Below are 123,216 nucleotides of genomic sequence, written 5' to 3'. Positions count from 1 at the left end.
TACAAATAATCCATTAAAAACATCAAATTAGTAAAAAATAGAATAAAAATAATAAATAAGAATAGTATATATGTAAGAAATAAAATATAATATAAAAAAATATAATATATAAATATTCAATAAATAAAAATAAAAACATTAAAACACCATATATCCTCCCTTAATTGTAACATAATTATTAGAACATAACTTTTTATATAAACACATCATAGATATTTAATTATAAATAAAATATCCACAGTTAGGGTTGAGCAAAACAGATCACCTAGAACCAAAAAAACATATGTATAATGGTATACTAATTCAAACAATTATGGTCTAAAGATTCGTTCAAAACTAAGAGGCATAAGGTAACTAAATTAAAAATCCACACTGACTTGGAGAAACAAAGTTTAGAGAACCTTTCACCTTTACTCCTATTATCGTTAAACTAGTCGGATCACTATTATTAAAGATAGAATATGTCTGGAAACATTATGAGTCTGAACCTTATTTATTATATTCCGTCTGTGTTCCCTAAAGCGTGCTTTCAAGGGCCTAGTTGTCCTGCCCACATATTGTAACTTATTATTATTACCATTTATTTATATAGCGCCAACAAAGCCACACAATCATGGGAACAGGACCGTACCCAAAAGAGGGAGCCCCGCCTAGAAGGCTAAATATATGCTGAATTCCTGTGTAATCTATAAATATCTATTTTGATATAAACTAAATTTAAGGTCTGTATCTTTCCAGTTGTCTTTACCTAAATGATTCCAAGCTCACGGCATCTCCAGCAACTACATAAGGTTGTCTCCTGGCGGACCAGCTAGGCTGAGTGAGCAAAAGCTCGGCATACCTACATGTACTCGGCTTGCAGTAGCCCGCCCCTTCTCTCGCTGTCTCACCTCCCTAGGCACAAGCGGGTAAGCGCAGATCAAATTCATGCCCCACAAACTAGCATATGCCCAGCTCTGAATAAGCCCCATAGTCTTTTACCTTTAAACATTGTTTTTAAAGCCCTTCCAGCCTATGTCATACGGTTTTAGTTCCACTTATTTTTCATTCACATTGAAGCTCTGTAAGAGCTATTACAAATTTCTAATATTTGCTATTCATTTTTGCGTTTAGAACAAATATTTAGAATACTATAGACTGTGAGAAAAAACATGGTCAGAATATGCTGCAATTTCTGTTTGCTTACTGATCACAGATATTGTTTATTTACCTGTTTTGGTGGATTTCACCAACATGTTCCCAGAACTGATATTTACAATTTGAACTATCATACTAACCCCAACTTCCCGAAACAGTTTCAGCTTTCAAAGATTTGTCCCTGGAAATTTCTGCTCCTGGAAATGTCCCTGTTTCTCAGAACTGACTAAGGGAGCAGAACAATTCCTCTTTTTTTTTGTTAATTGAATTAATTTTATTTTATTTTTACTCTCAGGGCTTCATGGGTTGATAGTTACTGCATGAGAGTATTTAAAGTGAAACAAAATTAAATCATAACAAAGGTTCATTGAAGTTGATGGGGATTTCAGTCTAAGAATGCCTGTCTGGACAGAACCAGGCTTGATAGGCTTGATGTGCTAAGATGTATCTGTTTGGCAGCAAAGAATCGTGGAAATTATTATAAAGTCTTAGCAAGTATTGCAAAAATCTTCTATATACTTAGTAATGTAATTCCATAGCTTTACAATCAAAGTATATATATATATGTACAGATTTCACAGCAATACTTGGAGACCCTAAACGCTAGCTAGACATAGCTCAGCTCTCTCAAGACCAGCCAGCTTCCCCAGCAATGATCTCCCTGAACAAGTAACACAGTCAAGCTTTTATACATGATACTCCTCCCCCAGCCTTAGCTTGATGGGCAGGTGACACACCCACCTTCTCTTTATAAGGAAACGCCCATCACTGCCTCTGTTTGGACTAATCAGACACACCCTGTCTGTTTGCTGAGAGGAAATCATGTAAGTTAGCAAACTTTAAACTACACATACGTTTTTACCTGGTTTAACCTCAACCTAGGTGCATAACTGTGCCAATGTTTTATTCTGTTTGTATACTTTCTCTGCCTCTTGTCAGATAAATGCCTCCCTTTGTTACAATATATATTGTATTTATATATCTATATCTATCTATCTATCTATATCTTCTCCCCCTTCCTCCCGTCTCTCCGTCTCATCCATGTGTCTGTCTGTCTTCCCCTCCCTTTAGATTGTACGCTCCTTTGAGCAGGGCTCTCCTACCTTCTGTTTCCATCACTTTTAACTGCGCTCTCCAGCTACTCAGCTCACCTCCTCTCAGTCCCTCTGCCCTCTGTCTCCTCTCGCTTCTCTCCGCTCCCCTCAGTGACTCTTAACCTGTCATCCGTGCCCACCCTCTTGGGCCATAGTTACCTGCCTGTTCTCACTTTTCCCCTCCCTCTCTTTCATGCTGTGCCTGAGCCCCCAGAGTTATGGTGCTTACTGTTACTTGTACTGTGCTGTTTCACCTTGTACTGTGCCATTGTTTGTCCTTGTACGGCGCTACGGATACTTTGTGGCGCCCTATAAATAAAAATGAATAATAATAATAATAATTATATATATATATATATATATATATATATATACATACACAAGTTAACCCGTGCATGATACTCATGCATTCTAGTCAAATCAAGCTACTTAAGGTGTTAAAAAGGTTCTTGTCATGCATTTGGGGCTAGGCCAGGCCTCCTCAGGGGAAGAGCGTTACTTCCCGACATAAGCGCCCTTTTTTAACGTGGTTTTGTCCACATGTCACCACCTCATCATTCTTCTCCATCACCTCATCCTTGATCTTCATCGCCACATCCTTAATCTCCATCGTTTTTACTGTTCTAAAACCTCTCGATACACGTTTCTGCTAAACACCTTATCGCTGTGCTCAATCAGTCTTCCTTGAAGGGCAGTATTCATAACCTGCACTTTCACATCACTGCTTCTCCGTACTCGTGAAAATGCGACATACAATTGTCCATGACCAAACACAGGCTATGATAAATAAATACCCACACGGTCAAGAGTTTGAGCCCTCAACTGGTAAATTTAGTCTTTACTACCCCTCCCATGGGGGGAAGGGGGGGATGATGGAAGTTAACTGACTTGACTATTCTAATTTTTTTGTCAAATAATGTCAGTATACCAAATTTCAGGTCAATTGGATGAGCTCTTTCTGAGAAAATAGTTTTTTCCCCACAGACACACTAACACACGCCGCTAGGCTTATATATATATTAGATATATATATTGTATTTATATATATTCAGACGCTTGACCATTACACCAACAGGGACTGTAATGACATTGTATTCAAATTCATATACTCTAATATGGAGTTGTTCCCCCTTTTGCAGCAATATCAGCTTCCATTCTTCTTGTTAGGCTTTCAACAACATGTTGGAGTGTTTCTGTGGGAATTTGTGCCCATTCATTCAGTAGAGCATTTATGAGGTCAGGCACTGATGTTAGACTAGAAGACCTGGCTCGCAATCTCCGTTCCAATTCATCCCAAAGGTGTTTGATGGGGTTAAGTTCAGTGCTCTGTGTGGGCCAATCAAGTTCTTCCACACCAAAATAATCAAACTATGTCTTTGTAGTCCTTGCTTTGTGCATTGGGGCACAGTCATGTTGGAATAGAAAAGGGCATTCCCCAAACTGTTGCCACAAAGTTGGAAGCATAGCATTGTCCAAATTGACTTGGTATGCTGAAGCATTATGATTGCCCTTCACTGGAGATAAGGAGACTAGCCCAAACCCTGAAAAACAGACCCATACCATTATCCATCCTCCACCAAACTTCAGTTGGCATAATGCAGTGCAGTCAGGCAGGTAACATTCTCCAGGCAAATGTCAAATCCAGACTCACCCAACTGACAGCCAAATAGAGAAGCGTGATTTGTCACTCCACAGAAAACGTTTCCATCGCTCAACAGTCCAGTGTCGATGTGCTTTGCACCACTCCATCTGTCGCTTGGTCTTGGTGATGTGAGACTTGCATTCAACCGCTCGGCCATGGAAACCCATTCCATTAAGCTTCCACCACACAGTTTTTGTACTTACATTAATGCCATTGAAAGTTCGCAACTCTTTAGCTATGAAATCAGCAAAGCGTTGGCGACTTTTACACACCATGCAAATTAGCAGTCATTGACCCCGCTCTGTGATTTTACATGGTCTTCCGCTTGTTGATGTTGTTCCTAAACGCTTCCACTTTCTAATAATATCACTTACAGTTGACCGTGGAATATCCAGTTGGGATGAAATTTTACAAACCGTCTTATTAAAAAGGTGGTATCCTATCACAGTACCAAGCTTGAAGCCACTGAGCTCTTCAGAGTGACCCATTTTATTTCACAAATGTTTGCAAATGGAGACTGCATGGCTAGGTGCTTGATTTTATACACCTCTGGCAGCTGGTCTGATTAAAACACCTCAATTCAATAATTAACAGGTGTGGCCAAATACTTCAGTTCATATAGTGTATATACCAACCAGCCACAACTGTCAGTATTGAACCCAGGTCTTCTACTTCTGCAGACTGAGCTATTCTGGTTGCTGCTGTCGAAGTCAGCATATTGGATAAAGTCATTTCAATTAAAATCGAGCAAACTTGGTTGTCTTTATTTGAAAAGATGCGTACGGTACGCTACGGCGTGGAAGGGCATACGCAGCTGCAACACGTGGCAGCAACAGTATTTAGTCTTTTACATACATTCGCACAAACACGCACACTTGTAAAATAGTACACATTAATGGTAGTTGCAACACATAGTCATTTATGTCAAAATATTGTAGTATTTATATGTAATATTATAAGTTATAGGCATATCAGTAAAACATATGGTACATGTTGAAGGAATCTAGTCATGTGTGGTATCATACTAATCCTCTTCGCATTTGCAACTGTCCGGTTCACTCTGCGAAGGAATCGCAGAGTGCATACGCAAGTTATCAATGTTAAGGAATTATGGACTATTATGATGAGTAATCTTGGCGGGAAGATCAGAGCTCATCCCCTGGAGAGATGACCCCCTCCTTTGGATTCCTGAGCTTAAACTAGCCTATGATCTGCAACCCCCTGGATCCTCCTGATGCCTGGACCAATAGAAGCAAGCCACACCTTTGCATTGTTTTACTGCAGCGTCGGACTGGCCCAGCGGGCTGCCGGTAAAATTACCGGTAGGCCCGGCTACCTTGCCGCCACCCCCCTTTTCAAAGTGAGCGGAGCTGCCCCTGGGGACCCGTTGTCCGCACTAGGCACCCCGCTGTCCTTCCCTGCGTCACCCCTGCTGCACACAGCCAGTCATCTCTGCAGACACGCTGCACGATCAGTTGCCGTATATTTCCCTCCCTTCTTTTTATATATAGGTTTTGGTTACCATCGAGCCTTTACATATGAAGTGGGACGATCAGATTATTGGGTCAATGGATACCAGCCCGCACTAAAGATACCTTTATAGGAGCTGCACGTTTATCAAAATGTGAGTTTATTTTAAAGTCTTTTATCTTCATTTTATTTTGAGACATGCTGCACCATTAGCTTCCGTTTGTCCTCCTTCCCCTTTTATTTCCTATTTTATACTATATGTGGTCAACATAAACTTTGGGGGAATTTGAAAACGTCCTTATTCAAGCACATTTGGAATCATGCAAGGTGGATCAATTTTTCTGTGAAGTGGAATTAGGATAGACGGACATTAGATGTGTGGATATTTCAGGTGGTAAAATCGATATTATTGCATATCACCTATTTAGACGTTTTTAGAATACAGTGTTATCAGTGATTTTTGTGGAATCGAGCTTGGTTCAATACATATATACATACCTGTTACTAGGCTTACACTTTTATGTCCTTTTTCCCTATGTTTCAACTATCTCCTTGCGCCCATCCCATAAAACTCTGTGTTGTTTTCTATTTTTGAGTACTCTCAGGATACTCTACACCTTGGGAATAGTGGCAGCATATCCTTTATATTTTCCCTCTGTCTGTATTACCGGCTACCTAATAAGCGCTCATCGATTGAATGTATATGGGACTTCCCATTGCAATTATTTCCAAATCATGTATGTGTATATGTATCTATGTATATATGTATATATGTATATATATATATATATATATATATATATAATATATATAATGTGTGTATATGTGTATATATATATATATATATATTTATATATATGAATTGGGCGGCACTATTGCAGGCATAATTTGAATTGGGGACACTATAGCGTGGCATTTGTGAATTTTTGGTACTACTGTGTGGCATAACATGGCACTACTGTGTGGGATAACATTGGGGGCACTCCTGTGTGGCATAATATTGTTTGGGGGCACTCCTGTGAGGCATAATATTGTTTGGGGGCACTCCTGTGTCGCATAATGATGTTTGGGGGCACTACTGTGTGGAATAGGGGGGCTGATTATACTAAACTATACGGAGCAGGGCTGCACATAGAACACTATAGGGAGGGGGTGATGGGACCTTTAATTTTAATGCTGAGGTGTTTTGGGTCTATAATTGACTGTGGGGCTGAGTGTGTGGAGGAGTGCTATCTATTAAATGTGAATATTATTTAATGCTGGGAATAGTTGTGGGAAATGGATGTATTAAATGTAAATACTATTAATTTATTGCAGGCGCTGTTTGGAGGGTGGTTATCAGGTTTATTTATTAAATGGGAATACTATTTAATGTTGGGGCTGGAGGAAGACCTAAGTATTAATTGTGGGTCCTATTTATTTAATGCTGGGCTGGTTGGAATTTTCAAAATGTACCCATTATTTTTTCAAAATAGGGCCCTTCGTGGACTGATCACTCCCCCTCTAGTTTCTGGTCCCGCCTCTATGAGGGCTGACCACACCCCCTCTGGTGGGCCCCTAGTGTTGCAGTCCCCCGGTGGGCCCTTCATGCCCCAGTCCGACACTGTTTTACTGTATCTCTGTTTGCATATAAGCAGCAGCTCCTCATCCAGAGTTCAGTCACCTAGACCACAGACTTCAGGACTGAATGACTGTTCACAGGATCCAGAGCGCCTGCGATAAGTAACGGCTGTATTTACTATTTTTTCGCTTAGATATATTTACTGCTACTTTTTGAGAATAAATCTTTGTGCGTTGGAAACACAAATCGAGATTCGACAATCGTTCTTGGATAGCGACAAAACGCTCATAACACTGTGTAGGGCCTTGCCTTTAATCTGATGTTCTAGCATGTTCTAGCTCCTCCCCTTGACTTCCTATAAAAGCCTTGCCTGTGCCTGTCTTCCTTGCCAGATTTTTGTGCTCCGGACAGTTATTTAGTCCCTGTTCCTGCTTTCTGCCTCCAGTTATCTACTACTCGTGTTGCAACCTTGGATTGTGCTCAACTACGCCTCTGCCTAAACCCTTTGACATATTGCCTTACTGTGTACCGAACCGGCTACTGTTGACCATTCTTTATTATATAATTCTCTTGTGGCCTGTCTTCCTTCTAGATGGAGTCCCATTCAGTCTTCAGACCATTACAACAACATTAAAACCACCTGCCTAACATTGTGTAGGGCCCCCTTGTACCACCAAAACAGCGCTGACCGTCAAGCCATGGACTCCATAAGACCTCTGAAGGTGTCCTGTGGTATCTGGCACCAAGATATTAGCACATAAATATTGGCCTATAAATTGATTTGAGCAGCTTCCACTTTTGTATTTGTCTGAGAGGCATGTTGGTGTCAGTAGCTGAGAGGGGGTACTGGCACTGAATTGCTGTTTGGAGGCTTCTGGGGTACCTCTTTGGTAAGTTGGCTCTCAATTTAAAAACACATATGTATGGCCCAAATATATGGGACTCTCATTGTTTAGAGTAGGACCATCCTATTAGCAAAAGCGCCTTGGCGTGGCGGATGGCTTAAACATACATTTGCAAATGTGTGCAACAAAGACTTTTGCATTTTTATCTACAGTAGAAATGGCAGATCTGTTGCTGGCTATTGCAGTGTGCTGGGGGAAAAAATGTTGTGTGTAGTTTCCTTGCAGGATAACCCCACCCTTTCAAGCACCTGTTATGGCCTATAAATTGATTTGAGCAGCTTCCACTTTTGTATTTGTCTGAGAGGCATGTTGGTGTCAGTAGCTGAGAGGGGGTACTGGCACTGAATTGCTGTTTGGAGGCTTCTGGGGTACCTCTTTGGTAAGTTGGCTCTCAATTTAAAAACACATATGTATGGCCCAAATATATGGGACTCTCATTGTTTAGAGTAGGACCATCCTATTAGCAAAAGCACCTTGGCGTGGCGGATGGCTTAAACATACATTTGCAAATGTGTGCAACAAAGACTTTTGCATTTTTATCTACAGTAGAAATGGCAGATCTGTTGCTGGCTATTGCAGTGTGCTGGGGGAAAAAATGTTGTGTGTAGTTACCAAGATATTAGCAGCAGATCCTTTAAGTCCTGTAAGTTGCATGATGAGGCCTTCATGGCTCTGACTTGTTTTCCCATCACAGATGTTCGATCAGTTTGGGGAATTTGGCGGCCAAATCAACACCTGTACTGCAAACCATTTCTGACCAATTTTTGCAGTGTGGCAGGGTGCATTATCCTGCTGAAAGTGGCCATTGCTATCAGGGAATACCGTTTTGGAGATGCTCTGACCCAGTCATCTAGCCATCACAATTTGGCCCTTGTCATATTTGCTCAGATCCTTACACTTGCCCATTTTTCCTTTTAACTTCAGGAACTGACTGTTCACTTACTGCCACCACTTCTCCAAGTGCTTTGACTGTAAAGTTATCAAATTCCATTACTTACAGCTTCCATACCGCCACTTCTAAAGGTCCACTTCCACCACAGTATAAATACATATGCATATAGAGCCAAATAAAAGTTACTGTGCAGTAGGAATGTCCCCTCCCAACTAGTACTATGGACTCCTGCCATTTATTCTATTGATCGGAGTCCCACTGCTTATATTTACAATTTCCTTGTACCGTCCAGCCTGGTGCTTTTACATGGTCACATAACTCTTTGGTGACTTATAATATCCACATAAAGTGAAGCGTGCATTATCCTGAATATACTATATAACTGCACCCTATGCTCACTCAGAGCTGCCATGAGAAATGTTAGGGCAACCTACAAAGTGCTTACCAGAGCCCTTGTCTGTACTACCCCTTTACTAAACACTCTTGCTGGTGGTTAGTTGACAAAGCAGAGCACAATCTAGTGAATATTGTACAAAGTAGACCTCAAATCTGATGGCAAGTATATGGCAGGACTTTCAACTTGATGGCTAGTGTGTGACAGGACCTCACCTCCCCATGTACTCACCATCCATGGACCCACAGGCAGCTACTTTATTTATTACTTGTAGTGGAGACCGCTCAGAGTGTTCAATAACATCTACTTACTGCCTCTAGTGCATGTGCTGATTTCCTGCTAGTGTTGGACAGGAAACATACTATATTATAACACTATAGGTGTTACTGACGACTTTCAGCATTCTCCCCTAAGAATAATGAACAAGCCATATAGCAGGGGCTGAGAGATCAGCCACGGAAGATGGACCTGTTGCAAAATTCACGTCTAGGTGCCCCTTCCACATTTAAGATAAGATTTCCCAACCGTTCTTGGCTAATATGAGAAAAAAGGATTACAGGTAAGGTTTTATGTTTGTACTGTATGTAGTAAGGGCAACGGACCACACTCCCAGGTATTATAAAACTTTTAATAAGCATGATGCACCATTATGGCCTTAGAGTAGTCCTGAAGTCGCTTGTGGCGAGAGCACGGTGCTGGACATCACAGATAAAGGTTAATCTTGCTTGACATCCCCTCTTCTCTGGCAATGTAATATTGATTATATATTGTTGTATGCTGATGGTGTTTTTTTACATATGTTGTATTACTTGTTCATAAATATCACTAGGTGGGTTCCTTAGATATAGCTAGGTTCTCCAACATGTACCCTAATAGAGATATTTTCTGTAAGAATTATCAGGACACCCAGTCCCACTGAGGTACCCTGAGAAGTAGCACTAGGCCCAGGTTAAAGCTTTTGTGGGACTACCTTCATTAGTGGTCGGCCATGTTGCTCCTGAAGTTTCGGTCAGCTGTAGGACTTTTACCTCAAAAAACATTAATGGGTTAACTGAAGGTTAAGGACAGACAGCCGATTTATCCTTTATTGCCTGACAAATGGCTGCCTGTTGCAGCCGGAGGACTTGGGGTAGGCACAGTGGCCACTCTCCGATAACCAGATACCCAATCCGGCAGGAAAGTTTTACCTGGAACCTGCAACACTGAGGTCACTTCACCGTGAAAACCAGTTTGGGCTTAAAAGGGTCGAGCTTAAAAGCCGTCGGCTGGGTGTTCTACTTCAGGACACCCTGACCAGGGGTTACGGAGCCTGCTGGACTGGTCCAGGATTGTGCCGATGTGTAGATCTCCAAGCCTTTAAACACAAACCCCTCCCCATTCTCTTCTGGAGGCATCTCTACCTATTTTACAATAAAATTATAATGTTCACATTCACTGTGTTGTTATCCAATTATTGGAGCATGTGCCGATGCACTATAGGACTCGATGTCACATGTGTTCTAAAATGTAAACTGATATTCCTTTTGAAGAGGAGACAAAAAGCAGGGACATTTCACAGGGACATTCCATATTTGCCTTTTACTAAAATAATCATATATTGATCAAGAGCTGAGAATTTCCAGTACCTATAAATAGCCCTGAGCTCCCAATACTTCCTTATATGTTCCAAGTAAGATAAAATAATCAAAGGAACCTATCTCCACTTCTTCTTTAGGGTGCATTAAGAGTCTGAACTGTGGGACAACAAGAGTTGTCAGTTAAAGTCTGAGATGTCAAACAGGGGACTCTCTTCCGAAAACACGGACACATGAAAGTGCTACCTGTACTGTAATAAGATTGCTATTAATGATTTATGATTCTGGACTACCATGGCAACCACAGTCACGTGTCACAAGACGTAGTGAGCTTTAGAACGCCCCTCTGAACTCTGTCTGCACTGTGGCATTCTCCTCTCCCCCCTCTGCTATCACCTGACATACTGAGAGCTGTGATCCTGTGTCTCTGTGACAGACTGGCTGTGTCTGGCAGACATTTTTGTTTTCCAGCCAGAGAGCTTTTGAAATAGAGATAATGATTTGTAGTATAGCTAAAACAATGACAATCAGATGCATGCTTAAAAGGTACTTAATATTAAGCATGCACTTGAATAAGGACATTTACTGCATGCACTATAAAGGGCATAGCAAGAGTTAAAGGTGTGCCACTGAAAGTAGTGTCTAGATTCCATCAAAAACCCACTCCCAAAATGTTGACATTTTGTGCAGGTAAAAAGTCAGCGGGGAATTCTTGCTAAATGAAGAATGCAGCCAAATAGGAGCACTGTGCACTAACTTAATTTCATTATATTTTTGTACAAAAATGAAACCTTGTTTCTGCATATGTCTGCGATATCTGCAGTACCAAAGATCTTCACTCAAAGGTGAAAACGTTAATTTTTAATTTCATTTAAGATGTAATTTATTATGTTAAAAGTGAAGACCAAAGTATCACCACTTCCCTGTTTAAATCAAAATGTCTACATGAGTGCTGCTTAGGGGCTGCTGTAGGCTTGGGACCCTGGGGATTGAGGTAATGGCTAGTCACAGGTAATAGTCTACATTTCTACTTAATATAATAAAGTACATCTTATATTACATTTAGCCAGTGGCGGAACTACCATTGATGCAGCAGGTACGGTGCACCGGGGCCCTGGAGAAAATGGGGTGTGCTGCATGGCAGATGCAGAGAGTCGGGTCCCCGGTTCCCTCCTCCCTGTACCTGGGGCCCTCGCCTTGCTAGCTCCACCTCTGCCTCTAGCTTTGGTGGCATCCTGTAATGAAACTATCCTGTAAATCACAAGGAACACCACGATCCGCCCCGGTCCTTCCACAAACCTGAGCAATCATTGGCACATCGCATCCATTCTCTTGTGGTTTCAGCTCCAAACACTGCAAAATCGGCATGCAACAAAGAATGCACTAGGCATGCGACTAGGTATATTTGCGTAAGAGGAAAATATTTTCACTTTTGCAAGTCACTGGAATTGTAAATGTGCACTGAACCACAGCAATCAACCAGTACCTTTTATCTTTTCATACAAAGAGAAAAAGAGAGAAGTATGTGTAATACAGGGCACTCAATGACTTTGGATCTTTCTATACATTAAAATCACCAATGTTATTGATATGCATTAAAAAGTGGAAGAATCCTATATTAACTCCACTACAATTCTGTTTTCTAACGAAAAATTAATAAAGCAGATGCTTGACTATATTGACCTTAGTTTATCAACTGTTAATATGGCAGCTAATTGCTGTCAAGCTACATCACTACTCAATTATATATATATATATATATATATATATATATATATATATATATATATATATATAAAAACTTGGACATCTTATATTATTATTTCATTCATTTAGTCCTATAGTACCTTTTTATCCGTCTAGCTCAAGTGAAACAATGAAAACAAGTGTCTGCATGTTCTAATTTAGTGCAAATGTTGCACTTAAATGCAATGTTAATAACAGACCCTAGTCTTGCATGTGCAAACGGCAAGTACACTGAAGTACAGTTTTAGCTTTAAATTTGCAAAAAAAAAATAAAAAAAAATAATCAATGATCATTCTTATACTGTCCTTAATTATTAAATAACTGGATTCCTCTATAACTTTTCTAATGCACTTTTTTATTTCATGGAGATGCCAAATGCATAGGATGGGGTATTATTGCTGCAAAATAAAGTATGCATTAAAATTGTGCATGTTTTAAACCATGATACAACTACAGTCAGAGCCTAGAGTGCAATGACTCGTCCAGATGCAGATCTGATGAGGCTGCTGAGAGCTCGGGCGCGTCCTTGATTGACAGCATGTTTATCTTGCTCCCATTGGCTCACATCTGACCAATCAGCGCCTGCTGGGGAATTCCAGTATTGTTGCAGGAAGTGGTGAAGGGCTGATGATACCATTTGCAGCCATACACTGTATTGTTCATGGATTTTGTAACATCTTAGAGGTAAAAAACCAAACACAGAACAGGAGGAAGATACAAGACAGCAGAGAAGCTGCATCTTCTGCGTGCAAGGTAATTACAGTCTGCTTAGGAGTCTCTTACCATCTGCCCATACATTTGCATGGCAATGCCTTTGTTTTGCAAAGCATTCTGGTCCGTGGCTAAAGTTTTTCTTCACTGCAGACTTGTTATTTTATTTTTTTTGTTATTTTTTTGTGTATATTTGTATTATTGGTTTCGTGTCATGGGGTATTGAGTTAAAATAGCAGTCAAGGTAGATAATTTAATATATATCAAAGTACAGTGCTTAACATATGATACAAATGGCTGACAGAACCTGTTTTTTGTGTGGTAGTTTGGAGAGGAACATGTATAAAATTAAGATTAAAGAGCTGATGAATTTCTAGTCACAAAATTGTATATGAAGACCCCAAAAAGTTTGGGTACTTTATGAGTTGGTCACAATCAGGGGAAGGCTGGCAAATTTTAACCTGTTAGGAACATTTTATAGGAAAAAAAAATGCAGGTGTCCCAGCCCAAGGTAGGCCACTATGGGACCAGCCTAGGGGGGGGGGGGTCAGATGCTCCCCTGGCCCCCAACCCAGTCTGACCCTGGTCACACAGCTGTAAAGAATGCAGATTTCCTTGATGTGGTAGAACTTGAATATTTTAAATCTAGCTGCTCCATTATAATAAAGCTTCAGATCTTTCTTTTATTGTAGCACTACAAGTCCCAGCATCCCTGATTATAATATGATTTACCCTAGCTCCCCTAACACGTACGTGCTTGTTTACATTGAAGTTTGTTATGGTTTGTTATTAACTTCCACAAACTGATATACAATATTGACATTATAAAATGGGTCTCACATGTTTGTAAGCTTCTGATATTAACATAGCACATAACTTTTATTTGCTTTAAGATACCTAGGTATCTACTGTTCGGTGGCTTCCACGCTTGTTACAGGTCAAGTCTAATATAGTAAACTGTTGTATTGTTCCCGAGATAAGGCTTTGAAACATCTCCCTAAAGCCACTTATACATTGTTTGCAGAATAATTTTACTGCATGTTCTCCAAACCTAACTGTAAATTTTTAAATGACCAATTACTGCCCTGCCCTATACAAGCGTTATATATAGGCACCATGCCTAAAATTTACTACAGAAAAAGTGTGAATTGCTTTACAGAATTGATTACGGAATGCTATATAACAGGGCTGTCCAAAATGATGTCTCCCTGTCTGCATATGTCTGCAAGCAGCGATCGGTTTAATGTGGGTGAATAAAAGGTCATACCTTGAAATAATATTGGGAAAGAAAGGAGTAATACTGTACTGGCCTACATATTGCAATTTAGTCAGTTGGCCCAAAGGCTGAGTGGTCAAAAAAGCAATTTAGCCATAAATGGTGGTTTAACAGTATCACACCATAGGTCTTTTTTTTGCCATACACAGTCCAAGCCGCTGACATTGGGTATTTGACCCAACAGTGGGGGGCAAGAGTAGACAGAAGATTGCATAGATCAGGGCTCCTTGGAAAAACTGCCCACAAAGTTATTAATTAATTAGATACACACTGCTAAAGAATGTATCTAACCGATGGTAGATAAAGAATATGGTTATTTGCAAAATAGACCCATTTAGCCTATTTTCTGCATTTATCATCCCAACAAGCACACAAAAAAAACCCAAAAAACTATTCTACAGTTTTAAAAGCAAATATATAATTTATTTTGATATATGAATAGATAATACAATGCTGGACAATATGGTCTTAATACTTGTCAAACTACCAAGAAATCGGCATATTTTACTACCCATGGCTGACTTATAGCTATGGTCAGTGTCCAATAATTTTATTTTTAAACTAAGATCTGGTTTTGTGACTCATTTTGCTGATACAGAACATTGCTATTCTTTAAACCCTCTAGGGTGTGTGGTACTTTTGCTGGTGATGTCATTTTATGTACAAAAGTAGTCATATGGGAAACTGCTAAGTCTCCAGGTGGAAAAAAAATCCCCGATTCACTCCCGTGTGACAGTAATCATCATCATCATCATCATTTATTTATATAGCGCCACTAATTCCGCAGCGCTGTACAGAGAACTCACTCACATCAGTCCCTGCCCCATTGGAGCTTGCAGTCTAAATTCCCTAATGTAGACACACACAGAGAGGGAGACAAACAGACAGGGAGGAAATCTTTAGATTTGACAGATCCCCTCTTTTCACCTAAAGATAGATTCCCCGTTTTCACCAAAAATCAGTTTTCTCTGTTGAACTGGAGACCGTAGATGATTCTCAAACATGTTTTAGGAGATACCATGGTGGATTATAGAAGAAATTCAGACCCCCTATAAACTATTAACACCCCTCTCCAAACTAGCAGTGTGGTAGGATTCCTGTCTCGAAGTCTCTAGCATTCTTTAGCTCTCTGCCATCAGAAGGAGATATGATCATTCTGACCTCTAAATGTGGGCACATTTGCAGTGATTACACCAGCCTATACCACCACAAAATAATCCTGTGTTTTGATTACACCCATCTGAGAGCATGCAAGGGCTCCCTTTGATCACCAGTAAGCTTTTCTTACTCACCCTGACATCCAGGATTTGTCCAGTCCTGTTTGAGCAACTGTGAAAGCATTAAGTGTTTTGTTTTGTTTGTTGTGGTTTTTTTTAATACTACATTAAGGTGAGTTGTTTTTGCTTAACATACACCATTTTTGCTGCGTGATTTAGAACACCGGAATACGTCATCTCCTATGCAATGATCATCATCATCATCATCATCATTTATTTATATATGATGTATTATGAATGATGTATTCTGTGCAAGAAGAAACATAGTTTTGGTACAATATCTCTGTAATAATTGGCTTTGACGTAAACACAGTTCTAGAGATCTAATCAATTGCTATATGTAGAAGATGTAGACAGTAGAGGTACGAGATGAATACGTCACACAGCTTCTGGTACAGTGTTCTCTAGAACTGGTGTGAAGTTGATGTTTCCGTAAGATCATGATGAAAGTAATAATAGTACAGCTGTTGTGGGTGAGGTCTGATGCCATTACTTGTATCCATGCAGACACTGTAGGCTTACGTTTAGGGGCAACTGTAGGATAAGGGTAATCCTGTATATATTGGCCATAAAAAAGGATTTTGGTGGAAAACCCATTTAAGTAAAAAAAAAACAGTAGCAGGGAGCAGTAAGATGTCAACACGTGTAGTCCGTATAGTGACTACATTCCATGCTCCATTGGGAGTTATAGTTCTCTCCCAACAGGGTAACACAGAGCAGTAAATAGACACAATAGGTAATTTGGTCTCTTGGCCAATATAATAAAGTTGATTTAAAAACTGTAACAATGGTGGGAAAGCACAGTGGTTAGCATTGCTACCTTACAATGCTGGGGTCATGGGTTTCAGTCCAGGGGCCTGGTTGTAAGGAGTTTGCATGTTCTTCCCGTGTTTGTGTGGATTTTCTCAGGGTGCACCAGTTTTCTCCCACACTTCAAAGACATACTAGTAGGTTAATTGGCTTCTGACAATACAGACACTAGAGTGCGTGTGTGTGTGTGTGTGGTCGAGAATATAGACTGTAAGCTCCATTGGGGCAGGGACCGATGTCATTGACAACATTTCCTCTGTATAGTGCTGTATAATGTGGTTACACAAATAAATCATAATAGATAACAAAGCAAGACAAAATCAATAGTCTACTCTTGTCCTGCCGTAAGGAGTATTACAATTCACTATGTCTTGCTGAACAGATGAAGTGAGCTGTCCTCTTTATTTAAAAATGGTCCTTTCATCTCACTGTATAGTTAATATTCAAGACATTTAACTATTTTTTTTTACAGTTCATCTATAAATAACCAACGCTATATGCTATGGGTTGTTGTCAGATAAGTATCCCTAGCAAATTAGTAAGACTGAAGCATAATTATGTATTGGTTATATATGACGCATTGCGATTCCTGAGTTCGCTCTATGATGTCAGACTATTGAAACAATGTACATTTATTAGTGTCAACTAAATTGTAAGAGATCCGACTCCTTAATCTTCCCCAACCAGATTATCTTGTTGAGACGACTAGAAGTGCTATAACTCTGACAAACAGGCTGATCGAAGTCATGGGAGTCCTATGTCAATCAGGACTGGTGGAGAATGCGGTTGGATGATTACTGTGCGGCCAGCCATCAGGGTTGTCAACCCTTGTAAATCATTTTTTTTCTACGGACAATCCTTTAAAAATATTTTACGGATAACATTTTTACTGACGCATTGTTAACTTACGAGTATGCCAACATTTCTACAAAAGTTAAAATGTTCAGGGAAGGGGTTTTCCATGAAGCACTGCCTCTAAATCATTGGTTCGGTACTTCCTTGTGTGGTGTCGTAGTGCCACAAATATGATCCTCTGGTTCAGTGGCCAAATCTGCCTTTGTATGGGCCCTTCAGGGCCATTTTGGTTAGAAGGGAAGGGGACATAAGATTTTTTTTTTCCTGAAATATGCCACTACATATTAGGAGCGGTCGGAATAGATGAATTATGTGCCCACATACAAAATAAAGATGTAGTTTTGTGGATTGAGATTATTTACATGAAATTGATCATCATCATCACCATTTATTTATATAGCGCCACAGATTCCGCAGCGCTGTACAGAGAACTCATTCACATCAGTTCCTGCCCCCATTGGAGCTTACAGTCTAAATTTCCTGACATACACACAGACCGAGAGCGAGTGAAAGAGAGACTAAGGTCAATTTTAATAGCAGACAATTAACCTACTTGTATGTTTTTGGAGTGTGTGGGGGAAACTGGAGCACCCGGAGGAAACCCACGCAAACACGGGGAGAACAGTCAAGCTCCACACAGATAAGGCCGTGGTTGGGAATTGATGGGATGGAGAGAGTGCATTTGGGGGTGTTCCCTATTTAGTGCAAGCCACAAAAGGACTTGAGATTTCCGTGGCCTATACTTTCAGTGGGGTGCATTTGTTGCTCCTTCCAGTCTCACTGAAGAACAGAAAATTGCAAATAAATGGAGGAGATAGGACCCATAATGGCCAAAAATCTTTAAAATTGTTCGGGAGATACCGAAGGGAGGTTAAGTGACAAGTGCGGGTGGAACGTGGTGCTGTAAATTGTGTCATTTTGGTTCCACCACCTTAGTGCAATGTGCCCTTGTGTAACCGCCTAATGATGCACAACAAGACCAAAGTGATTCCTTGTGAAGTGGAAGCTCTCGAGGGTCTGGGAGAATTACCTGAAGTTCGTGAGTTTCCTGAACATTTTGGAAGAGTTGACAAGTATGGACCTAGTGGTAGTACAGGCATGTCCAAAATTTTGAGAATGACACAAATATTTTTCACAAAGTCTGCTGCCTCAGTTTTTATGAAGGCAATTTGCATATACTCCAGAATGTTATGATGAGTGATCAGATGAATTGTAATTAATTTCAAAGTCCCTCTTTGCCATGACAATGATCTTTATCCCTAAAACAAAATTTCCACTGCATTTCAGCCCTGGCACAAAAGGACCAGCTGACATCAGGTCAGTGATTCTCTCGTTAACACAGGTGACAGTGTTGACGAGTACAAGGCTTGAGATCACTCTCATGCTGATTGAGTTAGAATATCAGACTGGAAGCTTTGAAAGGAATGTGGTGCTTGAAATCATTGTTCTTCCTCTGTTAACCATGGTTATCTGCAAGGAAACACGTGCAGTCATCATTGCTTTTCACATAAAGGGCTTCACAGGCAAGGAAATATCCTGCTAGTAAGATAGCACCTAAATCAACCATTTATCGGATCATCAAGAACTTCAAGGAGAGACGTTCAATAGTTGTGAAGAAGGCTTCAGTGCGCCCAAGAACATCCAGGAAGCACCAGGACCTTCTCCTAAAGTTGATTAAGCTGTGGGATCAGGGCACCACCAGTGCAGAGGTTGCTCAGGAATAGCAGTAGGCAGGTGTGAGTGCATCTGCACGCACAGTGAGGTGAAGTCTTTTGGAGGATGGCCTGGTGTCAAGAAGCCCAGCAAAGAAGCCACTTCTCTCCAGGAAAAACATCAGGGACAGACTGATATTCTACAAAATGTACAGGGATTGGACTGCTGAGGACTGGGGTAATGTTATTTTCTCTGATGAATCCCCTTTCAGATTGTTTGGGCCTCTGGAAAAACGATTGTCCGGAGAAGGAAAGTGAGCACTGCCAACAGTAATGCATCCTGAGACCATACATGTGTAAGGTTGCTTCTAAACCCAAGGGAGTGGGCTCACTCACAAATTTTGCCTAAGTACACAGCCATGAATAAAGAATGGTACCAAAGCTTCCTCCAAGAGCAACTTCTCCTAACCATCCAAGAACAGTTTGGTGGCAAACAATGCCTTTTCCAGCATGATGGAGCACCTTGCCATAAGGCAAAACTGATAACTAAGTGGCTCAGGGATCAAAACATTGAAATTTTGGGTCCATGGCCAGGAAACTCCCCAGACCTTAATCCCATTGAGAACTTGTGGTCAATCCTCAAGAGGCGGGTGGACAAACAAAAACCCACAAATTCTGACAAACTCCAAGCATTGATTAGACAAGAATGGGCGGCCATCAGTCAGTATTTGGCCCAGAAGTTGATTGACAACATGCCAGGGCGACTTGCAGAGGTCTGCAAAAAGAAGGGTCAACACTGCAAATATTGCCTCTGCATAAACTTAATGTCATTGTCAACAAAAGCTTTTGAAACTTATGAAATTCTTGTAATTTTACTTCATATAATAGCAACATCCGACAAAAAGGTCTAAAAAGACTGAAGCAGCAAACTTTGTGAAAACCAAATCAATATTGCAGAAGTATGTGCAGAGTCAATATACAGGGGCATTTCTCAAGACCAGAATGTGAGCATGTACCTATGTGTGTGCTTGGTGGATCTCCACAGATTTAAAGATCTGTACTCCTTCCTTTTGTGCACTTTTGTTAAAAACCTTTTGTACTCTATGACCAACAGCTAGTAATGGTGGCCCAAGCACTCAACTATTAGTGTCATGTAATCATTTTTGGGGTAAGCGTTTTATACAGTTAACTTACTATGCATGGCATGTATATATTTGTTTTCATATTTTATGTACATTATATAATTTATTTAAGGTTAAATGTCCATAGTGACCAACTTATCTGTCCACGATATGTTAGGGACACTGGGAGCTGTTCTTCGAATCCCAGATCCGTGCAAATAAAAATAATACAAAAAGAAAACTAGTAAACCCTGTAAATAACTACAATCTTGTGGTGTACTAATTGAGTTAATAAATGCATTTCCTATTAGAACCTGCTTCTGAGACAGTGTCTGTCCTTTTAACTGTTCCTGTGGCCAACAGATTAAAGCCAACACTTTAATCCAAACCATGGCTGTCCGGAGGTCAACGCACTGCCAGCTACCTACAATTCCTGATCAACAGGGTGCAGCTTGGAGGGAATCGGCATGAGCAACCTGCCAAGATGTGCTGCAGCAGCTACATAGCACCCAAGATGTGTGATCATTTCCAGATGCCAGCTAAGGACCCTGGTGATGGCAGTGGTAGCCCTCCTACAGCCACACATTACATCATCACTCCACGTTACTCAGTCGTTGAGTGGTTGGCTTGGCCAAGTTGGGCCAGTAGTAGTGGTCTGTGTTGACTAGTTGCTGAAACCAGAGGAACCCAAAATGCTTGGCGGGGTGAATAGAAAGCCCATCCTGACAAACTTTCAGTTTTAGGGTTGTTTTATGAAAGCCAGATACTTGTAGTTTGCTGTCCGTTTGTACGTAAGATTTAGACCAGAGGTGTCTCAAGTTCAGTCTTCAAGGGCTACCAACAGTCATGTTTTCAGGAGATCTTTAATCATGCACAGATGAGTTAATCTATTTGGCTGGGTCAGTAATTATCCCACCTGTTTCTACAGACAGAAATCCTGAAAACATGACCTGTTGGTAGCCCTTGAGGACTTTACTTGGACACCTCTGATATAGACCATGCCTATCTGTGTTACATGATTCATTATGAAGTGTTCTATGATGGAATTAATTAGTGACGGCAAGGCACACCTGCATATGAGCATCCCTTTATACACAGCATTTGTGTCATTTTATATTGACATTTCTCTCATTGCAGCTCCCAATTCTTGCCACACATCAGCCGGTTCAAATAGCAGAACGGGGGATTCCCAGCTTCCTCCTGCCACAATATCTCGTGTTTTATTACCGCTGATCTGTGACAACCTACTAATCTATCTTCTGTGACTGGGCAGATGGTAATAAACTTGTCATGTGACTTAGAGGATTGCACCTCTCACACTTTTACTTCTAGTCTGGTATCAAGTTACCAGGGGAGAATCCCACCTATAAAAAGGTATTTTATGAAGAAGTGAAACTGTCATTGTGTTAGTCTGCGTAATGTGGTTATTAACTTTGTTTTACTATGAATGGAGAAATGAACGACCGATCATGTCTTAAAGTATAAGTACGTGGAAATATACAAGGTGATTTACATGGAAGTAACCTTTACAAATACAGTAACTATGTAAATGTTTCTGATACTTCTCAGACGATTGAGTGGGGAATGACTTATTTATTTTTATACCCACCAGACTTCCTCTGTTACATCGAAGAGTGTTAGGAGGACATGTTAAGTAGGCAACTAGCAACCAAAGGCTGTCATCCTGAGGGATGGCTTCTTAAATAGTTTTTTTGCCGGATTTAAGGCTTTTCCCTGTTTGATAAATAGACTCCTTAATCAGAAATGTTCAGATGACGATGACTGTCAGAAACTCCACCCTGCAGTCACTGTGTCCTATTATTTTGTTTTAAATGCAAAATAGAGCGTCCTTTCCAATTATGTCCAACTGTGTGTATGGTTAAACCGGACATTGACCAATTGGTTGAGCTACTTCTGTAGATGAGTATATTTAATTCTCTATATATTTTGCTCCACTCGCTCTATTCGATTAGCACTGGTTTACAGAACTAGGCTATCAGTTATTTGGTGATCACATAGTTGCCAGCATTGTAAAATAGTTTCCAGGGAACTTACCTGCCGAGGTGGTAATACCATACTTGCCAACTTTCTTCAGTTGGCATCTGGGAGATCCCGGGGATGGGTGTGATGGGAGGGGGAGGGGCAGTTTGTCATTTTGCCCCGCCCCCACAATGAAAGCATCATTTTGTCGTGGAGGCAGGACCAAAATGAAGTAATTCACCGTGAATCGTGTAATTTTGGCCACCAATGGGCAGAATGCAGGAGACTTGCCTGCTCTCCCGGGAGTCCGGGAGACGTACCTGGGATTTGGGAGTCTCCCGGACATTCCGGGAGAGTGACCAAGTATGGGTAAGACAAAGCATGTTTTGTGCGTTTCTGTCACTTCAACTTCACTAAATATTTAATTATAGCGTGCAATTTTTGCTTTTTAAATACTCCTTTTCAATACATGCTAAGTTTTAAGAATTTAAGAAATACATTGTATTTAATATACAAAAATACCAGAGGTAATTTATTGTGACGGTGGATCAGCATAGAAAAATATACAAAGTTACAATGGTAGGTAGAATTTAGGAACAGCAGGAAAACTGTGCTGTTGCCCATAGCAACCATATTCTAGTTTTTATTTGTTTTTAGTGCAGTTTCCCAAATAAAAGCTGATGTCTTATTGATTGCTATGCGCTGTTTTCATACGTGTTCTTTCTGACAGTAGGTCACCACTCTATCCTTGTAATTGCTACATATACATTTAAACTATACAAAGTGTTCATTGTATTTCTTTAAAGAAAATCTCTGCTTGCCGCTCAGTTGTTTGAGAAATGTTGCATGTATTTATTGTTCTGGCAGATGCATGGAAGTGACCTATGCTGGTGATGGAAAGGAGGATAGTTAAACTTCGCTGTAGAACATTGTACTCTCACAGAATTCAGAGAAGTGAGCTCCATACATGTCTTACCTTATGCCATTCCGGAAGTAAAGCACAAATGTGTCTGGCATTCTAATTCTATCTCTGATGTCCTTTCCTCTGATATCAAATGCTAATTAATTTCTGTGCCAGTAAATAAAGACCAGCTTCCTCCAATGAGAAGCAGCTACACTGTCATCATCATCAGTCTGTATTTATCTTCTCATACTCTCTATATTTTCACGCACCTTATCTTCCCCATTCCACCTTCTTCAGCACAATTACCAAATTTGGATGTAGGCATACAACTTTTTTTGTGGGCATGCGCAGTACACATTTGCATATATTACGCTAAGCACATGGGCGTACACCCAACTCTGCATGAGCCCCATTGTCCATAGCTCATACTTGCCCCCTCTCCCCGAATTCTGGATAGGTATCCCAGATTCCTGGGAAAGCAGGCCATTCTCCCGCATCTTGCCCACTTCCGAGAGGATGTAGGCCTCCATGATGCGTTTCGCAGCAAATCCTGTCATTTTGCCCCCCCCCCCCCCCCTCCCCCACGGCAAAATGCTGCTCTCCCCTCCGGGAGATTCTGGAGGTGAAAAGGGTTGGACAGTATGCTATAACTGCACCCTTTTTAAATATTGACTCAGTCTTTGTGTGTTTTGCCTTTTCTCGCCTAGCAGTCATCCCCTTTTAAAATAAACTTGGAGGCAGAGATCTAGCCCAGACAAGGGAATTCCAAGAACATTAGTCAGTTTCATTTTTTCTTGTAGGGATATCCTCTAGACCTGTCACAGACATTCCTTACAAGTTGTGCATTTTCATTGCATTGCTCATCGCCTAGCACTAGCTATGTCACAGGTAATCCTTAAATGAGATCTATTCTAATGGCTTTACAATAAGACATTAGCAGCTAACCAAAAAGCAAGCGCTGGGCATTCTCTGATATTCCTGAAGGAGATGCACACGGCGAGGTGGCTTTCACTGAGGAGGTCTGTAGATGCTTTACATAAGTTATAATGAAATTATATGGCGCTCACAGACTTTGTGACTGCTGGGGGGAAAAAAGTTGTGAAACAGACCGGGCCCTGGGATTGTAGAAATGCTGCTCAGTGTCACTCTGTGAACTGAATTCTTTTTAATAGGAGAAAAATGAAAGACACTCATCTCAAATGTCCACAGCGTAACATGAGTTTTAGAATGTGAAACAGTATTTCCTTGTCAGTTTATTTAACCATATGATCAAACAGTTCAATTTTACTAACTTATACGCATGCCAGCTAACATTTAAAGGCTCGGGATATTGAGGGGAAAGGGGTGCGTGGTCCAGCTGGGGATGTGACTGTGTCATATTGGTGCCTTCCTGTTCAAACTCCAGTGAATCTAGTTAATCTGTTCTTGAGTTGCACCATTTCCACTTTGTTTCTCGATATAGTTATTTGCTACAAAGCATCATTACTGCTTGGTGCCCTGATTTCTTCTGTGAGGTTAGGTAAGCTTTTATTTTATTTATGTATTCTAAAAGAAAATCTAATACATGCCTTTGTTATTACTATACTGTCCTGCTTGAGTTTTGAACAAGATAGAATTTAGGTCTGGACAGTCCCGATTTGAGGTATCTAAGTCCCACGGGTGGGAGAGCTGGGCTACTGCGAGGTTGTACTACTGCTCTGCATAGCTTTTATGTTTAGATCAATTAAATGTTTGTCTTTAAACTTCTGCAATTGTTTGTAACCGTGCCATGGGTTAGTTTGCCACTTGTTAATGCACATATTTTTTCCAAACAAAATGCACCATCTGGAAGAACGCGTGTAATTGGGTATGAAACCGTTGTGTCTGGTGTCACCATGCCCCTATCGTTCTTACTGGGGTTTGCCAGTGTTTCATTAGCATTCCATTTGCGTTATCTTTTTGGAGTGGATCTTGTTCTATCCAAATGCGTTTGCCATGGGTAAATTAGGGAGACCGAGCTTCAAATTCTAGTAATAAACGCATGCATTTGACAAGCATTTTCACTAGCTTTTTATTAGGGTTGATGCTAACGCACCACCAAGGGGTACCTGGTCTAACATTGGCTAATAATTGTCACTAGATGGCACTGTTCTGATAAGTGAAAAAACAGTGTATGCCGACTCCTGATGGCAAAAGGAATGTGATTTTCTGTTGAGGATAATGGTGATCTGCTACCTACCCACACTTAGAGTAGTCCATACTTGCCAACTCTCCCGGATTGTCCGGGAGACTCCCGCATTTTGCGAGAGTCTCCCGGACGAGTGGGGCAATCTCCCTGATAGGACGTGGGAAAAATTCAGTTTAAACGCAGCGATTCACCCGGAATCGCGGCGTTTAGCTCCGCCCCCGCTGTAAAGTGACGACGTCACGGGGGCGGGGCCAAAATGACGTGATTTCGCCGCCCCGCCCCCTGCACGCCCACGTCCCAGCCGGCATCTCCCGGAAAAAGAAATGTTGGCAAGTATGGAGTAGTCACTTTGTGGGCTGGTGCTCAATATTTAAGAGAACATTCCTTGTGCTTCAGTGATGTCACAAATTCTAGTTGGCTGATTCATTCTCTTGATTGGTTCATTCCTGAATGTGTGTTCACTTTAAAATTGATAGGGTAGTCTCCAGTGAGATTATGTCTGACATAGTACAAAGTTTATAATTGTCATGATTAGGAGATCAGGAGTTAATAAAATAAGATATGCATAAATTATTATTCATCATCATCATTTATATAGCGCCACCAACTTCACAATCGGCTTGTTTTCTGTGCAGCCCGGGTTGAAAAACCCGGGTTGCACCATTCATAGTGCAGGCAGCCCGGCTACGACCCGGGAATTACCCCTCGATAAATCCCGGGTTGAAGACCCGGATTTTTGACTTGTACCATTCATACTGCACCAAGACCCGGGTCGTTTGAGCTCGCCCCGGCAAAGACCTGGGTCGTTTGAGCTCGCCCCGGCAAAAACCCGGGATTTTGGTGCAGTATGAATGGGGTATAAATTGGCTGGGTCTTGTCACATAGATGGGTTCTGTGAATCTTATAGAGGCCTATGATCAGGAGTGAATATGCATCAAAGCAAATCATTTTATAATCCATATTTGAGTTCCACTGTGTGTATTAATATTTGGGAGAATGAGCTACATAAAATATGTCAAATATATAAATAGAACATAGTGAAATAACAAATCTTCCCAAGGCATTTATATTTCATAATGCTGTCTCATATGTAAATGTGTGGAAGGTTCTGACCTGTCTGGTACATATAAAAATATACTTCAAGGATGTGACAGAGAAAAGGTAATTTATTTATACACAGTCCTTAGCAGAAATGTATTTTGAAAAATTATAGACCCAAACCCCATTAGAATACTCAAACAGTTGTTTCAGTGGGGTCACAAGGATGTCGGGGGGGGGGGGGGGGGGGGGGGTGGAGGTGTAAAAGAGAGTTTAAAAACTGTAAAACATTTATTCTGGTTCATTCTGATTGAGGAGCTGGCCATATTAATTATGTCCCACGGGCCAATCTATTACATGTATAAATGTGAATGGCAATTTTCTGTTGTAATTTTTCTTTATTTTAAGAAAATGTTTTGCAATACTTTAATGTATGGCAATTTAGTATCCTTTTTTTTTTTTTTTTTTTTTCCTTTCTGTTTATACCTTAAGCATTGTGACATCTTTTGGAATTTTAAACTCCATTTAATAACGCTCTGTCTTTGTGTTCTTAAGGGACTTGTTTGCTAGATAAGCTCTGTTAGTTATAAACGCGCTATATATATATATATATATATATATATATATATATATATATATATATATATATATATATATATATATGAGAGAGAGAGGTGTGTATAGATAGATATAAATTATATAAGAGATAGATATAGATTTGTTTGGTTTATCATAGATCTGATTAATTTAAGTTATGAGTGTATAGTGAGATAGGTCAGGGAGTAATGGAAGACTTTGTGTAAGAGTGTCAGCTCTTGGAGCAAATATTGGTGGTGGCAGAAGGTCATTAATTAATGAGTGTGAGCTAGCATTTTGGTGGGCTTTTAGTCATTTTTAGACATAGACTTAACCCTTTCACTAACACACGTCGCTCAGGCACAGGTGAGTGCTGAATGTGACGATAATATATAAATGTCTAGTCATTATATTGACGTGGTTAAAGCTATACTTAAACTAAGGCAATAAAGAAAGTAAAAGGTCACATTTAGATTCCTTCCATCTTACAGAAAAACATCTTTAGATATAATGGAACAGGTTTTACAAATTATATAAGAAATATATCTTGTGACTATTTTTGACTTTAAGAAGACTGGTTCTATCTGCGTCAGATACCAACCTAAATGGCTGTTACAGAATGATAAGTATTCTAACCCATGCATCCATGTATTAGCCCTTCAGTTTCGATGTATGACGTGCATATCTGCCAACTGTCTGTGATTTCCAGGGGGGGGGGGGGGAATTAAATATCCACACTGTATTGTGTGTCATGTGCTTAGAGGCAGTGTGTCCCTGGAAATTATTTTAAAATGTTGGCAACTATACATGGGTCATTTTTAATGCCACCTGTGACCGCCCTGAATTTTTTGAGTGGAAGATGCTGAACCATAGAGGTATTACCAGATTACTGCACCAGTAAAATACAGTCACCAAAATAGCATTTTAAAATCATGTGGGGTTTGCATGTGTGTTTTTGTATTTAGAATGGATTGTTAGGTTACAGGTATTTTTCAATTGTTTGCTTTTCAAGCTATGGCACGGTTTCCCAAACCCAGTCCTCAGGGCTCCCTAACAGTGCAGGTTTTCTGGATAACGTGACATAATTAGGACCACCTGTGGATCTGTTACAATGTGTCAGTTAGTAATGAATACACCTGTGCTCCAGCAAGGAGATATGGAAAACCTGCACTGTTAGGGAGGACTGGGTTTGGGAATCCCTGAGCTATGGTAAAGGTGTCAATCCATAGTAATAGGTTTTATGGTACATGAAGGGATTCACCCTCTCTGGGAAAATTAGCTCAAATAGGACAAACTATTGAGTATAATAAATAATAAGTGTTTTTCCCCCCCCCCCCCCAAAATATTAACACTTTTGTGGCGGAAGAGACGGACTCCTTCTTCCGAAAAAAGTTCTAAAGGTGCATAGAACCGGTTTCTTTCATCTTGTGCATTACGCAATAGTCTGGTGGGTGCTGGTGGGTGCGGTGTTACATTAGCAGGGCCACCAAAACCTAAAATACAAGTTGATGCAATTTTGAAAAGTTTGAAAAGTTATCTGGTCACATTTACCTATATCTGTAAAACTTTCCATATTAGCAGAACTCAAAGGGGGAGATTTATCAGGGTTTTTTTAAAAAGGAACAGTGGAGGTGTTGCCCATAACATCCAATCAGATTCTAGCTATCATTTAGTACATTCTAGATAGTGATAGCTAAAATTTGATTAGTTGCTATGGGCAACACTTCCACTGTTCCTATTCAGAACGTTTGACAAATCTACACTAATTACTGATGTCTGACTTTGTCATACTTGCCAACATAGGCAAGTTGTTTCCCGGGAGACTCGGGGGACAGGTGGGTGTGTGGGGGCGGGGCTGGGAAAATCTCGTCATTAGCCCCGCACCCAAACGGTCATCACTATTTTGGACCAATAAAAACGGACGGGGCTTAATGACGCAGTGCAGCAGTCATCGCGGCCCCGCCCCCTGTTTTTATTGGTCCAAAATAGTGGTGACCATTTTGGTGGGAGGGCTAATGAGAGCGCTGGCCGGGATCCGGGGGAACTGTCTTCTCTCCAGGGAGTCCGGGAGGACTTCCAGAAATTCGGGAGTCTCCCGGACATTCCTGGAGAGTAGGCAATTATGGACTTTGTATCTACATTTGTTATATAGCTGACATTCAATTAAAACTGCAGAATCAGACCTCCTTGTTACAGAAAGATTCAAGCAGTGGCAAAGGTCCCAGCTCCATGTGAGGGCCAGGACTTGCATACATACATGCATACATACATACATGCATACATACATACATGCATACATACATACATGCATACATACATACATACATACATACATACATACATACATACATACATACAATAAATACATATTATAAATACAGCAAATAGTGGGGCCAATTAGGGACTCCCACCAAAGTAATAATATATGGAAGGGAGAGGATTTACTAGCAATATATTTAAAGGGGAGAACAGTTTTATAAGAAGTAGTATTTGACGTTTTTAATGTCTAATTACGCCTCTGGCTGACAGCTAGGCTGTCCTGCACTGTGTGGATTGGTTGATTTCTACATAGGGTCAACTTTTTATTTCCATATATTTGTGAGTGTGTGTGCGACAGTCGCTAAACAATCATGCCACTCGACCTACGTGGATGGTCATGATGGATACGTCTGGCTGTCAGATCTTGGGACAAGTAGCCTAATCACACAAGGTTGATCATTCACAGGATTGCCAATCATTTTGGGGGTAACATGCATGGGAATAATGAGACCGTTTGACGGTATTGCTAGGTGTGTGACCAGTGGAAGGAATTTTATTCTACTGTTACAAAAAAAAAAAAAAAGACTAAATATAATACAGCTTCTTGTCATTATGCTGCTATCTCTGGGATGCCTTGTTTGAAATACATTCGGTGCTAAAACATTTTCGGGCTGATACTGATTTGGACACCATTGCGTTTAAAACCCACCCCCCACTTATTTACACCCACAAGGTGTGTCTGAGGCATCTCAAGATGTATCCAGTCTTGTGCCATTAGCCTATGCAACAGGTTTACTTCAGGCGTATATCAGATACACTTACACCCAGGTCATCAGCAAAAAAACGCATTATTATTCCCAAAGCACCTTGGGGTAGAGGATTCACTACGCCATACGTTGCTATATACTGGGTTCTCGAGGCTGATATATGGTGACCGTAGACAGTGTCAGCATGCTACTACCCAAATGTTCCTATATACTGCATGCAGCCTATTCACCTTGCATGTAAAACGCAACTGATGTGCAGATCTATTAAATTTAATGTAAACCTGTTGTGTGTCTTTTATAAACATTAGTGCAAAATGCTGCCTTAAGTTGACAATGCACACAGCAATCCTGCTGCTTGGTCTGTGAGCAGAGCGAACTGCTAAGTGAGATGCTGCCATTCAACACTCGGGCTGCGGGGCTTGTTAGTGTGGTTGGAAGATGACCACACACACAGGCCACTTGCAGACTTTTTCCAGCTTCGTTTATCTACATTCTCGTGAATGCTCTTGCCAGTTTTGAAAGGGTAATTATTGGGCATCCCAGTTTTGTTGGAGCCCCACAAATGATGATGTAGGGCCAATTGACTAATAAGAAAGCCTGAATAGCTGGATCTCCTGAACAAAGCTTTCAGTGCAACTGGTATCTGGCTTAATAGGGCAGTCATTTCTACTGAAAATGTTTGTAAAAAATGTAGAAGGCAGCAAGATGGCTCCTGAATCAGGGGATGACTTGTTGACATTCTCTTCTCTTTTCTAGAGAGATGTTGGATTACCATTGGTTGTATGTGTAGCTGATTAATGGAAGGCAGAAGTCCCTATAGAATATATGATCCAGGTGGCACCATCCCCAATCGCTTTTCTGCACTGAAGGAAAACATGGAAAGCATCCTGAGCTTGGGTAAATTAAACATATATATTATTTGCATATCTTAGGAAGCAGGTGTGATTCTCATATACTGTAGAAACTGGCGGCATTGTGTTGTTCTCTGTTAGGCTTACTTAATGATGCTATATGTACTGTAACATCTAGCAACCAATCAGAATCAAGCTAGTTTTTAGCTCAGTTTACAAAATGAAAGGGTTTATTTAATAAAACGGTTCTGCTATCTGCACAAAAGTACAACTAATGTCTTTAGCCAGGTTACAATTCCCAGAAGCTAAATATCAGAGATCCTATATCAAAGAAGGATTGATAATCTCTGCTTCAAGATCCTTGATTGCTCAATGCCTGGGTTAAATAACAGTGGGATTTTGTGCATCAGGAGCTATTTCTACAAAACATGTGAAACACTTGGAATGAGCAGATGGAATAAACTAATAGCCATAAGGGGGATTCCGGCCATTGCTCTGACGCATCTAAAAATACAGGCGAGATTATCCTGAAGTGCTTGCTTTTTGTCTTACCATTTGTTCATGGAAACCTTTGTGATCAGATCTTCACCAAGTCTATTTAATATTTTCCCACTGACTAATATGAGTCATTACATTATCATGTATCATTAAAAAAAACACCCAGATGGAATTATTAGGATTACGTCATCTCTGATTACATCTGCACAGCTTAATTGAACATCACATATTGCTAGAGTTGGTTACCTCATTCGATGTGTATAGTAGAACCACGACAGGATTTTACTCTTCAAATTAGGGGTATATTTATGAAATTCACCTCCCATCCAGAGATCCCAGAGGGGAAGTGAAGTGGCAGAGTTGGGTGGGGCGCTGTGAATCGCATCACACTGACCCCGCCCCCGCTGTGAAATGACGCCATTGTGTTATTTCATTGCAGGGGCAGGGCCAATTGCGGAATAAAGGTCTCCATCCCGCCCACTGCACTATGAAGTGGGTGGGATGCAGGAGAATTGCCCGCTGTCCCGGGAGTCCGGGAAACCTACCCAGAATTCAGGTGTCTCTGATTGGTTTTGTAAGGCTATTGTTGTCTGCGAGGCAATGGGATCTTTTGTGTCATCTTATATGTTTCCTAGCTGCATTACTAGTTGCAATTAAGTGTGTACTAGCGATAACAGTATACATGTTGTCTACAAACAATTGAGGCACCCATTTTGTGATCTGAACCAATGTTTAGACTATCCAGTATGAACTAGTGACATCACTTATGTCTCAATGATGTCACTGATATAATGACTTCTACAAGATGACGGATCTGCAATTACAACAGCTACTATTCAACCTCTTTTAAGTTGCATTGGATTAGGATCATTTCTTTACTTCTTGGATATACATTTGTTGCAATGTTTTGAAGCATGCAGAGATAGAGAAACCTGTAACCAAATGAAATCCTCAAAATGCTCTCAGTAGCACAGAGTATTTTCGGAGATGACTGTACTGATCTTGTGAGTGAGTGGTGTTGACCTGTCCACTGGGGGGGATCTTAGTAAGGAGAGGGCTGCCAATGGCATGGTCTTGATGTGAGGAGGAGAAAGCTAGCATAGTGCTAAAACTGGTATAATCCATCATTGTACCACATTTGAAATATATTCAATACCACAATCATTTCTTTGTGGCTAACGTTGTACACATGTTGGGTGAATGTTGATGTCTGTTGTTCCTCCTCTTCAGTGCAAAGAGAGGAGAAACTCCAACTAGGACAAGATCGTAAATAACTTGACACTTTCAAAGAATTGACCTTTAGATTTTGGGGCCAAGAGAAGGAGTTCTGTATTCTGTATTATTTAAAAGACAGTTGTCAGCATATGTTCTTACCACTGCATATCTGTGTGCATCTAGCATAATGAGGTATTGGTTCATATTTTTATGAAAACCTTTAAGCCTGCATCTCAGAGTCAAGGCAATCTCATTATATGCAGGTCCTACACTAACATATATGCTTCAAACACCATTAAAGTGCAGTTAGAATGTACTCGCTTACCTAGTAATAGGGGCTTACATCTAACAAGGCCTTAAATTAGCCTGATAGACACCTGCCAAGACATTTATATTGACATGCAGATGGAGCTATGTATTACATGGGATTAACAGTATGTGTGTGTGTTTAGTTCTACTCTGATGCTGCGTTATTAAATTATCAAATAAGTTCAGTGCAATATAACTATTATACAAGTATAAACTAAAAATAAGATGAATTCATAGGGGCATATTCAATTGTTTAATATGCCCGCGGCGTTAAAACTATTACGGTAATAGTAAGCCGGATTTCAGCTGAGAACCAGTGAGAAAAGTACCGTAATATCGGTATTTATGCGCACTATTACCGTAATGATGGTAATAGTGCGTGTGCCGCAAGATTTTTGGCTATAACGCCAACAATTAAATATGCCCCATAGATGATGCCAACAATTCAAAATATTATCTTAAAACAGTTATTATACTATTACAAAATTTATCAGCCTACTTGCTGTTAAATATGTACTCATTTACTTTGCTGTTAAGTCCTATAGTAATGTAATTCAGGATCCTATTTCTTCTGTAGTTCACAATCCATTCTTAATTATCATAGTTCCGTTCTGCTACTAACTTTATTGCAGTTTGAAAGTATTGACCCTCACTTTAGAGTCTCTAAATGCTTTAAGTTTTGTTTATGTGGGTATTTTGTCCTTTGCTGGGGGCCCTCTGAGAATATGTTCACATGACCAAAGATTATGTACAATTTATGACCTATGATCAGAGTAAATGATCCGTGTTCCTCAGGTACTGCCCTAGACTCAGATAACGCCTATTTCCAGCTGTATCTGTTTGGAGTTTCTTTCTCTGTAGTTGTGATTGAACCCTTGACCTGCATTGCTGTATGACTGGATCATACAGCCCACTAAGCACTTTTACCTTTGCAATCTGGCTGGACCAATATGCAATATGTAGCACTTAACGTCATGGATCAAACTTCTGTTGTCCTATAAATTGTAAGCCTCTTACCTCTGTGTCTGTATTCCCAGTATTGTTTGATTACTTTGTTTGTTCCCAATATTCTATTGAATATGCTGATGCTATATAAATAAATGTTAAGAATACTAATGTTGTCTCTTTAGTTGCTATGTCTTTAATTGCGGTCTCTAGTTGATTGCTGTATTTGGCACCTCATTAATTGTTGTCTCTATATTTGATGTCTCACTTTCCCTACACTCTTCTCTCTCTCCATCTGTCCTTATCTATCACTGAAATTTGAATAATTGTGGAGCCTGTTTCCCTTCTATGTTAACTATCACATTCCCACATGCTGTCTATCGCTCTACGTCTGTCTTTATGATTTTGGTACCTCTTAGATACCGTACCCCTATATATCCCCTTCTTGCCTTGTGTAAATATCTTTCCTCTGTTTTTCCTGTTTCTCTCTTCCTTTCCCTCTCTCCTGTCACTACTTTTGTGTCTCTTTACTCCTTGTCCCAAATTCTCCCTGTGCTTCCTATTTCCTCTTCTCTGCTTACCACTTTCTACCTTCTGTACCTTTCTCTCTCAGTACTCCTATTCACCTTCTTCTTTTCACCTCCTTCTTCTTTTCTCTTCCCCCCCCCCCCAATTCTCATTTACTAATTTTCTCTCTCCGTTTTTCTCTGTATACTTTTACTTTTGTTTCTATTCACTTCATTGGTACCCACTTTAACTAGAAAGGCCACCTGGAACAGGAGGGGACTGACAGGATGGCTGCGGTAAGAGCGGCTCTTTCTCCTTACCAGGCTTGCCCTGGGTATATCAAGACAAAATACATACAATAATAATGAGTGGTCAAAGTGGCGGTATACCACAGAATACCAGCCCACTTCCACTGCTGGTAGTAATATATAAATATAATAATACATAAACCAGATAATACCTAGGCGCAAACATTATTGAATTTCAGGTGTCTTGTATAGCAGAAATAAATAGCTGTATACACTGAATAGTCAGTTTATTAGGTACATCTGCACTCTACTTATAACAGACTGCTCAATCAGTGACAACATCATATGTACACTCAGTGCTTTGGTATAAGAAGCCAGTAGCTAGATGCCAACAGATAGTTTGCACAATTCAGAGGTTGACAGGGCAAGACACAATTTTTAATTGACTGACTTTGGTACGGTAGTTTTCGTCAGAAATGACAACACTGCTGGGTTTTTTATGAAACAAAATATCCAATCTAGGCTAATCCTGTGGTCGAAAACAGACTTTTGGTGAAAGGGGCCAACAAAGGCTGAGATAAGTTGTGCAAATAGCCTAACGTCAGTCAACCAATAGCAGAATACGACCGTGATCCCAAAAAAGGATGTCGGAAAGCACAATTAATTATGCCCACACTTGAACTGTGTTACAAGCCTGTCGCCAAATAAATAGATTGGAGTAACTTTCCCACATCTTGGTATCTAAGTTCTTGATGGTTTTCTGTGAAAACTGCATTAATTCATCCATCCATATGTCCTGGGGGTGTGAAAAATGAAGGCTGGTGGTGCTGATGTGTAGGATATGTTCAGTTATCACACATTTGGTCCCTTGATATGGTTAGTTTAACAGGACATCTGAACAGATGCATTCCTTGGTAGCCGCAGTGTACACATCTGTGAATAGGTTTTTGTAGCAAGTTAATGCTCCATGCCGAAAGGCTAGAAACATTTGGGAAATGCAATGTCCACCCCAGTCGCCAAATTTCAATCCAGTTGACTATTAGTGGACTGTTATAGAACAAGTTATTTAGAGACCAACCAGTAGCTGATATGTACCAGCTAGGAGACACATGGGAGATACCATAGACCAGTATCCATTTACAGTAGGGAAGGTACCTAGTGAAATCCATGTCCTGATAAATTTAGCCTATTCTGAATGCAAATTGGATGAAATTCCTAATCTAATAAATGGATCACTTAGTAATAACTAATATGTCTGTAGAATAGACTGGAATTAATGGCCTCATCCCCACTATATACAGACCCGTGCAGAGCATAACCATGTCATATCCAAGACTGTACCATGCCCATCGTATACAGACAAGCAAAAAGTCCTTGTGTCTGCCACACCATACCCTCTATACACAACCAACCATATACAGCCTAATACTCTGCATCATAATCTATTTTCCTGGAATATCCGTGTAGTCCTCCTGGACTCCAAGGAGAGCAGGCCATACTCCCACATCCTGCCCATTTCCTAGTGAAGCGGCTGGGATGGGTGCCTTAGTGATGGCAGGAAGAATTCTAAAGTTGTCAAGTATGGGTACAGGTGATCTAGCAACTATCGGGCCTAGCTACCACAGTGAGCCCAAAACATTGGCTTTATGATACCATAGGTTATCCTGGGATGTCTTATACCATTGTATACTGATCTTCACATGATCTTACATGTTTGGAAGTCCAGTAACCATTCTACTGCCCTGTATCACCATACATACAATATGACCTTGGATGCATTGGCTCAGCAACAAAGCGGCCATAGAAACCATTTGATATCTTGGCATCTGTGACATTTGGAGACTTGCTTGAGACTCCAGTGTTTGTGGCTTGTGACTTTGGATAAGTCACTTTATTTACCTATGTTCCAGGCATCAAAAAATTAGACTGTAAACTTAATTGGGTAGATAAACTATCCCTAACAAATAAAAATCTGTGTACAGCAATTGTGCAATAATTGGATTATATTTGGAAACCCAAAACAACGGTATGCCAGATGATTTTAGCTTTGCTCTGGAAATATCTTTGATGGAGCTGACCTTTCTTATCTCTTTATCTGTTGCACAGGGCACACATTCGTTTCTTTTCTCAGCATTTACTTTCTCTTTCCATTCTCTTCATGCTCTACTTATAACCAACCTCTCCCCTCCCTCTCATTCACCACCGCACGGTATGACCCTCTTCTCTCTGTCTCAGGTGAGCTGCTGGAGGAATCGCAGAATGTGGCCTTCACCCTCCGGCAGAAAGCAGAAGCTCTGTTAAAGGATAACCAGGACTTACAGTCCACGTCTTCCCCTGACCCTCATGCTCCGTACCCTAGAGACATGGACGCAGGTGAGTCTCCATTGAAGAACAGGAACTATGTTTGTTATACTGGGGATGTGCAGTGATATAGCATTTCTCTAAAGAAAGAAGTGTGAAGATGAAACAGTCGCAGCGTTACGTTCTTCTGTCGCCTATTAAATATGCAGGAAACTATTAAAAATAAATACATTTAAAAAAAAAATGTACAACACCTTCAACCTGGGCAGTAGAGTACTATTAAGATCTAAATCAAAAGTACCTAGGAATGTGAGTAACCACAGTAATTTATATGGGTCTTTTGTGTGGGTTTTATACTTAAGATTTAAAGCCTTTTTATTTCAATTACATGCATACATACACTGAGCATGGACAAACATTTCAAATGTAACACATTGATTCATTTAACTTTGCACTCCTAACATTGTAGCCAATTTACAGGGAATAGAACTGGATAAGTGGTTAAGGCAGTGGATCCCAAACTTTCTCAGTTCGAGGCACCCTTAGGGTCTCCATAATTTATTCAAGGCACCCCTAATCCAGAATAATAACCAAGTAGTCCCCCGCCTGGCCTACAACTGGCCCTGGCTGCAGCACCCCTGTGAGATCGCCGTGGCACCCAAGGGAGCCGCGGCGCACAGTCTGGGAACCACTGGGTTAATAGCATTGACTGGTTAGCAATGACACTGACAAACTTGCTGGAGACCGAGATGCAGGTTGTAGGGATCTTGAATGAGCTACGTTGTCTCAGTCTGTCCAGGCACCAAAATGACATTTGAAGTATGAAAGGGTTTATAGCTTTGTCTGTTTGTTAACACAAAGTCTTTTTTTTTTTTTTTTTTTTTATTACTCGGTTTGTTCTTAATTTTAAATCACTGAACAGTATGCAATACGAATTTTGAATAAGTAAATAATAGGTAGCTCATCTTTTAATGGGCTTTCTGTCTAGTGGTTTTATCCTTTACATAGGTTAAAAAATAAACTCTATTGAATAACTATACGAGGTCTGTTATTTTAAATGTTTGGAACTTGTTTGTTTTTTTGGGGTGATATAAGGATTATATTCTGGTTTCCAGAGCCTTTTGGATAATGGGTTTCTTAATAAGAGATCACATACTTGCATACATACTTTTTAATTTAACAGTATGGATAAATGTAAACGTTCTGATCTGAGCAGAGAGTTTCATTTAGTTTTGACCCCAATGCTAAGACTCATGGTCACTGGTGAAAAATGTCCCTATGGATAGAGCTTCTAATCTCATTTAGTGTCCCAGCGTCACAGCAATTGCTCTTAAGGGGAATGTGTAATTAATTTGAAATCTGCAATTCAACAAAATGATGTGTGTCTTTGCATAACGATAAATGTATCTCCAAGATTCTAAATGAAATGTCAAAAAAAATGTATTTTTGTCTGGGATCATGTACTCTATGCCTATATTTAGTCTCTAAAGAATTTTGGCTTCAACCTCAGGAAAGTACAACTGTGGACAGGATGGCTGTGTGCCAGTGGTAGAACGGGTGTAGATGTCCAATTTCAACATGAGCTAAAAGGGGGCTGAATTATTTCCTTTTCTTCTATATAGATGGGGTGGAATGTGGGTTGAGACCATGGAAAAATTGGCCTGACCATGAGCAGTTTCCTATCGATATAGTTGACCATCTAGCCTGTCTCTGCGCAGTTGTGGGTTACATTATGGTATTATTGACCTGATTGACTAATTAGTGAAAGCAGAGCCGCTCACTCTGTTCATGTTGAATAAAACAAGAGCAGCTCTATGCCAGAGATATATTTTATTCAAGAGTTTATTCAACAATAGCTCATTAAAGACTGATAGGGAGGGCACTGGAATCTACAAATGAAGCCACACAGCAGCCTCTACTCAAATCAGTGGGAATATGTCACTGAAACAAACTACCAAACTTTATTAGTTTAATGTATAAAGCAATATTGATTTTGAATTTATTGCTTGTTTTGTATAAACACTGTAGATGTTTGTGTTTTATTTACCCCCCCCCAATCAGTGGCAAGCCCATTTTGGATATGAACATACATGGAGGGTATCTAATATGCACAGCATTATACCTGCCTAAACCTTCCCCAACCCATTGGCCACGTGTATTGTGTATGAACCTGCTGTGTTATAATGCTCCGTCTGGGCACATCCGGCCTGATTCATTAAGTAGAGTAGGTCAAAAAAAGGTGTAAATGTTCTCCTGGACAAACCATGTTACAATGCATGATCTAGGACATGCCTTACTCCAACTATAAATTTGTCCCACATTTTACATTTACCTCCCCCTCCAATGCAACATGGTTTTGTCCAGGTGCAAAGTTACTAATTTTTTTTCTTTTTTTTTTTTTCTTTCCTTTCCTTAATGAAACAGGCCCATATTGTTCTGCTCTCTCACCCCTTTGGTAGTGCTTGGCAATGCCAGCAGGGTAATCATTATGTCTCTTATGGTTTATGGACAGGTCCTACCCTGAATCCAATGGGGAAAATGAGTGGGAGGTCAGAGGGGGGCTAATATAAAAGCCAATAAGAAGCAAGGATGGATAAATAAAACTAACAACATAACTTGGACAGCTTAGAATTTTAAAATATATATTTCTATAATGTATTTCAGCACAGGACCAGGCAGAAGACTTCTTTCATGTTCAGATACCAGAGATGAAAAATGTTGATTCTGACGTTAACTTCAAGAACAATCAAAAGACACCACCCAGTGTAAGTGTGTTAGAGTTTACTGTCCATACACAGCGTCCAATGTGTGGGCTCAACCAAATGACTTCACTCAGGCACTTTGTTAGCCATCAGGATTTAGGGAATATGATCTTGCTAAGTTCGGTTTCCACTGGGAAAAAGGACTTGTGGGACATACTGATGTGTGGTCTGAAATATGGTGGCGATGATGGTTATTATCCTTTATTTATAAAGTGCCGTCATTTTAAGCAGCGCAGTACATTAAGGGGAAAATGTTACATGCAAACTACATACAATGACATTAAAAAGGATGGTTACCCCAGCTTAATCTACCAGCCAGGAGGTTTAGTAGCAGAGCCGCATTCCTAGCTGGAGAGTGCATGAATCCATCAGGCGACACGTCCACTCTTGTGACACCTTTGTTCAGACAGGTGTACACGCTGCTGCTCTTAGGCCTCCCAGCCAATGGTGTCAGATGGTTCAGCGGCCACACTTGCTTCGATACTGCCACTAGCCTATCGGGGATCACCGTCCTATTGTTCTACGAGTAACTCTTAATACTTAAGTTAGAAGGGAAATAATAGTGGTATCTCTTGTTGGGAAGGTTGGTCAAATAGGTGTATAAATAGTGAATATGGAGTAGAGGGATAGGTTTTTTAAGAGGTGGGTCTTCAGAGAGTGTCTACAGATGTAATAAGGTGAGGGATATCTGATATGTTGGGCTAAAGCGTCCCATAGACCACGTGTGACCATGGTGAAGTCTTGTAGCCAGGTATGAGAATAGGTTCTGATCATAGGAGACATTAGAAAGTTTGTGGAAATGCAGAGGGAGAGGCTGGTGCAGCAATATAGGTAGGAAAGCAGCTGGAGATGGATTTGTAAGGTCAGCACTTTGAGCTTTATTATGAAGGGTATGGAAAGTTCCAATGTCGGGGTTGACGGAGAAACAGCAGGTGAGCATTGGTGGGATTTATAGATAGGCCTTGCAGCTGCATTCCTTGTTGATGTGGCATAGTATTGTCAGTGATGGGACTCGCACTGTGAAATATTTCAGATGGTAAATAATAAAGCCATGGATCAGGAACTATTTGGCATTTTGTTTGTCAGATTTCACCCCTAACTATATTTATTTCAGGTTTTATTTTGTTACTGGGCCTCATTTGCAAAGTGCAGAAATTGCAGAGGCACCGAACAAAATCCTCTTTGGTGATGTATTAGAATGTAACAGATTATTCCAGTTACAAAACAAACTTTTTTTTCTTTTTAGGGATCTTCCTCAGAATTTGAAATCTTGGATCACAGTGAAAAAAGAAAACCTCTTGAAACCAGACAGTCGGTGAGTGCTGTAATAAGACTGTAACTAGGGGACTTGCTTTTGTGCATCAGAATAACAAAACGATTGGAACCCCTTAAAAACCCCTAAACACCACCCCTTACCACCAACCAGCAGATCCTGGGAGGCTCATGCTTGGGACCCCTGCTGCTTGGGTGGTACTCCTACCAGTACTGCGGGGATAGGCTGACAACAAGGAGAAACATGACCGCAAATAAAGGACATGGATTGGTTGTCGGTGCTCCTGATTTAGTAACATAGTTGATGAGGTTGAAAAAAGTCACCAGTCCATCAAGTTCAACCTATTTTGGATCTCCTGCGATCCTGCACTTATATTTGAAATTGATCCAGAGTAAGCAACCGCCAATCTGTTTCAACTGTGAAAATCCCCCCAGACTCAATATTTCAGTCCTATTTTTACCCTATATCCACTACTATCCTTCATTTTAATTAACGGTCGTATCCCTGGATACACTTTTTCTCTAAAAATGTGTCTAACCCTTTCTTACACATATCTATTGAATCTGCCATCACGACCTTCCCTGGCAGTGAATTCCATATCTTGACTGCCCTTACTGTAAAGAACCCGTTCCTTTGCTGGTTGTGAAATTTCCTCCCCTCTAACCTTAGGGGGTGACCACGTGTCCTGTGTACAGTCCTTGGGGTAAAAAGTTCCCATGAAAGTTCTCTGTATTGACCCCTAATGTATTTGTACATAGTAATCATATCTCCAAATGATTTATGCAAAAAATGTAGAACGCCCCCCCCCCATATTGATATATAAATATAGATGATTTGATATATTGTATAAATATATGAAAAATATTAATATAAGAAACTAAAAAAATATTCTGGATATTAGATTTTATTAAAAATAGTGCTCTGCATTGTATAATAAATAGTCCCTTACCACAATGCAGGTAATTCCAAGTGCAGACAAACCTATCCACACAATTCTTTTCTAGAGAGCTTTCCTATAAGTTTATTGCACAGGACACAGCATACAGTACAGTTAAATGCTCTTTGTGTTTCCAATTCAAGATGTTACGCTGTACTAAACTAACTTGCTGCACTCTACCCTGTCCTCCCTCACCGTACACAACAGAGCAGTAAATAAACCCTAGTGAGCGCGCTCTTCTGAGTTACAGTATATTTGTGTCAATCAATGGAGGTGCAACTGTCAGCTTGGACCTTGGTTACTAAGAAGCTGTCATCACAATCTGACAGTCAATGTGCTTCATCATTTGTTACATTGTACTAAACCCAGGATATTGTTGCAATACACATTTCTGTAAATATTACAATGTAACCCTGCCCATGTTACACAACACAGGGTCTGCACAGACCTATTAGTTGTGTATGACAAACACGAGTATTAAGTAATTCTAAACATACATGTACATACTCAGGTGAGCTCTTTCACCATATGTTCCATAATGAGTACCAATAAATACTTTTTATACAGGTGATTCCTATTGTCGGTTAATTTATTTATTGGGTACAATGAAAGGATTGTTACATAATATAGTAATCTTATAATAGATGACATTTATATGCTATATGTATCTTGCATATTGCTACACTGCACTACTTTTTTTTTTATTCGCCAAATACGCCTATATGTTTGCCAATCCCATTTCAAGGGGGACGCCCACATCCTGGTCCTTGAAACTGCCCCTGAAGAAGGGGGAGGGGCCTTTATTTGTGCGTTAGCAGACGCACCTGGAAATTGGCGTGGTGGGTGGAGGGGTGTGTAACTTTAATGTCCAACCCAATAAAACTTTAGGACCACCCACTTCATTCATTTCAACTTATATTTTGGTCCTATTTTGCTCAGTTTTGCCTCATGTATGTTTTACATTATACACAAGAGTCACAAGACTGTTTTTAGTACGTGTCTTTTTTTTTTTTTTTTTTTTTAATGTGGTTAAATGTCTTTTACACCTTTTTCCATTGAAAGTATGTTACGAGGCCAGACCTGCTCAGAGGGTGTGGGGAGAAAGGCCTGTGCGATCTACCAAAAATACCAAGAACACCCCCACAAATGGCCTTCCTCCACCCCTTTATTACATTTGAGTCATTTCGTGCTGCAAATCTTATTTTTGCATATAGGTGTAGTGTCTAGTTCACACTCAGCAAGAAATGCCCCTGATCTGCCCAGATCTTCCCACTATATGGTACACACACACACACGAGCCACCGCTATGCCAACGTATGACATCACAAAACAACATTTTCACTGCTCTTTCTCTCTTTAAGAAATGTTCTTAATATCATTGTACCTGTATTCGTAGTATACACTAATACAGGTAATCCATAGTGATGATGTGACTTAGTATAGCTTTATTCCTAAAGGACTGCTAAAGCTAAACAGTACACACTGATCCAGGAAGAGGCATTATATATTATTCTCTTATATGTGAAAGTAACAATATTCCCCACAAACAAAGCCGGCTATCACAAATATTCAAATAATAATTCTGCCAAGGGCCTATAATGTGCTCTGATGAATATCATTAATATCTCTTTCATGTGAACTATTCATTTTACATTTAGTTTCCTTTACAAGTCCTCCACAACCCTCCCTATCGTACGAAGAAAGGTAGCACTCCTTCATATGAGAGTACCCTATTCCTGCATGACATGCCTATCATTTAGGATGTTATTTCCCTGTCTAAATTGTGGCATGCATTGTCATGTGCTCATCACAAGGTAGCTGAGCTTACATTAATGACATAGAAAGGTGAACTTAAGCCATAGAGTATTAGAATATGTCAACACTCAAAGTACAATTATTGACCTGCGATAATTTACCATGAACGGACAGTGATAATAATATGCCAGAGCAGCACTGTGCATTTATGGGTAAATGCCTATATTTATTACAAGGAATCTTGGATATTTTGCAGTGTTATGATGTTTAATACATTCCTCCTGCAATAGGTTCTTAAGCAGTTTTGGAAATAAAGCAGAAATTCCTGGGGGTATATTAACACTAAACTGCAGGTTTGAAAAAGTGGAGATGTTGCCTATATCCACCAATCAGATACTAGTTATCATTTTGCAGAATGTACTAAATAAATGATAGCTAGAATCTGATTGGTTGCTTTAGGCAACATCTCCACTTTTTCAAACCTGCAGTTTTAGTAAATATACCCCCCAGTCTTCACCTTCCTAAACAACCTTCAACTTTGGCTGTTTAGAAACAAGTTGCAGAGACCAAGAACTGTATTCGGTGTCACACCTTATGTGATATATTTCACTGCAATGGTACTTAGAGGGGTTATCCTGCCCCATTATGTATGTCCTGCCCTACTGGGGCCCTTGCTATCACCCAAAGCCGGGAGCTGGTCCTCACAGCTCATCTGAATAATATAAGGGCTGCACTCAAGTGGTCAGTATAGAACATTTGATGGCTTTAGTAAGCAGTGCGGTCAAGCTCCTGGCTTAAAGTAATGCCATGGCTCCAAAATGCCTGACCCCCAACTATTTGTTACATGAGGAGTGTAGGACATCGATAAAGGGGCTTTGTCCACATGTGCACAACCCTTTGAAGATGCTTGAAGACATTTGCAATACGTGTAATATTTATTTTTGTAACCTTCTCACCATTGACTAGACCAGTATGCAGCATGCATGACTACTTGTACATTGTGTCTCCCCCGGTGGTTTCTGTTTCCATTTGCTGGTTTGTGCTGCGGTGACTAAGTCAACCAGGACACACATTTCCTTATTGCACAATCTTGTACTTTTTCAAACCCCTATCTGCTTTGTTCAGTGTCACTGACTCATGCATTTATGAAACATTTACTGACTTAAGTCTATATAACTGTAGAAATTATATAAATAGCAAATCATTGTGGGATTTTCTAACTGTGTCTGAATCTTTTGTACGGGTTACTTTCTGACTTTGAGCAATGGAATCTATATAACCTCTTGGACATCGAGGAATGAGTCTCATCAGTCTATACATCTGGAACTAGCTATGGGCTAGGTTTACTAGAGTTCACATATCCGTACTAGAATGACTCGCTGATCCAGGGCTACGCAAGTGTTTACAACTCTTTGCATGTATGTCAGAATGATAGAATTATTAGAAGTATAAATAAATGCTACACTTTTATTTTCATTGGAATGTCTGTAAATTGTGGGAATTCCTCCTCTGCTGTAATTAAGGTGCATCCGCCAACGTTTGGATTGGCATTGTAATCATAGTTACTTATGGCTGTGGCATATTTACAGTTGTTATATGGTTGCATTTTTGGAGTTGATTAAAATTAGCCTGTAATCATTACTGGAAGAATGGCTAGAGCCTACTCCACATTCAGCTAGGAACTCTCTCTCCCCCTCTCTCCCCCCCTCTCCCCCCACCACCACCACCAGAGCTGCAAAAAATAGACAAATGAGGTCACAAGACGGCATTTGTCCCACAAGTCCTTTATTTTTTACACTGTGCATGATCTGGCAACTTATATAAATGCCCATGTCTGGCAATGCTATTTAAATGTTGGTGACTATAAGCAGTAAACAAGCATCTTAAATGCTACTTATTTACTAGTCAGTGACAATTCTGCAACAGAAAACAATTGTTCTGTTAGCTCAATCTACATGAGCATACCGGCATAATCCTCTGACCTCCCTAGCATTTACTTTACTCCCACTACTACATTGTACTCCTTATACAATAACAGCACGAACGAGTGCACGCTGCTCACGTTACACATAGACCAATCACATTGTAACTCCACCTTCAGCGTTTGAGGAGCAGAGTGACTGGCACTTGGGGAAGTAAGTAAGGAATATTTAGTTGGGAGGCAGGTAGCAGCGGAGGTCGGGGCCTGGATACAAACTGGTTAATACATATTTGCCGCAGGGGAGGTCCAAGTGGTAAGTGTGGGGAGGCTGGGCCCCCGCTTAGCAATGCAGTGATTCAGGTCATCGTACAGCGGAGGCAGGCCCAAGCGTCATCAAGGTCCCCGCTCACTTCACAGGGATAGTGGGTGGGATGCGGGAGGGTAGCCCTCAGGGTCAGGCTGGGATGGAGGGCAGAGGGACATCTTCTCCCACGGGCCAGTCCCATAATGGGCTACCTTGGGTGGGTCTCTGGGCCACTTGCATTTTTTTTTTTCACTTTAAAATGTTCCTAATAGTTGAGTTTTGCCTCCCGGGCTAAAATTTGCCAGCCCTCCCCTGGTAGCCCTCTCTACCAGAAGTCTGGGAGAGCTCCCCACATGTAGTGAGAGTAGGAAAGTATGGGTTACTATGGTTGATTATCTTTGTAAATTAGAAGAATGATGAGAGTTAAAAAAACAAAACAATCTAAAGTCAGAATATAATACTAAAGGCATAAAAATAGCAACGACTGAGGAGGAACGGAATCTATGAGTCACTATTTCAGGTGTCTTTAAAGCTAGGCAGACAATATAGCAAGCAAGGGTGGAGGCCCGTTAGATGCTAAGTTGCATAAGAAGAGGAATTAGTAGCAGAAACGGAGAGGTAATGACAAGACACCTAGGGGAGATTTAATTAGGAGCGAGGTGTTGCTGAACACCGTCTTGAGGTTCTGATGTGCACATTTCCTCCCTTTGGCCTGTACCTTGGACTCTGCTACTTTGCCTGTGACCCCGACCTTTGGCGTGTTTACTAACTACCCTGCTTGCCTGTGACCCTTGACCCCGGCTACCGTCTGACTATCCGCTGCTTTCTATCCAGCCTCCTGGCCTGCCGCTACTGCCCTGTATTGCCAACCCACAATACACCTGGAGTTAAGTCCTGGGGGCATCTGAGTACCGGTGAACACATTCAGCTCTAAGTGAAAGGCGGCTGCTATAGATGAAGACCTCCGTAATCTAGTTCTGATGATCAGACCAGCAGCCTAACAGATGTGAGGAAAAATTACCGGAGATTCCATCCTCAACATCGCGTCTGAGTCCTGTTCTGGCGTCATATAGCGCTGAATTGAATCCCCCATCCGCCGTCTAGAATAGTGTGTTCAATTTTGGAGGCCATATCTCCAGAAGGATATAAATAGAGATTGTGCAAAGAAGGACAATAAAAATGGTTCATGATCTATATAACAAATCTTACCAGGAAAGGTTAAAGGACCACAATATTTATAGCTTGAAACAGAGAAGTACGGAGGGAGCATGATGGCAGCTTTCAAATATGTCAAGGCTTTCTACAAAGGAGGAAACATTCTACAGAGGAAGAGACCCATTAGCAGAAGAGGATACTGTAGGGTAGCAGGTTTCAGGATAATAGAGGAAGAATTACTTACTTAGAATTACCAAAATAGTAGTGAATAGCCTTCCAACAGAGATGGCAGAGGCTAATACGGTAGGGGAATTTAAACATGCTTGGGATACAGCTAAATTTATCCTAAATCTGAAAAAAGAAGGGCCTGAGGTTTCTTGGAATAGAAATGGCCAGACTGATGGCAGATAAGAACCACATGGCCCATCTAAAGTCTGTTTCTATGTTTTATTATAATATTTGTTTTGATTTGTTTAAAATAAACACTTAGTGGACGTAATGCGGGTATAATCAGTGTGTGAACGACTGTAATAACCAGTGTTATAGCCTGGTATACTCAGTGTAGGGACACCACTGGTGTAATCAATGTGGATGTAATGTTAATGTGTGTGAGTATTTGTACATGTACAGGGTTTGGATAGCAGAACTGTCCCTAGTTTTATTTTACTGTAAATGGGATTCAGATGATCTTTAATGCCTCTTGCTTTTGACATCATTGAAAGTGACAGGATAATGTGCATAGTTCTTTAAAGGATATGTATAAACACGGGTTTTGACTCTGCTTTATTTTATCAATGTCTACTGACACTGTCGGTCAATTATTGACTGTCAAATAGATTTATAAGCAGAGAACATTTTATTTATTTAGTTGCTAGGTTGAAAGACCAAAATTGTTTCAGTGTGGTTTTCCTTTTTAACTGGACTTGTTCAAATATAATTGCAGAGGGTCAGATCATAATCATTAGCCCTTAAAATGCACCTCTGTGTCCCTCCTGACCTGGAGGCACTTCCATCTTTAGTTTTTCCATAGACATTCTGTGCAGTGTAGGATTGCAGTGTTTTTCCCCCATGGATCGCATGCGGTTACTGACCACATGTGGGGCAATAGCCCATCACTGGGTAGAAGGCTGTATATTTACAAGTACACATTTTTCATTTGGAACCTAATACTTTATTTTAGCAATGTTTCCTTTTGAAAGATTCATTATTTGCCCACGTTCAGTCTCAACCGAACCTGGGAAAATATCTGTCCTACATATTTCCCCCCTTTCTGCCACTTTACACGGTCATCCGCCAGGGGCATGCCCCCAGCGGATGACTGGGTGCAGTCTGGGTGGACTGAGGGCATACATGCTTGCTAATGAGATTAATCATTATCATATGGAGTGTCTTTGCGCCGCTCTCTCCCCTTCTCTGTCACCTCTGAATTCACCTCTGCTTGTTGTTTGAGCAAAACTGTTAGATAGAATATCTAAATATTACATATGGTGCACTCTGCTCCAAAAACGAACCACTGGAACCCGGTTAGTACAGTTCCTAAATTTTCCACAAGAGGGTGCTATAGCCTTCACATTTACAGTGTGGCTGAGTTGCTCTCTCATGTAATGGATAACTATATATATTTTTATAATCATTATTTTAGGCATGTATTTTTCCAACTCTGCTTACTTCAATATCACTGCTCGTTGTAAGCCTTCGTAATTAGGGCCCTATCTATTCTTTGTCTCATACCTGCACCTCCTGCATCAACCTTGTACGCTTGTTCTGTTTATTGTGAGATTTGTATTTTGTATGATTTGTTATCCTGCAGCACTACTGAGTTCTGGGGTGCTTTACAAATAAACCATAAAGTTAAGATGGCATCCTAGCTGGATGTGTTTCTGCCAGCTCCCCTCACCTAGCTGCTAATTCCCTTACATCGGGGGTCCCATATTCCCCAGGAATACTCATTTTTCTTTTGCTGGTCCCCTCAACACATAAAGCTTATTCAGAGCCCAGGATCTCTTTCTTCACGGCGCCTGGAATGGATTTAACATTGCGTTGTCTCGCTGCCTAGCTGCCCCAGAATCTCTATCTATGGGGCTGTTATCCTCCAGACCGGAAAGGTTCTCGGCTCGCCTTCACCACCTCACCCAGCCTGGATCTTCTTCCTGTGATCAACCAGGCCCTGGCTCCATCGTCCCTGTGGCCTACCCAACCTGCTTTCGGAGTGAGCAACCAGAACCAGGGGCTGACGTCCTACTTGTGGTCTACTTACCACACGCCTTCTTCCGATGGCCCTGGGACTCTTGCTGCCCTGCTTACCCTATCAGACCACCAACCCTCCACCATCACCGCAACGAACCAGCTTCTCTGACAGCCAAGCCTCTATCTTCACTGCACCAAACCAGCCTCCTCTCACCAGGGACTGGGCCCAACCTCCACCAGAGCTTTGCCCATTCGAATCGCTTCCCAGTTGGACCTCTGCAGGACACCCCCTTCCTGGCCCTTCCATTTACTGGCCTGGTGCTGCTGTTTCTTGTCCTTGTCAGGTCTATCAGCCTCTACAATACCATCTCCAGTCTCTTGCATGCAGAAGGGCCAGGAGAGCACTCTACATCGCCCTCTAGCAGCTCTGCTTTACCCCGAATCCTGCTGCAGTTAGGGCCCCTTCATGCTATGTGCTGGGATGGTTTATATGCTCTGCCAGTTACAGCAGGGGGTAGACTGCCTCTAGTCCTTGCATGTATAACTGCAGCCTTTGCCATACTGGAATACTTCATAGAGTAGTTTTAATATGTAACATTCGGCAAGGTGAGAAATAAAAGAAAATGCGCCTTCCTAGTGCCGGGTGTACAGTCAGGACACAGGGTTATATCACCATTAGGAACCGGTGTTATCTTGGCCTTCCAGAACTGTGCACCATCTGTGCCTCAACATCTTGCAGACCTCTGCACCATAGTGTGCTCTACTATGTTTACTGTCCCATTTGCACCTATTGTATAGATTTACCCCCACCCTTTAGAATGCAAGCTCTTATGGGCATTGTCCTCTGCTCTGTGGTTCACGTTTGTACACTCTCCGTCTTCCTCGTTAGTCCCCGTCATGCCTTGTGCTGACTTGTTTCCATGTACCACGTGATTTCCTGTTAATTTCCTCCATGGACTTATCATTCTGCTTATCCGTACCCATTGAGTGCCCACTGTTCTCATATGTGTTATCTGTATGGTTCACTCTTTAGTCAGTAGTTTGTCCTGCAATATTATGTTCTCTGTCAATCTGTGGCTGTTTGTTCATTGTGTAATTATTTATTGTGTCATTATGCTTTATTATTAGTTGTTTGTGCATTGTGAAATATATTGTAAGTGTCTTCTCTGTTCACCCCTTATGTACGGCTGGGCTGCGGACCATTTACGGCGCTTTATACGTAAAATATAATAATAATAATCCATGATAATATCACTGTCCTCAAAGAACAGGTCGGCTTGGACTTCTAAATAAAAATATTAGTGAGATTAGCACATAAATTGTCATGTGCATTGCAAATATCATCAGCTCCTGATGTTACTCAGATCCTCCCAATTTTAAGCAGTAGATTTTGCTCTTGAATTTAGCATCTCCTATTGGGAGGAGGTGGGGGAGGGGGCTGAGACATTCCTTGCTGAGTGCGGGCTAGGGGCATGATGGGGGCATGCATGTTCCAACTTGTATATCTAGATGGCAAAATTAGATTTTGGTTTGTGGGAGGAGATTATGTAAATTAAATTGAAGTGGTGGAAAATGCTCATTGGAAGATGCGCTCTGTTATTCTGGGGGCGACAGAGCAAATAATTTACTCAATTTTTCACCTTCCGAAATGATTAAACCAAGCCTCTGTCTTTACTATCAATGGGATAAACTTTTGCACCTTCCAGATACACTGTATACAGGAAAAGCAAATTTCTAGGCACATATCCGCCAATGGTAATAAAATCATTAAAACTCCAAAAAGTGACACTAGTAGTAAAGATAGTCCCTCACTTTGCGCACAATGCTAGACTATACTAGCCTGTGTGTTTTATTCACTTTCCTAACTTTATTGTCTTAACCAGTGGTGGAACTAACGCCAATACACGGGGTGTGACCGTTTCAGGGTTCGTAGGTGAGCGGGGCCTGACAATTCCTGACCACTCCCCCGAGGCTCCCCGCTCTGCTCTTCTGAGCATGTGCAGTGAAATCTCATGTTCTATAAAGTGCACTTGTTACCTGCACACAATGGAGGCAGATATCTTGTGAGCTGAACCACTAGTTCCTAGGGAATTCATAAGTTGAACATTCATGAATATGGCTCCAGCCCACAAAGTGCTTGTCTCCACTGTGAGTAGGTGGCAGCCACTCTTAGAAGGTATCAATTCACATGTAATCTCCACCCCTTTCCCCAACACAGTTATTAAGCATGTTTCAAACTGAATAGTATGTTCCAGCAATCTATATAAATCAGCCAGTCATACTTTGCAGCATTCTTACGGTTTTGTCTTACAGCGGCTTCCCCTTATGGGGCGAGCTGGGTTTTTCCATGATTTCACAATGAAATATGTGTGGCTTTTGTCACAAAACGAGATATTGTTTCTGTTCTGTATTTTTTTTAAAAAAAATAAATATTTTTTATATCCTTGTTCTAAAGGCATAAAAGGAAAGTGAATAATGGGAAGTTTATACCAGACATTTGCATAATGTAATATATTGCTGGCTCTATTAGCTGTGTCATGTGAATGTGACCAAGGTGAAGCAGGCATGGTATTAAAGTTTCTGATTGGCTGCTGACCTGTTGTTTCCTGTCAGGATCCTGGCCCCAGTGTACAACAGGAGGATGACAATCTGCAGCACCACCTACAACGTATGGAGAATTCTCTCAGTATGTTCGCTGAGGAACCTGACCGGAACAGGCTGCTTAATCACATGAGCCGCATGGCCCTGGAGTTTAACCGCTTGGCAAATAAAGTGCATAAGAATGAGCTAAGAACGTCCGTTTTACAGGTAAAGGAGAGTGGGAGTTTTATATCTTCCTCTTTTCACCACCATAATAGTGGACATGTGTCTTGCATAATAAACTTCTGTGCTTTTCACTTATGTCTTTACATAATCAGGTTAAGGTGTTTATTAGCACTGCCCTGGGATACGATACAAGGCTACTCTTTGAAACAATTGTTTCAGCAATAAAGTACGGCATTAAGATAACAAACATAAAAGCTCTTTATGATCTAAAGATATGGCTAAAAAGCATGGATGGATGGAAGCTGGAAATATATTCTATTTAATAAACGTTGCAGGTGGCCATGTACAATGTGTCCAAAACCTTTTTACAAATGAACTTTCTTCATCTGCTCGTCTTGTATGCATGCATTATCACACACTGACTCTACTGTAGTTCAAACAAAAACGGATAATGGTTTTGGGATAAAATTAATTGGAAAGGAAAGTCTCACAACCTAAATAGAGTATATTAATGGGGGACTTAATTCCATTATTCATTAGAAATGTAATAATCATAGAAATGTAGAATCAGGTTGTATTTTTCCCATTTAATGTTTATATTTGTTTTACCATGTGCCTCCTCACCTCTCCCATTTGCCGGATTTCTGCAAGGGATCCATCCACTTCTGAATCATGGAGACCAGTGCAAAGGTCTAACAGGTTTTTAGAGACCAGGTGACCTTGGGAGGCAGCATCCAAAATACTACTTACTTTTATACCTACCGTTTGTAAATATACAGCTATAAACTTTATTAATTGTGCTGGGTGTGGAATAAAATGTGTTGCAGACTGTGATACAATTTGGATGCTCAGCTGGTTCACCTAGTTAGAACCCGCAGTGGGTCATATACCCATAAATACCATGGATGAGCCACAATGTGAGCAGGAAGTGACATAGTTTACGGCTATGTTGGTCTGGTGTGGGTCTGGGTAAGTGACCAAAAGCAAAAAATCATATATTTGCCTTTCGCACATTTAAGTAAGAAAACGTGTCCTATAGGTATATAGTAAAGCAGTCCTGATAATATATATAGTTTATCTATATATTTTTACTTCCAGACTTTGTGTGAACAGCTGAGGAAGGAGAATGAGGACTTGCGGTCCAAGCTGGAAGCAGACTGGAAGCAGAGAAGCCAGGCTGAGCAGGCTTTGAGGTACGAGGCACATCTAGCTATATGTACTCAACCATTCTCTACTCAATCTCTGGAACAAATGTAGAACATTCCATTTTCACACAGCAAATGCTGTTTAAGAAGCCAATTATATATCATGTATTGGGTCTTTCTTTTATTGTCTTGGACTAAAAAGTCATGCGCAGAAGTAAATTAGTTGGCCCTTATGGGTTATATCATCCACTTGTCTCATCATTATTCTTCTAAACAAGCTATCTCAAAAGTAAATAATACAGTTAAATAAAAAAAACAATTGCACCTTGTAGCAGACACAATACACATATACAATACAGTTTGAGAACTGTGGACCTACACACAATAATAAAACTACTCCAGAATGGAGGAAATGTTACTGCATGTCCCTTATGAGGGGGGAGAAGTGTTTTTGTGTCTGTTCCAGGCTTAGGTGGGAGCTGGCATTTTGGAACTGGAACGGTTTCGTTTTGTTTCAGATTAGTTTGTCATTTAATTTTTATACCAGTTTTATACAATGCAAAAATACACATTAAAAGTTAAAAAAAATAAAATATGTATCCAGTACAGTTGGCTGTATGCCTACAAAGAAGCAGAACTAGCTAAAAGGGGGTGGAGTTAGCCTTTGAACTTGAAGTGAAAGCATTTTACTGGATCTTATCTAGTGAAGAACAAAGAAAATTATAATAATGTATTATTCCCCCATCCACTTCATTTGAGATATTGATATATTTCTTTATAAATATAAATAAATAAAAGTAAATATATGTTTAGAATTAGGACTATATTTATATAGCTTATATACTTATATTCATTTCTCTAAAAGGGGGGGGGAAAGGTTAATACATAACTAGAATGTTCTTGTTCTACCCTAAATAAGATACAATGAATTGATTGAAATTTAAAGGTAGTAAAATAAATTCTCAGTGGAGATAGTTTAACCCTGTACAGCCTAAAGTTTACACCTGTTTTCCCTTCTCTTCTTGGTCGATCCTCTGAAGATATGAAAATCTGGAGCTGAAAATGTTGATTCTGGACAGAGGGAAAGTTCCTGCGACATCAAATGTGGATAAGCCCCCAGCGGGGGAGACCCCAGCCAAAGCGGAGAACGATGCTCACCAGCAGGTGGATGAACATGAAAGCACAAAACTGTATTTAGGTTTATTGCCCCCTAATATGACACATTCACTTGTTAGAGGCCCTTGGCCTCTGTCATTAAGGAGAGCACAGCATAAAAAAGGAGTAACCTTGCCCCTGGGCAAAACCATGTTTCGTTGGAGGGTGAGGCAAATATAAAATGTGTGGACAGATTTATAGTTGGGGAAGGGCGTGTTCTAGATCAACTTTTTAAATTTCAGTGTAAAAATAAAGCCATCAAGTATTTGTGTGCTAGATGAAAAAACAACCAGTATTTATCTTACCTACAAAATAATAAACTAATTTGTACCCCTTGCATTGTAACATGGTCTGTCCCAGAGAACATTTACTCCTTTTTTTTGCCTTACTTTTCTTAATAACTCAGGCCCCAAGACATTAGCAGTGGACATACATGCAGTTATTTTGGTAATTGGATAAAAAATTGATAAAACAATCAAATTTACAAAAACTGGATAAACTACCCCAATAAACGCCAATTATTACGTCTGTGGGAAAATGCCATTTGGCACATTGTCCTGTCTAGCCACTCCTGGTAATGTTCAGCTGCATGTAATATACTGTGCTGTGGGGCTGAGTATAGGCCCAGTCAGCCACCTTCCTGAAGCAAAAATACATCATCCACCAAATATCATAATGCATGCTTCACTACAATTATATGACACACACAGCCTCTGATGTATTAATTGTGCTATGCTAATTTAGCTGCTGTTTTATGAAAATATTTTCATCTGAAGAAATATGGCAATTTAGTTTAGGGCAGGGTTTCCCAAACCCAGTCCTCAGGGCTCCCCAACAGTGCATGTTTTCCATATCTCCTTGCTGGAGCACAGGTGTATTCATTACTGACTGATACATTGTAACAGATCCACAGGTGGTCCTAATTATGTCACATGTGATCCGGAAAACCTGCACTGTTGGGGAGCCCTGAGGACTGGGTTTGGGAAACCCTGTTTTAGGGTCTTATTAAGAGTCTCTAGGAGCAACATCTTGTATTTCCAATTGGCCTTTGCTGTTCAATACCCTACAATACACAGTACCATGACATACAAACCCGCGTGCAAAAAGAAAAACAGACAGACAATTGGCATATAGCAATTATTCTGCTCCTTTCTGTTCAGTGCTGTCCTCTAAATGTGCTTTATTCTTAATACACTTCTAGTTATATTGAAGTGCAGCTATTTTATAGTCTACCTCCGGTTTATGATCTTTGATAAATCTGAGCCAAGAATGATAACCGTGTGAGCTTGTTCTTATCACACATATAACATTCCATCCGCTTATGGTAAATATGAAATCCAGTCCTTCTAAGTCTCTGTTAGACGTTCTCACACACATCCTGGCATACATTTTAATCCTTGGTGAACTGTGCGATTGTTTATGACAGATAACGTACACAGACTTATACTTCCGATGTGAAACCCTTTATCGTACAGCGATACCTGGCAGGCCAAATGTTCATGAAGTTAGGGAATATAATTGTTTGCCAAAGGGTGTTTTGTTTTTTTTGGTTTTTAAGCACATAAAATAAAATGTTATCGGTGTACTTCGTCCAGTTTGGTATGGTCATCATATTCCTGTCGGACCAAGGCTATGAAAAGGACTTGTGGACAGCTAGTCCTAGGGACGCCTGTCCATTATACTGGGACTCAAATTACCCACTACATTGTGGGGCCTTTGGGAGCAGAGAGATGGGACTGGTTGTCATTATAGCAAGGGGGGGGCCCAGTGCTCGTAGACTTCCTGTTATAGTGGAGTCCAGCCCAGACTGTTTATAAGTACTCTGTATAAGTGGGCGTGAAATAATTAAAATATAAAGGAAAAATTAGTAGGATATTCCACATATCATCATCATCATCATCATCATCATTTATTTATATAGCGCCACTAATTCCGCAGCGCTGTACAGAGAACTCACTCACATCAGTCATTCACATATCTTTATTTACTCGATTCCTAAATCCATACGAGTTTATTTGGTTTTGCTGAGACGTTTATATTTGTGTTACCATCTACAGAAAGTTGTAGCAGCCATTATTTTGGACTGAACCATTATTCACGAGCGTGCAGCAATACAAGTCTCTTCCAGCGACAGGGCCTCATGTCACAGTAATGTCAATGGTTCCTATTGAAATTATAGTCTGCGTTCTCATGAATCTTGGTTCACCGCACATAATGGCTGCCTCCACCACAAGCGTTGCTAATTGCTCCTTCTTGTTATATCAATGTTAATATAATATTGCAGCATGCTTAAAAACTTGTAGAACCGAGTGGTTTTAAAATGTTTTTTATTAAACTTTGATTTGTCCATCTTCTAGGCAGCCAAGTTGCTTGAAAAGCCAACGAATAAAGATCAAAGTGGGGCCTTGTTAAAGAAAGTGAAAGCTCTGGAACATCAGAGGGCGGAGGTGAGAAAATGTCACGTCAAAATACTCTAAGTTTATTTCTGCATTCAGTTTTCGTTCTGTGCCTTATGTACTCTATATCATTGGTTCGTATGCAAAAAAGATCTAGAACGGCTAATAGGACATGGTTTACAGTAATCAGATGCAAAGTGGGAATAACCCCCCACTTAAGTAATATTATTGTGAAAGGGGGAGATACACTTCTTAAATAAAGTGGATGGGATGTACTTCAGACTGTAGCTGTCTAGCCAGCAAGCAGTGTACACACCGACTTCTCCAGGCCGGCCAGCCTGGCAAAACACTGAATGCAGGTGCTGCAGATTTATCAGCTGGGAGTGAGAATGGGGGTCTTGGTCATTGATTTTTATCTATTCTTTAAATCAGTGGTTCCCAAACTGGGTGCCGCAGCCATCTCACAGGGGTGCCAGGGCCGCTGGTAAGCAAGGTGGGGGACTACTTGGTAATTCTTTTGGCTCATCGGTGCCTTGAAAATATTATGGAGACCCTAAAGGTGCCTGGAACTGAGAAAGATTGGGATCCATTGCTTTAAATGTTTGAGACTGGATTTATACTTTTAATTCCGTCACACAAATTTATTTGGTACCTTTAACAACATTAGGGGGGGAATCCATTTCAGAGTGATGTGTCGCTTGACGTCACAGCTTATTACGGTAAGGAATCTCCGCTCGTGTTCCTGCGCAGCTTTATGGGTGGAGATACATAGCCACGGGGTGCCTTTGTGAACTGTTCTGGAGGCACTCCGCAGCACATCGCAGAGATCATAGATCTTTATGGTAAGAGCATCCTATGTACATTTATACACTGGCTCTATGGATGCTCTTGCTGCATCCCAGGTGCGTCCTGAAATTCGGTGTGTATGGAAAACATTTTTGCAGAGAGTGATGATCTCTGTGACAACCGGTGTTGTGGCTGAAATAAACGTTCTCCAGATTTACAGCTGGTAAGATTTATATTGTGATCTTGACGAAGGGGATCCCCTATAACCTTGATCAATAAAGATTCATCATTGCAGAAAAACGGGTTTTATTACTGCTTATGGCTAAATTATCTGACCACACATAATGAGTCTGTCTACATTAGTGGTGATGATCCGCGTCTATAACTACATGGTGAATGTTTCCCACAGCTCCTCGAAGTAAATAAACAGTGGGATCAGCAGTTCCGCTCTATGAAACTTCAGTATGAAGAGAAGGTAATTTATTGTTAATAATACTACTACTATTATTGTTACTGAAATTAACTTTGTGTCTAATCACCTGGAATACACTAGTGATATGTTATAATGATGTATGTGGTAAATATCCTGTAAAATATACTTCTAATTGGAAGATGATGTCACTTGTTTGAAATATATCTTCTATTTGGTGAGTAGTGATGTCATTCCTGTACAAATATTGTTGGATTTGGTGAACAGTAATTTCTCTTGTGTCAATTTGACAATGTTCCATGACTTAATGTATAAGTCAGTGAAGGTGAAACGCGTGTCTTTTAGGGTCATCTAGTGCAAGCAATTTTATGTAGTAAGGTAGGATTATTTCCATTATAATCAGTGCTTGCATTAATGTATTCATTATGCCTTCTAAGAATAAGTTGGCCTCTTACTGCAGAGATTTGTGATTGCTCATGTTAACATTGCCACCCCACTCTTCCTCAGAAATATATGTCTTACTGGCCCCCTCATTGCACAGACCAAACTACACCTTTGTCCATGCAGTTCTTCCCCTGTATATGATTCACTTATTCTGGAAGAATTTAGAAGATCTCTTTTAGCTGCACTATTAGTATCCTTATAAAATGTCCCCCAATTGCTCCACACAGATCACATCTCTGCGGCAGAAGCTTTCTCAGGCAGCCAAGAGTGAGAATGAGCAGGAGTCGGAGAGAGACCGCAAGCAGCGAGATTTTGACCGCAAACTTCTTCTGGCCAGAGACAAAATAGAGGAGAAGGAGGTAAGATACAGGAGTAATGGCCAGATGGAATAAGAGAAGGGGGCACTGTAATAATATATGGGGAGATGCATTTCATTATCCTTCTAAAGTTGTGAGCACATGGACATTTGTAGTATAAACTCTGCTCTGTTGGTTGTGAACGGATGGCTAGCTGAGCTCGATGTGGGGCTTGTTGAACCATGTTATAAATATGATAGTATCTGCACAGGAATGTAATAATCCATTGGATGAGATACAACACTTATATTATATTCTGGAAACCCAGCACCCTCTATTGATATATTCTTGTCCTGCTGTCTGTTTTGTTTAACAAATGCAATAATGTATATTTATTCCACACTAAAGAAAACCATCAATATTTTTTTGTAATATTATTTTGCTTATTATATATCAAAATAAATATAATTTAAATAGTTAGTTTCTCATTACTTCCATTAGTTATACTCTCTACCGTGCTGCTGTTCCATAGAGAGACATCAGTTATTGTCTAAACCATTTTATGAGGGCAGCACGGTGGCTTAGTGGTTAGCACTTCTGCCTCTCAGCACTTAGGTCATGAGTTCGATTCGTGACCATGGTCTTATCTGTGTGGAGTTTGTACGTTCACCCCGTGTTTGCGTGGGTTTCCTCCCACACTCCAAAAACATACTGGTAGGATAATTGGCTGCTATCAAATTGTCCTTTGTCTCTGTCTGAGTGTGTGTGTAAGTTAGGGAGTTTAGACTGTAAGCTCCAATGGGGCAGGGACTGATGTGAGTGAGTTCTCTGTACAGCGCTACAGAATTGGTGACACTATATAAATAGTTGATGGTGATGATGAACTTTTTTTATTTTTATTTTTTTTATTTACAATATGCAGATGTCACTGTTACTATCACTAAGTAAAATATTAAAAAGCATCTTAACAAAACATAGTTTTAAAATACTGCATTATTAAGTAGTGAATTCCACCAGCAGTAAAAACTTACTGTGATATATCATGTTAGATGAAAGATGGGTATGGGAAGTATTCGAGGCTCAATGTAATTATTCCCTATAATGCCGCCCCATCTCCCCTCTCCCCCCCCAGTATTTAGTATATGTACATGAATGAAAGTCTGTATATTCTAGCCAGAAACTGAACCGTATAAACTTTCTCAGAATTTGTGCACACTACAATCTTCTGAAGCTGAGAGATAAATGGTGATGATGAGGGACTCTTGATGATTATGATGAGAGACGCTTGATGATGGTGATGATGAGAGACATTTGATGATGAGATGCTTGATTATGGTGATAAGGGACACATGATGATTATGAGAGACACTTGATGATTGTGATGATGACGACGGACTCTTGGTGATGATTATGATGAGAGACGCATGATGATAAGGGACTCTTGATCATGATGATGATGAGAGACGCTTGATGATGAGAGACGTTTGATGATGATGACGGACTCTTGGTGACAAAGATGACGAGGGACTCTTGGTGATGGTGATGAGGGACTCATGATGATGCTGAGAGACGCTTGATGAGGGACTCTTGGTGATGCACAGTGCTCATGGCTGTGTTAATATGTATTCGTGTGTGTGTGTGTCTTTTCTGGAATAACTCCAATACCTTTTTTTCCCCCTCAGTCACAAATCCAAACCCTGGAATCTGAAATAAAGGACCTGAAACAAAAGAATAAGTTTCTTCATGACCAGCTGAGTTCCACCTGCAAACAGCGTGAATACCAAGAGCGAGAGATCAGCCGACTAAATAAAGTAATTCTTTGCTCCAGCAGAGCTCACTGGCGACCTAACCATAAAATAATAATACACCCGTTCTCTGCCATGTATAAAGAGCCACAGAGATGTCTTAGAAGCAGTTGTACCTCTGTGATAGGCCATGGGAAAAGCAGTCCCCTCTCATCATGGCAGCCTGGTTACCTGCGTTCATGTCATTCAGACTGTTTTGTTTTTCATTTAAGGGGCTGATTTATTAAAGGACAATAGAGTTTTCTTCACTTCATCCTATATAGTAAGGGGGACTGCTGACAATAACCCCACCAGTGCTTAGTATTGCTAGCGGAGGCATTCCAATGCTTTTATGCGGAAGTCCCTGTTGTGTTAATTCAGGATAGTGGCAATATGGCAATAGAAGAAACATTTGTAAAAAGTAATTTATTGATTTATTATTTTCAGTAAGAAACTTTTTTAAATTTATTTCAAATGAATAGAGCCATTGCCCCACCCCCAGAAAATAAATATTTATTTTTGTGTTTTTTTTTAAAGAGAATATTTAATTTAATTTTAATTTTTGGAGTGGCAGCGGAATTGGAAGTTCAAATCAGGCCGCCAGCTCCATGCATGTGCCAGGGCCCATAATAAGAGCTTATGACAATAAAATAACAATACATCTTAATAAATAACAATGAGAATAATAATATCTATTTCCTCTCATTGTTTGCTGCTGATATGTGAATCATTTTATTACTGGATGAAATAAATGTGATTTTTTTTTTTTTTTTTAAACTCTTTCTCTGATTCCTGACACCTTACAATTTAAAGGTTCTTAATTCTTAAACCGATCAGTCTGACTAAAACCAAATACTAATTTTATCCACGTTAAGTATAAATGACTAGAAGGAACATTACTAACTGGAAGCTGCTGACCAGACACTGTTATTATCTTGGCAGGCACTTGAAGACGTCCTGAAGCTGCAGGGATCTAGTCCTCGGTCTCCTTCATTCACCTTCTCTGCAGAAGACACGGGACTTCTCCAGCGCCAGGAACTCATTACTCAGATTGAACTCCTCAAACAACAGGTGCATCCTCCTTCCAAAGTAACACTGTGAAATAACTCACTGCTTTATATATTGAGTTCTTCCAAACTACACCATGCAAGTAAGAAGTGTATGTGATAAATGGAGATTGGGAGGACAAGACATGGAAGAATACAGGGGGTATTAAGGGGTTGGGTGCGCTTTACCGATGTCCACTACTCCGATATGGAGAAGGCCTACAACGAAAACCCGAAATTATGAAAAACCGATGTGAAGATAAACAGACTTACCTTTAACCCGAAGCTGGAGATCTTCTATGGGAGCACCATGCTGACAGCAAGTCATTCAAATTGGAGAAGTGTTCGGCACTGCAGGCTGACGTCATTGCGACGTCTGTCAATAGAAATTTAAAGAGGCAATGTCGGGTTAAGTGTTTAAACACTTAACCTTAGGGGTCCCCACATTGCCGCTTTAAATTTCTGAAGGCAAGTCTTTTCCAATCGATTTTTCATAATTTCGGGTTTTCTTTGTAGGCCTTCTCCATGTCGGAATAGTGTTAATCGTAAAAACGATTACCACCGGTATTAAGGGTATAGAATGCAGATCCCTTCAGGGTTTCACCCCCACGTGCCATCTCTTTTTTTTGGGCATTAAGCCTCCTGTGTTCCTATATCTCCTCTTTAGATTCTAACTGTGGGGTCTATGTAACAAGTGGTGAAGACCTAAAATGCCAGCGTAAATACCGGCAAAGGGCTCTTTCCAAACTTTTTCTGGTTTCTCGAAGGGTTAACACTGGAGAAATCATAGATCACAGGTCTTTATAAATGGGATCCAGCTGAAGCCTCTCATGCTTCCATAGATCTTTCTCGGGAGAAAGCGCTATGAAAAAGTATTTTGTGGAGGAGGAGGGGTCTTCGCCGGGGCTCCCAGAGCAGCCCTGACATGATAAATTGCAGCGTTACTGCTTTATGTATTGCTGTGGTTTGCAGAGTTACATAATGGTTGATACCGCTGTTTAATAATAAATAGACTCCTTCGTTCCGCTACATCACAGCAAACTGTGCTCCAGCAGCTCTGTTGCCTCTACTATTCCCAGCATCCTCTGCAGCTCGCCAGTTGGCCAAACTTGCTGCGGGTTTAAAGGATACACACAAACTATTATCACAGGGTTCATTCGATAAGGTACTGAACTGTTTACCTATTTTAAATCACCAGTTAGGGGATCTGGAGTTCTTGTAGGGATTATATTTGGGAACAGAGCTCCCATGAGAACCACAAGTATTCTGCAAAATATTATTATTTTTGAGTATTCCTAAAGTACCAAAGGGTTCCACAGCTCTATACAATATTGGGATATCGTCATGTATCTGGGAAGTGGTTGATGGAATAGGGTCATGCTCTGTATATCTTTGGAGATATTAGGATAGTATTCGCTTTATTCTATGGGTTTTGCTTATGCAGAGTTCTAGTAACATATATCAGCCATTATCTGATGGGTGAATACATACAAGGGAAATACTCTGGAATTGATTTTGAATGGAAAGGTGCACTATTTGTGCTTGTGTTTCATTCTTCCCCATCTAAATCTGTAAATAAAAAGCTACCTATTTAATTATGTTGCTGCAAGAAAACCCTCAATGTTCCAAAAAAGAAAAAACAAACTAAAAATAAATCTGTATAAAACAGTAAAAAGTTATTCCCAGTCAAACTGGCTCTTGATGGTGTTAATTATCCTACTACAAGTTGGACAGTGAAAGCAGATGTCTGGTTGCTATGGGTAACAGCTTATTTGTCACTTGATTTGTTGTTCTATAGAATGAGGCTTATGTCTATAAGTCCATATGTTCAGTTCTCAAATAAACATCAGCCCAGTATTTGGAATAGTTAATATGTAGAATTCTATTATGACTACAATTACTATACTAGAGAGCTATACTAGAATACCATATGAGTAGCCCTGCTATGTCCTGTTCGGTCTATTTTGCTATGTCCACACATTGAAGTTTCCTTCTTTTACTCAACAAATAGAATTCTAAAGAACGTTGTTTTTAAACCATCACTTGAGGGACTTGAGTACTACAGATGGGGAGGAAAAACACTTAACGAAGTCATCCAGAATGTCCATTCCTTTCAAGAAAACAACCACAATAGCTACTTAGGAGGATGGTGCTTCTCTGTTCTGCGTCACTCTGGGCAGTGTAAAGCTTGTAAGATTGGCTTGCTAGAATTCTAGACCAGTTGTTTCTCATTAACACTACTTGTAGATCTTTTGAATACACCTCAGCTCCAACTAGGAAATATGGAAAACATGTACAGTTGCTGTCCTAGATAACACAAATGTTCTGTATAAACAGGTTGGTTGGTTGATTGATTGATTAAAAAAACGGGCATTCCCATTGGTAGCATAGCAAGCTAACTGATGTGCTGTGCTTTGCCATTTCAGTTATTTGTCTAATATCAGATTAAACTTCTCTGATATCTAAACAGCTCTGCAATGGAGCGTCAGGGTGAAAAAGCCATATATTTTACATTTAAATATTAAAATATCAATTTGGGGTTAGTTATGTTGTCTAAGCTTAAGGCTGGGATACGTCCTAAACTATAAGCGGAAAAATACATTTTCTTTGCTGTGGTTTATGTATGGCTATTTTCAAGCAAAGTGGGTTATTAAATGTGCTTCATAGTTTCGAGCTTCTGTGACACGGTTGAATTATGGCGATTAAATTATTGGCGGGTAGACAAGCACATCTGCTGTGCTCTAAGCTTATGTCATTTTACAGTAATCATTCAATGTCTATTAATATAGTTTATGATCCTCGGTCTGGCTAAGGAATTTTTCATGTGTGTCTTGCTTAATTTTGACTGATTTTTGTTTACTTTGGGACCCAGATTCCAATTCCTTGGAATTTGCTTCCTCTGGTAACAAAACAAAAAGTGTGGAAATGATTGTGCACTTGGTTACATAAAGTGCACCAATCGCCTTTTGTGGCTTGGACCAATTATAATGTGGCCTTTTAATTCACTAGGAACCAATTGCTTCACTGAAATGAATAGCAGCATTTTCATGAATATCGGTTTGGCCATCAAAATGGCTGCCTTTAAAATGTGCCTCAGTGATGTCACTGGCTGCTGGTGAATTGATAGGCTGCCTTCTTACGATTCTTGACAAAATGGCTGCCTTCACTGTTGATGAGTTCACTTCAACTTTTATTAGTGATTTATAGGAATGTTGTTGGGAAATATATTGTAATGTACTGTAGCTCCAAGCTGTGGGAGCTATATACCAAGTTACTAAAAAGACTGTCCAGCTTGCCGATCTCTTGACACTGAACAGACACCCTTATTCCCTCACCCCCTCCTCCAGAACTTTCTAAAAAACCAGACTAGCACATATGACATATGTCATATGTAAGCTGTTGTCCACTCACATTTCAAGCTGCCTTTTTATATGTTACCATTAGCAGCTGACAAATCCTGCATACTGTACATTGTCTTAGAAAGTGTGTGTGGCTGCATCGTGCAGTTTGCATTTGCACTGGTCCCTAGTTACTGTAGGGATAAACCTCCTGATAATTCTTAGTAGGGCTGTATTTCCCACACCACAAAGTTGGAGGTGTCTTAACAGAGGATATAACTTATACTCTGCCTGCTTGGATATGCACTGTGACTATTTATGACAGAAATCTATTCTCCATGTTTTGTTTTGCTCAAGCAATGTGTTTTGATTACAAAACTTCATATAACACCCAAAGCATACAGCCTCTTATCACGCTCTCTGATAACTAATGTGTGTATTTATTGTGAAAGTATATATCGATAATCCACAGATTTAAAACAACTTTAAAAGGACTGGAAATCTGACCGTAGCCTGCATGAATGATAAGCCTTCTTATTTTAGTTTGGTTTCTACTTGAATCTCTGACCCATAGTTTGGAAATAGACTTCCATTGTGTAATCTGTTCCGATGGGAATCAAATGCCTTCCATTCACAATCCTGCTTACAGAATATGGATATTTCTTTCTTATTAAATTGGCTACTATTTTATTCATGGGTTTTGATTTCCAAAAATGAGTTTTCACATCTGATAGAAATGATAAATACACTTTAGTGGATCTGTTTGTTTGTTTGTTTTAATTTAAATAGATATATAAGTGCTGAAGTGACTTCCTGTTGTGTACCACTGGTTATCTGATATACACATTAGTTATCTGGTTATCTGATATACACATTAGTAGAATATACACCGACCAGCCACAACATTTAAACCAGTGACGGGAATAACATTGATCATCTCATTACAACAGCACTTGTCAAGGGGTGGTATATATTAAGCAACAAGTGAAGAGTCAGTTTTTGAAGTTGATGTTGATGTGTTGGAAGCAGAAAAAATGAGCGTATGGATCTGAGCCAATTAGACAAGGGCCATATTGTGATGGCTAGATGACTGGGTCAGAACATCTGGAAAATACAAGGTCTTGTGTTCTCGGTATGCAGTGGTTAGTACCCACCAAAAGTGGTCCAAGGAAGGACAACCGGTAAACCGACGACAGGGTCGAGGGCCCCCAAAACTCATTAATGCACATGGAGAGCGAAGGCTAGCAGGTCTGGTCCAATCCCACAGCAGAGCTACTGTAGCACAAATTGCTGAAAATGTTAAAGCTGGCTATGGTAGAAAGGTAAAAAGGGGGAGGTTACTGTCGCACTGATTAGGCAATGACCCTCCAATATAAAAATCTTATGAAAATTCCTATCTCATCTGGAGGGGTGCTACCAATAACATATTTATTATAGTTCAAACAAAAAGGAAAGCTAGAGGTTATTTATGGTGCACAAGATTTCCCATATTTCATTTATTATGACACAACATTGATTAAAATATAACCTTTATTAGTATTTTATATAAAATAGTCTTCTTAAAATAGCGCGAAATTGAAAGTGATTTAGTGAATATGTGAGTTAAAACTCTGGGTGCGCTAAAACTTCTCTGAGTTAATTAATGACCTATGCAGTTTTGTAAATATGGTAAGTATATAATTCATCCAAATTAGACTGTGTTTACTATATCCCTCACCAATTCAATATTGATAACAGGGATTTCTTGTAACATCTATAGAGAGTCAGAAGAATAATTCCCTGAGACTCTTAATGATATTATGAATTATATACTTACCATATTTACAAAACTGCATAGGTCATTAATTAACTCAGAGAAGTTTTAGCGCACCCAGAGTTTTAACTCACATATTCACTAAATCACTTTCAATTTCGCGCTATTTTAAGAAGACTATTTTATATAAAATATTAATAAAGGTTATATTTTAATCAATGTTGTGTCATAATAAATGAAATATGGGAAATCTTGTGCACCATAAATAACCTCTAGCTTTCCTTTTTGTTTGAACTATGATAGAAAGGTGCCAGAACACACAGCTTGCTGTGTATGGGGCAGTGTAAGCGCAGACTGGTAAGTGGCTGACCCCTGTCCACTGCTGAAAGTGCCTACAATGAGCACCAGAACTGGACCATGCAGCGGTGGAAGAAGGTGGCCTGGTCTGATGAATCATGTTTTCTTTTACATCATGTGGATGGCCAGGTGCATGTGCGTCGTTTACCTGAGGCAGAGATGGCACCAGGATGAACTATGGGAAGAAGACAAGCCAGTGAAGGCAATGGGATGCACTGTGCAATGTTCTGCTGGGAAACTTTGGGTCCTGGCATTCATGTGCATGTTACTTTAACACGTATCACCTACCTAAACATTGTTGCAGAACAAGTACACCCCTTCATGGCAATGGTATTCCTTGATGAGAGAGGGATAATGCACCCTGCCACACTGCAAAAATTGTTCAGGAATGGTTTGAGAAACATGACAGAGTTCAAGTAGTTGACTTGGCCTCCAAATTCCCAAAGTTCTCAATCCGATCGAGCATCTGTGGGAAGTGCTGGAAAAACAAGTGCGAATCATGGAGGCCCCACCTCGCAACATACAGGACTTGGCAGCACAGTGGCCTAGTGGTTAGCACTTCTGCCTCACAGCACTGGGGTCATGAGTTCGATTCCCGATCATAGCCTTATCTGTGTGGAGTTTGTATGTTCTCCCTGTGTTTGCGTGGGTTTCCTCCGGGTGCTCCGGTTTCCTCCCACACTCCAAAAACATACTAGTAGGTTAATTGGTTGCTATCTAAATTGACCCTAGTCTCTCCCTCTCTGTCTCCCTGTCTGTCTGTGTTTGAGTGTGTGTGTGTCTATATTAGGGAATTTAGACTGCAAGCCCCAATGGGGCAGGGACTGATGGGAGTGAGTTCTCTGTACAGCGCTGCGGAATTAGTGGCGCTATATATATAAATAAATGATGATGATGATGATGACTTAAAGGATCTGCTGCTAAAGTCTTGGTGCCAGATACCACAGGACGCTTTCAGAGGTCTTGAGGAGTCCATACCTGTTTTGGCGGCACGAGGAGGACCTACACAATATTAGTCGGGTGGTTTTAATGCTGTGGTTGATTGTGTGTGTGTTTGTGTGTGTGTGTGTGTGTGCCATGTTGATTTCAAACCTGGTGACATTGGACAGCAGAGGACTACATATGATCTAAAGATACATTATTCTAGAGTGTGTGCTTAACCAGTGGTATAGCACTGTATTTTCAAAATAGACTCTTTCACTTAATTCTATACAATTTGGGGACAAAATCCAATAGTATGTTCATCTTTGGATATGAGTTTTCAAGCTCATACCTACTAAAGATGGGAAAATTAAAATGTGTAACCAACATTGGTATGCATCCAGCCATGAGATGATATCCCCAGTGCACCCAATTCTGTCTTTCATCCAGTGTTCATCTTACATCTACAACTGTAGAACTGTGCTCTGTTAGTTTACACATAGGGACTTGTTGTCTGCCTGATCTTCTTTGCTTTCACCTTCCGCTAAATGCTTTGCCAGTTTAGCTGAAATGTAACTTAAAATAGGAATCATTAATCCCTATGGAGAATAGGGTAGCCTATACAGCTAGCAGTCATATAGCATATATAATAGAAGAAAATAGGAAAGGTCATTATTCCAGCTTGGTGCCGTGACTGTTAAAATGTTCATCGTGGGGCAATGAGAGACAATTATAGCAGTTAACCAAAATTTGGTCAATTATAAAATCTGGACGCTAACAACTGCCAACAAAAGAACATTACAGAAAACAATATACACAGTCAATAGAATCAATATTTGGTTCTTGATCTTTATTCATACTCTCTGTCTACAGGTGGCAATCTTTGAAGAGGACTTTAAGAGGGAGCGCAGCGACCGAGAACGTATGAATGAGGAAAAGGAAGAGCTGAAACAACAACTGGAACAGCTTCAAAAACAGTTGGCTCATACCAAAACTCAGGTGAAATAATGCGAGCATCCAACATACAAGAGCCTGTTAGTATTTCAGCTCGTATTTAAAATTGAAAGGTCTCAAAACATTTAAATAGACATATACAAGGCATTCCTTCCCGACACCAATAATTCAGCGTTGTTTACATGGAAGAAAAACATTAACCATGCCAGAGAAATACTTTTCAAAACCGTAATATATGAGGGTGGAATAAATACTACAATTTACAGCTTGTTGCCATTGGGGACTAAGATATAGAACAGGAGGAGTTTGCTTTTGATTTGTAATTAGAATTCTGTTTTGTTGTTTGTGGTTTTTTTGTGTTAAATATTTATGCAAGAGCATATGAAGGTTAGGCATCACCTATTATTCTCATTACAAATGTTATGGTGTCCATTCAACACACTTTGCCTTATCAACCTGTATTTTCCTTTTCAGTTGCGTTCCTGCAAGGAGGATTTGCGAAGGGAAAAAGAAAGTTCCAATGAACCAACAAGACAGCAGGTACTATTTAGTTCTGTGTTTAACCCATTTGTAGTCAAGGGCATTGTGCTCCTCATACTCCAAGACTAAGGCTATTGGTTAGATTTATCATACCTTCTTAAAAAGTAAAAATTGAGCTGTTGCCGATAGTAACCAACCAGATTCTAGCTACCATTACATACGTTCTAGAACATGATGGCTAGAATCTGATTGGTTGCTATGGATATAATCTCCAATTTTCCATTTTCTTTTTAGGTTTAATAATTGTACCCCATAAGTTAGATTTATTTTCAATATGCAAATATGTGCAAAATGTGAAAAACAGAGTTGCATTACATCCCTTTTCAACCTGTTTACTAGTAACGTCAGCAATATAGGCGCATAAGCACAGCTATCATCCTTTTTATTTTTGTTGTTGCGCAATTAACCCCTGGTAAAATGGTCAACAGGTCGACATGCCTTGAAGTTACAGATCCAGAAAATGTTAAATCCTTGGTAATGTAATATTATAAACTGTTACTCACAAGGGGCCTCATCAGTTAATAGATCTACACACAGTTGTGCTAACTTTGGACCAGCGAACCTAAGTACTGCTGATGCGACATATGTTTGCCCTCAAACACCCAGCTAATGATCCCAATATATTTTTATTACTGTTGGAGCACAGGTCCCTCAGTTAATATGTTCTAGTATGTGCGGTAAACAATAACTGATATTAACCAGTGCAGGTTAAAATATACCCTCATGGTAAATGTATGTATTTATTTTTTTCCAGTAAGATCTTCAGGTCTGTAATATCATTATGTCCCTGTAAAAAGGATTTATTGATGCAGCTAGTGAGTCACCGGCCCTGTGTCATCTGAATAGCACTAATGAAATCATAGAGTGCTCAGCTGCAAATGCATTTCTGATGAAGAGAGATTAATTGCTATTCAGACGTCATGTCTGCTGACGTACTTGCACTGCTCCTGAGTGTTTGTCAAAGGTCTAGATGGGAAATATGTTATTCATGGCCGCTATGGAAAGCAAATAAAATGCTTTTAACATTTAGATATACAATGGAAAAATATATCAAAGTATTACATTAAAGCTGTGGGTGCCAGATGATTTCTCTGAAAAAATGTTCTCAAATGACTGCAACAGTTCCCTCTGACTGCAAATTCACCTTATTACAAAGGGATGAAATTCCCTGGCAGTAAATATACAGTGAATCTCCTTAAAGGGCAACTTCACCCAGACGTCTGACAATGACCACTTGCCTTCCACTCTCGATTCTCTGGTTAGGCCGTGGCCCAGTTTAACAGTCCTATATCACTCTCCAATCCCCACTTGGTCTGTCCACTTTCGTTATACTGTTAGGCCTGGGGTTGAGTCAACCTCATTAACTTCCCAGTCAGGAAATTCAGGTGACTGATACGCTCATGGGGAGGGGCATCGACACCATCATCACTTGCTTTAGACAGGCCATGCGGGAAAAGGAGAGTGAAATGCGTTGTGACTGTTAGGGGCATATTCAATTGTTCCGAATCCCCGCGGCGTTAAAACTATTACCGTTATTCCGGTGATAGTAAGCTGGATCTCACCTCGCGGCTCAGGGAGCTGCGAGCTGAAATCCAGCGAGAAAACTACCGTAATAACGGTAATAGTGCGCGGAGTGCGAGATTTTTGGCTTATCCACCCACAATTGAATATGCCCCTTAGAGCAAGCAGATATCTTTAATATCGTTTTGCCTTCACAATGATGCTATTTAAACTATTTAATACCAGCTTTAATGTTTGGGAAGTAGCATTTTAAACATGTTCACAGATAACAGATAATAATTCGGATATTTTTTTTCCTACCTTATTATATAATCTGTAGAATAACATGTTTAGTTTCGTATTGTTTGATACCACAATGCATATATCCCAATAGTCAGAATTTTGGTGGGGCTGTTTCTATCCTCAGACTCAGAAAGGAGAGTGGTTTCATGAGCATGTGGGATGGGGCGTGGTTTGCGCATGTTTTGGGGAGGGGCTTATTTTGTCCAGATTTTGCTTTTTAAAATGTTAGGAGGTATGACAGTGTTCCTGCATGAGTTTCATAGGAGTCTCACATTAGTACATTGTGCTGTTGGTTAACATAGCTCCTATCACTCTGACTGTGGCTTCCGTCATTCCTCCATTCCCCTGATAACATGACACTGTTCCTGACTTGTCCTCACTAACACAAGTGAACAGGTCTCCACCTCCCACAAGATCAGGACACGTATGTCCTGTTGCTGTAAGCATTCTGATGATCTGATTGGCTGCAGGCTGTTCTATCCCCATCTATTTCAGAACTGAGGGCTTTGTGGAAGATAATGTGATAAAGTTCTCAAACCCTGGTCAAATGCACCATTGAAACCTTTTCTGGTATGTGTTCCAGGCTCCAGGAGAGAGGTATGTCCTAAATCCTCAAATGGGTCCTGCCTGCCCTCCATACCAGTATCCTTACAGCCCACCTGGCCCAGTGTATCCAGGATTTGATGACTGGCAAATCTGCTATCCACCTCCAGTCGTTGCTCCGGAACACAGTCAGGTTCAGGAATTACCGAATGTTCCACCGGTGAGTCTTCATAACCCATCTTGTCCCAGTAGAGCTCTCTCACGTGAATCTGTTCTAATGGTCTTTTATTTACAGCCTGCATATCGTTGGAAAATGTCCAATGTACCTCCAAGACCTCATAATCCAATGGATGCAGAGATGTCCAAATCTAGAAAGAAGGAGCCTGGTGAGTAGCAGCTTGCAGTTTGGAACAATATTTAGATGACTATTGTGCATTAGGAAAAAATATCACTTTAGCCTAGAAATGTTTAGGATGGAGTATCCCCGCACTGGTGACTGATGCCCTTAGATTTATACAGGCTTTATCAGGAAAGAAATGTGATTTTTTTATTTTTTTTGTTATTGAATGAATAGCAGGGAGTTCTTGCTTTGTGAATGTTCTAATTCTGTGATTGGCTATAGGTTGACTCCTAGCCTGGTTTACGTTCTAATTCTATGATTGGCTACAGGTTTTTCTCTAGCCCTGTATACATTGTAATGCTCCGATTGGCTATAGATTGGTTTAACCCTGTGAATATTCTAATGTTCTGGTTGGCTATATATTGGTCTAGCCCTGTGAATATTTTAATGCTGTCATTGGCTATAGATTGGTCTAGCCCTGTGAATATTCTAATGCTGTCATTGGCTATAGATTGGTCTAGCCTGTGAATATTCTAATGCTGTGATTGGCTATAGATTGGTGTAGCCCTGTGAATATTCTAATGCTGTGATTGGCTATAGATTGGTCTAGCCCTGTGAATATTCTAATGCTGTGATTGGCTATAGATTGGTGTAGCCCTGTGAATATTCTAATGCTGTGATTGGCTATAGATTGGTGTAGCCCTGTGAATATTCTAATGCTGTGATTGGCTGCAGATTGGTTCTGGAGCTTCCCATTCAAGTTCAAAACTTCTGTGCTTTTGATTTGATGGCTTTGCTAATTTTTTTATGGTGCCTTATCTTATCTTATCAGATGAAATAGGCATGTTTTCCTGCATTAGTCAGCATTTTAGTTGTATTATACGGTAATGGATATAAACATAAACTAATTATAACTAGATATGCATGTCTGATTACCTACACCATGTTTACATGATTGTGTTTATTTTTAGATGGACCTAAGAGAGGAGTCCAGAATCCACAGAGGCCAACCTGAGCAGATGCAGTGGAGGCAACATTTTCAAATCTATTCTGCTCCTACTTACAACTTTCTGGGTGTGGTGTCATTATATCCAACCATTTGGTTCATGAGCCAACAGCTGATCAACTTCCATTTGGCTCTATAACTATCTGCGAGAACAGGGGACGCTGGTCAAGCTTGATCAGATGAGCACGGAGGGCATTATGGTGGCTTAGTGCAGTGCATGACAAAATATGGAGACTAACATCTAAGGTTAGATGTTTAGGTTTTAGCACGATCCTTATATAATGATAGAACCACATGACCTTGATCATATGGTTCACTAAAGAACACTTTAGGTCTAATGCAGCCATTCAAATTCTCTATTTGTAATGGTTTACATATAATTGGATACATCAAAATTGATATAGTCACACCAATGATATCCGCACTACCTTACCCTGTGTCAAATGTCTTCTTAAAGCGCACTTATCACACAATGGAACCAAACTTTATGGCAGTGCCGCTGTTAATTTCATAGGAGCTTATGACATCACTGAGCCATTGTTCTGGTGGTGAAGCACGATGACTGATATTTATGATCAAAAAAAGTGTAAAAGGTATCCAAACCCATTGGTAAATTGCCCTCATTGCTACTGTGCTAACTAAAAGTCATTAAAACGATGATCTATAATGAATATATAAAATGTCATGGATATGATAGGTTCCCTTTAAATCTAGTTCAATATTTTTACAGATGTGCGCGTAGCCATGTTAGTTTGTCTTGCCTTCAGATTTACTTTAGTTTTAATCTTGCTCAGCAATATCATTAGTAACGTTACACCCCTTTTCTAAGAACTGGGCAACAAATTAGTGAATTCTGGGGGCTTTCCAAACTTAGTAATAAGTTGATTAGATCATTGTAGAGATGATTGAACTGAGCCTACCCCATATTGGTCACCACTTTGCACATGATTAACATACAAAAGCTAGGGGACTTATTCTGATTTATCCAGCAGTACTAAAACCACTCTGGATATCATTACATCTACAAAAAAAGGTTTCAGCCTCTACTGGCAAATCATAAAACCCCCTCCCCCCAGCTTCCTCCAAAAATAGAAACGATAATTATCCTTGTACGGTTTAATTTAATCTATAACTCAATTAATGAATTTAATTTCTTAGACCAATTTAAAGCAGACCCGTCACCTACACACAATCCTGAAATTCAGCCTCAGAACTGGGGACATCAATGAGGTTTGAAGCACAAAAAAGAAGTTCTGCCTTGCTGCTGTGCAAGATCTAGAGCAGGCATGTCCAACCTGCAGCCCTCCAGGTGTTGTGAAACTACAAACCCCAGCATGCTTTGCTGGTAGACAACCAGTTGATAGCTGGAAGTGCATGCTGGGACTGGTAGTTTCAAAAACATCTGGAGGGCCGCAGGTTGGACAGGCTTGATCTAGAGGGAATTAAAATGGCCCTGGCTGATTTACAGATCTTACAAGCAGTAATTAAAATGATTTCATATATGTTAATTTTTTCAAACTATAATTGTTTTGTTTACATTGATTTGTATGAAACATAGGTATAGCTAAACCAACAATGCTCAGATACTAAAACATACATAATTGAAGTTAGAGCTTGAAAGACGTGTGTAATGTGCATCAAGAGTAGCAGAAATTAATGCAAAATGCTTAATTTATCATTTCGGTAAGCAGTCATTGTGTGTGCTGAATCAATATGCATGAGAATAGAAACTATTGGTTCAGTAGAAACCAGTGAGCTCACTGAGGCATGCGGCACACTTTAACCTTCACCACCAATGACCTCTACCTAAACTATTGTGAGGATTCACAACACTAGCTCCAGGTGACAGCTGAGAAAACAATTACAGTGAGGATTCACACTAGCTCAAGATGATAGCTGTCAGATAATTATTCACAATGACAGCCACAAACACCTTTTCTCAATTCATGTAATCGGCACTATGCTAAGAACCCAATCTAGCTAGTCACCTCACTTGGGCTAGTGCACAACTTTTTATTTACGTTGCCATCAGCCCTTCAGTGAAAAGGTCAAGTCAATCAGTGCAATTTATCTCGCCTGTTTGTAGCTTTTAAAAAGGAGCAACATTTTGATAGAATTATTTCTCTCTCCTGTTTGTAGCATTCAGTTCTGATTGACTCTGCACTTAGCCCTTTAGTGAAAAAGTCGAGTAAAGAAAGCTATGCAGTAGCCCAGGTTTCTAGATTGCTGTTCTTAATAGAGTGCTGATTACAGGAAAATATGTCATTGTGACTAGTTAACTGACAGCTGCCATCTGGAGCTAGTGTTGTGAATCCTCACAGTAATTGTTTTCTGACAGCTGTCATATGGAGATATTGTTGTGAATCTTCACAAATATATACTGTTGTATATTATTACTTGTTGAATTTAGGAAGGGTTTTATCCTTTCCAGAGTGGTGCGAATGAAAAACAGAAGATAAAAGGTTGTTGTTCTACTAAATCCGTAAATAAATTGGGAACAGATTTATCCGTGTAGTGTAAATTCTTGAGATAGCAGTTTATGAATAGTGTCGGCTGTAAGCATCTTGATTACAAATGAAAGGAAACGGTCAGTAACAGCTGCTTGAGAGCAGAGCACGTAGTCATTATTTAGAATAGGTAAGTGTTTGAAAGCCAATGAATGTTACCGCGCCCTACATTAAAGAAAGAAAACTGGAGAACAGAGTAGAAAAAAGACAGAGGTGCAATCATTGGGCCTGATTCATCAAGGCACGCATTCTGAGCGCAACCCGCGTTCGGTATTATACGCACATATTTCAGCTTTGCGCACTCCCGAAATCATCAAGGATCGCAAGGTACATGCGCTGTTGAAATCGGTGTCAGGTCTACTGTGCTCTACCACACAAGACATTGCAAGACACATACAATACCTATGTGGATTATAAATTCGGCAAGGAACGCACAGGAAAAAATATAAGTTATTGAAATAATGTCATGTGTTAATAATAAAGGCATTAATGATGAAACACACTTATTAGTATGTTGTTAATATCTACTGAGCATAAACTATTTATTTACAATTGCTCCTGATTGCAAACACATGTTATAGCATGCATACGATACTGTCATAACTAGTGCTCATCACTTAGACTAGCCCGGTAGCTGGAGCAGAGATACGGCAGAAAAACAAGTAACTTTGAGATGGCCAGAGCTGGATTGGGACGTGGCTGCGTGCGCTTGAGTTTGGCACGCCCACACTGTAAATTGACTACGGCGAAACGCCCCTTCCCCGCCCCCTCCACTCCCAGAAATCGTGGGTCGTAGTAAGTGTACTTTGCCTTCACAGAGGTATCTCCCGGTTCTGGGCGTGCGCAGAGTGGTTTTGCGTACGATACGCTGAGAATCAGCAGAAACGTGTCTTGATGAATCGGGCCCATTATGTTTTGTAACGTGAAAAACATTGCAAATGTAAAGTTGTACAGAAAGTTGGGACTGTCAGTAAGAGAACAATATTTGTCCCTATTGATAATTTGGGGGTAGACTTATCAAACTTTCTAAAAGAAAAGTGAGTGCATTGCCTATAGCAACCACTAGGATTCTAGCTAGCGCTGATTTAGTACATTCTAGAAAATAACTGGAATCTGATTGGTTGCCATAGGCAACACATTCACTTTTCCTCTTTAAATGGTTTGATAGATTTACCCCTTGATTGGAATTTGAGGTGATAAAGAGGTTACCATGGTCAATGTTTGGATCTCAATAAAAGTAGATAGATACTCTTGGGCAATACACCGACATATCTTCTATGTTGTCCATCGCTTATCCAATAGTACGTTTGTGTAGAAGGCAAAACTGATTGTGGGCCTTTGCTCTGGAAAAAGCTGATAATTGCCAATATATGGGCAGTTGTGTCAACGGTTTCCCATATGCAGGCAGCAACATGGACAATGTTTGACTGAGATGGGAATAGACCATGCCCTACAGAGAAACTGAGGGGTGTATTTACTAAACTGCTGGTTTGAAAAAGTGGAAATGTTGTCTATAGCAATCAATCAGATTCTAGCTGTCATTTTGTAGAATGTACAAAATAAATTGCTAGAATCTGATTGGTTGCTATAGGCAACATCTCCACTTTTTCAAACCAGCAGTTTAGTAAATTTACCCCTGAGTCTTGGAGTTTTCAGATTATTAAGAAGTGTAACTACTGAACTGGGCATATTAATTACTGAATTTTCTTATTTCAAGAATGTTGTTAAGACCAATGTAATTGTAGTATGTGGGCAGATTTGTTTTTATTTTATTCTTTTATGGATCATTATACTGAAAATTATTTTTTAAACAGCTTATTTTGTATGATGCCACATGCTAAGTAAAACAAAGGATCCTGTCGCTTGTCAGTTTTAATTTTTTCTGCTTTTTTATTTTTTTTAAGTGATTTGTCTATTATTATTTTTTTTACATTCTTATCATTTAGTTGATATTAAGATGATTTGTAACATTATTCTACCTTATGATTGAAAATAAAAAAAAAGAATCTGCAACCTTAAGTAAAATTCACATTTAACTTGGAAACCCCCTTTTATGCTTAACACCCTCCCTACCCTACCTATAATAGCTTTTTTGTTGGGACTCCAACAATTCGCAGTTTTAAGCATTTGGAACATACACAGAACCTCTTACTGTCCACCTTAAGTGTCACTCTGTCCTCTGTAGCAGGGGAGATCCGTCACAGCACCTAATTAGGTATTTTCCCTGCTACAGAGGTAGCCAAGCAGTGCTGAAGGTGACCAGCAGATGTTCCAGCTATATGTACATGTTGGGACCTTACTAAATAGAGCGAATGGTTGGAGTCCCAGAGAAGGGACCCTCACTAAAGTGCTGTTGTAGGGATGGGATTTAGTCAAATTCATATTTAAAGTGGAAAAACCCTTTAAATGTTTTCCAGAGTGCAGCACTATTGTTTCGAGAAAATCCCCAACAAATAAGGACTTGTGGCTGAATAGAGGGGGGACGGAGACAAGAGAGCCCAGATTTTTATCTTTTCAAATTAACTTGATGTCAGTTGAAATGCCTAACACACAAGTAGATAGGTTAGGTTAGAAACAGTGCCCAATGTATGCTTATTTTTCCACCAAAAGGCAGCAGAAAAGGTTAATAACAAATTATGTAACTCATCTTATTATCAACTGAGGATAAGCCTGGCTTATGAACAGGACATAGGTTTCCTTAAAAATTCTTTAGCAAATGACAATATTGATCAGGGTTAAGCAGCCTGTGGTTCATCAGCTGTTGTGGAAGTTCCTACAAGAACCACAGCTTGGAAGCTGGTTGCCAACTGATTAATAATTTGTGACGTAGCTTCTCACTTAATAGAGGCACAACAATTATATGGGATAATATGCTCCCTACTGTAAATTATCGGAGATCTGTGATCTGCGTAAAGACATTGGCCTGCAGCCTTGTGCCTTTATGGTCACAGAACTCTGTGAATTATAATACCCTTATAATTTATAGTAGAGCATACATTATCCCATATATTACACCAGTTATCTCATCACCATATGCAAATATGTTATAAATGTCTGATATTTGGAATTTACTTTGAACTTGGGGTCAGCAAGTAACAAGAGACAAATACTTCTGCCATTTGTGTGCAACTCTGACAGAATAAGAAACTAAATTGGTAAACCATGATCTATCATTATCACAGAACCGAGACATAATATGTACCAAGAGCGAATGTTCCTCTGCTTTTATAGTAGTTTATTAAACTAGCTTTTAATGTTTATTTCAAATAATTATCTAATGTTAAATAAAATGTTTGACATAATTGTATGTAATGGATTTTATGTAAACAATGTATTTAATTAAATGTCTGTACAGTATGTTAGCACTGTCTAATAGAAATATGCATCCAATTACCTCTAAAAGCCTTATGTAGGATTTGTGCTCTCATTAAACTATTCATAATGGTCTCTTCCGTATGTTAATAAAGTGTTTTTAAAATGAATCTTGTGTCCTCTGTGCACGGTGAAGAACACTATAGTGACCATCTCAGTATAGTGGAGACAAGAAAATTAGCTCTACCTTCATTGTATCAGACTGGTGTAACTCATTTAAGAGGTTGCGCTTCATTTGATCATCAATCCATACCAGGCTCCAGAAGGCGGTTTACAAATAGATTGTGTTTATTGGGTACCAGCACAGATAAAGCTGTATGGTGAGCAGAAAACAGGAGGCCCCAGGTAGAACTTGTCGAGCCCATCCCAGAAAAGTAGAGTTGCCAGAATGCACTTTACAGCAACCTACCAAAGTTCTGGTTTCCAGGTAGGTCCAACACGCGTGTGCTTTAGGACCTATCTTTCACACTGATGGTATCTCAAGACTACCTTTGGTCTCCTGCCATCCACTCAGACTTGGCACAAAGAGCACGGAAAAAAATATCAACAAGCATGGCGACATTAAGCAATATCGTATCGACAAGAGACTACTGCTGCTCTCTGCCCATCATGATGATCCTTTGTAGTCCTGACTGTGATTTCATGTAGCTAAGCAGATCTCTCTTTACTTGGTTGACCGGTGTACGGGGATGCCAACGTTTCACAGGACGTCCGTCGGGCCCTACCAGGAACTTCTCAAAGTTCCACTTGACATCATTGACTTTGATGGGTTCCCAAAAGAGGCGATTTAGTGGATTGCCTAAAACATCGCCCACAGGGGGACAGGCGTTCTGAAAACAAAATATAATTATGTTATTGAAATCTTGGGTAACGTAAAGTTAAAATTTCTTTCCTATTGAAATGTAAATATTTCTAGTATCAGGATAATTTTATCGTAAATACAAATATAATGATGAGAAAAAAAATCGGGGTGAGTAGGAATTCTGAATAATGGACACTACAACAATCTAATACAAAGATATGGGTACAGTAGGCTTAGCTAGTGCAAGGTGTAAGAATTCTTACAGGAGATTCTTATACAAAAATGATCTCTATCCCTTAAGAATCGAGACACCTTTACAACAGTTTTGGTTGTAGTCATCATCATCATTTATTTATATAGCGCCACTAATTCCGCAGTGCTGTACAGAGAACTCACATCAGTCCCTGTCCCATTGGAGCTTACAGTCTAAATTCCCTACCATACACAGACAGACAGAGGCTACGGTCAATTTGTTAGCATCCAATTAACCTACCAGTATGTTTTTGGAGTGTGGGAGTAAACTGAAGCACCTGGAGGAAACCCACGCAAACACGGGGAGAACATACAAACTGCTCACAGATAAGGCCATGGTCGGGAATTGAACTCATGACCCCGGTGCTGTGAGCCAGAAGTGCTAGCCACTAAGTCATCGTGCTGCCCATCATTTTTAGTATAAAATACTAAAAAGGAATTGGGTCCACTCAACTGCATTAGGGACTGAAATAATTGTAGAGTTTGTGTGTGTATGTACACAAACATACACAAATTTAATAAGTGTCCAATTATCTTCTAACACCAGGTGATTGTCTTCTACGAAGTGCCACTTTAAGATAACATTGCATTGTGAAAAGTGTGTTCTCTAAAGTGTAACCTTGCAAATCCCTGTAATACTTTTTTTCTACAATTAGATGACACCTTTACAGAATTGTACTATGGATGATAGACGAATGAGTCAGCAGTATCTGGTGGCAGCGGAGGTATCTTTTATTTACTTGCAGAAAAGACGACAATTGCAAGTTATTGAGCAATCACTCCGACTGTTTCAATTCTGCACAAGGAATCATTTTTAAGCACTTCTTGTTTAATGAGGCAAAACAGTCCTCACACACAGTGTAACAAAAAAAAAAAAATTTGTTAATGAAAAAATGGGCACTGTGTCAACTACCCCCTTAAAATCCTCAACCTATGGGTAGGGAGTTGTGAAAACAGTGTTCGCCCCCCCCCCCCCCCCTCCCAGAGGCTACCAGCCCCATAGTGAAAACTGCTGGGGCTGATCCTGTCCCCCTTCCTGTATAGTGAAGATCTGCCCAAGCTGGTCACCTCCAGGGGTAGTTGAGGGTTTGGGGAGAGGGCATGCTACATGTTTTTGTGTTTTAACTACACAGTGCAACATCTGTGGTCTGAGCAGTAGACGTCAATCTCTTGCAGTTCTCTGCTATTCAGCTGCATGTTTTCTTATGCAAGCAAATGTTCTCTTCGCTCAGCCCACAGATGCAATCCATTTTATACTGTATTTTCCATGTTCTGCTGTAATACCTTTAAAAATGTATATATTTTCTGCTCTTTCTTCCCATTGATGTCTCCTTTCTCAAACAGTTGGAAATTTGGAGTGAAGCCACCACCAGGACGTACATATCTGCAGGAAACGAAGAAGGGGTTTTAAATAATTTCTATTTATTTGTATGTCATGCAACAGTAATTCACCTAAACATGCTTTTAAATCACAACCCCAAACACTAATTGGCCTATATATATGCAGTGTATAGTCTAGACCAGTGATGGGCAAACTTTTTCAGGAGCGGGCCAAATAAAAAAGAAAAACTTTAGGCGGGCCAATATAATTTATTAAAAAAACTCAAATATCGAAATATATAATACAAATGTTTTGAATGGGACGGGAGGGTGTTATATAGCAGTGTTACCTCTATAAGTGCAGCGATCGTACAGACACAGCACTTATTTCAGCAGGTTGTTGCAGATCCGTCTTTCTGGTGAGCCACTAACTGACAACACAGCAGCCAATCGAAATCCGCCTTAGTATATGGCCCAGCCCATCTCTTCTCACATGACTTTCAGCCATTAGGGGGCGGGCAGGTGTTTGAGTGATTGACATACGAAGTGTCCTTTTAGGAAGGAGGATGAAGTGTAATGGAGGAAATAGCTGGGAAGGCATAAAAATGAAGGTTCTGACACACAGGGTCGGCCCTAATAATTTTCTGCATATTTTAATTACATTTTTTTAAATATTGGCGGGCCGGATAGAACCTCTAAGTGGGCCGGATCTGGCCCGAGGGCCATAGTTTGCCCATCACTGATCTAGACCTTGCTGTTTACTGTAGCTTAAAATGTAAAATATAAGCTATAATGAAGTATTCATTCTCCACCATCAGAAATGGCAAAAGCCCCCTCAACAGCTTTAGGCCATTATTATTGGAATTACTATTCCATACTTATCCCTTTTAATTCTTATCTGCATTGTGCACATTTGTCATTTATATAAAAATAAATACAATTATTGGTAAATATATGTAGTTATAAGAATTGATTTTAATAAATATGGAATAATAATATAAAGAAATATGGGGTTTTACTATTACATAGGTTGATCTAATTTCCTAGTGTGTTCTTTTTTTAACACCCCACATTAACACTCACGCATTTTTTTTAACTACAATTTCGCTGGTAAAATGTTTTTAATGTTTTGAAATATAAATATATTTTAATAATCTTTGGAATTTGTGGAATTTCCACACAGTGTCAATTATTTTGAGGAGTGCCAACCATATTTGATTTCCAGATACGTGCACCGTTCTAGAAGACATACTTTTCTTTGTCCTTTGTATTATACAAGTTAACCCGTGCATGATACTCATGCATTCTAGTCAAATCAAGCTACTTAAGGTGTTAAAAAGGTTCTTGTCATGCATTTGGGGCTAGGCCAGGCCTCCTCAGGGGAAGAGCGTTACTTCCCGACGTAAGCGCCCTTTTTTAATGTGGTTTTGTCCACATGTCACCACCTCATCATTCTTCTCCATCACCTCATCCTTCATCTTCATCGCCACATCCTTAATCTCCATCGTCTTACTGTTCTAAAACCTCTCGATACACGTTTCTGCTAAACACCTTATCGCTGTGCTCAATCAGTCTTCCTTGAAGGGCAGTATTCATAATCTGCACTTTCACATCACTGCTTCTCCGTACTCGTGAAAATCCGACATACAATTGTCCATGACCAAACACAGTCTCTGGTAAATACCCACACGGTCAAGAGTTTGAGCCCTCAACTGGTAAATTTAGCCTTTACTACCCCCCCCACGGGGGGAAGGTGGGATGATGGAAGTTAACTGACTTCACTATTATTTTTTTTGTCAAATAATGTCAGTATACCAAATGTCAAGTCAATTGGATGAGCCCTTTCTGAGAAAATAGTTTTTCCCACACACACACACACTAACACACGCCGCTAGGCTTATATATATTAGATATGCTACCAGAGATATGTTTGTTATAACTTAGTATATATGACTTCGGCTAGGTACACACTACAGAAAATTTCTCCCAATGCTATTGCATTAACAATTTTACCTATGACTAAAAATATTTTTAAAAGGAGAAATCCCGATCAGCATGTCGATACATACTATACATGTCTTACATGATTTCCCTTCAGATCTGTGTTCTTCATCTGTCATAACCATCTGCTGAAAAGATTGTGACTCTGCACACTCCATGGAGATCTATGGACACTGCCAATCGTGAGTGCGTACACACTGCAGAATTGGAACGACATCGTTCCATTGTTGAATGAGATTTTTTTGTCCGGTTTGAAAATCATATTAAATTATACACTATGCTTTGGAACAAATATTGTTCATTGTTGGAGCGTACACACTATTGTGGGCCGAACGGTCGTTTAGCGTGTGCTTGGCCCGATAATTGCCTGACAACCCTACAGTTTGAACCAAGCCTTAGAGTCCAAGTGGATGGAATTACAGTCTATATACCCCGAGCAGAGGTACAGGCAGAATTAGTACTGTCACTCAAATATTTGCTGTAACATTACTACAGTCCCCCCAAAGGTTTATTTAGTGTTAACCATTCTATATCCCCACTTACTTCAAACCTAGAGAAATTTCTTCATTGCTCCCAGGTTCTTGTAGACCAAACTGGTTGCAAGGAAATCCCAAAATGACGAGCCCATTGTTTCCAAATTCTTCTTGTAGTGCATTCAGTTCTGAAACAAAGAGGCGTTAGACAGCAAAGTCATTATTTGACATTAAAGAGGTTGTTGACAACCCCCCTTAATATATCTCGTTCCCCCTGACGCAGTGAATAAGAGCACCTTCACAAGAACCCCCTACCTGGAGATGATCACACCGCTCACTTTGCTGCAGGACCGAGACAGTAATACACTGCTGTGAATTGCAGCAAAAATGAGCCGATCACCTCCTAGTTGTGTCTGAGTCTACTTTGCCTTCAGGTCATGTTTTTTATTGGCAGCACATGTCATCATCATCATTTATATAGCGCCACTAATTCCGCAGCGCTGTACAAAGAACTCACATCAGTCCCTGCCCCATTGGGGCTTACAGTCTAAATTCCCTAACATACATACACAGACAGACAGACACACAGACTAGGGTCAATTTGTTAGCAGCCAATTAACCTACCAGTATGTTTTTGGAGTGTGGGAGGAAACCGGAGCACCCGGAGGAAACCCACGCAAACACGGGAAGAACATACAAACTCCTTACAGATAAGGCCATGGTCGGGAATTGAACTCATGACCTTAGTGCTGTAAGGCAGAAGTGCTAACCACTTAGCCACCGTGCTGCCCATTTATAACATTTGTTATTTTTGCTGATCTCATTCACAAAATTTAACTGTTAGAGTGCTAAATGTACGACAACGTATCATAAAAAGGGTTCAAGAGTATAAAATAAATTAAAATCTCAGGATTTATGTGAGTAATATTAGAGTAGGAAACACATTTCATTAAAATGTGTTACTCAGTACTAAAATTGCACCACTTCAGCATAAATCATTCTCTTACTTTCATTCTAAATATGGTCCATATCTCTTAAGAGTTTTTGATGGCATAATCCTGACTTTCAGACACCCAAAGCAAGGGTTTTAGCACAATTTTTTTCTTAAAATGTTGGGAGGTTTCATCCTTTGTAGCATAGTATGATTGTTTCTATTTTTCTTCGTTATCCGTGTTTGAACTTGCTGTCATGTGCTTGTACATCCTAGCAGTTGCATTAGTCGTGGTTAAATGACAAAGACTTCATGAAAGTGAATCCGCATGCAAACCCCAGAAATAATGTTGATATTAGACTGTTCAATATTAACTTTGACATTTTTAAATATTTGTTTTTATTTAGAATACAATATTAATGAAGAGCAAATAAGTCAAACCACAAGTCTAATCCAAAAACACCACACTGCAAAGTAAACATGTTTCTTGTATAGCAAATATTCATTTTATCATTGTGTTACTGAGCCCCATAGGGACTGGAAAATTGTACTCATTATTAAAAACTGGGACATACGAACGTGGATGAGATGAAATGGGCATGAACAGAATAAATAAGCTAATTAGAGCATTAGAATGTTAACATGTTTTATCTCAGACAAATCTATGTCAATGTCCAAGACCAGTTTTAAGTGGGAGTTGCTAGTCTACCATGTAGTTAACCCAAGCATCAAACCATTAACAATGTATTACTCTTTATAGGATATAAAGTTTATCCATCCATCTTGTTTGTGGCTCCTAAAAGGACAGCTACACATCCCTTGACCACAGCACTTGGTTCTTGCAAACCTCCAACAGACCAATAAACAGCCATGGTTGGATAACTTTTAAATATGTCCTTAGAGAATGGAGGTCCAATCAGTATTTCTGCACCAGGACCCTTGTGTGCGTTGTGTATAGCCAAAGTCTCTACATTAAACATGACTTTAAATTTGGTATGGTCCACTACCTTTTGGAGACAGACAGGTTCGTCTTGAAAATATATCTGTGGGGATTTTAGAGTCAGTGTCATTACCCAATGGTAGAAAGTGCTTACTTAGATTTTTTTGGGCAAAGAAAATTTACATTTACATTTTTAAAATAAATTCTCTTAAATTTCTTGCCTCCAAAAACCCATTGTAATTGGTCTTTGAAAAATTAATCCGGAGATCTGCCCGCTAACTCCCCTCCAATTAATTGTTTCAAGGAAGAACTAATCTATAAAGACATTTCGTGATCCTTTATTTTTAAACTAATCAAGTAAAATTTATATCCAAAGTTGGTTGTATGAACTGTCTTTCATATAGAGGTGCATTGGACACCACAATCTACCCGCATCAGATTGACAGGGGCAGGCTGGGCTATGGGACAGGGGGGCATATGCCCCCAAGGCCAGTCCCATAGTGAGCTACCTTGGGCTGGGTCACCTGCATTTCTTTCCCTTTAAAATGTTCCTAATAGGCTGCAGAGTTGAGTCTTGTCTCCTAGGCTAAAATTTGCCAGCCGTCCCCGGGACAGGAGGGAAGAACCAGCTCCTTCCACTGATCTCCTGATGTAATCTCTGCTGACAAGACTTCCAATTATCTCATTTGCAAAATAGTTTCAAATATGTAGAATAAACCTCTATGACAACATATAGAATTGCTATTGAGACCTAAAAATGTTAAAATCCGTTATACAAAAGTACATTAGGACACAGTATATGGACGTTAATGGGCTATAATGCCACAAAAATATCTTCTCTATGACCTTCCACTTGTTGCCCTCCACTCACACCAGAATACATGCATGTCATACCTAGGTACTGCATGGTTAACCCTCAGTACGTAGCCACATTCACAAACAGGATCGTCTTCCCCTGATATTGCTTGAAGGGGACAAACTGACTCCTGTCTAGAGTGAGTGCTCCGAAGTCGTAGATTGTTCCAGGCACAGAGCTGTAGCAGTCAACCTGAGATAGATGAAACACAATTTAAGTAGAATTAGATGCATGATTTTTATTAGGACAAAGAAAAGTAGGCAGCAAAACAATTCTAATCAAAACATGTTATCAGCACTTCTTATTGCTAGAATGCAGGATTTTATCATAATTATTATTCATCAACATCTATTTATATAGCGCCACTAATTCTGTAGCCCTGTACAGAGAACTCACTCACATCAGTCCCTGCCCCATTGGTGCTTACAGTCTAAATTCCCTAACAGACACAGACAGAGAGAGACATAAATGACATAATCACAGCCTTGCCCTCTATACAAGCGGAGAGTCTGGATCCGCGAGGGTGGTCCACTCTCCCGGGAGTCCAGGAGTATTCCCCGAAATTCAGGAGTCTCTTGGATGCTCCAGAAGAATAGGCAAACACGTCAGAAGATTGCTAAGGACATAATATCCACCCTTTAATTTTTCTTGGCCACAAATAAGTTAAAATAGTTATAGTTATTCCCACTGGTAATATGGATAAATCAGAAGCGGGAATTATTGGAAAAAGTGTATATGTAATTTAAGAATTTAATTTGGAAACATTTTATGGGAAACGTAGGGCCCTTTAACAAATCCAATCACAGGGACCCACTGTGAAAATAATGAAGAACATTTTTGAAAGTGTTCCTTGTGTTTCAAACTCCCATAGATTGTAAGTTTGTGAGCAGGGTTCTCTTACCTCTCTGTCTGTATGTATTACCCAGTATTGTTTCATTAATGTTTGTTCCCAATCGTAAAGCGCTACGGAATTTGCTGACGCTATATAAATAAATGTTGATGATGATGATGTGTTCCAGTAGTTCACTGTATAGAACAGGGAGGGCTGCCCATAGCAACCAATCAAATTCACTTTCTAGTATACATTATAAAATGAAGGCAAGCACCCGATTGGCTACTACAGGTTATACAGTGCCTTATTTACACAACAATCTGTATAATAACTATAATACTACAATATATGTTATGTAGCACGTATGTTTTATAAGGAATGCGCAATGATATATAACATGGGTTAATTCGCTTAAAGATTTGCTGCTATTAGAGGAAAATAAAATCCATTCCTTTCTGTGTTTCAAACACACTATAAGAGACCAGCACTAGGGCCCCTGCAGGCTGCTGTGTGGGAGGAAGAATAAATAGCAATTACAAGTCTGATGGATGTTGTGTGTGTGAAATGTCAGAGGTTCTGCAGTCCTGCTATACATATGAAGCCAGGATACATATTAATGCCATCTGGAAGTAACTAATCACAGTGTACTATTCCCCAGTATGAGCTGCTGGTACATCTAATCCCCACACAATGTCATTTAATATTGAAGTTATTATTAGGATTGGCTCTAAGCATTTAGTACAGACAAATACATGTTATCGGTGTTAGCTGACGCTGGCTGTCACCATCAGGTATCAGCACGTACTGACGCTGAATGGAAAACATTCAAGAGATGCTGTGCGAGGAGAATCAGGGATTGCCCAGATGGATAAAAAAAATTACTATTTGGTGGGAGAGGGGATGGTGCTTCAGGAATCACATTACATATGCAACCAGGGTATGGTTTCTAACATATTTAAAAATAACAGCATATAGTTACTTTGATTTTAGTCAACTTATTGATTGTTATTTTTGGCCCAATATTTTAACAGGCATATATAATATATATATATATATATATATATATATATATATATATATATATATATATATATATATATATATATATATATATATATATATATATATATATATATGATATGGCAGGTGTGCCACAACATTATGAAAGTTAGAAACCGATCTTTTTACTTGTATGCTGAAAAAAAAATAAAAGATTTGACTAAGGTGACTGTCACAAGAGATTGCGGCTTGTGAATGAACCTCCCACTCCCCCAGATTTATACTGTATCATATAGCAGCCAATCAGACACTTCCTTCATATTCTGGACTGCACTTGACAAGTGGTTGCTATGGTTACAGTACATCTGTGCACGATGCACCATAGTACAGGCCCCACAGTGTCAACTTCTGTCTCAGGTTTAAAGATAAACTCATTACATATATATATATATATATATATATATATATATATATATATATATATATATATATATATATATTACACATATTATATTATACCCATGTCTATTTTCAGGACACAGATCACAATTTATTAAAATGCATAAGCGCGTGACCTATATATCTGATTTATTTTATATATGTTGATTTGAAAGATGTAAAAACTGACAGTAGTGTTTGCTATTTTTTTATTCATATTCATCAACGGACACTAAAATTATCTGCTAATCTGTAATTCGATCTCATGACTGAAAGCAACAGAACAACACTTAAACGTTTCCTTGCAGTACTACTAGGCATTAACTGTTTTACAGAGTGTAGCAAAATTGTTTAAACAATCATAGAGCAACAGGGTCAAAGGTTTCCAGTCCACGTAGGCAACTAGATCACTTAGGGTGATAGCAGAAATGTGTCCGCATCTATCAATTTGCACAATAATGATTTAATCGATTTGGGGCATCAGAGAGGCTAAGAACAAATACTGTGCAAGATCAGGTGAGTTACCTGATATTACTGCCAATATCATAGCGTGTGTGGTCAAATTTTTGTAGTTGTGGTTACCAAGTTCATTTGAAATGTATGTGAAAGAGGCAGGATTTGAGAGCCCAGACAACTATCTTTTCAAACTTATTTGATACGTGTCAGCTGAAATCTTCAGCGCACAAGTAGACAGGTTAGAACATACTTACTAACCTTTTACTATTTCCCTCTGGTAGAAGTCGGAGGGGAAGTGAAGTGTGAGGGTCACAGGGCGCAGCTAATCCTCTAACTCTGGCCCCACCTCCACGAAGCAATGACGATAAAGCGTCATTTTGCCACGGGGAGCGGGACTAAAATGACGCAATTCACCATGAAACGCGTCATAGAGGCTCCCATCTTGCCCACTTCACTAGGAAAAGGGCAGCATGCTGGAGGATCGCCTGCTCACCCTGGACTCAGGGAGATCTACTCGGAATCAGGGGCGGATCTAGGAAATTTCTATACCCCGGGCGATATAGGGGGGGCGATTTAGGCCCCGCCCCCTTTCCGATATCTAAGGCTGCCGGCGGCTGCACAGTATGTGCAGGTCCGCTCGGCAGTGACAGTGTGCTGCCCGGCTGCTCTGATTGTGTTTAAAACACAATCAGAGCAGCCGGGCAGCACACTGTCACTGCTGGACGGACCTGCACAGTGTGCAGCTGTCGGCAGCAAGCCTCTGATAGGGGGGGGGGGGCGATCGCCCCCTCCCTGGATCCGCCACTGCTCGGAATATCATGGACATTCCGGAAGAGTGAGCCAGTATGGGTTAGAAATAACGTTAATAAATGTTTTTCACCCGAAGGCAGCCAAAAACTTAATAAAAATAAATTACAGACCATCTTATTATTAATTGGGGACATGAATTAAAATGCATGGCGTTGCCTTTGAAAAAAATAAACTGAAAAATAAAGGTTGAATAACAGTAAAGGAAACTTTATTTTGAATGGCTGAACCATGATACACAAAACAACCATCCAAGCTGAACTCAACAGAAAGATCTAGAGACTGCTGAATACTGCTTTAGAAAGGACTGAGTCCAGTTGTCTGTGGTTGTGGGGTTTTGCTTTTTATAGTAGTTTAATTATTAGCAGATGGTGTTTTTGAATTTATTGTTTTTTTACATCCAAATGGACAAAGAGAAAGACAGTGAAATATTTCACCACACAACTGGCAGGCAGGCATGTATTGGAAGAGTTTTCTCTCTGGCCTGTAAACAGGATACTGAAATGGTTATGTTTTGAAATATTTTTCAGTCTGGCTGTCCATAATTGTCAACAAATACAAACCACGTTTGTGGAGGAATTTAAAGAGATGATATTTATTTTTTACAGACAGCATTTTCTTCATTGACCAATAAAATATAGGGATCACTTTCATTATGTTCAGCAAAAACTACTTAACTGCTTGTTTACCTTTATACATACCTATTTGTAAGTGGCCACAAGGAATCTGCTATTCTACTCAACTAAAACAGCCCTCTAATATATCAACGTTTCTAAGTCAGCAATGTTCTTCCTTTTAGCATTTCTCAACAATTTTTTCCTCAACTATTGTTTAAAAAAGGCACCCGTCACCCATCAGAGGTAGCCATTTTGTGGACTATAAAATTACTCATGAGAATGACAAGATATCAGTTTGATAGAACTTTACATCTCATGCCTTAGAGGTCTATTTATGACCCTTCACATTTTCTGTACATTAATTACCATTTCTTATCACAATGATAAGACATTAATTAACATGCCTATTTATTAAAATTGTTCAGCCGGGAGAGCGGCTCCAATAGGAGCCTGTCCCGGTGAACAGTCTATAGTAAAGTGATCGCAATCACCTTACTTTTAGCCATCAGGCCGCGCATGCTCAGAACACAATTGGCGATAGGAGGAAGGGGAGGATCCTAAGATCCCGCCCCTGCGGTGCTCTCCTCATAGGCTACAACAGATGGTGTTAACTATCGGGGTCAAGCTCCTGAAAAACAGCTTAGTAAATCGTTCAAGACCGCAATCCCCATTGACAATTATGGGGACTGCGGAGTTCTGCGATAGCCTAATGCCTAATGCAGGAGACATTTCCACATGGTTTAATGGTTGATAAATAGGTCTCTTAGTGAGGTCACTAGTTCCTAGTGAATTAATAAGCTTTATTTTCACGCAGACCACTACAGGTACATGTGAAAGCAATGTATTGTAAGATAAAAATGTGATTTTAAGACAGGATTATTATGAATTCTGTCAATAATGTTCAAAATGTGCAAGTCATATAGTTTTCTACCAAGTTACAGATGACTCAACAGTGGCAAATTTCTTCCAATGTGGGGGCGTCTCTACATATATTGTCTAAGTAAATATTCATAAATGTTTATATTGGATGTGCTATTTAGGTCCATATTACAATGATAAGTATGATGTTTTAAATAACAAAATGCCCTATAGTTCTTTCCAGCCATCATGCATTGTACATTATCTGGATATTACAGGTCACCAAAGTATTCCAAGGGCATATAAAGGCATGGATCTGTAGTAAACATGGCAGTTAGTAGTTGCTTCTAATATCTTCCTAACTTATAATATGGCTGTAGAATATATCTTCAGGCAACAGTTTTACTATTATGTATCACTGACGTGATCACAGTACTTATAAATTATAAAAGTGCTGATCATTACTCCACTGTAACTTTAATAGTAAACCCTTGGCTCTGCAGCAGTTGTGGAACTACAAGTCCCTGCATGGCCAGTCAGCCTCCAGCTGCCATAGCATACTGGCCATAAGAGCTGCAGATTCACAGGTCTCCTATTCCTTAATTCTAAAATTAATGAACTAATCGATTATAATTTCTCAATCATTGTAAAATTGTATATAGAGCACATAGTAATATCATTATAATTATTGCTGATTTAGCTATTTAAAATATGGCATGAAAAAAACACAAACACAAAGGCACAAATGTGTCATTTGTTGTTATAAGATATATATATATGTTTTACCTTTTAGGACTATTAGAATAAATTATAGACTGTACTTGCAAAATATTTATATTTTTTCGCATTAGACTGATGTACATGATTGATGTACAAAGATAAGAATTCATAGTTATTTTTTTTTAAGATATTGTACCATTCAGTTTGCAACATCAATGACAGTAATATAATAATCACACCCATAATAAGAATAATACAGCCCAGAGAGATTGCTTTCTTACCGACTTCTGGTCATTTTCCTTCTGTGCCTGGACTAGAGCAGCCAGGAGACAAGGCAGAAGCCACGACAATCCAAATTTTGCCCCCATTTTGGGGGGACACGGTAACCCCAGCAGCCTCTGGTATGTGGCAGCAGAAAGGCAAACAGCCGTAATAGGTTATCTCTCTCCACCTCTAGCACTCAGGAATAATGACACATTCCAGAGATCACACATTGAAATGCTCAAGGCAGAGCTAGTGCTGACCAATAGGGAGAGATCAATAAGATACTGAGTAGGCTTAACCCTCTGGAAAGCTGTGTAGCCATAGAGATCACACTCTCACTCTGTGCAGGCTCACAGCATGAGATTATATAAATGTGCACGTGTCTGTGCTAACATAGGCAACAAAACAGCAAAAATGATTTTTAGCAACAAAACTGATTTTAGTTGCATAGATGAGGACTAGTGTCATGGAATCACAACGTGAGAAACAGCAATTCCACAATATGGTCTCCAAGGATCAAAAGGATTTATTTAATTTATTTCCCCAGCTGCAGGCATCAGTGCTCCGTAATGTGACAAACCTCCAATGTTTAAAGCAATCAAAGCAGTTTGATGCTACCTATGTCAGGGCATCGTCCCGTCTTCTCAAATAATAACTCCTGCCAGTGTTTTTGATACCTTGACATTACAACACATCAAACATATTACTACATGACCAGCATTAATAGAGACATTGCAGCTTTTTGCAAAAAAAACAAATTAACCCATTTCTGACCTCTGTTACACTTTTCCCACTGCCTGTAAATATACAGAATTATCAAAATAACGTAAATGCATTGTTATAATACAATTCAAAATGGTCCATCATCAAAATAAAAATAAAAAAATGGTAAAACCCTCACTTTAACCATGAAAGATACTCAATAACTACATTGTTCATAATCTATATTGAGACCCAATCGAACCAAAATTACTCCCCTCCTAGGATTGTGATTGATTTCAGAGCCCAAAATCTCAGTATATGTTGATATTCCTTTAAATTTACTGCCATTGGATACGACTGATTACCTGACCTTATAACTGAATTATCAAAAAAAAAAAAAAAAAAAAAGGCACAAATATTATAGTCTCTGGGCTTATTATAGTAACCCCTTCAATGGGTGATTAAACGAGTACCATTTATGACCTTGAGCACAATTTAAACATGGAAATAGAGCATATATAGGAAGCCAACTTGGCATGCATGATTCATTTCCATCCCTGCCTTCTGTCTAAAGGGAGGGATTTTAGCATTCAAAGGGGCATTTTCAATCGCCAAAATACCCGCGCTCTAAAAATATTACCGTTAATACGGTAATATTGCGCGTAAATACCGTTAATACGGTAATTTACTCGCTGTATTTCAGGGAGCTGCGAGCTGAAATTCAGTGAGATATTACCGTATTAACGGTAATATTTTTCGAGCGCGGGTATTTTGGCGATCCTGCCATCAATTGAATATGCCCCAAAGGTGTTATTGTGACTTGGTTCCCAAGCAGCTGGGAGGTGTCAATCCCTGTGGAGTGTGAGGGACAATAAATGGTAACGCATTAGCATAGACAAAAGTCACCAGGCAACTCGTAGCATAAAGGCAGCCTATACATGTACAGTGTCGGACTGGGGCATGAAGGGCCCACCGGGGGACTGCAACACTAGGGGCCCACCAGAGGGGGTGTGGTCAGCCATCATAGAGGCGGGACCTGACACTAGAGGGGGAGTGGTCAGTCCACGAAGGACAGAGAGCACCATAGTATAGTATATAAAGATATACACAGTCTTGACCTGCCCCTTAGATTGGGCAGAACAGTCACCAAAAATCAGGATTGTCCCACTAGACCAGGTTTGGCTAACCATCAGAATTTGCCATCAGAAATTGTGGGGCCCAGTACAAACGAAAGAGTCTGCACCCCCCCCCCCTCCCAATGTATAGTGCGGGGTATATTACATTACATACTCCATATTACGCCACACATAGTACCCCCAGATCATATGCTACACATAGTACCCCCAGGTCATATTATGCTACACATAGTACCCCAAGATCATATTATGCTACACATAGTACCCCCAGATCATATTATGCTACACATAGTACCCCCAGATCATATAATGCTGCACAGTATTGCCCACAATTCACATTATGCCACACATAGTACCCCCAGTTGATATCACGCCACACATAGTATCCCCAATTCATATCATGCCACACATAGTATCCTCAATACATATTATTTTTGTTACATTTAGATATGTGCATAGTGTAGGAACCCCCTGTGTGCTCACCTTCTACTCAGCGCGCCAGCAGAGACAGGAACATCAGCTGTCAGCACACTGTTACAGGCAGTCCCATGGGATGCAGGCATAAACTCTGGCAAAAAGGGTCTATTAACGCTTATTTTTATTTAACAAGAGCTTAACCTTAACCTAATTACTGAGCAAGACATTAGCTATGAAAGCCAACTCAAGATGGTGTCATTGCTTTTTTCCAATGAGCTCACCGGTGAAAAGGCTATGGGCATAACAGTCCCTCTATATTCGCCAGCTGCCGCTAAGTAGGAAGAAATGCTTGCGGAGGAGGGGGGTCTGCGCCGGAAGCTCCCAAAACTGCTCCACTACTCAGTGCGCCAGCAGAAACATGGATTTGCTCTATGTGAGCCTCCTGTCCGTAAGCTCCGCCTCAACAGCGGAGGGGGCGGAGCTTCAACGAGGCCGGGCCTACCAGTGATTAGACAGGCTGCCTGGCAGGCCAGTCCGACGCTGTACATGTATATAGAAATATTACCTTCATGACAATTTCTTCAGATTTCATGATTTGGGAAATTTCGCTGCCAATTTAAGGTCGCAGACAAGAAATATATAAAGAGCCTGATTTAGAGTTGGAAGCAAATCCTTCTGACTAGTGCAAAAAGTACTTTTGGCCAAAGATCCGGCTCAGTTTGCACTCCGACTGAGACTGATCTCCCTCTTGCACCTCTCTGTACTTGTAGAGGTGGACGGGGAAGGTAGTGGTCGAGCCTAGCAATGTACAAGCGTGTTCACGCTCTTTACATGCTATGCAGAGTTGAAAGCAGCCGCAGGTAGGTCTCTAGGAGACGTATATTTTGCGGGTGCTTTCAGCTGGTGCAAGATACCTTGGCGTATTAAAAAACTAAGTAAAAAAAAAAAAATTTTAAAAAAAGGTGTGCACCCCCTCCCAAACAGCACAACCAACCCTTGTTGATGCGTAGAGCACGCTACGACGTGGAAGGCCGTATCCAGCCGCAACACATAGCAATATCAATTTTTGCACTTTTGCAAACATTTGCACAAACACACACACTTGTAATTAGTACACATTAATTGTAGTTGCAACACATAGTTATTTATGCCAAAATATAGTAGTATTTATGTTTAGTATTATAAGTTATATGTATGTTAGTGAAACATATGGTTCAGTTTATAGGAAATGTGTCCTTATCATTTTAATTCCCTATTCATCAGCAGTTGTCCGGTTCTTTCGCCGAATAGATCGCACATTGCTTACTCTAGTTATTGATGTTAGGGAATAAAAGTTTAAAGTGATACTGATTATAAAATACTAATAGACTAGTTGAGACTGGATTCTTGGCGGGAAAGTCGGAGCACATCCCCTGGAGAGATGACCCCCACCTTTGGATATTTTGGTTTGAACTGGCCTATGACCTGCAACATCCTGGACTTTCCTGAAACCTGGACCAATAGAAGCAAGCCACATCATCTGCATTGTGTTACTGTATTCCTGACTGCATATAAGCAGGAGCTCTTGATCTAGTGACCAGTCTTCTTTGACCACAGCCTTCAGACCTGAATGACTGTTCACTGAATTCAGAGCGCCTGCGATAAGTAACGGCTGTATTTATTTTTATTTCGCTTGAATTATTCTGCTACTTTTGGATAATAAATATTTGTGTGTTGGAAACACAAATCGAGATTCGACAATCGTTATTGGATAGCGACAAAACGTGCATAACAGAAGCATTTTTGTGCAATTTGCACAGTATTCTAAGCTGCACGGATCTAAAGATTCATGCCACTCTATATACTGTGTAAATTACGGGATGCAGTTTACACTTACAATTTCAGTGTAAATTCCGACCGACTCTAAATGAGGCCCAAAGTGTGCAAATTATAAATAGCTGATATCTAGGGAAATTACAGTAATCACATATCTCCCTGAATGAGGCTTAATGATGCTGTAATATTATCATATGTTATATGCAAATGTGCTGGAGGTTATTCCTGCTTTATTGGGGAAGGTTTTATGTCTCTGTGGTGCCCAGGAAACTATATGAAAGGTAAAAGATTTTGGACTATTTTTGGAGAAACTATAATTCACACCTAAGGACAATTTACCCCTCCACAATTAGCATATATACTGCCCCTCTGAGTGCCACCCAGTGAAACATGTTTACATGCTCTGTGTATGAGATGACAAATTGTCCCCCAGCATACAGACAATATAATATGTGTTATATTTCTTTATCTTTTCTTATCCTGTAACTTTTTATACTAAATGTATAATGTAATAAGTTTTGTCATTGACACTCTTACCAATCCTTATGCCTTTATGCCTGAGAATATTACTTGACCATGATAACTGCTTCTACGCTGGTATGTGGGTTGTTACCCCTTACAATAAGAATATCACGGGTGCTGGGAACGTGTTCGTGACACCAGTGTTTCCCAATTTATTTTCAACATATCTCTACTCAAAGAGGGTTATTCCGTTACAAAAACAAGGAATGTTTAGCTCCCTCCATTTAAATCTTCGATTTTCTTGCTCTTGTGCGAGGAAAATGATTTTTCGTACTCATAGTCATAATCAATTCATTGCACGTTTAGGGTTAATATACAAACAACATGCAACTCATTAGAGATTAATGCTGCACTGACAAGTACTGGAACTCTTCCCATCCTTTCTGGGCTCTTTGCTGCCTCAGGAGTACCTATATAATGGACCAGGATCCCTAAGACCTATGCCCATTATACCTAAAGGGTAGAAATGAGTAAAAACACAGACAGATATTTCAAAATAAAGTTTAACTGAATAAAATACTCTCCAAACCCTCATTCACCACCTTTCTTTGCACTTCATCCATGTTAACACAATGAGAAATTCTTCTTTTCTATTAAACCATTGGGGAATTATTCTGTCTTTGTAATCTACTGAATAACTGTGACCCAGAATGACCCGGTAGGTGCTCAACCAATAATAATAATTTTCCCAGGCTGGTTTATTGTGATTGGCTAGTGTCTAAGGGAAAAGGCCCAGTTAATTCAGGTCACAGTTATTCAGCGACGGGCAGTCATAGCGAGCAGGCATACCCCAGGGGTATGATCATGTCCCCATCGCTCCGTAGTCACACCCCCTGTCATGAGAAAAATGTAGGGAGATATGAAACTATAATTCACACCTAGGGGCAATTTACTCCCCCACACTAATACATTAACTGCCCCTTTGATTAACTGCCTCCCATTGAATTTTTTTTATATAATGTGTGTATGAGATGGCAAATCTTTCCCTAGGCATACCTACAATATAATCTGTGTTATATTTCTCTACCTTTATCCCTTTATTTTGTAACTGTATTGTATTTATGTTTGTATGTCATTGAGGATGTTTTTTGTTTTATTATATCTAAATGCCCTGTACCTTTTTATATTAAATCTACAGTTTAATACGTTTTGTCTGTTACCCCTTACAGTAAGTATCTACATCACGAACAGGGCCGGACTGGGACTAAAAATCAGCCCTGGCATTTACAGTCCACAGGCCCACCTTAGTTCCAGCAGGAAAGAAACCGAGGTGGGCCTGCGTGGCGGCACCAAAAAAGGCGTGACCACATTGTGTTGTGGGTGTGGCCAACATGGGGCAATGATACATACATTAAAATAAAACATTACATTTATCACGCCATCCCCCGAGGCACATTATGACACCCCCAGCCCACTATACTTATCTATGCTTCTGGTGCTGCTGACATCCATCAGGGTGGGAACTTCCTGTAGAATGAGCAGGGAAGCTCTTAGTCTCACAAGATTACCAAATCTTGTGAGACCTAGAGCTCCTCGGCTTGCTCTGCAGGCTGTGTCCTATCCATAGATTTGGAGCAGCTATCCGCTCCCTCCTGCTAACCAGAGCTGGATTAACACTTGGGTGGCCTGGGGTGTTTAAGACAGGGAGCCCCTATTATGTAACATGGCTATCGTTTTAGACAAATGTTAGACAAATACACAGGCAATACTGTGTGCAATACTGTTAGTTGCACACAGCTCTGCCTTCACAAGCAGTACAGTGTGAAGTGGGACTTACCTCCCAACTGTCCTTGTAGTTGGATCAAATCTCACTAAACGAGACAGTCACCAAAATTCAGGACTTCCCCACCAGATTCAGGACAGTTGGCAGACTGTCCTGCTCTCTCCTACCTGTCTTGTTACTTTCACCACCTGGTGTCTTTACTTCAGTTGCTGCTTGTCTGGATACTGGAATGTTGGAGGCCCTATTTGGAAAAAAAATGGGTACATGTAATTTAGAAAACTCAAACCAGCCCTGGTATTTAATCAATACAAGCCATGTTTTATAATTAGGCCTCCGTCCAGTCCCAACATTAAAATACTAGTATTTACATTTAATATAAATAGCTGCTGCTGATAAATAAACCTATTTCCCTCCCTCCAAACAATCCCAGCCATAAATGAAATAGGTTTATTTATTAAACGTAAATGCTATTTCCCGCAACCATCACTGCCATTAAATTCATATTTTTTTCCCAAACAGCCCCACTTTAATTTAATGCTGGGGTAGTTTGGGGACTATTAAATGAATGGTCTAATCACCCTATCTTAAATTGCTAGCCCCTAATATAAAATTAACCCACATCACCCCACAAATAAAATAGCACAAATTAAATAATTAGCCCCACCTAAACTCCACCATTAAATTAATAGCCTGCCTCCCACATTATATTAATTATATTCCCTCATGCCTGAGTACATGCCCCCAACTGATATTATGCCACACAGTAGTGCCCCAAAATCATATTTTACCACACAGTAGTGCCCCAAAATCATATTTTAACACAGTAGTGCCCCCAGTTGATATTATGTACCAATAGTGCCCTCAGTTGATATTATGCCCCAAAAGTGCCCGCAGTTGATATTATGTACCAATAGTGCCCCCAGTTGATATTATGTACCAATAGTGCCCCCAGTTGATATTATGCCACAAAAGTGCCCCAGTTGATATTATGCCACAAAAGTGCCCCCAGTTGATATTATGTCCTAATAGTGCCCCCAGTCGATATTATGCCCCAATAGTGCCCCCAGTTGATATTATGTCCCAATAGTGCCCCCAGTCGATATTATGCCGCAATAGTGCCCCCAGTTGATATTACTCCACAATAGTGCCCCCAGTTGATATTATGTCCCAATAGTGCCCCCAGTTGATATTATGCCCCAATAGTGCCCCCAGTTGATATTGTGCCCCAATAGTGCCCCCAGTTGATATTGTGCCCCAATAGTGCCCCCAGTTGATATTATGCCCCAATAGTGCCCCCAGTTGATATTATGCCCCAATAGTGCCCCCAGTTGATATTGTGCCCCAATAGTGCCCCCAGTTGATATTGTGCCCAATAGTGCCCCCAGTTGATATTATGCCCAATAGTGGCCTCATTTGATATTATGCCCCAATAGTGCCCCCAGTTGATATTATGCCCCAATAGTGCCCCCAGTTGATATTATGCCCCAATAGTGCCCCCAGTTGATATTGTGCCCCAATAGTGCCCCCAGTTGATATTATGCCCCAATAGTGTCCCCAGTTGATATTATGCCCCAATAGTGCCCCCAGTTGATATTATGCCCCAATAGTGCCCGCAGTTGATATTATGCCCCAATAGTGCCCCCAGTTGATATTATGCTACTTAGTAGTGGGCAATATTATTTCCCCCTTCCCCCCCCCCCCCCCCCCCGTTTCCTGTGCTGCAATCTTTCTCTTCTCTCCCGTTTTCTGTCTGTCTGGCACCTTCCCCCCCGTTTTCTGTACTTACCTTCTCCGCTTCTTGCCTGTCTGCTTCTCTCCGCTCTTCGTCCGCTGCCTTCCAGGACCTGTACTGGTCACATGTGCTGCGCGCGGCACATGTGACCAAAAAGTGTCAGTGCACACACCGGACCGTGCACTGACAGATCAGACTGGCCCTTCTGACCATCGGCCCTTCTGGCATTTGCCAGAAGTGCCAGATGGCCAGTCCGGCCCTGATCACGAATGCTGGGAGCGCGTTCGTGACACCAGTGTTTCCTGATTTTTTATTAATTTTTAAATATCCCTACTCAAGGAGAAATATTCAGTTCCATATTTCTTTGTGTGGTAACGTTTCATGCCTAAATAGAAAATAAATGTATAGTTCCCCTACCTTTAAATCTTCACCTTTTCTTAGTCCTTGAGAAAAATGATTTTTCATACTCATAGGGGTCTATTTACGACAATGCGATCAGCCCTAATCCCGCAGAAAACAGCTGGAGAAAGGTCATCACACAATTTCTGAAGGTATAAACGCAGGAGAAATCATAGATTCCTGCATTAACCTAATTTTCGTGGGTTACTGCTGTCCCCATAAAACTAAATGGGGACTGTAATGTTAGCAGTTTACTAAGCAGCATAAAGCATTGCTTATCGCTGCAAACTAGCGCCATTTCAGGATACCGTTAGTTTACCCGTGTCTACGGTGTTCGCTGAAATCGGAGTGGCTTTGCATGATCCCCCCACAGGGACAAATCCTATGAGCATGCGCAAACTTTAGCCACAGATGCACCAGTGCTGGGCTGCCGGCGAGTGGTAAAAATTGTTCACACAAGAGCTTCGCCCGGGCTCCTCATAAATTGCAGCAGTATTGCATTATGTATCACTGCGATTTGCAGTGATAAATAGACCCCCATAGTCATATTCAATTCATTGTATGCATAAGTTTAGCAAATATAGAGCATGCCCCCCTTTAGAGACAAGTACTGTGCTGAACAGCCCATCCCAACCTCCGTGGGCACCAAGGGTTCCAAAGATTGGAACCCTTGGTGTGGAAACCTTGCACGTAAGTGGTCCCAATATAATGGACCAGGGTCCCTAACACTTATGTCCATTAGATAGCGTAGAAGTATATAAAACACACGCAAACATTTTTTAAAATAAAGATCAATTGAATAAGCCTATCCAAGCCCTCGTTCACCACTTCTAAAATAAAATCTTCCTTTTTTTGCCCTTGATTTGTGTTAAAACAATCAGAAATTCTGTCTCTGTAATCCAATGGGAAAAAAAGTAATAAAAGACTGTGCAACTGCTCGCTACAAGCGGCCGCTACTGAATAACTGTCACCCAGAATTGTCCATTAGGTGCTCAGCCAATAACAAGCATTTTCCCAGGCTGACTGCTTGAGATTGGCTAGTGTCTAAGAGAAAAGGCCCAGTTCATTCAGGTCACAGTCATTCAGCGACGGGCGCTCATAGAGAGCAGTTGCACAGCCTTGGATTACAAAGACAGAAGATTTCCTTTAGATTGCAGAGAGAATATTTATTCAAGGAAGCATTCAATTTGTGTCTGTGTTCTTTATTTTTGCTAATGTGGAACTACATGTTCCAGCATGCAATGGCAGTCACCGGCATGCTCCTCAATATAAGAAGTATTGGTTCAGTACACAAAACGTACTGCACTGTAAGATCCAATCCGCTACTCTGTTCTGTCTTCTAACCCCAAGGATTTCACAATATTTCCTGTTTGGCCACTTGAGGCATTCTACTATTGTAGTCTATGATATTTCATTTTACCCTAGGGCAACTTCCAATAAGAAGAATGGGCCTGATTCATTACCGATCTTATCTTGTGCGGAAGTTGCGATGAGTATTTTAAGAACAACGGGGAGATAAGAAATTTGCAATCCAATAAGGAACGGAAAGTTCAAAGACACGCCCACCTTCAGTCCTTTATGCAATCTTAAGCAATTATTTCATCTTAAGATCCGCTTCTTAACTTCTGCTTCTTATTTAAAGATAAGAAAGTGTTACATAAAGGAAAATGTGGGAGGTGCGAAGAGTTTGTTTACAAATGTTACAACTAAGGATGAGCGGGCTCGGATGTCTGGAATCCGAGCCCACCCGAACAGTGTGATTCCGAGTCAGATCCGAGCGATGTCCGGGTATTCCCGCCGATTCTGAAACTTAAAACGAGGCTCTGACTCATAATCCCGCTGTCGGATCTCGCGATACCCGGATCCTTTAAATTCCCCGCTTGCCGCCGCCATCTTCACTCGGGCATTGATCAGGGAACAGGGAGGGTGTGTTAGGTGGTCCTCTGTCCTGTGATTTCTTGTGCTGTGCTGTGTTGTGCTGTGCTGTGTTCTGCTCAGTCCAGTCCAGTGGTGCTGTGTCCTGTGCTCTGTCCTGCTGAGTCCAGTGGTGCTGTATCCTGTGCTCTGTCCTGCTGAGTCCAGTGGTGCTTTGTGCAGTGCTGTGTCCTGCTGATTCCAGTGGTGCTGTGTCCTGTGCTCTGTTCTGCTAAGGGCATTGTTATTTCTAAATTATTCCAAAGTTATAAAAAATGTATTAAAAAGTTATAAAAAAATAAATATAAAAAAAATAAAAAAATTATAAAAAAATTATACGAAAAAAAAAAATTAGGTTGAAAAAAATAGGTAGTACTATTTCAATTCAAAGTCACATTACGTTCACTCTTGCAGCTGTCACAAAAATTAGGTAGTACTATTTCAATTCAAATTCACACTACGTTCACTCTTGCAGCTGTCACTAAAAATAGGCAGTCCAGATAGAGGCGTATCAGATATTAAAAAACGTTGACTGTTGCTGCCAAATCCAAAATTAATCAAAATGACCTGTCATCGTCTAAAACAAGAGGTATTGACACGCTCGAACTACACCCTGTATATGCTGCAGAGGATGTAGGAGCAGGCAGCTGTGCAGTGGAATTGAGACCATTTGAAGGCGGAGGTATTGTGGCCCCGGTACCAAATTGGGTACCGGGCACACTCCACTACGCAGCCTAGAAAGCTACCTCGGTGAAACGTTTTGGACTATAAACAATATTGTGAGGTGTGAGGTGTTCAGAATAGACTGGAAATTAGTGGAAATGATTGTTATTGAATGTTATTGAGGTTAATAATAGCGTAGGAGTGAAAAACAAACAAAAAACTAGATTTTAGCACTTTTTATGCTTTTTTAAAAATAAATCAGAACCCAAAACCCTAAATCAGAACCAAAACCTTTCGTCAGGTGTTTTGGCAAAACAAATCAGAACCCAAAACCTCAAGCTAATCAGAACCCAAAACAATAAACACAAAACCCAAAACACTAAAAGTGACCGGTGCACACCCTTAGTTACAACACAATCGGAGTGAATTTTTAGGCAGGACAGTTGTAACCTCATTATTCGTTTTAACTACCTGTTTATAGAACCTGGAATGAAAGATTGTGTACTGTGTTTGTTTGTGTTTGAGTTGAACTGAGTGCATGTGGATGCAAATGCGTCTATTTCGCTAGCATAAATAAATATGCATATTAATATTAAGAAATAATATATGCTAAAAAATTGTATCCTGACCGTTACAAAAATGCATAGTGTACTCTTCCATAATCAATACATAGGGGAGTAAATACAACCTCCACACAGAGAAAGGGAGTGAGTCAGGAATCAAACTCATAACTCCATTGTTGGAAGGTGGATTGGCTAACCACTAAGGCAACGTTCATAAAAGTGTGATAAAAACCATATTCAAAACATATTTTACCGTACAAATCAGTTTGGAACCAGAAGTGACCTGCCTCCAAAGCTTCAGGAGGGCTGGGGATCTGCTGGATAAACATGCAACATGGAAAAAAATAGAAATTAGATTGAAAAGCTTAACAACACCCCCCCCCCCCCCCCCCAAAAAAAAAAAGAAAAAAAAGAATTGGGTTAAAATTTATAAGACAAACAACACACACATTAAAATGCACATTACATAAAAAAATAGAGATGCACTGTTATTGTGTAACATAATATATATTACAAACACAAACATTTAAAGTGTCTATAAAGGACTAAACTAAAACATAACTCTCAATAGAAATAAAAGACCACTATACAAAGCCACACCAGTAAGACACACTATAGAGTCCTAAACAACATCAAGGGCTAGATTTACTAAGCTGCGGGTTTGAAAAAGTGGGGATGTTGCCTTTAGCAACCAATCAGATTCTAGCTATCATTTTGTAGAAGGTACTAAATAAATGAAAGCTAGAATCTGATTGGTTGCTATAGGCAACATCCCCACTTTTTCAAACCCGCAGCTTAGTAAATCTAGCCCCAAGTGTGCTTGAAGTAGTCTTTTATAGTGGATTGTAATGAGTCAAGTATATGCAGGTGTATGGCCTACTGTGGTATCAGATGACGAGATCTAATGCTGGGTCTATGCAACGCTGGTTACAAAAATCTGTTGTTTCCTTTTATACTGATAAAAAAATGTTTATGCTTATTTCTGATTGCGAATTAATCTGATATGCATTATTACAAAAAAAAATTACAGATGACACATTTTTCATGTTGGAGAACAAGAGAATGTGTGTGTGTAATTCTTTATTGTTTATCCTTAAACCTTCATGCTGGCAGTAATGCATGTATTGTGTTGTGTTGTATGTTTTAGGAGCACTCTAACCTTTGTTTATTTGTGTGGAGGTACAACACAGACAAGCAGCTGTTCCAAATAAAGTGAAAGTGAATCCAAATAGAAAAAAAACACAGATAAAAGGAAAAAAAACCTAAGTGTCCCCCAAAAAAAGCAGAAGGCAAAATATGACAATTTTAAGTCCAATTATTATTATTATGTAATAATAAATGAATTTTCATAGAAAATTATTTAAACTCTGCATCTACACTTCGTGCCCCCTGCATTCACTCACTCTGCCCCCTCTGCATGCTCACTCTGCGCCTTCTGCATCCTCACTGTGCGCCCTCTGCATCCTCACTCTGCGCCCTCTGCATTCTCACTCTGCCCCCTCCTTCATTCTCACTCTGCCCCCTACTTCATTCTTTTTGCCCCCTCCATTGCTGTTTCCTATCACCATTCCCCTCCGTTTCTTTACTTACCATACTTGACCTTCTTTCTTCTATTTCTTCTATCTTTTCTTCTGTCTTACCAATTCTGCGGCGCCTGGGACCCAGCATCCTCTCTCTTGCCACTTGTCACTGAATGTCGGGCATGATAACGTCACGCCTGACATTCAGTGAGAAGCGAGGAGGATGCTGGGTCCCGGGCGCTGCCAGATTGGTAAGATTTGTTTTTTGTTCTCCTCCGCCGGGTTAGACAATCCACCTTTCAACAGTGGAGACCTGAGTTTGAATCCTCACCTCATGCCCTTATCTCTCTGGAGTTTGTATAGCCTGCCCATGTTTGTGTGGATTTCCTATGTGTCCCTTATGCAAGAGTACTCTAGGTTTAAGTTTGCACAATTTATCCGAACAATTTTAAACAAATTAAGCTGTTATGCTTTCATATTATTATTAGCGTATTATTAGCCATTGTTTACAAATACCAACTAACTGTTACATCAACCACTTTCCATTGTTATTTATTACAACTGCGGTTGAAATTAAAAAAAGGATGCTATAAACATAAATACACATTGTTTAATATTTGATATAAATGTAAAATAAAAAATAAATAAAAAATTGAAGTGTATTAAGATGTATGTTGTTCGTATTTAGTTGTGAGTGTTTAAATGAAGGATGCTTTTTGAACAGTTTAGTGTTGTTATTCAGCGCTGCTGCTCTAGCTGCTTTGGACGTTAACATGACCCCGAGCTTCCTTAAGTTTAAGCAGAAATTTAAGATAAAACTCTCAGCATTTCTTCTTAACTATCCGACGGATCCGGAGGTAACGCCTACTCTTCTAAAGTCAGTACAAATAACGCCTACTCTTCGTAATTAAGTACGGATCTCCGCCCAATCTCCGCCCATTCCCCTCCCTTTCCCGACCCTTTTTTTTCTTAAGTGTTTGGAAAACTTCTTAAGTGCAGTTAAGAAGGTTTTTCATCTTAACTTAACTTACACAACGGATTTTCCTTCTTATATCCCTGTTCTGGGGGTGTGCAGAGAAGATTTTCGTAAGATCCGCAAAAAACAACAGATACGATCGGTAATGAATCAGGCCCAGCGAGTGTAAACATACAGTGAAATAAGATTCTCTGTGCATAATTACTTATGCCATACATTTTCCTAGCTTGTCTTAGGGAAATAAAATGACCGAATATCTGGTAGCAAGGATGTACTTTGTCCCACAATTATTTAAGTTCAACTGTAACCTGTTTGACTGAAAACCCCTTTATGCCTTTCGAGTAACTAATTCACTATTATACATAGATAGAGTAAAGGCACGCACTTTTTTTGTACTCAAGGACAAGACAAGGCACAATGATTAACTGGCAGGATAGTCGTAGACCTGTAAATAATAAACAAGCTGAAGTTGCACCTTATCCAGCTCAGCCACAGGAAATTCACATGGAGGTAGCACTGTTTTTATACATACCCACACTCCTGGTATGTCCAGGAGACACCCGAATTTTGGGTACCTCTCCTAGACTCTGGGGAGTCTCCCGCATTCTATCCCATTTCTAGTGAAGTAGGTGGGAAGGTGAAGTCAATGATGCTATTTGAGACTAACCACGTAATTTTTGGCCCAGTGTCGGGGCCAAAATGACAACATTTATCCTCGTTGAGCCCCACAGACACACTGAGCAAGTATGACTTTTTAGTGAACATTTCCAGGGAAGGAGCACCTGAAAGTGTTCACTCCAAAATTTGTTAACAGGAACAAAGCGAGAACATATGCCAAAAATTGTACATGCAGCGCTGATGCTGGGTTGAGCAGCAAACCCACTACCTGGGGTTACATAGTAACATAGTTGATGAGGTTGAAAAGAACTGAAAGACACCAGTTCATCAAGTTCAACCTATTTTGGATCTCCTGCGATCTCTCACTTATATTTGAAATTGATCCAGATTAAGCAACCGCCAATCTGTTTCAATCGGGAAAAATCCCTCCAGACCCAGTATTGCAGTCCTATGTTTTCCCTCTTTTCTAAAGTAAACATGCCTAAACTGGCTAACCTTTCCTCATAACTTAATGACTCCATACCCTTCATCAATTTTGTCGCCCTTCTCTGAACGCTTTCTAGTTCCAAAATATCTTTTTTATAGAGTGGTGCCCAGAACTGTACTGCATATTCAAGATGAGGTGTTACCAACGATTTATACAGTGGCAGAATTACACTGTCTTCCCTTGCATCTATGCCCCTTTTTATGCATGCCAATACTTTATTTGCCCTTGCAGCTTCTGCTTGACATTGAGCACTATTGCTAAGCCTACTTTCTACAAGCACTCCCAAATCCTTTTTCCTTTATAGATTCCCCTAAATTAATCCCATTTAATTTAAAAATTGCATGCTTGTTTTTGATCCCTAAATGCATAACCTTACATTTATCTATGTTAAACCTCATATTCCATTTGGCTGCCCAATCCTCCAGTTTATTTAAGTCCCTCTGTAGAGAAGCTACATCTTGCTCTTGATTTTATTACCTTACAGAGTTTAGTGTCGTCCGCAAAAATGGAAACTTTACTCTCTAAACCATCACCAAGGTCATTAATAAATATATTAAAAAGGAGTGGCCCCAGCACGGAACCTTGAGGTACTCCACTTAAAACTTTTGACCAATTAGAAAATGTTCCATTTATCACAACTCTTCTTTAACCAGTTTTCAATCCAAGTACAAATGTTGTTTCCTAGACCCAGTTCCCTTATTTTGTAAACCAACATCTTGTGTAGCACTGTATCAAAGGCCTTTGCAAAATCTAAGTAGACCACATCTACTGTGCTGGCCTGGTCTAGGTTCCCACTAACTTCCTTGTAGAAACTAATTAGATTAGTTTGACATTACCTATCCCTCACAAATCCATGCTGATTCCCACTAATAATCTTATTGCGCATTAAATAATCCTCAATACTATCCCTTAATATTGATGTCAGGCTTACAGGTCTATAATTCCCTGGATGTGATCTCGTCCCCTTTTTAAACAACGGCACCACATCGGCTATTCACCAATCCCTTGGTACTGAGCTGTCAGGATCTGCCTGCAAGCCTCTTGCAGTGCATACTGCTTTGCCTGGCAGCTCCTGCCTCCTGGACTATTTGACTTTATTAGTGTGTGTTTGCTGAAGTACCTCTGATCACCAGAGGTGCTGCTATCGTGCCTTTCATGTTTGCATTAGGGGTTAACCCGTTCTCCAATTATCTCATGCACCTGGGTGTGTTCTCATTTCCCTTATATATTCCTGTCACTCCCAGCACACATTGCTGGTTATTGTTGTCCCATCCTGTTGTTCCTTTCCTCTGCTGTGCTTATGGTTTTATGCTGCCTGGATCTCTCCATATTACCACTTACCTTCATCAGCCATCTACCCGATATTTATTCCTGCATGTTCCTGTATATTCAGTAATAAACTTTGTGTGTTTTCACTTCATTTCTGGCTCCTGAGCTGCATTTGTATTTGAACCGTGACAATATAACCAGCCAAAGGAAAAAACAGCTTAGGAGTCGTGTGGAAGATATTTATTCTGGGACCTTTTTCTGCAAATGTTTTTTCATTTAGTTTTTGCAACATGTCTGTTTCACCAATCTTGGAATTGCCACTGCTACAAACTTTACAGATGGACATTATCTTACTACGTTCTCAGCTTGCTAGATTTTCTGCTTTACTTGTGGACCCTCTCAGGAGACTGTCTGATTATGTCTCTCCTAATACAGAAGCTGCTGGTCTGTCTCAATCCACCTTTACTGCTGCTGAACCTGTGCAAACAGCAGCTCTTAATTGTGCTTCTACAAATTTGCTGTTTAGTAAGAACTATGGGGTAACAAATTCCCAGTTCCTAGGTGGTCCACGCCCCCATCTGACCGAAGAGAAGCGACAATGCAGAATAACAAACAAGTTGTGTCTCTACTGTGCCAGCAATGCACATTTCTTGCAGGACTGTCCTATCTGTAGACCAGCTTACTGAACCATCTCCTGTTGTTTCCTCTCTGCATTCCAAATTTGTTTATACTCCACCATTCCTGTTCTCTGGGAAGAGACACAATCTGCCAGCTCCAGCCGCCTGTCCTGAGGCGCCAGCTCCAGCCGCCTGTCCTGAGGCGACAGCTCCAGCCGCCTGTCCTGAGGTGCCATCATCTGCCTCTTGCTCTCAATCTCCTGCCACTGTGTCCGGTCCTGAGTCTCCTGCACTGTGTCCTGTCCTAAGTCTCCTGCCACTGTGTCCGGTCCTGAGTCTCATGCCACTGTGTCCGGTCCTGAGTCTCCTGCCACTGTGTCCGGTCCTGAGTCTCCTGCCGCTGTGTCCTGTCCTGAGTCTCCTGCCGCAGTGTCCGGTCCTGAGTCTCCTGCCGCTGTCTTCAGTTCCGAGTCTTCAGCCACTGTCTCCAGTTCCGAGTCTTCAGCCGCTGTCTCCAGGTCCGCCTCTTCAGCTGCTGTCTCCAGTTCCGCGTCTTCAGCCGCTGTCTCCAGTTCCGAGTCTTCAGCCGCTGTCTCCAGTTCCGAGTCTTCAGCCGCTGTCTCCAGTTCCGAGTCTTCAGCCGCTGTCTCCAGTTCCGAGTCTTCAGCCGCTGTCTCCAGTTCCCAGTCTTCAGCCGCTGTCTCCAGTTCCGAGTCTTCAGCCGCTCTCTCCAGTTCCGAGTCTTCAGCCTCTGTCTCCAGTTCCGAGTCTTCAGCCGCTGTCTCTGTTCCTGAGCTACAGCCTGCTCCAGAGGGGGCGCTGCCCTTAGAGTCTGCTCCAGAGGGGGCGCTGCCCTTACAGTCTTCTCCAGTGGGGGCGCTGCCCTTACAGTCTTCTCCAGAGGGGGTGCTGCCCTTACAGTCTGCTCCAGAGGGGGTCCTGTCCCTCCAGTCTGCTCCAGAAGAGTTGCCTGTCCATGCGGTTCAGCCCGAGTTGCCTGTCCATGCGGTTCAGCCCGAGTTGCCTGTCCATGCGGTTCAGCCCAAGTTGCCTGTCCATGCGGTTCAGCCCGAGTTACCACTTGGTGCTGTCTGCTCTGAGGTTTCTCACATTGCTGTCTGCCCCGAGGCTTCTCACATTGCTGTCTGCCCCGAGGCTTCTCACAGTGCTGTCTGCCCCGAGGCTTCTCACAGTGCTGTCTGCCCCGAGGCTTCTCACAGAGATGCCTGCCCCGAAGCTTCTCACAGTGCTGTCCCCGCCAAGTCTGCCACCCAGTCTGGGCCTGCTGCCAAGCCTGCCGCCCAGTCCGGGCCTGCTGCCAAGCCTTCTGCCCAGTCCGGGCCTGCTGCCAAATCTGCCGCCCAGCCTGGGCCATCTGCCAAGTCTGCCGCCCAGTTCGAGCCTGCTGCCAAGTCTGCTGCCAAGTCCGGGTCTGCTGCCAAGTCCGAGCCATCCTGTGCTGAGGGTACCAAGTCTGAGCCGTTGCCTTTATTTGAGGGGCACATTTCCCAACTTAGTGCCCTTCTGAGATTTGCTGCTTCTTATGTTCCCTTCATACCAGAGCTTGTTAACAACCCTAAGAGACAGGTACTGTTCCTTATTTCGTATTTTAGAGGAGAAGCTTTGGAATGGGCAAATCCATTTATTGAAACGGATCATTCCATCCTATCGGACTTACAACTGTTGAGGCAGTAATCAAAAAGTTTTCTTCAACCCCTGCAGTGCCATCTTGTGGGTCACCTGTGCTTTCAGCAACACTACCCAGCACTACAGTCCGAGAACTACCTTTGTGCTCCACCCAGTTGGCTCAGGCCCCAATTCCAAAGAAGTCCCGTAAGAGAGGAGGACGTAAGAAGAGAGGTGGTTATGCAGTGCCTGAACTGGCAGCTGGCATAGTCTCCTTTACCTTTCCGCCCATGGAAGAGGACTTTTCTGCTGGGCCCCCTATTGTGGACTATGATTCCGACGAATTTAGACATTTTTGGTAATCGGGCGTCTGGAATCCGCCCTTTAAGGGGGGCGGGGGGTACTGTCAGGATCTGCCTGCAAGCCTCTTGCAGTGCATATTGCTTTGCCTGGCAGCTCCTGCCTCCTGGACTATTTTACTTTATTAGTGTGTATTTGCTGCAGTACCTCTGATCACCAGAGGTGCTACTATCGTGCCTTTCATGTTTGCATTAGGGGTTAACCCGTTCTCCAATTATCTCATGCACCTGGGTGTGTTCTCATTTCCCTTATATATACCTGTCACTCCCAGCACACATTGCTGGTTATTGTTGTCCCTTCCTGTTGTTCCTTTCCTCTGCTGTGCTTATGGTTTCATGCATCCTGGATCTCTCCATATTACCACTTACCTTCATCAGCCATCTACCCGGTATTTATTCCTGCATGTTCCTGTATATTCAGCAATAAACTTTATGTGTTTTCACTTCATTCCTGGCTCCTGAGCTGCATTTGTATTTGAACCGTGACATGAGCCTGATGAGATTGAAACTATGAAAATTAAGCATAGCAGTCTAGCTATTTCTGAGTTTAGCTCCATAAGAACCCTTGGGTGTATGCCATCTGGACTTGGAGCTTTATTTATCTTAATGTTCTTCAGTCGCCTTTGGACTTCTTCCATTGCCAGCCAAGTATTAATTAATTGTACGGTTTCATTTTCGTTTTTAAGTATTATTCCTATGATTTGTTCCTCTCTAGTAAATACTGAAGAAAAGAAATTTCCTTAGTATCATTTATCAATTAACCCATCTCACTTCTTAGGGGTCCCATATTATCCTTTTTAATCCTTTCACCATTTATATACTTAAAAACTTTTTGGGGTTTGTCTTACTTTCTTTTGCAACTTGTTTTTCATTTTCTAATTTAGCCAATCTAATTTCCATTTTGCATGTTCCAATACATTCCTTGTACCTATGGAAGGACTCCACAGACCCTTCAGACTTAAACAATTTAAATGCATGCTTCTTCCTTTGCATTTCTTCCCTTACCTTTTTATTTAGCCACATTGGTTTAGACTTAGGAACAAACTTATACGTGTATGTTTCCAACAACATTTTAGAGACAGTCCACTTTTTTTCCATATTTTTTCCTTCAAAATCTAAGTAGACCAGCCCAGTCATGTATATCACCCCACCAGGTCTCCGTAATACCTATAATATCATACTATTAATTCATTGCTACTAGTTCTAACTCCCCCATTTTACCTGTCAGGCTTCTTGCATTTGCAAGCATACACTTAAGTCTATTGCCTCCCTTAGGTATTTCTTTTTGCTTTAAAAAGTGCCTCTCTTTATAGGCTGTGCTTCCCTTTAGCCCCTCTCCACCCATCTTGACTCTTGTTAAATTCCTCTTTACTACTCCCAATGTCTATCCCATAAATACTTGCTTGCTCCCCCCCCAAAGCCTAGTTTAAAATCTCCTCCAACCTTCTAGCCATCCTCTCCCCTAGCACAGCAGCCCCCTCCTCATTTACGTGCAATCCATCTTGACAATAAAGATGGCGACTGACCGAGAAATCAGTCCAGTTTTCTAAGAATCCAAATCCCTCCTTCCTCTCTGGACTAGCGTGTGGCACAGGTAGTATTTCCAAAAATGCTACCTTGAATGTCCTTGCCTTAAGTTTGCGACCTATGTCCTGAAATCATTCTTTAGGACACCCCATCTTCCTCTAATTCAGTCATTGGTGCCAACATGCACTAAAACCGCCGGGTCATTCCCAGCCCCTCCCATCAATCTGTCCACCCGATCCGCAATATGCCGAGCCTGAGCACCCGGGAGACAGCAAACTGTTCGGCATGCACGGTCCCGGTAACAGATTGCCCTATCTACCTTCCTAACAATTGAATCCCCTACCACCACAATCTGCCTGGGTCCCTGAGTAACTTTGATCCCCTCTATGCTGAAGAGACCGTTCCCCTGGTTACTAGGGGAAGCAGTCTCACCCAACTCTACCAATTCTGAACTGCCTTCCACAGTATCTTCATACAATCTCGCAAATCTGCTTGGATTGCTTAGCTCAGAACTGGCCTGTCTCTTCCTCCCTCTGCTACCCCTAGTAACTGTTACCCAGCTGTCTACCTGTGCATCCTCCTCTGTCTCTGCTCCACCCTGCTCAGCTAACGCATCAATGGTGAGCTGTAAACTCTGCTCCAGGTTGACAATCTCTCTCAATGTTGCAATGGTCTGCTTTAGATCAGTTACCTGGGCTTCCAAAGAGACCAATTGCTCACATTTCTCACAGAGGTATAAACCTTGGAACAATTGCTCCAAGTGTGCATACATATGACAAGATATGCATTGAGTGATATCATCCAGCCTGCTACCACTCATCTTATTATGACTAACTTAACTCCTTATAGTCTACAGTGAACTCGAAAGTACTAACCTTTGCTAGCCACTTACCAGATTAAATCCCCTCCTGGATTCAACTCCTTACTGGATCTGACTCCACACATTAAAGAAAAAGCACTAGAAATCAAACAGCAGTGGAAATCACAAGCTCAATGAAATCACTTACCACCACCTGTTAAATAGAGCTTGCACTCGGTAGTCAGCATATCCATGCTGACTACACTGACAGGACTTATCACAACATCTTGAGTCCGGACGGCTGCTTCCCCGACAAGGATCCATCATGACTCTTCTGGGAAGCGACTTGAAGCAATCCCGAAGAAAGAAGACACCCTCCTCTGCTGTGTCCTGCAGAGGAGGGTTCAAAGGGCCAGTTACACTCTCTTCACAGTAGCTCCCGCTGCTTCTGTATCCACAATCACTGTGGAGAGAACTGTTGAAGTGGGGATAACAAGTCATCAATGGTCAATATGCCCCTCAGACCTTTTACATGCCCATCAGACCTCTCCACATGCCATCAAATCTACCTAAATGCCTCAGAAATGCCCATCAGACATTTCCAAATGACTCATACATGCAAATCAGCCCCATCACATGCTCCATACATGCCAATCAGCCCCTCCACATGCCCTATACATGCCAATCAGCCCCAACACATGTCCCATACATGCCAAACAGCCTCATCACATGTCCCATACATGCCTAACAACCCCACAACATGCCACATAAATGCCAAACAGCCTCACCACATGCCCCATACATGTCAGTCAGCCTTACAACATGCCCCATACATGCCAATTATACCTCTCCACATGCAATCACACATACCCCTTACTTACCTCTCACACCTCCCACACTTAGCCGCTGGATCCCGTGCAGAGGAAGGAAGGAGAACCCACTAAATGCTCTCCTCCTCCTTTCGTGATTGGCTGTGACACTCTGACCTCTGACCTCCCCTTGCGTTGTGCAGAGGAGATCATGTGATGCAGTTGTCAGTTGAACAGCTGAATCTTCTCAGATCTGCCGGCAGACGCCCGGAGCCACATTTCAGAGATCAAAGAGCAGCAGGCGGCTCCAGAGCCGTGGGTTGGCTACCCCTGATATATTGCATTCTTTTACTTTCACTATTGTTTAAACATGCAAACATAAATTCTACTCTTTACATTTACAAAACAGACAGCAAGGTATCAATCATTTCAACTCTGCAAGGGCCAATATTAGCATTTGCACATTTATGGCAGGTGCAGGGAGACACAAATTGCGGAGGTCTTAAATGTTACATCGTTATGATTGGCTTAAAAGCTCCGTCTTCTTCTATGTCGCCATATTGTAGTGGGCCCATTGATGGGTTTCCCTTCAGCACATTGATCCATATGTAGCATTGAGGGTATCCAGGCTTACTGTGTTCACAGTTGAGGAAAAATTTATAGTCTTTGCTTCGTGGTACTGCTCAGATCCTACCCCATCATAGGTTATTTTTGATGAACTAATAACTTTTGCAATAAACAGTTAAGCAATTTTGTATCATTTCTTCACTAACCCCAAAATATGTCACATAACATTTTCCTGATAAAATTGCTGTTTCAAATGCCATAAGTTTTGTCCCTATCTTGCTGTGTGCGGCAGATAGAATGGATAAAAGAATGACCTCCATATTTTCCATCATCTTGTGAAGTGGTTTGTATCGGACAAATGCTCATGTATCTTCATTATCCACAGTTCCTTAATACCAGCTTTTTAAAACCTGTCTTTAAAATAGTACAGTGCAGAGACCATGACATCCATGTCAGCTGAGGCAATCATAAAGTAACACTTTCAACAGAGCCGTCTCAACAATGTTTTTATTATGTTTTATGATCCTTTCATGATAGATTCTGAGCGTCTATTTCTTTATTGAGACTTGTTTTTGTAATATCAACACCAAACGTTCCTGTGTACTTTTCTGGACCATCAGTTTCTTCTAATAAAACATCTAGTTAGTTATCATGAACCTGTTGTTCTTGGAACAAAACCAATACTGTGTCAGGTGAACCAAGCATGCCTGACATTATAGCTTCTTCTCTGTCTAAATTGTCCACAGCTCCACGGGTAAGGATGTCATGTTTTATTGGTATTGTAACACAGTGTCCTTCAGCTTTCATGATAGTCCTATTTGCTATCATTTGGTCTTGATAAAGTACATCATCATAACTGAAACATAGTCCTTGACGGTTGAACACTGCAATGAGTGTTTTCGATCTACTTAAATTGTGTATTGCTTGAGCATTGGTGATATGAAGTGGTATTTTTTTTAAGCCATTGTGAATGAGGAAATAAGCAATATGAAACGGAGTATCACATCTACGTAGAGTATTTGCTGCTTTACAGAATGAAGGTGCTAATTCTTGTAGGATCCTTTCCCATTGATTTGGCCATGAAAGTTCATACTCCATTTCTGATTTATTTTTTAGGTCAGTTGTATCACCAAACTTCCCATTTTACAGTCATAAACTTTTACTTCTTCACAAAGTATAGTAGCACATTTTCTAATTACATCAGTAGTTCATACTTTATCCACAACCAAACCATAATCAATATCTGATGCATACACAAGCTGGGATAATGCCTTTTCCCTTAAACACCTACACTGTACACCTCAATGATAATGGGCTTCCTTTCTCTGTTTGTTGTGTTATTGTTTGGATTTTGTTTCATAAATTGGTCCCAAAGATCAAAAAGTGCATAACCTTTTGTGTGAAAATTCACACTCTCTTCAAAGCGTCTTAGATTGGCGTCATCTTTATTTTGCTCGAAAATACTTTCTGTTGAGTTCAAGGTTTTGAATTTGTTATTGAATTTGTTAGTATATGGTTTCATAACTATGATACATAATATCTGAGACAAACACACTCAAAATGCAAGGTCTTTCAAAAACTTTATCTTTAAAAAGACTTTCATATGTCCAGAAATACCTGTGGTCTTCCAGGTTCACAGATGCGGAAAAGTTGAGTATCTTTATTACATTTGGAGGTGTTGCAGATAATACATACTGTTGACTGTTGTTTATTTAGCTCCACTTCATCTGGGCGTGCAATTTCTTTCATGTGAAATTTTTGTGTCTTTTGACGTACCTTGTGCTGATTCTTGATCTGAGGTTTTGATCGTTATTTTTGACCTTAGTATGTAAGGTCTATCGCATGTCACATGGGAGAAAAAAAATGTCTCTGTTTCTAAAATTACACCATTATTTAACAGAAAACGAACTTCTTTAACTTGCTGTCGGCCAGAGTCTGTCCCATACAGCTTTTCTTGCCCCTGAGATTTGCGCAAAACACAAAAACTAGTTTTATCAGACTTTTTTCTTTTCTTCTTTGGGGAGACCATTGGAATTCCACAGTGTCCATTTTTATCTTATTCAAGTACTAAAAAATAAATAAAATAAAAAAATTGCCTGAAAAAGGAAGAAACAGGACTTAATAAATGGGGTTTTGAACACTGGATGTTGACAGTGGTGGCATGGTCAGCAGAGTCAAGGCCAGGGGTGGGGGTGTGGTTGTAGAGGGACACTGCCAGGTTGAACAGTACAGGGCAGTTATTGGGGAAAAAAGTGTTTCTAGGGAAGAGGAGAAAAGGACAGTGAAGAGAGTGGCAAGACAATGCTAAATGAGGGAGGATTTGGATGAGAGAAGGGATGCAGGGGGTACGGAGAGTGTGGAACAGAGGAGGTGGTGGTTTAAGAGTGGGAAGGGAGAGCTGGAGAAGTCTTATACTGTGCAAAGGTGGGAGAAGATGAGGGTGAGGAAGTGACCTAGAGAGTGGGTGGGGCAGTATGATTGATTTGTCTAGATAATCTGCTGCAGCAGCACTAAGTGTAATTGTCTAATTAACCCATTAGCAACTGGTTTTCTTTCAAAAGTTTTTATCCAGTGACACCCATTTCACTGAAGCACTAGTGCCTCACTTCCCAGTGAGATATACTTGTTCAGTGACCTATGTGTTGTAGTGATTTATATTTCCACATTGCTGATATTGTTGAAACAAGATTCCTAAATTGTTATTTATTTTGTGACATGTTGAATAACATTGTATATTTTTGTTCTTATGATATTACACCCCTACACTATCTCTACTTATCTGCCACTGCAGTAAAACCTTGCACTACAAGAAAAGAGAATAAACCCATGAGATTTTGTAGTCTTAGCCTTGTGTTCCTTGTTTCATTCCATCACTACTGGGGGGACCTTTGCCTCTCTACTATCCCACCGGGCTTGTGGAATTCTATCTTACACTACTTCTGGGGTGACAACCATATTCCCTGTTAGATTTAGAATCAATTTGTAAGCGAATGGTAAAAATCTGAGGGGCATGTGGTTGTTCCGGGCGCCATGGCTCCACAGTAGTTTTACTACCTCGCCTAAGGGAGATGCACAGGCAAGTTAGCAAAAGAGGATAAGCCTTTTGGCAGGTATGCACTATTTGGGAGAATTGACTAGGTAGTCGCGGAAATCTCTTCCTAAATCGAATGTCTACTGGTCATTCCAGGAAATTAGGCAGTTATGATTATCAATGTGTTAACATAACTCATGTATTATATGCAGTCACACAACCTGGACAGACTGCTGTAGATTTTAACATAAAACAACTCACTATGCACAGCCACAAATAACACAAACCACTACACACTAAACTAAGATGGTACACTAAAGAGAAAAGATTGAATGTAACATGACAGATATCAGATGCCCCAACATATTCCCAAGAGCAGGAATTAGTATAATGTATATGTATTTTTTTATTTGTGTTTATATCATGGCTGTGCCTGGCTGACACAGAGTAAAACATGTGCAGTCTTGCCCTAGAACGTATATGAACCTTTGCACTTAACGTCCTTCAGACAAACTGATTAGCAGCCATCACTTTGAGAATTAAAATTGGCCAACACATTATGCTGTCCCTGCATATTTTCTACCAATTGACCTTTTTCCTAAAACCACACAAAAAGCGGTATGTCCATGTGTTTGATTGTTATGTGGATATGTGTGTCGTAGATAAAGATCTTAAATATTTTCAAATCAAGGATCATCCTGTTACACTGGTCTGCTACATATTAAATGAGGTGCACAAAAATGTAACAAAACCCCTATGGCATCCAATAGTAGCAGCACCTGACTCCATTCTCTCCATACTTGAATAAGCATTAACTCAACTGGACTAAAACTAAATCTCATCATTTCAATATTTCCCATTGAGATTCAAAAACAGGTGATTGTTAGGAAGCCTGTCCCATTTGTAGTTACCATAATGTGAACCCAACAGGTAAGTATGGATACATGCCATATGAAAGGAAAGGGGGAGGAACACAGGTTGCCAGTAAGTGTACGGGATTACTATCTGTTAGGTCTGTGGTTATTAGATGATCTTTTAGAACCAGGCAAACAGAGTTCTTCATCTTTAGCAGCCGCCTTTCGCAGGTACTCGGATGCCCACAGGACTTACGCTCAAAGTTAGTAGAAGCTTATCTAAATTGCCGCAGTGCAAGGAGAAGGTAACCAGAATACTAGGAGCAGGTGACAGATACAGGCCGGTGGTCGTGAGTAACAAACAAGCAGCATAACCAAAGGACATGCAGATGGCCAGGGCTGACTGCAAAAATGGATGGTCCAAATACAAGCAAAGGTCAAAGGGCACAGAAGTTCAGGCAGAATCTGAAGTCAAGGAAAGAGTGACAACAGGAGATCAATCAGGATACAGAGGGACACAGGAACAGAGAGCTGGTCAGCAATGTGGGTACACAGGGAGGCTCAACACCAATCAGCTTGGTGCTAAACAAGTGCCCCTAAGCAGCCCAACTGGCTGTTGTCAAAAAAACTTAAAGCGCGCATGGACCCGGCTGCCCAGCTGGCCGGGATGCAGTGGTGAAATGAGAGTGTCCCGGCCGTTGCCATAGTGACGCCGGGATGAGAACCGGAAGCGGCATCCGGGTCGTCATGACAACCGCCAGGACGCAGCCATGGAGCAGGAGAGCGTCGCGGCGGCTCGGGCACCGCTGCGGCTCATGACACTATCATAGAGAAATGCAATAGTTCTAACCTAGACCAAGGAAAGTATAATCTGTTACACCAGAGACCCGCAACCTGTGGTTAGGGAAACCAGAACCTGTTGTTTGGGTCCCCTCCTTTTAAAAAATATACAATGTAATAATATATAGGAAACCCCCGCTTTAAAGATTCCAGAAAAATTGTACACTGACATTTTAGGTCCCAGACAAAAACAATTTGAACAGCGCTATAATACACACATTAGCACCCCCATATTCCTCCACCACCCATGAAAAGGTAGCAAAAGAGGGTCAGACAATGACCCTCCTATACAGGTTTGACAATTACTGCATAATAGTAAAGGCAGAGCAGTTGTTGATTGCTTTATGTGGAAACACCACTGTGACAGAGGAATGAGCAGTGTTTGTGTTCCAGAGATAACAGAGGTCACTGAGGACAAGATAGGGAGTTTACAAAGTCACTTCAATTCAGTAACAGCTGGTGAGTGACTGGGAAATGAAAGTCAGTGGAGGTGGGTAGCAAAATGCCACAGTGCCCAGCTTTGGTCCTGCACAGTGTGTCTAAATTTCTGCCAAAGCACATTGGTCTATGGCACAAGATAGCAGAGTTTGCGGAGGAGCCAAAGTTTAAAAAGTTAGTTGGGAGGAGTCAGTACGGAGGTTTTAATTTTGCAGAACAAGATTAATGACACAAGATAATGGTGGACATGGAGTATTTTTATACTCTTTCCCTGCTGTGCAGCTTGATACAAGGACATTTTCACTCTATACAAGGACTTGAATTCAGTCATAGAAAGTTGTACTTTTATGAGACTCTTTTGCAGATTGAGGTTCTTCTCATTTTTCCACCTTTTGCACGCTTAGGGACACTTCTAGTTTGCAGAGTTACCTCCTGATATGTGCTAATTTGCGGCATGCTTTGAGTGCAGTTTGTAAATGAGCCCCAGTGTATTTGAAAACACTGCTTAAATAATTAGAGTGGACATTCAAGAAGACTGTAAGGATGATATTGATATTGTACCATGGATTTGGCCTTCAATTCTTAAAATGGCCACATAATTTACCATGCAATTCTTTTTATAGAATTGTTAGTAAATCGACATTTGTTTCAACCTATCCAATACAATAAAATGTAGATGGCTATATCAATTGATAATCTAATTGGATTAGCTGGAAAATGTTCATCCAAATGTATCAGAAAGAAGCTGATTTAAGTGTGGGTATTGTAACCATATGATTGTAGGCTAGTACACGCTTGGACAACCTATGGCTCTAAAGGTATTGTGAAACTACAGGTCCCAGCATGCTTTGCCAGTTATCATCTGGATTTTCACTGGCAAAGCATGCTGGAGCTTGTAGTTTCACTACATATGGAGAGCCACAGGTTGGCCAGGCCTGGGCTAGCGATTGTATAACTGTTCTAGACTTCACACGTACTTAAAATGTCTTTTTGCTCTGTCATGCTCTGTTGACTCAGAAACTAAACAAAATGATATGTGTGTGGAAAGGTTTAGGGTCCCTATGCAATACCAAGATAAAAAAGCAAACAAATATTGTCATTGATGCAATTAGTGTACCTGTCTCACTTTTCATGTGAAGTATGAGTGTCTGCTCTTCTCCAGAAACCCCTGCAAAGCAGTCATGGGCTTCCATGCATCATTCACAGGTCAAGGCCCCCAACCTAACCCAACCATGCAGCAGCGGAGAGCGCACTGACCAGGAGAGATTAGATCAGACTACACAGGTAGAAGCTCAGGTACAGGCCTAAACCGAGACCCAGCTGCAGGAGTGAAGGCGCCAAGCAACTTAATGCTGCTAGTGGCGACTACTACTGTCAACACACATTAATATGGCAAATTGACAAAACATTTCTCCATTTGTAGGATCAATTAGATTTTGATTGGTTATGCTGAAAAATCTGTGTGGATAACCATAACTGGTTAGTTTTTTTGTTGTTGCGCATTAATGGTATAGATTTATTCAAATACAAAAATAGAACAAATGGGCCTGAACTGGTATTCTGTCACTTGTCAGGAGGGCCTGAGAGTACTAGTGGTCTGGGCTCAAATTCTATGCAGACATGGCATCACTAACTTAATCACATTAATGTAATTTAAAAGCTTAGTTGCCTACTTTCCTGGGATGTCCGCTCGAATTTCTGGGAGTCCTCCCGGACTCCCAGGAGAACAGGGCAACCTCCTGGTCCCTAACCACCTCACTGGTAAAGTGATGGGGGTGGGGCTTAGTATGTGAATCACGCGTCATCGTGGCCACTCCCCCTGCTGTAATAGGTCAGTGCTTCATAAACTTGTAGAACTAGCGAAAGAGTTCTTTACCTATAGCAGCCGCCTTTCCCGTAGAGACCGGTTATGCTCACAGGTACTCGGATGCCCACAGGACTTACACTCAGTGTAGTACAAGTTTATGTCCACACAGTGGCGCACAGGAATAGGAGGTAATACACAGAGAAGGGACCGGCCGAAGACCTGCGAAGTGGCCGAGCACAGGTGGAGATTACAGGTGCTAGCTGGATAAGGGCCACAGGCAAATATTCAGAATCCGGGTACAGCCAGAGGATCAGGGTCACAGGCAAATATTCAGAATCCCGGTACAGGCAGAAGATCAGGGTCACAGGCAAATATTTAGAATCCAGGGACATGCAGAGGTCATACACAAGAGAACAATCTGAGGTTAAACACCAACACAGCAGAGAAGCAGGCAGCAATACTGGGAACAGAACGCTATAACCGGCAGTGAAGCCTTAAATACTTTGATGGACAAATCTGAAAGGAGGAGGACAGGGCTGACAATCAGCCTCAGGAGGCTGCTAATTAATTACTAGCTTAGATCATATCATAAACCAGGAACATGTATAAATATCTATATATATGAACAAATTAGAATCATGCGAGAGCTCCCCCTGGAGTTGGAAGATGTCCCTACACCCTCCTACTCTATGCCACAAAGATAACAGTGCATTGTAACTAATGCACTTGCTCAGCTGCTACATCCCGCCAGGATGCGGCGTACCGCCGCGGCTCGTGACAGTAACATGGTGAGTTTGCACAGCCAGACAAAAGGAGTTGGGTGGAATCAGGTTGATGCTTCTAAAGTACAGGGGAAACATTCAGAACTAAGACATTATATTAATTATAGGTCTTTCCTCCCATGCATCTTCTCCTCTTACTTCTTCTGATTTTATCTTCCCAAATAACCTACCTTTTATATACCTATATCCTCATCATGTGAAGATCTTACAGCAGTTGTTTGAAGTATCCGTGCCCTCTGTTTTGTGATATCTTAAAATAAGTAACACAAAGCCTTAAAACAGCAGTTTTTGCTTTTGTGTGTACTTGAATTATTTGGAGTTGGTATACTGCCTTCTGCCTCTATTGTAACACTATCACATTCCATGCACCTATTTTTTCCTTACCGCCACTTCTAAAGTTCCCCTTCGACCATTTCTACTATTACTTTGTTCTGCCAAGCAGGAAGTCCCTAAATGTATTTTGTTTTATTTTTTGGACA

The 123,216-nt window shown here is 40.5% G+C and overlaps 2 protein-coding genes across 4 annotated transcripts; one reads left to right on the top strand and one right to left on the bottom strand.

Annotated features, from left to right (window-relative positions):
• The first annotated feature begins 13,014 nt into the window (after positions 1-13,014).
• On the top strand, positions 13,015-75,284 carry TNIP1 (TNFAIP3 interacting protein 1). Of its 3 annotated transcripts, XM_075210073.1 has the most exons (19): positions 13,015-13,169; positions 21,256-21,492; positions 30,566-30,706; positions 36,618-36,755; positions 39,348-39,448; positions 40,692-40,760; positions 51,591-51,785; positions 52,842-52,936; positions 53,929-54,052; positions 56,401-56,490; positions 57,635-57,700; positions 58,327-58,458; positions 60,078-60,206; positions 61,122-61,250; positions 68,468-68,593; positions 69,023-69,088; positions 71,475-71,654; positions 71,730-71,820; positions 72,746-75,284. In XM_075210073.1, the coding sequence occupies exons 3-19, from the start codon at positions 30,607-30,609 to the stop codon at positions 72,787-72,789; spliced, it is 1,875 nt and encodes a 624-aa protein (XP_075066174.1). In that variant the 5' UTR covers positions 13,015-13,169; positions 21,256-21,492; positions 30,566-30,606; the 3' UTR covers positions 72,790-75,284. The 3 variants fall into 3 exon arrangements, with proteins under 3 accessions (XP_075066174.1, XP_075066173.1, XP_075066175.1); XM_075210072.1 differs by lacking the exon at positions 21,256-21,492 and having other exon boundaries at positions 13,016-13,169; XM_075210074.1 differs by lacking the exons at positions 21,256-21,492; positions 30,566-30,706 and having other exon boundaries at positions 13,016-13,169.
• A 3,641-nt stretch (positions 75,285-78,925) lies between these two features.
• Positions 78,926-92,765, bottom strand: GPX3 (glutathione peroxidase 3). Its single transcript, XM_075210075.1, has 6 exons — positions 92,398-92,765; positions 92,243-92,362; positions 86,273-86,426; positions 83,578-83,695; positions 80,998-81,097; positions 78,926-79,489 (listed from the first exon to the last, which is right to left on the bottom strand). The coding sequence occupies exons 2-6, from the start codon at positions 92,327-92,329 to the stop codon at positions 79,247-79,249; spliced, it is 702 nt and encodes a 233-aa protein (XP_075066176.1). The 5' UTR covers positions 92,330-92,362; positions 92,398-92,765; the 3' UTR covers positions 78,926-79,246.
• Between the last annotated feature and the right edge of the window lie 30,451 nt (positions 92,766-123,216).

The sequence above is a fragment of the Mixophyes fleayi genome, chromosome 4 (assembly GCF_038048845.1).
Source record: "Mixophyes fleayi isolate aMixFle1 chromosome 4, aMixFle1.hap1, whole genome shotgun sequence".
Lineage (NCBI taxonomy): Eukaryota > Metazoa > Chordata > Amphibia > Anura > Limnodynastidae > Mixophyes > Mixophyes fleayi.
Note: the sequence above shows the minus strand (reverse complement) of the source record. Positions and strands in the feature narration are given on the sequence as shown.

Bases quoted from the DNA above. Each gene is read 5' to 3' on its own strand.
- TNIP1 (XM_075210073.1), top strand. From the start codon at position 30,607: ATGGAAGGCAGAAGTCCCTATAGAATATATGATCCAGGTGGCACCATC. The intron at 60,207-61,121 runs GTAATTCTTTGC...TTATCTTGGCAG, and splicing joins AGATCAGCCGACTAAATAAA to GCACTTGAAGACGTCCTGAA. The intron at 61,251-68,467 runs GTGCATCCTCCT...CTCTGTCTACAG, and splicing joins TTGAACTCCTCAAACAACAG to GTGGCAATCTTTGAAGAGGA.